The sequence below is a fragment of the Caenorhabditis briggsae genome (genome assembly GCF_000004555.2).
Source record: "Caenorhabditis briggsae complete genome, chrX, whole genome shotgun sequence".
Lineage (NCBI taxonomy): Eukaryota > Metazoa > Nematoda > Chromadorea > Rhabditida > Rhabditidae > Caenorhabditis > Caenorhabditis briggsae.
Window position 1 is genome coordinate 18,112,979 of NC_013491.2, and position 129,410 is coordinate 18,242,388.

The 129,410-nt window shown below is 37.2% G+C and overlaps 21 protein-coding genes across 21 annotated transcripts; 8 read left to right on the forward strand and 13 right to left on the reverse strand.

Moving 5' to 3' along the window:
* Positions 1-8,859: 8,859 nt before the first annotated feature.
* Positions 8,860-12,433, forward strand: CBG07668 (the record flags this gene model as incomplete). Its single annotated transcript, XM_002645866.1, has 9 exons — positions 8,860-8,953; positions 9,736-10,042; positions 10,090-10,299; positions 10,380-10,472; positions 11,362-11,474; positions 11,524-11,677; positions 11,725-11,867; positions 11,917-12,213; positions 12,279-12,433. The coding sequence occupies 9 exons, from the start codon at positions 8,860-8,862 to the stop codon at positions 12,431-12,433; spliced, it is 1,566 nt and encodes a 521-aa protein (XP_002645912.1).
* An 8,689-nt stretch (positions 12,434-21,122) lies between these two features.
* Cbr-snt-7 lies at positions 21,123-24,603 on the forward strand (the record flags this gene model as incomplete). Its single annotated transcript, XM_045240484.1, has 12 exons — positions 21,123-21,256; positions 21,306-21,401; positions 21,452-21,599; positions 21,878-22,054; positions 22,347-22,439; positions 22,502-22,566; positions 22,615-22,732; positions 22,785-22,890; positions 22,940-23,097; positions 24,078-24,148; positions 24,226-24,279; positions 24,579-24,603. The coding sequence occupies 12 exons, from the start codon at positions 21,123-21,125 to the stop codon at positions 24,601-24,603; spliced, it is 1,245 nt and encodes a 414-aa protein (XP_045093471.1).
* Positions 24,604-25,074: 471 nt separating this feature from the next.
* On the forward strand, positions 25,075-26,481 carry Cbr-phat-6 (the record flags this gene model as incomplete). The annotated part of the gene is made up of 5 exons (XM_002645864.1): positions 25,075-25,244; positions 25,322-25,472; positions 26,103-26,244; positions 26,296-26,385; positions 26,435-26,481. The coding sequence occupies 5 exons, from the start codon at positions 25,075-25,077 to the stop codon at positions 26,479-26,481; spliced, it is 600 nt and encodes a 199-aa protein (XP_002645910.1).
* A 471-nt stretch (positions 26,482-26,952) lies between these two features.
* CBG07665 lies at positions 26,953-29,710 on the reverse strand (the record flags this gene model as incomplete). The annotated part of the gene is made up of 8 exons (XM_045240486.1): positions 26,953-27,094; positions 27,971-28,141; positions 28,492-28,568; positions 28,618-28,761; positions 29,070-29,136; positions 29,193-29,270; positions 29,441-29,530; positions 29,589-29,710. The coding sequence occupies 8 exons, from the start codon at positions 29,708-29,710 to the stop codon at positions 26,953-26,955; spliced, it is 891 nt and encodes a 296-aa protein (XP_045093472.1).
* A 6,078-nt stretch (positions 29,711-35,788) lies between these two features.
* CBG07663 lies at positions 35,789-38,965 on the reverse strand (the record flags this gene model as incomplete). The annotated part of the gene is made up of 8 exons (XM_045240487.1): positions 35,789-35,893; positions 35,941-36,186; positions 36,235-36,618; positions 36,665-36,895; positions 36,944-37,382; positions 38,081-38,224; positions 38,641-38,751; positions 38,799-38,965. The coding sequence occupies 8 exons, from the start codon at positions 38,963-38,965 to the stop codon at positions 35,789-35,791; spliced, it is 1,827 nt and encodes a 608-aa protein (XP_045093473.1).
* Positions 38,966-40,757: 1,792 nt separating this feature from the next.
* Positions 40,758-42,366, reverse strand: CBG07662 (the record flags this gene model as incomplete). The annotated part of the gene is made up of 6 exons (XM_002645861.1): positions 40,758-40,859; positions 40,907-41,152; positions 41,201-41,645; positions 41,833-42,009; positions 42,056-42,166; positions 42,212-42,366. The coding sequence occupies 6 exons, from the start codon at positions 42,364-42,366 to the stop codon at positions 40,758-40,760; spliced, it is 1,236 nt and encodes a 411-aa protein (XP_002645907.1).
* A 9,913-nt stretch (positions 42,367-52,279) lies between these two features.
* CBG07661 lies at positions 52,280-55,393 on the forward strand (the record flags this gene model as incomplete). The annotated part of the gene is made up of 8 exons (XM_045240488.1): positions 52,280-52,390; positions 53,559-53,660; positions 53,708-53,917; positions 53,973-54,124; positions 54,172-54,367; positions 54,418-54,596; positions 54,642-54,755; positions 55,288-55,393. 8 exons carry the CDS (start codon positions 52,280-52,282, stop codon positions 55,391-55,393), a joined length of 1,170 nt encoding a protein of 389 aa, XP_045093474.1.
* Positions 55,394-55,706: 313 nt separating this feature from the next.
* Positions 55,707-57,917, reverse strand: CBG07660 (the record flags this gene model as incomplete). Its single annotated transcript, XM_002645859.1, has 10 exons — positions 55,707-55,855; positions 55,904-56,062; positions 56,115-56,210; positions 56,259-56,353; positions 56,404-56,488; positions 56,537-56,658; positions 56,710-56,837; positions 57,384-57,503; positions 57,579-57,653; positions 57,696-57,917. 10 exons carry the CDS (start codon positions 57,915-57,917, stop codon positions 55,707-55,709), a joined length of 1,251 nt encoding a protein of 416 aa, XP_002645905.1.
* A 3,842-nt stretch (positions 57,918-61,759) lies between these two features.
* Positions 61,760-67,173, reverse strand: Cbr-mrp-5 (the record flags this gene model as incomplete). Its single annotated transcript, XM_045240489.1, has 15 exons — positions 61,760-61,986; positions 62,034-62,814; positions 62,861-63,251; positions 63,300-63,468; positions 63,518-63,927; positions 63,978-64,273; positions 64,318-64,928; positions 64,973-65,338; positions 65,385-65,532; positions 65,585-65,849; positions 65,899-66,132; positions 66,184-66,255; positions 66,300-66,464; positions 66,945-67,052; positions 67,097-67,173. 15 exons carry the CDS (start codon positions 67,171-67,173, stop codon positions 61,760-61,762), a joined length of 4,320 nt encoding a protein of 1,439 aa, XP_045093475.1.
* A 1,938-nt stretch (positions 67,174-69,111) lies between these two features.
* Positions 69,112-70,027, reverse strand: CBG28045 (the record flags this gene model as incomplete). Its single annotated transcript, XM_045240490.1, has 3 exons — positions 69,112-69,231; positions 69,279-69,881; positions 70,025-70,027. The coding sequence occupies 3 exons, from the start codon at positions 70,025-70,027 to the stop codon at positions 69,112-69,114; spliced, it is 726 nt and encodes a 241-aa protein (XP_045098632.1).
* Positions 70,028-76,054: 6,027 nt separating this feature from the next.
* Cbr-pag-3 lies at positions 76,055-79,235 on the reverse strand (the record flags this gene model as incomplete). The annotated part of the gene is made up of 9 exons (XM_045240491.1): positions 76,055-76,175; positions 76,238-76,578; positions 76,627-76,718; positions 78,383-78,504; positions 78,552-78,619; positions 78,666-78,760; positions 78,812-78,943; positions 78,989-79,099; positions 79,154-79,235. 9 exons carry the CDS (start codon positions 79,233-79,235, stop codon positions 76,055-76,057), a joined length of 1,164 nt encoding a protein of 387 aa, XP_045093476.1.
* A 6,164-nt stretch (positions 79,236-85,399) lies between these two features.
* CBG07655 lies at positions 85,400-86,278 on the reverse strand (the record flags this gene model as incomplete). Its single annotated transcript, XM_045240492.1, has 4 exons — positions 85,400-85,493; positions 85,539-85,969; positions 86,032-86,163; positions 86,216-86,278. 4 exons carry the CDS (start codon positions 86,276-86,278, stop codon positions 85,400-85,402), a joined length of 720 nt encoding a protein of 239 aa, XP_045093477.1.
* A 3,934-nt stretch (positions 86,279-90,212) lies between these two features.
* Positions 90,213-91,300, reverse strand: CBG07654 (the record flags this gene model as incomplete). The annotated part of the gene is made up of 4 exons (XM_002645855.1): positions 90,213-90,396; positions 90,867-90,992; positions 91,064-91,183; positions 91,230-91,300. 4 exons carry the CDS (start codon positions 91,298-91,300, stop codon positions 90,213-90,215), a joined length of 501 nt encoding a protein of 166 aa, XP_002645901.1.
* A 542-nt stretch (positions 91,301-91,842) lies between these two features.
* On the forward strand, positions 91,843-94,677 carry CBG07653 (the record flags this gene model as incomplete). The annotated part of the gene is made up of 13 exons (XM_045240493.1): positions 91,843-91,898; positions 91,963-92,038; positions 92,086-92,295; positions 92,460-92,617; positions 92,659-92,782; positions 92,832-92,917; positions 92,962-93,193; positions 93,244-93,345; positions 93,392-93,587; positions 93,634-93,737; positions 93,931-94,170; positions 94,276-94,541; positions 94,587-94,677. 13 exons carry the CDS (start codon positions 91,843-91,845, stop codon positions 94,675-94,677), a joined length of 1,941 nt encoding a protein of 646 aa, XP_045093478.1.
* A 1,424-nt stretch (positions 94,678-96,101) lies between these two features.
* On the forward strand, positions 96,102-97,732 carry CBG07652 (the record flags this gene model as incomplete). Its single annotated transcript, XM_002645853.1, has 4 exons — positions 96,102-96,360; positions 96,425-96,678; positions 96,783-96,974; positions 97,025-97,732. The coding sequence occupies 4 exons, from the start codon at positions 96,102-96,104 to the stop codon at positions 97,730-97,732; spliced, it is 1,413 nt and encodes a 470-aa protein (XP_002645899.1).
* Positions 97,733-98,647: 915 nt separating this feature from the next.
* Cbr-tag-299 lies at positions 98,648-98,965 on the forward strand (the record flags this gene model as incomplete). Its single annotated transcript, XM_002645852.1, has 2 exons — positions 98,648-98,806; positions 98,849-98,965. The coding sequence occupies 2 exons, from the start codon at positions 98,648-98,650 to the stop codon at positions 98,963-98,965; spliced, it is 276 nt and encodes a 91-aa protein (XP_002645898.1).
* Positions 98,966-99,460: 495 nt separating this feature from the next.
* Positions 99,461-102,629, forward strand: Cbr-rbg-1 (the record flags this gene model as incomplete). Its single annotated transcript, XM_045240494.1, is given in 10 exon segments — positions 99,461-99,586; positions 99,637-99,726; positions 99,777-99,926; positions 99,976-100,409; positions 100,455-100,603; positions 100,615-100,850; positions 100,897-101,252; positions 101,301-101,886; positions 101,933-102,208; positions 102,264-102,629. 10 exon segments carry the CDS (start codon positions 99,461-99,463, stop codon positions 102,627-102,629), a joined length of 2,769 nt encoding a protein of 922 aa, XP_045093479.1.
* Positions 102,630-102,831: 202 nt separating this feature from the next.
* On the reverse strand, positions 102,832-105,289 carry CBG07649 (the record flags this gene model as incomplete). Its single annotated transcript, XM_002645850.1, has 9 exons — positions 102,832-103,039; positions 103,085-103,330; positions 103,377-103,859; positions 103,903-104,091; positions 104,135-104,529; positions 104,574-104,792; positions 104,849-104,951; positions 105,000-105,153; positions 105,202-105,289. 9 exons carry the CDS (start codon positions 105,287-105,289, stop codon positions 102,832-102,834), a joined length of 2,085 nt encoding a protein of 694 aa, XP_002645896.1.
* A 2,957-nt stretch (positions 105,290-108,246) lies between these two features.
* On the reverse strand, positions 108,247-111,886 carry CBG07648 (the record flags this gene model as incomplete). Its single annotated transcript, XM_002645849.1, has 10 exons — positions 108,247-108,434; positions 108,479-108,680; positions 109,363-109,520; positions 109,568-109,719; positions 109,767-109,874; positions 109,985-110,127; positions 110,992-111,082; positions 111,609-111,705; positions 111,751-111,796; positions 111,851-111,886. The coding sequence occupies 10 exons, from the start codon at positions 111,884-111,886 to the stop codon at positions 108,247-108,249; spliced, it is 1,221 nt and encodes a 406-aa protein (XP_002645895.1).
* A 3,323-nt stretch (positions 111,887-115,209) lies between these two features.
* Positions 115,210-116,883, reverse strand: CBG07647 (the record flags this gene model as incomplete). The annotated part of the gene is made up of 6 exons (XM_002645848.2): positions 115,210-115,363; positions 115,407-115,482; positions 115,531-115,794; positions 115,840-116,129; positions 116,669-116,803; positions 116,852-116,883. 6 exons carry the CDS (start codon positions 116,881-116,883, stop codon positions 115,210-115,212), a joined length of 951 nt encoding a protein of 316 aa, XP_002645894.2.
* A 482-nt stretch (positions 116,884-117,365) lies between these two features.
* On the reverse strand, positions 117,366-119,904 carry CBG07646 (the record flags this gene model as incomplete). The annotated part of the gene is made up of 8 exons (XM_002645847.1): positions 117,366-117,576; positions 118,533-118,627; positions 118,675-118,772; positions 118,817-119,099; positions 119,144-119,278; positions 119,324-119,546; positions 119,595-119,706; positions 119,781-119,904. The coding sequence occupies 8 exons, from the start codon at positions 119,902-119,904 to the stop codon at positions 117,366-117,368; spliced, it is 1,281 nt and encodes a 426-aa protein (XP_002645893.1).
* Positions 119,905-129,410: the final 9,506 nt, after the last annotated feature.

Genomic DNA, 129,410 nt, shown 5'->3' on the forward strand with positions numbered 1-129,410 from the left:
ACGGTTTGGGTAGGCTTCTATTAGAAAACACACGGTATCTCTTGTTTTGAATCAAATTTAATTTCATTCCGAACCGTAAAAAATTTGAAATAAAAGAAATATATTCAAGGTCAGAATATGCCATTATAAAAATATTGAAAAATTAAGATAAAACCATATTGTAATTTTAAAAAATGCTATCACTTAAAAATCATCGAAAAACTATCAATTAGTGGAATTAAAACAGTATTAATTTTAGACTATTCTCTTTTTGAAAGTTTTAGGCTTCTTCAAAATTTTTATAGCTTCTGAGAATGCAAAAAAGGTAAACATCATATATGTCGCGGGCCGGGCCGGCCCGGCTCGGGTTTTCGAGGCAAAAATTTTTAAGTGACATTTTTTGAGAGAAAACAGGATTATTGGGAATATTTTATCAAAATTTCTTCGTTTTCAAGTTTAAGAAGGGTCGTGGGATGAATTTCGTGCTTTAAAATGATTATTTTGAAAAAAATGTATCAAAAATTAACAGAAAAATGTTGAACTTTTCGGAACCCGGGCCGGGCCGAAATTTAACAAGTATGGTACAAATTGATCCATAAATGGTGATAAAAAAAACTCAAAATTAGAAGTAAGGACCTCAAGTACCATTCCATAGAGACTGAAACTTGAAAAAACAGATGCCTTTCAGAACTCTTCAAATAGTTGGAAAACTATAAATATTCTGAAACTTTATGAATGCAAATTTTTCAATCTAGGTCTATTTTACACTCTCTACAATTTTCAAACTTGTCGGAAACTTGACAGACGAGCTCCAGATTTTTGAAAATAGACCGAATACCAACTGAAAAATACGGTAGCAACTGGAAAATACGTATATCTTCTTTATCTATAACTTGGAAACTCTATAACTTGGCTTTAGAATTGAAACACTTTATTTTTTTCATTCTTACACCATCTCCGTATTTAATATAGTGACGGAAATGAATTGATTCCGCAAATCGCATTTCTCCCTTCAAGGATCTCTCTTTCATCCCCCACATCTCTCTCTCTCTGTCTCTCTCTCTCTCTCTCTCTCTCTCTCTCTCTCTCTCTCTCACTCACTCTCTCTTCATCCTGACATATTAATTTCATAAATGCCCGACGAAGCGTGGCGACTTACTGTATTATACTAACGCAACAATAGTAATTATAAGCCGACACATACTGTCAGGTAGGGAGGGAAACGTTGCGAACAAAAAGTGGGCATGAAAGGAAGCGAAGAAAAGTTAGAAGAGGTGGAGGGATACGAAAAAAATGGATGATGATGGCGTAAGAGAAACAAGCGAAATCGCGCGAAAGAAACTAGTAACCAGTTGTTTTGATTGTACGTTCAATTTTGTTTGCACGCTACGTTTCCATATAACGCATCGATACGGGGGTAACCGAAAGAGACCACCCAACACATGATGTTTCTCTTCCTTTCTTCTACTATTTTTCGCACTTTTCCTCTATCTATTTCTGACAGTTTTGCCTAGACCCTCCTTCCAATGCGCTGATTGTAATAACACACATGGCTGTTATGCGCATAATGACATTAATTGTAGTACTGATGATGATCCATTTACTTTTTTTGCTGGTTCGTGCCGCCTTCTCTCTCTCTCTCTCTCTCTCTCTCTCTCTCTCTCTCTCTCTCTCTCTCTCTCTCTCTCTTTTCTCTTTCAAACTTCGATTTCACCACACCACGAAAATGATTCTGGTTGGAACTGAAAGTTTTATTCGATTTGCTATTTGATTGGACCAGATGTTCAGCGTTTTTCGTTCCAATTTCACTTTTTTTTAAATTTTTATTCTTATTCCAATTTTTTGAAGGAAAAAAAACTAAACTGGTTTCAAAAAAAAGTTAGTCGAGTGGTTCATTATTCTATTTTCAAAACCGATTACGTAGTCGGATTATGTGTTATTCTGCGAAATTCCTGAAAAAAAAATAGAATATGCGTCAAAATAACGAGCTAAAATTTTCGGCTAAAATTAAAAAATTAAGGGTTTTATAAAAAACTTTTTTCACGTTTTTAGTACAGAACGGATCAAAATTATGTGACCCTTGAAAATTGGAATTACTGAGAAACTAGGAATTCTCGGAAAATTCTGTAAATGCAAAGTTTTTAATCTAGGTCTGTTTCACACCTTTAAAAAGTTTCAAAGTGATTGAAAACTTGGAATCCGAACTCCAGACTCCTAAAAATAGTAGAAATGACCATAAATATTGTTTCTGGTAAATCATCTACCGGTACTGTACATAATAACGGAAGAAAGTTCAAAAAAAAAACAAAATAAAAAATTCCCCGTTTTTCAGTTCCGACACTTTTCATTGGGTGATCTGGAATTTTCAGTTTGGACGAAAATTCAAAAAAAAAATCAAGAAATTAACCAGCAATGTTTTTTTTGCTCTGTCAAGCGATATTTCTGCGTTTTTCAAACTTCTTCTGAATTTCAGAGCCACTAATTTTTAACACACTCTAATTTAAGAGAAAATTTTGATTGAAGTCTCTGAAGTTGCTGGAATCCTCTTGAAATGTTGTTTCCTCTTCGCCTAATAGATATCTACACGGACAATGCTCTAAATGAGAAACCTAAATAAAATGAAAATTGGAACAGATCACTCAAACAAATTTCCAGTGCTCTCCGATAGCGAAGTGCATCTCAATATCCCTACGTCAAGCCCATTCTTTCCTTCTGGACCTTTTGTCGTATTTTCTTTCACCTTTTCTTCTTCTCCTCCGCATCCCCTCCAACACATCCCTCTACACACTGCTCCCCTATTTGAAATTCGATCTTTTTGGACTAGTCCAATGAGAATAAAACTTAGAACCCCAGCTTTTCCTCGCTTTAAGTTCTCCAGAAAGTTATCCGTATGATAGTTCTCAAAGTTTTCTTGAATTGTTTCCGGTTGTTTTGCTTTCAAACAGATTACTTTTCAAGTTCGTCTTCAACTTCTTCTTCGTCTTCTCCTCCTTTTTAAGAGGAGAAAGACAAATTCGGTTTGAGTTTGAGCCTGAGATTGGGGTTGTTGGTAATTTTTAGAGATTTGAAACGGGAAGTCTTCCTCTTCAGAGCTCGTTCTGTCAAGGCTGATCTGAAAAGAAGGCAAAAACAAATTCATTGGCATCCGAGATGCTGTGAGACGATAACCGGAAACAATTTTCTCCTTGGCCTCTCTACAAATCACGACAATTTGTTTCTCGGGGTGCTATCCTCTTCGTTTTTTGTCTTCTTTCCCTCTTTTGGATATTGCCTTTTCAAAGATATCCTCGCACTCATTCATATCTAGAAACTTGCATTGAACCTGCCTATAAGCAGTGGAAAAAAACAGAATATAGAGGGAAAGCGACTTGAAAGGGGATCTGCATAATCTCAGCGAAATCGCCCTTTATTGAGATTTCAAATTACTCTTTCCTTTCTAATCTAGTTTCGTGATCTATCAACCTTCAACGAAAATCCAATCCCATGAGTTTCAAAACGAGATATGAAATGTTTAGAATAATATAGAAATTTGTCGTAAGAATTTATGCAGGGATGTTCGGAACGGAATTCGGAATTCCGAAAATTCCGACCATTTTCGGAATGAAATTCCGAGAAAAAAATCGGAATGAAATTCCGGTCGGAACATTTCCGAATGATTTTTTCGGAATGAAATTCCGACTGAAATTTTTCCGAAGCATTTTTTTCGGAATTAAAATTTTTTCGAGTACAGTATGCCAGGAAAAATTTACCTGCGGGTCTCGAACAGAAATAATTTTGGTTTTTTTTTGCGCTGTCAAAATCTTACTGTCAATTTTCGAAAGATTCTTGCGTCTTTGTGATGGGAAAATGAAATTTCTGCTGTAAAATTCGCATTTTGAAAAATTCCGAAACTTCCGAAATTCCGAAAATTTTGAAATCGGGATATTCCCTGGAATTTATGTTCTTCTCCCTCTTCTTGTTTATCCTTTTTTTCATCCGAAATTCAGGTCATCAAAATTTAAAATGCTCAATTTAATAGCGTTTTTCAATTTCTTATCGAAAATTTCAGCTAAAAATCCATCAGAGATACCGACAAAAGCGAATGTTGTGAAAATATAAATATATCAATTTGACACCTGTCTTCTCAAAAAATTTTCGCGGCAAAATGTGACCATTACTTTTTTCTTTTATCAGTGGTTGAGCATCGGCTGTCAAAAATGTTGCTATTTGTTGTTCGATTGACATCACGTTATCACTGCGTTTTACACGTTCTTGCTTCTCTTTTCCTGTCTTTTCTAGCTTATTTTTTTTGTTTCTTAAATGTGGGTTTCATCTGTTTTCAAGTTTTGAAAAAGCGAAAAACAGCAGAGAAACACAATGCCATGACTAACGAGCAATTAGATTCGTGGGAACGTTTCTCAGAGCTCCCCAGAATTTGAAGAGAACAGAAAATTGCAAGTTAGTACTTGTTGACATATTAAATCAGTTTTGAACCTTGTTTTGATCTATTCTTTTTTGTTTTGATCTACCTTCATGTTATGAAATGAGTATTACTTTTTTTTCTCATCTACCTCTTATTTGTTCATTTTTTTCGAGTTTTTCACGCGGGGTTTTCTTTTTTCTTTTGATTTTCAAACTATACTTTAGCAATGACCGATTTTTGGCGGATTTTGGTTTCGTAGCAACCCGATCCGAATATATAATTTTCAATTTTTAAAGCTTGAAGTTCTCTAAATTGTCTCTTTTATACTCCAAGAATGTTCAGAATCGCCTTTCCGGAATTTTTTGGAGTTTCGGAATATTCCGATTTTTAAATTTTCGGAATTTCGGAATATCCCGGTTTTTAGATATTCGGATTTTCGGAATTTCCCGGTTCAGAAAAAATCGGAATTTCGGAACATACCGATTTTGAAATATTCCGAATTTCAGAATATTTCGATTTGCGAAATTTCGGAATTTCGGAACCGTTGGACCTTTTTAACATCCAAGTTTTGAAGCAGAAATGTTATAAAAACGCCGAAAGTTGGAGGAAAACTGAAAAAAGTTTCGAAATTGCAAAAATATTCAAAATGATTCCGTTAGCGAGTCGCAAGCAAATTTTTCGCATGCGATTCTGACATACCGTAGCCAAACATCTCTAATTCCATTGAAAAAGTACATTCCTGCTTATACCTTTCAATTCAACAAAGTCTCAGTCTAGACACTAGAAATCTTAAATTAGGATCAATTAAATTATGGGAAAATAGTAACAAACTTTTTTCTTTTTTTTCCATTTAAAATCGAACAGTACTTGACCAAGCGGATGGAAAAAAGTCACTAAAGTGCTAACATGCACTTGAAACATAATTAGATTGCTCTCAAACACCGATTTCCCTCTCCTACCTTTCCAAACAGTGAGTGAAACGAAACAAAAATCGCAGAAAATAAAATGGACCTATTCACAAAAATGGCAATCGCTACTCCCGGAAGTTTTATTCCGTATAAACATTGAAAATGTGTTATTGAGTAGTTGCGGTGTTGGAGAAGGCTGGATAGGAGCTTTTGTATGAAATAGCCGCACTTCCCTGTTTGCTTTTCGGGTCCCGCCATAGCGCTCCCGCCGTTCCAAGTGTCACATTCACTCGCCTTCACCTTTCCGCGTGTCTTTTTCTCTCATCTTCCTTGCATCTCCCTCATTTTCTCTTTACTTAACAATCCTACTACTAACCACATAATGATAATTTCTAGGAGGAGTTCTCCTAAAGTTCATTTCCCCCTTTTCATTTGGAATGTGTATAGCCTGCCAATTATAAATGTCGGGTATTGTGGTTTTTTACGTTTTTCGTTTTTCGTAGCTAAATAGAAAGTTTTACTGTATGTTTAAAACGAAAAACCTCGGAAACCAGATGCATCATCGTGCCTATTAGTTAACGCAGCCATTTTTTTTATCCTCTACTTTCTTTAGTGTATCATTTATGCCGAACACTTTGGGGTAGAAATTTGTGTAATGGGTTAGAATGATGTGTGTTCGGTTTCCTAGTGTGACTACGAGATATGCGAAGAATTCCAATTTTGGTCATATATTTTTTTTAATTCTATTAATCTATTCTTTTTGAGGTCATTTTGAATAATTGCTATTGAGAACTGAATATTCAGAAATTCAGAAATTCAAAAATTCGGAAATTCAGAAATTCAAAAATTCGGAAATTCAGAAATTCAAAAATTCGGAAATTCAGAAACTCAGAAATTCAGAAATTCAGAAATTCAGAAATTCAGAAATTCAGAAATTCAGAAATTCAGAAATTCAGAAATTCAGAATTTCAGAAATTCAGAAATTCAGAAATTCAGAAATTCAGAAATTCAGAAATTCAGAAATTCAGAAATTCAGAAATTCAGAAATTCAGAAATTCAGAAATTCACCAATTTATGTACATTTCTTGAGAGTTTAAACCACTATCATTGTAATCTCCAACCTAAAAATATCAAAGCCCTCCTGCCAAGCAGAAAAAAACCTCCCGTTTTGTTTTCCCACACTCAAAAAATTGGTAACATGCTCCTTGAAAAACCGTTGGCCGTTGACTTGTGTCCAACTTTTTTTCCCATCCCTTTCCTCGTACCAATTTCTCCTCGATTGATTGTTTGGCAAACTGTGCAAACATACTTCTTCTGTCACTTTTTACCATTTCTACCTTTTTGCTGTTTCAACTCTCCTTTTCAGAATTCGCTACCTTTTTGATGTTGATGACCTTCTTCTTCTTTTCCGTTCGAACAAAAAAAGAAAAATATTATATTGTTTGAATCTACACGGTTACCAACACCCGCTTTTATTTCCTTTCTCGTCAACGATACCAAAATATTATGACCATTTTCGTATTTCCCTTTTTTCCTACTTCTCGTTTTTCGACTCCACAACAGAAAAATAGAACTGAGAATAGAATCAAATACAACTAGTCATCTTGTCTTCAAAAGTCCGGACGCATCGCGTTGTTCTTCTTCTTCCCTCTAATCCGTATTATTCGCGTGGAGCATTTTCTGAGATTTCTTATGAATTATTCAAGAACTTTTTTTCGGATTCGCAACATAGTTGTGTGGCGAGCGGGGTACGGAAGTAGGCTAATTGATACACTGAGACTTGGCTACTTATATGGTGCAAAACAACGATGCTAAGTTAGCCGCTATTAACTGGAAAATGTTGCGGTTCTCCTCGGAAAAGGACAGGAATGTTTTGGTCATTTTTTTAAATTTACGAATTTCCGTTTAATTTTGGCTATTTTTGAAAATTCCTTATTCAATTTTTTGAAGTTATAGATGTTTCATACCATATTTTGCTAAAATCAATTCTTAAAGGTTTTAGATTCCCCAACCTCAAATCTTAGTGATTAAGTTTCTAATCATGCTACAGAATCCAAATTCAATCCAGACAGGTTTTTCTCGCCCACATAACAAAAACGCCTTGAATGGACTGGCAGGTGCTTAAATAGCGCCATTTGCCTGCAGAACTTCATACATCATTTGAAACTAGATCCCAAAATACGAAAATAAAACGCTCATAGGTTTTTAAAAGCTATTGGGTTGGATAACCTTTTGAATTGAGGGTGGATGTTGATCATTTGATATAGAATTAAAAGTTCGAGGCATTTATTTGAGGCTATTTAATTATTCCAATTATTTCTCCATTTTCGTAGTTTCGAGCCACTTAAATTTTATTGCTTTTTTTCTGTGCGAATTTGAGAATTTTCAGACATATGATCACTAAAAACCAAGATAGTTTTTAAAACTTTTAATCACAAGTTTCTGTCTTCTTGTTTTGAAAAAAGGAAGACGTTGTTGTGTGATATCATTTTCAATGGCGATGAAACAAAACTTTTTCAAAACAATGTTTTGTACGATTTCTTCTTCTTTTGTTTCAGAAAGAGAAAGTTTCTGTATCAATAACCACAATTACTATATGTCCCAATTAAAATTGAAATACCTCCGCATTTTTAAATTATTTTGCGTGCAATTCAAATTCTAGTCACTTCCGCTGGAGGTCTCGCTATCGTTGTTTGAAGAAAAAAGATTTTTTTTTCATTAAGCCGCAAGAGCGAACTACCGTATTCTTGAAGCCTACTGTTTTCCTGTTTTCTTGATTTTTGTCGGTCTTCTACCTTAAAAAAAAGTTTGATGCGATTTTTGCTAATTTCTGACAAGAGTAATATTCGATTTCTCTGCATGCAATTCAAATTTTAGTCATTTGCGTAGGTTGTGCCACATAGCCAGCAAAATCACTAGGGACTCCTTTGTACTTTAAGGGCCACCTGCCCATTAATTCTTCACCACTTTCAAGATGACACCACTAAATCATCTTATCCTCTGTTCTTTCTTACTCTATCCTAATAAAAAAAACAAAAAAGAGTTTTGGTTCCCATCTAGAATGACTTGTTTCCCAGCACTTTACGAGCACACCACCCCACACACACACGAAACGTGCCAACACCTTTGACGTTCCCAGACCCTTTTCCTCCACATCATTCAACACCGATGTTTACAGCCACCCTATTCTGCGACATTCAATGTTTTGTCTTTTTACAATATACAAGGTGTGTCTGTTTAGGATGAGGTAGTGGTTGTTGGTGTATATGTGTGTGTGTGTATCACTGTTATTGTCGTCATAGATGATCCCGAAACGCGATAATACATATCCAGCCATTTTCCCCGCGGCTCAGTTTCCTACTCTTCACCTCTCCCCAGTTATCTCTCCCTCTCATCTTCCGTTATTTCCAATTATTACTTCGCTCATAATTACCCTTTTTCCTCTCGCTCTCTCCACTTTTAATTGCTCAATTGTGCTCATTTTTGCAGCCTCGAAAAACTGGGAGCCGCATTTCATGAAGCTGAAACCAGGAACGAGCAAGTGAGCAAGAAGACGAGGTCCAGAAAGACATGCGGTGTAACATAAAACGATTATTCACTTTGGCTATCGGCGTTTTTGCGGCTACACTGGTCATCATCTCGTTCTCGAAAGACAACTACGAGCGTGAGTTTTATATAAGGAACGGAGCTATTGATTTTTTTTTCTTTTTTGGTACGGTGTGCCACGTCTGTGTGTGTGTGTTAAGAAAAAACAAAAAGAAAACAATGAAGGAGAATTGTAAACGGTGTGAAAATTGATAAGATTTGTGTACACAATATAAGGAGCCTCTATGAAAATCTTCTCGGCTCAGCACCACTTCGAAACTGCGACACTTGGAAACCGTGGTGATACAGAGGAACGTATAAATTTCAGAATACAAGAACAATTTCAGAGTTTTGAGATATGCACTTTCTGATAGAACCCATTCTGGAACCCAAAAAAATTTTAAAAAAAACACATTTTTGAAAAAAATTAACAATTTTGATTTTCATGAATTTCAGAATGTGTTCTAGCAGAAAACATATTTGAAAATCTTTAAATTGTTTTTGTAGTCTGACACTCATTCATCCGCCTATATTACCACTGTTTCGAAATGACTGGTTTCGAAGTCTCGAAGTGACGCGAAGCTTGATTTTTGGACATTTTGACCATGTTCAGGAGTCAGGAGCTCGCCTATCAAGTTTCCGATCAATTATAGCTAGAAAACTAGGTATTTTCAAAAAAGTTCTGTAAACGCAAAGTTTTCCATCTAGGTCTGTTTTACACCCTTAAAAGTATTCAAAGTGATCGGAAACTGGACAGATGAGCTCTAGACTCCTGAAAGTAGTTTGAAAATCAACTGAAAAAACTGCATTTTCATAACCTTGGAAGATTAATGTACCTTCCTAAAAGATTGTTTTTTTCAGGAGAATGGAAACAAGGACCACAATCCAACGAAGCTCGACACGTACCTGTAGGCCATGTTCTTCCCGATGCACCAATCCCATCATCACCATCCTTCCCAACCGGACAAAACAGTCTTCCTCACCAGCCACTACCACCAAGCCTTGGCGAGAAAGACCTTAGCAATCCATTTAACTTTTTATACCCATCAAACAAAGTCACACTCCGAAAATTGTTTGAACTAACGAAAGACATCGATTTCGATCTGTTGAAGAGAAACGAGTGTAAAACGAATACGACACTCTCAAAGTATTGGGAAAACTCTCAGCAGTGAGTGTTTTTGAAATAGATTTTTTAAGTGACTTTTGGAATCTCAGGAGATACGTGCCAGAGGATGACAACTGGGAGCGGTTCTACTCACACATTGGAAGTTGTTCGGTGTACTCTGATGACCAACTGATTGACAACCTGCTCCATGACCTTAACACAAGTCCCATAAAACATGTGCACATTATGGATGGCGGCACTCAAGTCAAATTTGTGTTCACCTTCAAAAATGACAAACAGGCGGTGTTTAAACCGATGAGGTGAGTTTAGGAGTTCTTTGGTTGGCGATAATACACCGGAAACAGGCATGTGTGTTTTTTTTCTCATTCTTTATTTTCAGGTTTGGACGCGATTATGAATCGGATCCCAATCATTTCTACTTCAGTGATTTTGAAAGACATCATGCAGAAATCGCAACGTTCCATCTAGACAGGTTTGTTTTGGAAATTGACTAGGGAAAAAACAGGGATTTGTTTGGATTTGTTTTTCGCTGGGAAGATTGATAACTGAAAATCGGAATTTTTGTTTTTCTGATACGGTAGAACCTGTAATAGAAGGGACCCTCTAACATCTGACTTTGAGTTAATTTACCTCAGTTCCTGTTAAAGATAGTAGAAATTTGTTAACTAATAAATTGTTTGTCATCATATCACAAACATTTTATCAGTGGACACAATTTTGATATCTTTTATACATACCGAGATAATTGATGTGAGCTTTAACTTCACAGAACGTTGGCATTTTTATTACATAATTTACGGTATTCTTTTCAGTTGAGGAAGAAAGGGACGGGAAAAAATGCTCAATTTTTAAGATAGAGAACTCTTTTTTTACAAATTTAAATGTCTGAGAACTGATCAAAGGTGTAAAAGACAATATTGCTTCATAAGTTATAGAAACTCGTATTTTTCAGTGGATTTTTGGCAATTTCAAATCTGCAGCTTGGCTGTCAAGTTCGCGATTACTCTGAAAAATTTGGAGAATGCAAAATAGACATAGTTTAAAAAATTTGAAATAAAATAATTTCTTGATAATTCCTAATTTTTATCTCTCTGCTAATTTCTGAATGACACCTGTTTTTTTACGTTATCAGTAAAAACGATCAAAAAAGGATATATTTTAAAAATCGACAAATACCTTAAATAAGGGTTTTTCAAATTCTATCAATGTCAAGTTTCCAATCTAAGTCTGTTTTACACCCTCCTAAATTTTCAAAATTAGCGGAAACTTGGCAGCTGACCTCCAGGCTCTTGAAAATGGTCAAAACGGTCGAAAATCTATTAGAAAATACTGTAATTTTCTAATAAATCTCCAATTTTCAGAGTTCTTGGATTCCGACGAGCCATCCCAACTGTCGGACGAGTCCTCAACATGACTACAGAACTCTTCGAGAAGGCTGAAAAGAAATTGAAGAAGACTTTCTTCTTCTCTCCAGGTACCCGACATTTTTTCTTCCAATTTTTCATCTGATTCTTCTTTTTCAGCCAAAAACTTTTGCTTCGTGTCTCGCTGTGATTATTACTGTGACACAACGCATGCAATCTGTGGTCTTCCGGATATGAAAGAAGGAAGTGTTCAAGTTTTCCTTCCCGATGAGTCTGCAGTTCCACGAAAGCACAATAGGAGTCCTTATAGACGGTAATCTCTTTTGAAATGAGAATTGTCAGCGAAAAATCGGATTTCAGAACATACTCCAAAAAGAATCAAGTCGCCGAGTGGCAATCAAGTATAAGCTATTGTACGGATAAGGTCAAAACCAAGAAACAGTATGCACATGGGCGGCGGCTACTAGATTTAGTAGATATTCATATTCTGGATTATTTGATAGGTAGATATTTCAGAATCCAAAATTTTTAAAATTAAATTATTAATTCCAGGAAACCAAGATAGACACCACTTTGAATCATTCAACGTGTTCACGGATCTCCCATCCTATGCTATCCACTTGGATCATGGAAGAGCTTTCGGTAGATCGGATATTGACGACGACGATATTATTCTTCCTTTACGTCAATGTTGTATCATCCGACCATCCACTTTCAAGACCCTTCTCGACTTCTACGGTTCGCCAAAGTCGTTGACGAAAGCGCTGCACGAGTCTTTATCCAAAGACCCGGCTCATCCGATTCTTGCCTACAAACATTATCCGGCCATGGAAAGGCGATTAAGCAAAGGTGAGTATAGAATGGGAACGAAGGGGACGTTCTGGAGAATTTACACTAATTTGAAAATTTTTCAGTAATGGCCTACATATTGGAGTGCATAGAGTCCCGAGGAGTTTCCGAAGTATTAGTACCCGAATACAACAATCCGGATGTCTCAGATGTTGATCAAAATGATGAAGATCAGAGCGAAGAGCATCAGGACAAGAAAGACGAAAAGAAAACAGTTTAGTCAATTAATTGTTTAGATAGAATTCAATTTATCAAGGTCATGTAGTAGCCATTTTGCAATAATTTTTTTTGTTTTTTTATTCGCAATCCGGGTCCCAAGCTTCTTTCACTTTCTGGTATTAGTTGTATTTTCTCATAATTTTTTTTCGTAGTTTTTTTCTGTCCCAATACTATTATCATCTGCCCCATTTCCATCCCATCTCCCATCGCTCCATGGTTTCTCTCTGGTCAAACATTCATTTATGAGGGTCATATTATGTTAGGTTGAATCATTCGGTGTTCCATCATCCCATCCATCCCACACGAACGAAGTGATTATTTTTCTTTTTTTTTTGTGTAGATTTTATTGTTGATTATTATTGTGATTTTTCTCCCCGTTTTCTCCCCGAAACTTTCTCAACTGCTCTATATCACAAACTTCTCGCCTCCTATCAAAAGGATACAAAATTTACTGGGTACTTTCGAGCATATATGCTCTGTTTCTTCTCAAATCGGTTGTTTTCATTCTTCTTCCTCTTTTAAATTTCAGGACGAATCATAAATGTTGTGATTGAATTTCTTTTTTTGGAAAAGAAAACAAGACAAAAATAGATTCTTCACAATTTCATATAAATCAAATGTCGTTGAGATGGAAAGTCAGATTTCGGTTCTACCGACCTTTCGAGTGTGATATAGCGCCTTTTTTTAGATTTCAATCTTTGGCGGAAAAAATGGGCGGAGATAAACAGAAAACAAACTACGTCATAGGCCGACAACATGGTCCAACACCCACTTTTCGAAAGCTCGAGGGGTCTCCATTTTGTTCGAAATCTATTCAACTGCTGCAAAAATTTCAGAAAAATGTAGCTGAAAGTTTCAGGCTGAAACTATTGGCTGGTAGATTTTAGAGCTAGGTTTTGTAGTGCCCAACTTGGGAACTACCAAACACAGAGTTTCACTAGAGTAGACCACTGGTGAGAAATTTTATGACAACTCAAGTGTCTTAGAAGTGAAATATCGGGAAGTATGTTCAAGTCAAAAATACTTCAAATGAAAAAAAATATGAAATGGGACAGGTAAAATACGTTTTCAAAAGACCTTCAACACTGGGTCATTCTTAAGCATTTTTATGGACTGTAAAATGATAATTTTAACGTACTATATCTTGTAACTTTGTTCTAATAGAACAGTTTTTAGAGTTTCTTAAGCCTATAATACAACTGCAAACGTTTTCAGAGCCAAAATTTTAAGAGTTGGGTCTCGACATTGAATATTTTCCAAAAAAAATCTTTGGAAAACTCGAAGCCTTCTGACCTTTCTGTTATAGAAACCCCCCTGTTTTTAGAGATAGTTCATTCAAAAGACCTGCCAAAAACAGGAAAATGGGCTAAAGTCCGTGAGCTTCCGCAAACAACAGTGTGTAGACCCATGACAATAATTCACAACAAGATGGTGTCAGCAGTTCTGAGTTAGACAAACGTAAATGACAATATAACATTTGTCCCTGAAAATTCCTGACTTTGATATTTTAAGTAGAGTAATTTGTGACGATTGTTGAAATTTCTGCATTAACCCAATTGTATTCGTTTCGAGAAAAATGAGGATTAAGGCCAAAAGTTAAAGTATATTGGCCTATCGAATAAAAGCTGAATGATTTCAGTCCATTCTTCCGTCAAATTATGCCAGTCAGAAAAGAGTACAAAAATTTTAAAATAGTTTGGAAAGTTTTAGCGATGTTGACCTTCAACATAATGTCCTTGTCTGAAAAAGAGTTTTTGAGGGTCAGGACTTGCAGATTTATCTATCCGTGTTATTTCTGGTATATGCCTTGTGCTCAAAATGCATCTGACATTTCCTATGAGATACTATTTTTGTAACTCCAAAATTTGCAGTTGAATAGAATCCAATAATCGGGTTTCCTTTTTACGAGTTTTTTTTGCAAAGTAACATTGTATTTCGGTCTTACTATTAGATTCTTGATTCCCACAAAAAGTTTCTTATGAGGTAATGACCAAAGTCTAATTCCCATACTTGTAACGGGCCGGGCCGGGCCGGGCTTTTTCCCGATATTCGGAGACCCGCCCCGGCGGGCCTGTCATTCCACAAGTTTTGAAAATTTCAAAAAACACATAAGGGGGGACCCTTATGTGATTTTTTTCCATCAAAAATTTTTTTCGAGTTTCTTTTTTGATATTTTTTGATCAAACAGACAAACAATCCAAAAAGCACAAAAAAAGTATAGAAAATTGCATTGAGAGCTCAAAATACGGTTCAAAATGACAAAATTTTTGTTACCAGGCCTTCCGGGCCGGGCCCGGAATTTTACAAGTATGCTAATTCCTGGAATTCATTATTTCATTTTGTGAAACACCAAGTTTCTCGAGAAACAATTCCACAGAATAATTGAACAAATGACGAATCTTTTTCCGTTTTTTTCAGGACCACTGAAGATGATGACAGCAGAGCAAAATCTCGGTTTGAGCAAAAAATGACTCTGTTGTCCTAGAGCGCGTAATTATGAATCATGAAATACGACAATATCCCAAATAAGAGATTATACTTTATGTAAGTTTTCCCAGGATTTAAAGAATGGGGAAAAAACGTTCTTAAGTATTTGAACGGCTTTTCGCCGGATGGTGGATTACGAGTATGGGGTCAGTATTTTTTCTAATGTTTTGAAGAGAAAAAAACAGATCAGCAGAGACTTTGGAAACAGAATTCATCCATCTCTGAGTCCGCTATCCATATATCTTATGGTCAGTTTTTCGTTCTCGTTTTCTGCTTTTTTTTCTTCCTTTTCTAGTCTTCTCGTTAGACACCGCGTTCCTCATTTTCAATTCTACTAGTATCCCACACCCCATTTTCTCCCCCTTCTTTATTTTTTTCTGGATGATTTCATTGAAAAGCGCATGATATTCTAAACATTCAAGATCATCGAAGCGGAGCATCGTGCGTCGAAAAATTATTTTTCCGATGCTATCGCACTCTTTCTTTTCATTTTTTCTTCTTCGTCATTCTATCGTTTGTTCCAAATGGAATATATTCTGATGTGCTTGTGGTTTTCTTCATATTTTGAGTCTCCTCATTCCTACTGTAACTCATGAGCAACTAAAATTTACCATCTTGCAACGCGTAGTACAGAACAACCACCACATAAAACTAGATTCAACAAAAAATCAAACAATATTCCTTTCCAGTTTTCTAGAAGAAAATAACTAGTAATGTGTTTGTGTGTGTTGGTGGTGCTCTTTTTCCTTTTTCTTCGCCATAACAAATGAATGGAACGGGAACGGAGGAAAAGAAGAAATTAAGAGATGAGAAATAATGTATCATAAGAAACTGAGAAATAATTGAATTAACGAACAGTGAAGGAAATTTTTGGAATAGTGGAGGCCAGTCCAGTCGGTATGGCAAAATTATTTATTTTATGTATTTATTGTATGACTTTTTTTGATATATGTTCGTCAATTTTAACCAATTTTTTGTGACGGGAAAGTGGAATTTCGAATCGAAAATTGCTGAAAATCGGATTCTAAGCTGCATAAATAAACACAAAGAATCGGATTTGGAAAGTATGGAAATTTTTCGAAAAACATGACGATATTTTCTAGAGGTTGGGAAACTTGAAAAAATATGCAAAGCTTAGATATCTGGAAATGTAAAAGTGGTTTACAGAATCAGTGCTGCAAGTAAAACTGAAAGTTATTTTTCAGTAACATTTCCAAGTTTTTTCTGATTACTTCTTTTCTGACATTTCACTTTCCGAAATAGATTTTTGTAAAAATATTTTCCCATCCATGTTTAACCCTATTTACTATAAACACCATTTGAATGCGGTCCTTTTTTTTGAGCCCATATATTTAATTTCCTGAAAAAGATGTCCACCCATGGTCAACCGAGAAAATGTTCTTCACAATATTACTAATATTTTATCTGTTGACCATTTTCAGATATACTTCACAGGAACAAAGGTTAATTTGGTTCAAAGTCGAAGGTAATGGGTCGTCTTATCAGAGTTTTTACGGCAATCGGAAAATTGCAAGTGCTAGTCTCTATTTTTATGCTCATAAATAACAACAGTTCAACCAAACAACCCAATTTCCCATTTTTTAGTAAGTTCCAATCTCGAACAATTCCTAGAACTACATGTCTATACTTTGATTATTTGTTCTATTTTCTATTTTTTCAAAGTCTAGACTATTTTGAGTTAACCATAAATCTGCCTATTCATTTTTAAGTCGATTCTAGTAATTCATATTGAGAGTGGGGGAAGAAACATTCCTTAGACTTAAAACTCAGATTTTTTGCGTTTTATGTCACATCTCATTAATTTCCCATCACTCCCATTCATTTTTGCAATTGAAAACTTCATATGTAGTATTTCGTATGGCATTCAAAAAAGAAAAGTACAAATCTCATTGGGATTCTGAATATTTTTTGTAACATTCTGTTACTCACTATCCAGCAAGAAGGGCACCCAAAGATCTCTATCCTTCCTATCTTACTTCATTTCTTATTTCTCTCTCTTTTTAAAGCTCAAACTTGTTTGCTATTCAATTCAATTGAACTCCACGCCGAAAAAAAAACGCTAGAATTTTAATTAATGGGAAAATATGAAGGCGTGTCTGTGTGGTGTGTGGAATAAATTCTAAGCACCATTGCTTTCATTTCTTCCCATTTATTTTTTCACACTTATAAAAGAAGAAGGAAGCTGAAAAAAGGTTCCTAAAAACGTTCAACTTACTGTATTTCCTATTAATTTCCGCTCCTAAATGAGTTCATTCAAATGGTTACTAAGAATTGAAAGTTTTCATTCAAACCTCATTTTTATCCTGGGACTCTGTGACGAGAGTATTCTACTTGCAGCTTTTCTCTGGCGAGCAAATTTTTCATTAGAGCACAAGAAATAGTTTCTGTTCACTCTTAATAAAAAGCGAACTCATCTAGATGTTTCTTTCTTGTTTTTCCATTCTTCTCTTGATATATATTGACCGGCACAGCTAAAAACCACACAACTATACGAAAATGAATTTGACTGAATTCCCATTCGAATTATCACCTGTTCGAAGCCCCTGGAAGGCATTTGAGAATTGTTCACTTTTCTCTTTTATGTGTTTTTTTTTCAAGCTATAACTGTACAACTATACATTTTGCGTTCAGACTGATATCATCTGTAATCTTCTGGGAATAACTATCAAAATTTTCATTTCTATCTCTCTTCTTTCCCAAAAATTTTTTCTGGTAGACTGGAAGAATAATAAAGAGAGAAACTAGTACGATTTTCTTTTCCATTTAATTATCTCTTATGAATTGAAAACATCTGAGACTCGATGCGTTTAGAGTGTAAATAAATTTATGGCATTTTAGGATTTGGGTATATTATATTTTCTTGGAGGTCTGGAGCCAGCCTGGTCATCTGTTTGTCCGGATTTGAAGCTGAATAGAATTATAGCATTCTACGTACTAGTGTTCTGTGTTCTAATCAATTTGAATTAGGCTTCTGTAGCAATTTTGTCATTTTTTGTAATTTTGAATATACTTTTTCGAGATTTCAATGAATTATACTTGCGACTGACTGGGCTGTGCCGAACTGGGCTTCTTAGAGTTTTTTCGGACCACGTTTCCTATAATTTTTTGGAGTAATTTTGCAAAACATTATTATTTTTGTTTTGAAATTTCAGAAAAATTTCAAATTTCAATATCCCGGGCCGGACGTTACTTTTCAAGTATTCTATAAATAAAATAGATATGTTCTAGCTAAATAAATTCCTACCATTCTTGAAATATTCTCAAAGCCAGTTATGACTGTTTTCGTTTTTACTTTGAAAATTAAAAGAGCATAAACGTACTTCCTTCTCCTCGTGGGGATAAGAAAAATATATGGTGGGTGGAACACAAAACTAGATGAAGGAAAAAAACATATAATCACGACACTCAAAACCCAAAATCCTGGCTTATGTTGTCGTTTTTTTTCAAACGCGAAAAAATGAATTTCTTAAAAACTGTAACCAAAAAAGGGGTTTAGAGGTCCTAAAAACTTATTATAACATCATTACAACATCTGTGCGTATTATAAACTTCGGACCTCCGAATTTCTTGACATCTATGTTCTTTTTTGGCACCTTAAATCTAGAAAAAAATCCAAAAAGCCTATCAATTTTTTGGGCATCGATAAAACTGAGTTTAAACTTATTCTCACTACCAACATCTGGTATAATAATAATTATTATTATTGTTATTGTTATTTTCATTATTATTATTATTTGCTCCTTGGCTCTGAAATTTCCACCACAGACAGACACGCTCGTTTTTCTCTTTATTTCTTGTGTTATTGCGTTTTTGCTGAAAAATTGAGCCAGACTCCGAAATGGAAAGTCACTCCAGTGGCAGTGTTAGCAGATTGTTTTGATTCTAGGACCCATTGTTTTGAGAAAAAGATTGTGAGATTCTTCCCAGGCTAGATTTCCAGAATTTGTCATTCATCCACTATTCATTTAATGGATTTCCTTAGTATTGAATATCGGGGGATAGTTGGAAACAGAGATCTTGAATATTTTGAAAGTTTCAGACTCTGATTTTTTTGTTTTAATCTGGAAATTCAAAAAGGCAGGTGTTTGTTTAGGATAATTGGGTTCTTTTCAAAAGTGATATCATTTTTGTTCAATTTTTCATGAGAAAAAGTTTGCAAACGAGGAACATGAATTGTCCCCAAAATTTACATTTTCCCATCGATGAATACCAATTATCCAGTAGACGTCTGGTCACTTTCAGAAGACGAGATGTTTTCTAATTTTCTTTTTTTCTCGTTTCCTTTTGTTTTATGTCGGTTTAGCCTAGAATTAAAGGTTCTATGAGCAAAAAAAAAGACCTACATGCCTCTTTAGAATCTCTATTTTGGTTTTAAGAGAATAGGGGTACTTGATGACAAATTTCTACATTGCCCTTTTCTGTGTTTGTCATTTATATTGAGACATAAAGAGAATTCTATTAACGTTTTCTGAGATCAGAGTTTAGTATGTGGTCTATAAATTTAATTAGCCAGTTATAGAATTTTTTATGGAAATCGGATTCGAATATTTACAATTGTAGACAATTTTGCTATAATTTTATGAAAATGTGTTAAGATTATTGGAACATCAAAGGAGGATTGCAACCAAAACTTCTTTGCCTCAAAATTTGTAGAAAAGATGTAGATTCTCATAGATCCAAAGAAAATATTTAATAAATTAGAAACAAAAAGTGACTCAAAATTTTCAGTTATAAAAAATAAAAATCTACGAAAATTGATATGCTAAGGTTTTTGAAACAATTTTTCGAGTTTTTGTTTTTTTTTTAATTTTTCTTGGTTGCTATGTAAATCCACATTTTTTTTTCTTGGTTGCTATGTAAATCCACATTTTTCTACACATTTTATGTAATAAAAATTCCTGTGACCTTGAAGTACTAATACGTCACTTTAAAAAATTCTTCCAAACCCTTTATGAACTCCATAAACCACATTTCTAAAAGTTCCATTTCGGGCGGAACCGTCGAAATTTCTAATTAAAGTCATTTCCATTATGATGAGACACGAGCAAATGCTGATCCTTGCGACTTTACGAAAGTACGTATCCGTTTTAATTTTCATATTTTTCTTCCAAAGCGAACCAAGAAGCTAATACGATGGGAAAATTTTCAACATTTCGTTTCGTGTTTGTTTCCTATCAGAAAAACATATCAGAAAAATTTTTCATAAACATTCAAGTAGTGCTATTTTTGATCTCTAAATATTTTTTCTGCTCACATTAACAAGAATTGTGTTTTTGATGAAAACTTTCAATATTCAATATTTCTTACTAGGAAACATATCCAGATCATAAGCTCTGGCATATTCCTTATCCTTGACATGACACTGATACTTTTTCCCCATAAGGAAATTAGGTTTTGCCTTTCACTTCTCCCATGACGTGGGTAGCAATAAAATTTGATTTCGGGGCTTTTTCGGCCCAAAAATTTGTTCGAAAAAATGATGAGACGTCTTGTCAAAAAATTTTTTCGAAACATTTTTAGGATAGAGAACTTTGACTTCATCTATTTTTCAAGATAATTTATGACTTATTCATTCGAGTTTTTTAGTTTTCTCAATGTTTAAAAAAAACTTGTAGTCTAACCTAAGAAGTGGGTGACCCATTTATTTTGTTTAGTGATGTGATATTTTGAGTTTAACATTTGAAATATCAGAAGGCACCTGCCTGGAACAGGAATCGTTTTAAAAAAAGCCCTATTGACTCTTATTTAATATTCCTGTATTAATGGAATAATAGAAAGTTCACGACTTATGAATACGTGAATTTAAACAAGGCATCATGAAAAATCCAAAAAAGTTTCTTGAATTTTATCAGTTGTTTTTTATCTGATCCCTTCGAAGATTATTTTTTGTATGTTTCCGATTGTTTTTCGAATTCTCCGTTAAAAAATATGTCGTAAGGTTTCAAATTCACAAAACAACTTCCCAGCGTAGGTGTTTGGATTCTTTTGCTTTTCATTCTGTTTTTAATCATTATAATCTAATTCTTATCATAAAAATATTACAACTAGATTTTCCTAAAATATTCATCTCTCAAAATGATTTCATTCTTTTTTATCTCATTGAAATAAGTTTCTACATTTTTTCTCTCATTTTCCTTTTTATTTGACCCATCATTGTTTCCTACTATGTTGTTTTCAGGGTGATGAAGATACCCGATGTGTTGGAAAACCTTGAAATAACAGAGCAAAACTTTCTGATAGTACTATGTGCTACCGTGGTCATTGTTGTGTTATTTGTGTCGTTTCTGTTGATCAAAGGCAAAAATAAATTGAATTGGTGAGAGAATTAAAAAAAGAAAACTGAAAATAATTATTCTTTATTGAAGGTACGATCAGAATGTGCTTGATATGGGACAAGTCCCGACACATCGCAGATGCACCACAATTTATAGAACAAATACAGATGACACCACCACTGAACAGTAATAATTAGGTTCGAAATTTGCAAAATCATAATTTTTGGAAATTCCAGAAGACCTGAAGGTTTACAGTCTACAACAAATATTCCAAAGGGTGATCTTTCCAATTTATTTATGATTCCAAAAGCCAAAAAAGGAGCCAGGAGCATGTTCTCCAATCTGCATCAAAATCAATTTGACAGAGGACTTTATCAGTTTCCCGTGAGTTCAAATTTACATTTTGAATATACAGTACAGTTTGATTTCGATCATTTTGAGTAGTCTGGAGCTCCGTTGTCGAGTTTCCGAAAATTTGTACATTCTGGGAATTGTAAAAACGACCTGTATATTCAAATTTTGCATTCACAGAATTTCCTGGAAATTCTTAGTTTTTCAGTTATTTGCCTATTTTGAAATCGACTGAAAAATACGTTTTTTATATCCTACAGTATATGTTTGCGCCTTATGATTCATTAAAAAACTGCCTTTATTATTTTTAGACGGGTGACGAATCAGCATGTAGTTCAGTGACCATGGCCGCAGTTGGCTCAATTCAGTTGAGTGTCAGTCATGATGTTAACTTGAATTTATTGACCGTGACAATCGTCAAAGCAGTGGATCTGCCGACGAAAAGAGAAGACGATCTGCCGAATCCATTTATGAAAGTTTCATTGGAGGTGAGCAGAATTTAACAAGGGAACCCCAACAGCCTGTGAACCTAAATTTTGATGGAAACCTTAGGTTAAGAAAAGTCTGAAAAAGTTCACAGTTTCAGTAAAAAAGGAGCGATTTTCAAAAACAATTTTTCAATTTTTATTACTTTTCAGTATATGAAACTTGTTGTGTTATATTTCGAATTTTATGAAATTCACATTTCAGACATTTTCTCAGAAAAACTTTTTTTTTCGATCCGGAAATTTCCACCAAAATCTTGCCCTTGTGAAGCTTCAAATTTGACTTTTTTTTCAGATTCCTGATTCTAAAAAACCAAATGTTGATCACCAGACAAAGGTGTACAATGGAACGGTATCACCACAAATAAACGAAGATTTCTATTTTTCTGTGAGTCTTTTCATTTATTTTTGAAGGGTTGAACTATGTTTTGATTCTCTATTTTGCTTTAGGTTACCGCCCAACAAGTCAGTACATGTCGATTAGAAGTGATGGTCTACGACTATGATCAGTTTAGGTAATCTTTGAGATTTTTAGTTCCTTGTTATCACTACATATTTTTCAGTGTCGACGAATGTGTTGGCTACTGCTGGTTAACACTCGGCAGAATAAATGAGCACTTCGAGCACGACGTCCCTACTCAATTCTGGGCGGAAGTGCTTCCTTATGAAGATGGCGAAAATGTGAGGAGGGGAAATAATAAAATGAGTAAATGAAATACTATGTTTATTGCAGAAGGGATACGGACAAGTCCTTTTTGCACTGTCCTATCTCTCACATGCCCAACGGCTCACAATGAACATTTTCAAAGTTAGAAACGTGCGGTTTAGAAATGGAGGAAGTGAGTTGCAGAGGAAACTGGAGCGCAACATGATTTGGTTTCTTTTCAGATGTGGCCCTTCGTGTCACTCTTTTGGACGGCGAAGAGAAACCACTGAAAAAGAAGAAAACTAGCCAAAAGAAAGCGGCTAGATCTGTGCAATTCAATGAATGTCTGACATTTTCAATCCCAAAACACACTCTATGTGAAGTGTTTCTTACTGTAGAGGTAAGCAGAGAAGAATAAATCATTTTCTAACATGGGAACCGTAAACTCGGATTTTGACAAAACTTCAGGATAGGTTAGAATTGCCTATCTAAACATCTCCGAAATTCTTAGAATCGCATTTTTACAGCCAAAATGACAATTTTCAGAGATAATTTTTTTAACTTATAGGACATTTCATAAAATGAAAGTTGTTGTGTTACATATGGAATTAATTGAATTTTCATGGATCAGACTTGGGATGTTTGGAATGGCCTTTTGGCAATTTTTTGGAATTTAGAAAATGCAGAAATTTTAGAAATTTCCGATTTTCAAAATGTCGGAATTTAGGAATCCCCAAATAATCAGATTTTGAAAAATTCGAAATTTTGAAAAACTTTGGGATTTTTAAAAATTCAAGTTTGAATGGATAATCTTTATTTCCGCATCATAAAAACGCAAAAAAGTGAATATTGATAAAAAATTTAAGAAAAAAATCAAAAATAAATTTGTTCGAAATTAGCAAGAAAATTTTTCGCGTGCGCCTTTGACATACCATAATCCAAAAATCTCTGATCCGAAAAAAAAATCTTCAAGAATATTTTAGTAATAATATTCGAAATCATCGAAATTCTAAATTCCGTTCCGAACTTCCCTGGTTTCAGGCATGTTTTCGAAGAATACATTTTTTAAATTTTCAATTTTGTTCCGTGGGAGATTTATCCAAAAACTTAAAAAAGTGGATAAAATGTATGTGAAATCTAAAAAATCTAGTTTACTACAACGAATTCAATGTTCTAAAACGTCCCAGAAGTTGAGATTTTTGGTATTGAAACTGATATAACTCGGCTGAAACTGGCCGGTAGATTCTAAAATTTTACGGGGTATGTTATTCTTAACCGTGATCTTCAAGATCTGAGTTTACAAGCTTTTCAAGTTCTATTGTAAAGTCTCAGGATTTGAGTCCCTCATTCCCTCAAAAATAAATTTGGTTCTCATTTCAGCTCATCACCGAAACGGGCACATTCGGAATCGCATCACGCACTCTGTCCCGGATGCAATTACCGCTGCACAAGTTTGTTTCATTCTTTTCCTATTTTTTTGCTCTCTTCCTTCAAACTATCCTTGTCAATGTTTGGTCACCTGTTTGAGCTTTTCAGGTGTAAAGACTTGTGGAGAGCAATTATCCGTGAAGAGAAATCGCAGGCGCGGTGGTATCCGTTTGAACAGCCATGAAGAATCGTTTTTTGGGAATTGTGAGGCGTGGAAACTTATCTGATGGATCAGTTCTGTATCAAAGTTTTTATTTAATGCTTGTGTATTTGTGAATGAAATGAAATTTCAACTGGATAAATACTTTGAATTATTTCAAAAAAAGTTATTTATTTGAATAAAATTATTTTACAAAACCAAAGATTGCAGAAAACATAATCTCGAAGAGAAACCCTACATCATAGATCACTGCAAAGTGCTTCATAAATAAAAAATAAGTAGAAAAAAAGAAGAGGATCACAAAGTAACACAAATTAACTTAATCGGAGAGCTAGAGCTATGACAAATCTTTTTCTTCTCATCCCGAACAGTTTTGTGAAACCAATTATATCCTCTTCTCAGCAAAACACAGATTTTCGCAAGCTTTCCATTATTCAGTGCTCCTCGTTAACTCGTCTCCTCTAGTTTCCGATTCGGAAACAAGTAATCTAATACCCTCTTCCACGTTCTCTGTCATGTGCTGATCTTCGGAATTTTAGAAGAAATGGAATCCTTCGAAAAGTTTTAGAACTGATCTTTGACTCCAGGTGTGCTGATGTCGCACGGTCGTAGTTCAAAAAATTGGTTGGAAATTCAAAAAATTGGTTTAGAGAGGGATAAAGACTTTTCGGGGATAGAGGATAGCAGAAAAAAGGTGTGAAGGGCAAACATTGAAGCAAAATTGTTTGATACTTTTTCAGCAGTCTGTGCAAACAATTGTTCAATTAGATTCACACTCATTTAGTCCCAATGGCGGCATCCCGAATGGTCGTTCTTCTTTTTCTCATTTTCACAGTAACCCATGCAACGGACTGTGTTGATTTGCTGTCGACATGCGAGAGTCTTCAATCGATCTGCATTGGAAGCATCCTGCAACACCATTTTGATCTTATCAGTGATCTAACGTCCCAGTTGAATGAGTAAGAAGTTCAGATAGTTTTCATATTCAGAGATTCAAATCAAAATCCCATTATAGGAAATTTGCGTATAATTTCAGCTCAACTATTCCTGCTCTGGAAAGCTCTTTACCACAGGTCCAGTCTGATTTACCTCTCGTCTTGGGAAGTAATGATGATGGATCGTCCACGGCGTCCGCTGTCGAGGGATCTGGAACAACAGCTTCTATTTTTGACGATGAAGCGTTGAAGGTAATAATTGGATTTGTATTTCGAAAGATGTTTGGTATGGGAGCAAATTCACAAAATTTTTTGGCAGATTCAGATTTTGTGAAATGTACATTAATGGGCAATATAATTTTTTTTGAAACCTATTTTTCAGTAAATTTCCGGGAAAAAAAATTTCAGGAGTCTAAAGTTCGACTGTCAAGTTTCCAATCATTTTGAAAATTTTGGAGTGTTCGAAACAAATTTAGATTGAAAACTTTATATTCACAAATATTTCTGAAAATTCCTAGTTTTTCAGCTATTTGTCGGTTATTGAAAGACACCCTATTCGGTCCGTTTTTTACTGAGAACTGGAAAAAAGCAAATAATTCAAGTCAAAAAAGCGAAAATGGGCTGTAAAGGAGTGCCCTTCAAACATGGCTGAATAGCTGGAAAACTAGGAATTTTTGAAAAATTCTGTCAATGCAATGTTGTCAATCTAGGTCTGTTTAACATTCTCCAAAATATTCAAAATATCGGAAACTTGACAGCCGTGCTGAAAACTTCTGAAAGTAGTCAAAATGGCTAAAAACCAACTTAAAAGACTTTTTTTGTGTATCTCAAAGACAGATCTTTTAATTTTCTGAAGAAATCCCAAACTATCAACTTTTCCAGAATGCTCTTCCTCTTCTCAAAGAGTCTCTTCCCTTGATTCGCGAGTCTCTACCTCTCATCCGCGAATCCCTCCCATTGATCCGCCAGTACTTGGATCCACTAGTTGGTAAAACTGCGTGTCAAAGAAAAGCGACATGTAAAAGTGAGTTTCAAAAAAGTTGCGTTTTTGCACTTAAAATCTCGTTTCCCTCAGGTTGTAAGGATTGCCCAAAACTCCGCGACTCCATAATTGACTTTGTCGAAGCCCTGTGCCCCAACACGTGCAAAGTTTGCACAACTGGATGTAAGCTCTTTCCTAGCAGCTTCTCATTTTACCATCATGAATTTTTCAGCTGACCTTCTCGCCTCGTCAAATGCCCTGAGCGCTTATTTCTCCTAGAAAGTTCTTCTTTTTTTTCTAGTTTTGCTATTTTGTGGGATACTGGGATGACGATGGGAAAAAAGTGTTGAAATAAACTTCTTCTCTGTGTGTATGCATACGTCTTTTCAACAAGAATCTTTTCAGAAACATGCATTTATTATTTTTCCTTATTCGTTTTAACATTCTAATCCGCATGAATTTGACTACACACTATTATAATTATTAGTATAAATTACAGAAGCTCGTCAGAGAAAAATAAGGCTCTCTCTCATTTAACAACGGGATGTTCGAACAAGAATGTGTATAAGGGGGATATGAACTACTTTTTGTCAGGAAGTGTCAATATCTTAGTGGGATGAAAAAGGTATGGTCCTAGATACTAGAACTATGAGAAAAAACAAAAAAAAAAGAGAGAGAGAAGGGTACCAATATGGTAAAAGCAAAGAAATTCTCATCAATATGATGAAAGAAGTTGGCACACGACGTCATCTAGCAATGCCAAGTTTGGAAAACAACGGTTTTGGCGTTTCCGTCCTCATCGGCCCACATGGTCCACAATTTGTTGGCGATGGAAGCGTCCAAAACAATCTTGTTGTCTTTGGCAACCGTTTTGAATGGTGAAAACCCGAGGCTACAAAATTTCTGGATTATTACGTTTAGTGGGGATACTGTATCGGTCAATGAGATATAGAACAACGTATTTTTCAGTTAATTTTGGTGATTGTCAAGAGTCTGGAACTCGGCTGTCAAGATTCCAATCGCTTTGAATATTATGGAAAATGCAAAACAGACCTTGATTGAAAATTTTGCATTTACAGAGTTTCCCGAAAATTTTTCAGCTACTTGCAGATTTCGGAAGATATCTGTTTTTCGACTCCGCGTCACTTCAAAACCACGACACATCGAAACCAATCATTTCGAAATCGATCACATCGAATCCGTGGTAATACAGGCGAATGGATAAATTTCAAACAATAAAGCATATTAAAGTTTTCAAATATATAACATATTTCTGATAGAACACATTCTGAAGTTTTGTAGTAAAGCGGAGCTGTTATTTTTCACGTTTTTACAACAGAAACAAGACAAAAAGGGTGTCTTTCACTATTTGGTAAATATCTGAAACCTTCGAATTTTCAAAAAGCCTTGTGAATGCAAATATTTCAAGCTAGGTCAGTTTTACTTCCTTCAAAGTTTTCAAAATAATTGAAAACTTGAATAACCGAGCTCCCAACTCCTGAAAATGCCAAAAAATTTCGAAAATCAACTGGAAAATACGTTGTTGTATATCTTATTGACCGGTACTGTCGCGTGCGGACGTTTCAGAACACTACGTTTTGAAACCACGACGTTTCGGAACTCGACATTTGAGAACCCGACATTTCATAATCCGACGTTTCAGAACCCGGTGTTTCATGTTCTGAATTGTCGAGTTCTGAAACGATGTGGTTCAGAAACGTCTGGTTCTAAAACTTCCAAGAGCCGGTATTGTATATGTCCACCGTACCTAACAGTTTTATGGATCAAGTCCATCTCGACAGCATTTCCGAGTCCCTTTCTGCGATGATCCTCGAAAACGTACTGGTTGTTGAAGAACCCGGCGGGGTCGATCATCTCGAATGCAACCGGCTTACCGTTGAAGCGGACGCACGACGAAGGTAATCGAAGCAATTTGGCCCTGGAGAATGATGTGAATATTCAAACAGATATCTCTCAAGATACAACGTCATTTGTTGTTCTCCCCGTTTTCTTTTCCCTTCTCTTTCTGTGAGATTCGGGGAATCCCCCGAATTTCTTATGAAACTTGGCTGTGTCATGATAAAAATACACATAATCTTTGAAGATTGGAAAATCTCAACGGATGGTCAGCAAAAACAAATAAACACTTTAAAACAGGCGGATGATGAAACTTTGGGAGGAAGATTGAGGAATTTTAGATTCCTCTGTTTTCCCCACGTCATTGTTTCACCTTTAGCCCTCTCTCCCCCACAATTTTGATCTTTGTTCAAACTTTCTTCCAATACTTACATTGTTTGTTCGAGATCTCCGGCGCCCGCGTGTTTCCAAGTGCCGTTAACGATTTCAGCCTCCTCAGTGGGCTCAATCTGAAACAAATAATATTAATGAAGCTTTTCAGATGCAATTAGGGCTTACCTCGTCGTAGTAGTATCCGTTTGGCACATTTGGCAATGGGGTGGTCATGGCAAGAGCTTTTTGGTTCTCGGTCATGTAGAACAGAGAAAGTCTGAGATCGGTGTTGGTCCAGTCGGTGGAAGAGAGGCGCATGGCGACTCCATACTGGAATGAGGAAGATTTATTACGCGGGAAAAAAAAATTGGTTTTTTTTTTTCGAAACAAAAATCCCACACCGCCACTACCAGGAAGTGAAAATTACCGAGAGAAAAACACCTGAAACGGAAAATTATGGCTCAGGAGACATATGAATGTATGAATTCATAAGAGGGTACAACACCCACCAAGAGTCCCAAGAAAAGATATTTTCAAAAACAACAAAAAAGGGACATCTCGGGTGTTTTTTTTGGACCCGTCTTGTGGATTCACAACAATTCAATTCTATGTATCTTTTTTTGTTTTCCAAAGCGAACCATTTTAATGAGGTGTTCCTCGGCAATCACAAGATGAGGTTGACGCTTGGCGCCGAATACACGTGTTCTGAGCAGATGAAGGTTCCGGAATGAGCGATTAATGAGGATAATGTTGGGACTTACCGGAATTCATTGATGAGGTCGATGAGCTCAAGACGGTTCATGCTGGTTCCGTTGACTTGAGCGAGAGCAAGAGTTGGCCTAGAGAATGTTGAACGTTGACACTAGGGAAAAGACAAGAAAGAAAGACAAAAACAAACCCCGAGTAGACATATTATATTCTGTTTAATGGGAAAAGAATGAGATGCTCGAATTTCCTCTTTTTTATCTTTGAAAGCTGACAAAAGTAATAGAATCCCCTTAAAACTTACTTGATGTACTCGTTGTTCTTGAACATGAAGAACATTTTTGGATGGGAGAGATTCGGGTAGACAAATACGCGAACTGGGCTTTCCGGGAAGCTAAAATTTGGTTTTTTTTTTCAATTAGATAGCATTGTCATTAAGAATTTCAATTTACCTTTCCTCCAGTTGAGTATGAATCGAGAATGGGAAATAGATGGTGTTCACATAGCGCGAGCATTGAGCCTGAGCTCTGCGAAGATTCTCTCGAGTAGTGATTTCGATAAGCGTGGCCTTCATTCTGACTCGTTCAGTAGGGGCTGAAAAACGACGCGATGAGTGAGAGGAATGAATGCTCTTTGAAAAAGAAAGGTCCGTCAGCACAAAAGAAGAGAGAGAAACTTTAGAAGAGCATCTTATCCAAAATGATGAGTTAGAAAAAGGTGGAGAGAGTGAGAAAAAAGGCAGCTGTGTGTCGCCTAGAATAAAGAAGAAGCGAAGATCCATTGAAGGGGGCGTGTCCTTCCTCCACCCCTTAGAATGTGTTGGGGCGGTCGGAGCGCAGAGGCGTTTTTTGAATAAAAAAGTTGTTCTTTCTTCTTTTTTTTTGCAGGAGAGAATGGCGGCAAAAAATATAAAAGAGGAGTTACAGCAGTTTTTCCTTTCTAAAAGCTCTCAGATTTTTCTAGAAGCTCACAGCTGAGAAAAAGAAAAAAGGAAGGAGTCAGAACATACATAACAAAAATGGGTGGACCCCGCCGCGCCGAGGGCCCTCCCCGGCATTTTGCCCTCCGCGTTGGGTTTTGTGCAATCTTTGAAAAACAGGCGAGAGAGAAGAAACGCATGCTCTCTGCGTCTGAGGAAAGGCACAAAAAAAATAGTGCTCGGTTCGATGAGATGGCCGGATAATTTGGATGGTGAGTAGATGAGAAAGAACAGGAGAGAGTGAGAGGTGTAGAGAAATTGGGGGCTTTCCTCCGGATTTTCGTTTCATCTTAGCCGTTCTCTCGCTTTTGCTGCTCCTCATTTTTCCACGACATACCCTATTTTCTCAACGCCACCCCAAACTCTACCGTGATGGGATAAGTGAAAGAGAGAGAGAGGGAGGGAGGGGAGAGAGCAAATGGATCTTTGCAATCGGGTTGGTCGACACAGGAGTGCGAAACAACGTTTCTCTCGTGTTCTGTATTTCTCTCTCAATTTTTGACAAAAGATTGCGTCTTGTCTTTGAAGATGAAAATTCTTCTCTTTCGGCCAAAAGGCTCGGTGAGCTCTAGTCTTTAGACGTAGAAGAAGAAGAAGAAGAACACAGTGAGAAAAAAAGAAGAAGATGGTTGAGAAGCGAAGAAGAAGTAGAAGAGCCCACCAGAGAAAATAGCAAAAAAAGAAGAAACGAATAAAAATGACAAGGCACAGCAAATTTCGGTGAAAAATGTTTTTTTTGCTTTTTCTAAGCAATCCAGGAACTCTTTTTTCTCTCTAGATGTGTTGGAACTATTCACCTTCGAGGGAATAGAGGAATAATAGAAACTGGATAATAGCAACGGACCAAAAATGAAGGAGAAAAATAGATCTTTGAAATGATCATATAGATGGGTTCTAGAACACACCACCACACCACAAATACAAATAAGGTCCACACGCTATTATCCACTCTGGCTCAAAAAACAAACGAAGCATGAACTCTAAAGTATAAATGTGTTTTCAAGAGGCTTCTAGAGATGTGTCTCCAGGTTCTTAGAAAAGAAAAGTTGGAACAAATGGATATGACCAAAGACAGTGATAAATAATTAGGGTTGTTCACTGAGCCAGACGTCATTCGGGATGAGAAATAATAAGAGAGATATGACAATAGAGAGATATGAAAGTACAGAAAGAAATCTGTCTTTTATGAATCATATAAGAATAGTAATAGGAATTCGTCCTTGGTCATTGGCTACTGTAGGTATTTCATAATACCGGTCACCTTTCATCTTGCTTGTCTCTATTGCTAATAACTAATGACGTCACTCGTCCAAGAGAACACATCTTCTTTCTATTGGGATTGTACACCTTGTGGGAATCTTACAATAGCTGTTGGGGTTAATTAAACAGAAATATTTTTTACTCTTATACTAGGAATGCTAAGAATTTATTAGGAATAAAATATTTCGGATCTCTGGGGTATCAGGTTCCGGCTATGAAAATAAAAAGAACTAACAACAACTACCAAAGTTTGGAGCTCGGAAATGCTTTAAAAAAAATACGGAAACACGCTTAAAATCCTCAACTAAACTCTTCAATACGAGTCAGAGCAACATCTCTCACTCAACTTGAATATCTTATTCCAACTGTTTGCCCGAAGTGAGCGGAATTGGGGAGTGTCGTTGTTCGGTTAGCAATAACCTTTAGATTGAGTAAAAAAGTATTAGCCCTAAGCAATTAAATTCAAAAAACTCATTTTGACCAGAGCAACAGTTCGCACCAAACTTGAATATCTATTTCAAATTGTTCACGCGCAATGTGCGGAATAGCGGAGTGTCGTTGTTTGGAAAGTTTGTTAACCTTTAGAAGGGGTGGGAGGTACTTGACACAGGTAACTGAATTAAAACAACTGTTTCTGGAAACGGCTTCTAGAATAACTCACAAGAATGAAAAAAGAATGACTCTTATGTTTTTTGTTTGTTTTTTGGAGGTGTGACAAGAATACAATTCCTAGGTAACAAAGGCTTACACCATACAATGCTTATTAGTCATCAAATCTTAAGATACGAAAAAAAATAGCAACCACGAGGATATGAAAATGCTTCTCGTCTAGTCACAAGACTATCTATTCACTAGGTAATCCTCAGTATGAGAATAGAAATTACAGATGGGAATAAAGTCATGTTTTTTGTCTCCGCATGGAACCAGAAATTCAAAATTTTAAGAGCTAAAGTTTGTTTTTGTTGAAAAAACCGAAAAATCACGAATATGAGCCTTAAAACAATTAAAAAAAGAGAATTAAAACAATCTCATAATTTTGTCTGTACTAATTATGAAGGAATTTTCAAAATATTCAGATTTCTTCACTGAAAATGTCATAGACTAATAAATGTCGAGCCACAAAAAATTTGAAAGTGAAATACACTTTCAAAAAAGTTGAACTCTTGGACTAGAGCCGTCGGAGCACAAAAATGGAGTACCCGGGAAAGGAGATGTGTGCGCCTGGTTTTTAAAGCTTTGTACTTTTAGTGGTTTCAGCTGAAATATGCTTTCTTACTAGCTTGCAGGTATTTTTGAGTTAGTGATATAACGTATTCCTCAAAAATTGAGTTGAGCAGGTTTTTTCGATTTTTCGGTTTTCAAAATCTGTGATTTGTTTTTATTTTTCTCTAAAACCAGAGTTCTCAAGAATTCTTTTTTCTTACAAAAAATTTAATTTTGAATTCAAATCTATTTTCATAGAATAAAAATTTTGAAATTCCCACCACATTCATTCCAATGATTTTTAATAAATAAAGTTCAGCAAAAACAGTTTCCAGCTCTTTCATCAAACATCATATCCGAAGGAAGTGTTTTGCAAGAAACACTTTTTTCCCGTGGAATTCCTTAGAAAAATCTTTTTAATAACTTTCTGTTCACTGATCTCCGAACAATGCTACGGTTTCTGTTTCATGTTTGCAAGAGTGACGTACAAGATCAGAACTCAGCGAGTAAACACCTGGAAAAAAGAAGAAAAAAAAGAAGAAGCAGTTTGAAAACCAAAAGATGTTTCGAAAACTAAAGACTAGTCAATCACGAGGAGGAAAGTGACAGAACGGAGAGTCATAGCTAACCTTTCATTTTTTGGAGAGCTTTCTGGCAAATCCGGGAGCGAGGGGCTGGCAGATTACCAAGAAAAGCTGAAGAAATAGTGTTTTAACAACTCATGATCTACTGAATAGGATGAAGATAACAAAACAAGATTACCAAAGGACGGGAAAGCGTAAAGGAACTAAAAGAAGGCCCCGTCAATCTTCTCCCTTCTTTTGGTGACGTCGGCACTTCTCGAAGGGGTTGAAACGAATTTACTGTATGATTCCTGTGTACCCTTCTCCTTTTATACTTGCTATCTTGATTCCATTTTTTTCACACTTTCAAAGGACGATGGAGCCTTATTTGAAATGCTTCCAGCTCTTCAGCAATGAACAATTCAGACAGCATTCTTTTAGCATTTTGAAAATTGATGCCAAAGAAGGATTACCTGGGAATGTGAACCTTTGTCTAGCAATGAAAAGTCAGCTCGTTGACTAGGGTGGATTACTGATGTAAGTTAACCAGCTTTTTTCACAGCTTAAAAAAGTAGACTGGAGGGAATGCAAACGTAGTAAATTCATAGTAAAATAAATTTTGGTGTTCTAGAACTTCTTCTCTCTTGGTCTTTTATACTCAGTTTCTCCAGTTTCTCATAAGCGTCGTGGTTCAAAAAACCAACAAAAAAAGATCGATAAACAGGAGGTGGCGTCGTTCTTATTGTAACTGATCGTACGACAAATCTTTCGCTTTACAGTTAAACTGTTTAAAATTTTACAGTTAAACTGTTTAAACTGAAACACATCGGGGAATGAAAAATTCGATTTTATGTGAAGAACCTATTTTTTAATGAAATGAAAATGAGAATATTTTTATTATATTGGAATTACTTATCTCTTGACCAATATAAAAAATTTCAGGTCCATGGTATGTAGATTTTTCGAATTTGGTAGTTTTCGTTTCTTTTTTGAGATCTTCAAGACAATAGTTGACTCTGAAAACAAATTCCGTATTTGCTCTAATAGAAACCGCACGTATATTTCAATTTTGAGCTCAACTATCTCAGTTTCTTCAAAAGGTATCCATAATTTTTCAACTGATAAATTGATTATCATAGTATCACCGATACTTTAAAAGTTGACGAATATCCGATATCTCTAAAACTAACCAAGATAATTGAGTTCAAAGTGCATGTATGCTATAATCCACTTTTTCCTGAAAATGAACATTCTGAAAAAATACGTTTCTTTTTTTCAAAATTCGAACTACATTCAGTCAAACATTGTGATCTGAATCTTCTGATTGAAACAATCAAACTACGAACCCAAATATTATCAATCGTAGAGAAGATCAGAAACAGTTCAGAACATCAAGGACAGAATTTCTGCGCATCGGAGAACAGAAGGTGTGAACTGTGAATCGGAACTGGCAGATTACGTGCAAAAAAGACCCCAAAGACAGCAGAACTGTAGAAACGGCGTGGGTTTCCAGTGGGTACAACAAAACATTGAAGGCGATAAGGAATCACTTCAAACTACAAACATCGTTTATGTTGCATTTCTAATACCGTATCGGTTCAACAGATAATACTATATTTTTCAGCTGATTTACGGTCATTTCGACTATTTGTTGAAAAATCGAGAGTGGATGTAAAACTTCCGATCATCTTGAAAAGTTGGGAATGTGTAAAACAGACCTAGATTGAAAATTTCGCATTCACAGAATTTTTTGAAAATTCCTTATTTTTCAGTTTTTGCCGGACTTCTGAAAGACACCCCCTTTTGGCCCGTTATTGTACTGAAACCGTGAAAAAAAAAACAAGAATCGGCAATTAGCTGACAAACTAGAAATTTTCAAAAAAAAAATTTGTGAAGGCAAAATATTTAGTCTAGATCTGTTTTACACTGTCAAAGAATTTGAAAGTGAACGGAAGCTTGGAATCCAGTGATCCACACTTTTGAAAAGGTAAAAAATAGCCTATAATCAACTAAAGAATACGTTTTCGTATAATTTACTCACTGGTACTGTATGTTGGAGGACAAATACGAGCTACTCTCGAAAAAAGAAGCTGTTCGAAATTCCATACTAGTTTTCAATACCTAAACTCTTTCTGAATTGAATTGTGACAGTAGCTGGAAAACTAGAAACTTGCGAAAAATTCTGTAAAGGCAGTTTTTAATCTAAGTCAATTGACACCCTCTAAACTTTAAAAAGTGATCCAAATTTTGACTGTCAAGCTTCGGACTGCTGAAAATGGCCAACGTGGCCGAAAAGCAATCAAAAATTGTATATTGACCGGTTCTGTATGAGAGATGTCACAATGGCAAATAGATTTGAAAGATTACTGACTGGTACTGTTTGTAGTAGATGGAAGACAAATTCAAGCATTACTTTCTAAAAAAGTCGCAGTTTGAAATCTCATGCTAGTTTTCAATAAATATTCACAAGAATTCATTGGTAAAACTCTTGAGCAAATTTCAGTGTTACAAACAGGTGATTCTAGGGACGAGTTAAGACTTGAAAAACTTAGGGAATAGAAATTGGGGGAGAAAATAATAAAAAAAGAAAAAAGACCATGGACTTGAAAAATGATAATTTAACAAAAAAGGAAAAGCTTATGGAGATTCACATTTCATGAGATTTGTCAGCCAAAACTGGTTCCTGAAACTCTTTGGGGGTGACTGTCTCCAGAATCCTCACCAAAATAGAACGAATCTCCTTTCTGGGAACCTGAAATTCATAGTGCTACGTCAAAGTTTTAAATCATGAATTCATACCACATTTGTATGAATTAGATCTCCGAGTTCCGAAAGCTGCTCGTTCATATAATCCAGCGAGTCACCAAGAATATTCCCATGGATTTCATCAAGTGGCTTAATGAAGCATTCCGTGAAATCACGGAGACATTTGACGAGTGGAAGGAAGTTGGCACCCGAGTGGAAAGAAGTCGCGGGTTCCCCTTTTCCTCTGATAGCCGTGATTGCATTCACAATAAAATCATTACATTCAGAAGCAGTCAGTAGCTGAAACATAAAAAATTAAATCAATAAACGTTATAACTAATCACTCACTTCATGGCCGCTCAAGTTGTTTCTGTGTTTAACTATATCAATTTCACTGGCATTAATTTTGCATTCGGATGCAAAGTTCCAGACGACATCTGTTATTCTCATGATCTTGACCATGCCCGGTTCAGTGGGCAACAGCATGAATGGGATTGGAGCCGGGTAGATCTCAATGGTATCATCTTCATTCATCACTGCATCAGTTTTGGAGTCAGTGGCTGGCTTGCTCCGTTTCGAGTCGGCGGTCGTTGGAGAGACATCTTTTTCGTTTCGTAATTTGATTGAGCTACGTCCAGATCCTTTTCCGTAAGCTGATAGAAGTCGGGGAGAATTGTCGGTGACTGAATCCAGAAGCGTTTTCAAGGCAGAACAGATTATGTCTCTGCTAACCTGAAATTCATTGCGTTACGTCAGTTTTGATATTAAGAATTCATACCACATCTGTACTTTCACCGTGTGTCTGAACTTCCTTGACGATGAGTTTCATCGATTTTTCAAGAAGATACCCATTTTCTTTATGTAGGGGCTCGACTAAATCTATATAGAAATCCCGGAGGAATTTTCGAAACGGGTAGTAGCTGAAATCGTTATTGGCGGGTTCCATTGCGGCTTTGACGAACAAGATCGCAGTCGAAATCAAGTCGTCGCATTCGTACGCTGCCACCTTCTGAAACATAAAAAGTTCAATCAGTAAACGTTATAATTAATCACTCACTTGATGGCCCTTCGAAACAGAGTCTATGTACGCGAACAAGTCCAGGTCTTCGTTTGCAATGCGAAATTGACGAGCGAAAAACCAGGCACAATCTAACAATGCACGACTTTCGATGAGTTTTTCTTCGATAGTTGTTTCTTCAGTCATCGTGGCTGCGTCTACCATTGCACGAGGTGGAATGGTAATGGTCTGAGTGGCAGAATCAGCAGAACGGTGGGTCATTGGGAGCATCCTTGGAGGAGAAGGAGTGCGGTATGGAGACGACGATGCGTTCGGAGATGTTGCAGTTGTTGGCTTGCTCCTTTTCGAGTCGGCCGCTGGTGTTGTTCTTGCTTGAGCTCTCTTGCTTGAGCTGCGTCCAGATCCTGGTCCTTGGGATGATGGAAGCGGCACCGGTGGATTGGCTGAAGAGTTCGGATGAATGGGCGCTGTCGGCTGTCTGGAAAATTCTTATTGTTATATACCGTATTTCCTCTTGTAGAAGTCCACCTCTAGTTGATGCCCACCTCTAATAAAAGCCCACCCCGCGAGGTGCTTCAAAAAATAGAAGCCCGTCCTTTAATAGAAGCCCGTGTGCTTCTGTTAGAGAAAATACCGTAATTCAACATTCCAGGATTTTTGAAACTGCGATTGCAGATTTCCAAAACTTCTAAAGTTTTGAATTTCCTACTTTCTAAATCTCGGAATTTCAGATTTTTTGAATTTTAGATTTTTTTTCCAAAATTACAGAATTCTTGACTTTTGAATATTGAGATCCTGGAATCTCAGAATTTAGTAAACTCGGAATTTTGAAACCTATAATTGCAGAATGAAAATTTCTAACTCTCCAAAACACGGAATTTCAGAATTATTAACTTCTGAATTGCCTAATTTCTAAATTTTTGATCAATAATTTTTTTGAAATTAAATCATCTAAAAATAGAAATCCACCCTGAGAAAAGGGTTGTTAAATGGAAGTTCGTGGGCATTCTATTAGAGGAAAAACGGTATTTAAACGAGCACTTTTCAAACTTTTTTGAATTTACAACATAATTTGGCCAATGTCAATTCTCTACACGTGACAGCTCGGAAGAAATTTTTCTAGAAGAATACAATATCACTTATACAACTCCTGTCGCACTCTGAACTGTTCCAAACCGGCGACTAGTAACTGGTTGGCCTTTGAATCGCCCATTATTCTGTGCGTGAAAGCTCAAACGGCAAAACGTTTTGTCGCTGGACTCGACGAAAGTTATCACATTCTTCTTGTTGAGCGTGACATTGTAGCCGTTGTCAGTCAATCTGAACACAAGTCATATTTTTAAGAGAACTGTATTTAAAAAAAATTTTTTGTATTTTTTTTATTTTCCCATAATTATTGCGAAAAATTCAAAAAAATTGAAATCCCTTGAAAATGCGGTCGAATACAACAAATTTGCAAAACAATTGGATTTTTACAGCTTTCATGTCCGGCAGCGGGAAAACGTAAAACACCACTGTTGGCGACTTGAAAGAAGGCAGTCAGGCGCCGTGGCCTAAGTTTCTCATTGCGAATGATTTCAAATCCCCGTCCCTAACTTTTTTTTTGAGAATTGTTTGCTTTCAATTGCATTTTTCAGAGATTTCTAATTTTTTCGCAATAATTTTAGGAAAATATATAACTTTTCCAACATTTTAAGGCAATAAGAAGGTTTTGACGGGGTCCTCCTTCAACTCACCTTTTCACAAAGTCATTGCTAACTGCGCGGCTGAAAATGAACACCATCTGCAGTTTTTCCTTCAAGCTATAATCATCACTCTTTTCGATTTTTCTAAGTTCCACGTTGACGCTGAAAACAGAAAAACTCGAATAGCAAAAAACACGTAAAAAACTAACAGTTCATAGAAATTCTTCGAGATCTTGGTCACATCCTTCAAATCGGCCACGTTCTCCACGGCATCCCACACCCAAAGTTTAAAAAGTTCTGGTTTCGTATAATTTCCGATGTTGCTGGAGATGTACTTGAGACATTGCTCATACTTTTCGGACATGCTGGATGACATTGTGTCGTAGAAGAGAACGATTGAAACGGAGGTGAGCTGGAAAACAAGAGTGATTAGTTTTCATAGTTTACAGCAATAATTCAAATGTTCAGATTGAAAAAGAAAATCTTATAATAAAATTTGGGTGGAGAGACGAATAGAAACGATTGGTACAGAAGGTGTTACCTCATTCGTTTAAAAACAGTTAGATGTGCAGGCATTGGTGTGACCCTCTCTGCGTCTCGTAGGGTGTGTGCAGTGTCTCATATCAATCGACAGTCCTTCTCCTCATTACATATGTCCATTGGGAGCAGGTGGTGGTGTGTGGCGACGGCCATTGCTCTTGCCTAATGAGAAAGAGAACAGATACAATATTCTGTGTGTGTCCCATATTACCGATCAATAAAACTAGGTATCTTGGTACTACAATTTAAAAAAAAATTGAAAATTATTCTAACAGCTTTTTACTAAAAATAATCAAAAGGGAATGGAAGTGTAATTGATTCAAAAATTACTGAGACTTTATGCCAGTAAATTGACAAACGTAATTGGTTTGAAATCAAGGAAAATAAGCTTCACGACGTTAGAAGCAAGAGGGTTCTAAGAATTTTGTTAGGGAGTGTAAGATCTCTAAAAACACTCTAATAGAACGGCACAGTTCAATAATCGATTTTAAGCAAATTTATCTCGGTTTCTGTGAATGATAACGAAAAGTAAAATACCATCAGTTTGGAATCCGTTTGAGGGATTGACTGCAATGCGAGTTTTTTTGGAATTTATATCAGTTTTGTCTTGACAATTGTAAAAATGTCAGGTCCATGTTATGCAAATGTTCCGGCTCATGTTTGATAATAGCGAGACAATAACGAACCGAAACTGTAAGCTGTAAATTGGAACTAGCAGATTACGTGCAAAAAAAAGACCCCGTGGAGAACAGAACTTGGAATTCCAGTGGGTACAACAAGAAGTTGAAAAAGATAAGGAATCACTTCAAACTACAAGCATCGTCAGCTATTCGCAATTGTAACATCTCTGATACAGTATCGGTCAATAATATATTTCTGTTCAGTTGATTTTCGGTGATTTCCATCATTTTCTGAAGACTGGAGCTTGGCTCTAAAGTTTTCGATCACTTTGAGCATTTCAGAAGTTGTAAAAGAGACCTAGGATAGAAACTTTGCAATCACAGAATTTTTTGAAAATTCCTAGTTTTTCCGCCATTTGCTGAAAGCTGAAGGACATTTTCTTGACCCGTTCTTGTACTGAAAACGTGAAAAAACGGGTTTCATTTAGAATTCCCGAATAACTGAAAAACTAGTAGCCTCAAAAAATACGGAGAATGCAAAATTTTCAATCTAGGTCTGTGTACACCCTCTAAAATTTACAAAGTGATCGGATGCTTTACAGCCGGGCTCCAGACTCCTGATGTCTGTCAAAATAACAAAAAATTAACTAACAGTATATCTTACTGACTGGTACTGTACGTAGTAGATGGAAGAGAAATTCAAGCTTTACTCTAAAAAGGAGCTATTCAAAATGCCATGCTAGTTTTCAATTCCCAAACTCTTTCTGAATCAAATTGTGACATCTGTAAAAAATATCTTGAACTTTTTGATATTCATAAGAATTCATTGCTCAAACTTTTGAGTAAATTCAGTCTTACAATCGGAAAGTCTAAATGAGAGTCAAGTATAAAAAAAACTCAAAGAATCAAAATAGGGAAGAAAAGTTAAAAGAATAGCGAATACATTTGAATGAAAAATCAAAGTTTGACACAAACAAGGAAAGCAGAGATGGTTTATGGAAAGATGACTTATGGAGATTCGACAAAAATGTCGACTGGAGCCTGAAACTCCTTGGGGGTGACTAACTCCAGAATCGTCACCAAGATTGAACGAATCTCCTTTCTGGGAACCTGAAATTCATAGTGATAAGTCAAAGTTTTAAATAAAGAATTCATACCACATTTGTATAAACTCTGGTTCCGAGGTCCGAAATCTGCTCGTCCATGTAATCCAACGAGTCACCAAGAATATTCCCATGCTTTTCATGAAGTGGCTCGATAAAAAGTTCGGTGAAACCACAAAACAGTTTTACGAGTGGAAGGAAATTGGCGTTCGAGCAGAAAGAAGTCGCGGGTTCCCTTACTCGTCTAATCGCCTTGATTGCATTTACTATGAAATTATTACACTCGGAAGCAGTCAGTAGCTAAAACATGAAAAGGTCAATCGGTAAACTTTATAACTAATCACTCACTTCACGGCCGTTCAAGTTGTTGCTGTATTTAACTATATCAATTTCTCTGAGGTCAATTTTGCATTCGGTTGCGATTCTCCAGACTGCTTGCTGAGTTTTTGTAACCTTGACCATGCCCGAGGGAACTGGCAACATCCAGAATGGGATTCGAGGCGGGATGATTTCAATGGTATCGTCTTGATTCATCACTGGATCATTTTCGGAGTCAGTGGAGAGGTGAGTGGCTGGAAGCGTCCGTGGAGGAGAGAGCGAGCGATTTCCAGAGGGCGCGTTTGAAGACGTTGGGCTTGCTGGCTTGCATCGTTTGGAGTCGGCAACCGCTTTCGTTGGAGATGGCTCTCGAGCTCTTTTGCTTAAACACTGTCCGGACCCTTGTCCTTGGGCTGGTGGAAGCGAGGCCGTCGGACCGTGCTGAGAGTTTTGAGTAGTTGGCGTTGTTGCTTGGCTGGAAAATGATTATTATTATTATTATTATTCTCTTTCTCACACAAAGATATATATATATATATAAGAAATTAAAATGTTTCAGCTAAATTTTTCGACAGAATTAGGCAGAGATATCGCTTTACTTCAAATTTTCTATAGATTATCATTCGAAAGAAATGTTTCTAGAAGAATATAACAACACTCACCCATTTCCCGTCACAATCTTCATTTCTCCATACCGGCGCTTTGAAACTGGCTCGCCTTTGAAGTGCAGATCATTTTGTCCCTGGTCGCTCGATCGGCAGTATAATTTGTCTTTGGAGCTTACATAAATGATTCTATTTTTGAAGTTGACCTTAACTTTGTAGCCGTTGTCCGTCAATCTGAATAAAATTTCCATTTTCAAAAAAAAAAAGAGGTTTAACTTACTTTTTCACAAAATTTTTGCTAACTTCGCGACTGAAGATGAATGCCAACTGCACTTGCTCTGCCAAGCTATAACCATCACTTGCAACGATTCTGGCGAGTTTAGTGTTTACGCTGAAAACAAAAGCTAGAAGAGAAACAACACAGAAAACAACTGACCTTTGGTAGAAACTTTTGCATTCTTGGTTCACAGTCTTCAAATCTGGCACATTCTCCACGGCTTCATTCACCCACATCTTCAATACTTCTGGTTTGGTGTAATTTTGAATTCGCTTGGAAATGAATTTTACGCATTGTTCATACTTTACGTCCATGATGAAAGGAAAAGTTCAGTAAGTTAGAGAAACTGAAATGAAAGAAGTTGAAAATTGAGGGTAATTCGTACAAAAATAATTGAAAAATTCAAAATTTCCGGGAAAATAGCAGGATCTCAAAATATGGTTTGGTGAAGGGACAAATAGAAACGAATGTTACACGGGATTAAATTTTTTGTTGAAAAGTTTTTCTGGTCGGTTGCAAAGTATGGGTGATGTCGTACAAAATACAAGTTTGAGAAGAAAGTCGTTTTTCGCTCAGCTCTGACGGTCCATACCGTGGTCTAAACAGAAGCAGTAGACCACTCAAGAGTTTTAATCTACAGTGCACACGACGACAGTCGCGTTACTGTAATGGGGCAGAAAATGGGAGAAAGAACAAACAAGAGAGAAAAAAGTACGACCAATCCGGAGGACGAAAAAACGAAAAATGACTGCAACTGGAAGAGATGAGCTGGGCAATGAACAAACCAATAGCAAATCAATAGCAAATCAATAGGTGAACAAACCAATCGCAAATCAATAGCAAGTCAATAGGAGCATAAGAGTGAAAGAGTGTTTCGATTGAAGAGACAATGGGAGAGGCGTTCGAAAACTTGCGCGGAAAGTACAGGGTTGGATTGGCAGGAAAAAATGTTTGCACATGTTCATAATATTAAGTTTTTCAAAGAAAAACCGGCAAATAATTCGAAGGGTACAAAATTGTGGGGTCATTGAGGAACAAAACAATTTAGGGGTGCACAATTCGCTATTCGGTTGTACAAAATATTTGAATAACATGACTTTTGTACCCCTAAACTACCTTTTCTTGTTTAGGGACTCATTTATTATACTTGTTCAATTTTTCAAAAAAGGTTTCTAACCTAAGCACTTTCCTTGTAAAGAATCAAATCTAAACTTTTATCCTGAATTTATTTTTGGAGAAATAGTCTTTATTTTGAAATCATCGCGTGTTTTGAACCAGACCTTTCAAAAAGCCTGAATTTGTAAAAAAAAACTGAAAATTGATACGGAAATCAGATAAATATAGTCGAGAACAGAACACAATATGTGAAAAGAGCACGTACACTGATTTGAGACAACTATGTTAACTTTAGCGTGATTGGATTTTCGAACAGTTCAAAGAGATCTACAGAATATCTGGAATATAATTTTTTGAGAAAAAGCAGGTGCTTCAAATGAGGAAGCTGATCGAAAACTGTAAAAATCTGAAAATTTAGAGTGCTTTATATACAGGGAGATAGCTTTGCCTAATTATTGTCCATTTTTGGGTGACTCAGGTTTTGAAAAAAAGAAGGTTTTTCAATTTTATCATTATCAGAACTACAGCTTTACAAATAGAAAACAGTTTCAAAATTTCGAAACTTTGAAGATATCCAGTTTTTGCTGTAAGCCACTGACTCGGAAAATTTTGAATTAATTGGGGATGAAAATTGTTTTATAGTTTTTTATTCACATTTCAAAACTGTTTTGATAAACATTTATTATCAATGAATGGGAAAAACAGGAGGAATGAATCATTTCAGAACATGCTTTATTAATTTTTTTGCAGATAAATTATCATTCAAACTGTTCACAATTGGCCACAGTACTTATAATTATCTTTGAGAAACGTCTGAAAAATGTTCACAATCTTTTTAAAATTAAAACTGACAAAGTGAATCAAATGCTGAAAGAAATTGATAAGCTTTTTTAAAACAATGAACTTCAAAAATTTATTATATACTCTTTCGAAACATTTTGATCATCATTGTTTGCTCCGAAATTTTCGCTGAGTATTGAACTCTGAAAGAACCTAGATTGACGGAAAAAAGTTTAAATTGACAACGATGCGGAAATCAAATGAAACAAGACAGGAACGGAACAAAAAGATTGAAAAGAGCACGTACACTGATTCGGTCCATCTATATTGTTAAATTCCAAGTGATTCAATTTTCCGAAAGTCCAACGAGATCTTCAGAATTTCTGAGATAAAATTCTTTGAACATCTGCAGGTGCTTGAGATAGAAAAGCTGCTAAAAAACTCATAGTCTGAAAATTGTCGGAAACTTAGTTGCAACAGTGATCAATGATTTACTATCCATCCAGGAAGAGGAATATTCCAAGAACTTGTTCAACAACACATCAACAATGAAACGATGTTCTTGAGCATGTTCAAAATAAGCACAAAGAAAAACGGGTCCCCCTTCAAAACTGTTGAGTAGCGGGGTGTTTGGGACAAGTTTTATTGAATTCTACTCCCACGAAAAATAAAATACATAGAAGAGAGAATGATGCTGGTCTTCTGAAGTGAGAGATACATTCTTCTTATCGTTTTTCTATACATGCATGTGTTGCTTAGAACGAAGTTTGCTCCACTTGAATGACGCGCTCTTCATATCCTTCATATTATCTCTATTGGTGCAAAAAAAAACTTCCAGAAACATACATCAGAAAGAGTTTGACGTGGCGAATGTTTTTCAGAACGCAAAAGTGTCAAGTTTCAATCGGGTGTAAAAAGTGTGTTGTATTTTAGCACCTGGAAATATTAGTTCCTTTTTTTCTGTTGATATGATCTTACTGTCAAAAAGTATAATTTTCATTGAAGAATCTTAATCAAAAACACTTTCAATCCAAATTTGGAAAACACCCCAAACTTATCATAAGACTGCATCTCATCTTTCCCGAGAATTTCACGTTTGCTTTCTTCCAAAACTTTTGACTAAATCCCATTTCTCTGACTTATACAATAAACTCCGTGATTTCTCACGATGTGATTATCTTCAGTGAGTGTCTGAATGCTCAATTTGACTCATTACTTTTTTCGAGACTTCTTCAAATTATCTCGTTGACTTTTTTTTTCGATTTACTTCGGACACCTTCCCTTGTTCAACATTTTCATTCAAAATAAAAGGAAATCGAAGAAAAAAAAAGGATGTAAAACCAAATCACATTCATTCACTTCACCCGAGAAGAACCCCTTTTTTTCGAAACCCCCATAAGTATTTTTTCCTTCCGTTGTGCTCCGTCGAGTTGCTTTTGCTCGGCGCTCTATCTCGACTCAAGAATCAGAAGCAAACGAAAATGGGGTCCCGTTTATTTTATCAGATCGCCCTTCTATTTTTTTTCTCTTATTTCTCAAAACGCTTCTTTCCTATACACTTCTGTGAATGATGATGATGATGACGATGAATGGGTTTGATGGTTTTCCTGGATAGTTTTTTTTTTCATATTCTTGTCTTCTGTGTTTGCTAACATCATCTAGACTATTTATTGTGTTGATCAGTGGTGACGACGTAAGCTACTAGCATGAGGGTTTCCCAGAAATTTTAGTTTCAATTTTGAGATTTTTATTTGAAAATACGTTGATAACTTTTTCTCGTAAATTACTCAACACACCTATTGATACAATATGAAAAAAAAAAGTTGTTTGAGTTTTTAAGAAGAAAGTTTCTTGCCCTATTCTGGTGTGGTAGCTCCAAAAAATTTGAGGGATTTTTTTTCATTTTTTTTAATTCCCTGAGATTTGCCGAAATTTGCAAAATAATTAAAACACTGGTATTATATTTTTTGCTGAATTTTAGGGTCTGGTTTAGATATCAGGTTATTTTAGAAAGACGCTTTTAAAAGTTGGAAAAAATAAATTTTTCATAGTCTTGGCTGTGGGACCCTCATTTTTCAAGGTCCCAATTTCTTTTGAGATGAAATTCTCGGAATCCTTGAACTGAAACGGAGCCGAATTTTTAACTTCATCATTTCGCATTTTTTTGTAGATCTAGTATTAAATTGCAAGTTTACCTGTATTTTAAAACGTTTAAATACATATATTCGTACCATTTTTAAATATTTTTCAGTAATTTCTTTTTCAAGATCCTTATTTCGCAGAAAATAATTATTTAATTGATTGAGCGCTTTTCAAATTTTTTTAACCAGGAGCTATGTTTAAACTTGGTTTTTTGTTATAGTTTCAAAAGATGACATTTTGATGTTTTTTCACTGTTTTATTTATCCCATTAGCATTGGATACGTGGCTGCATAAGTTTTGTCTATCCAACTCTTCAACTGATTTCCTCTCTTTCATTTTTGATCTGATTCGAAATTAGAGTTGATTTTCTGATACTCTCATCTAAATCAACCAATATGTTCAATTTTATCAAAATTTTCAGTGTTGTACTTATGTTTTCTGAAATTATGGTAATCTACAACCTCAGAACTTAGCCATTTTGAATTTCAATTCTTCACTACTTGACTCCCTACTACAAAGATGTTTGACATTGTTCTTTCATACATTTCCATCTTCCTTGGCATCTTACTCAACCAGCAATCTGATTCCACAAAATCACGTTTGGGTTTGGCGGATCGTTCATGCGCGGGTCCTATCTCATTTCCTGAAATCCCATTTTCCACTTCTCCTTCTCCGAATCCTACTCGATCTTCTTTTTTCGCCTTCTTTCCACACAAGGAGCTTCTCAATCTTCCACGCCTTCTGCCTTCCTCGCGCGCTTCCTTTTATTCCGAATAGCTTATTCACAGATTCACTTTGTGTTTATTTCACTTTTTCGTGTAATTCTTTAATTAATCAAGTGCTAGCGCGCAGAGAAGCAGCAGCAGAAGGCAGTCGTCGTCACATCTGATGGGGAGAGGCTTGACAATGGTGGTGGTTTCATTGTAGAGAAGCACATGCAATCTGAATTGAAAATTGAGAAAGTGGGAGAATGAATTAGTAGAAGGAGAAAAAAGAAGAACAATTCTGTTGCACTCACTATGCCAAAAGTATATTACGTTCTTACTAAAAACGTTTAGCAGAGCCGAATACCTTCCGGAAGGTGAATAATTCACAGAATCGGGGTCAAAGAATTTTAGAGAAGGAAGCGGGTTTTTTTGTTTTCTGGTAGTGCATTTAATTTTTGTTCTAGTTCTGCTTAAAAGGTTCTTTATTTCTTTTGCAGAATATCCAAAAATAGTAGAGCATGAATCAGTTTTGAGTTTTTTGTTCAAAATAGCAACGGTGCTAATTTTCGAACCTAACAACAGCCCTGTAGGAGTTGATCTGCATAAAACGTCTTTTGTAAAAAATGCAATTCCTAAAATTTCATAATATTGGCTCTTTGAGATAATTGCGATTCTGGCACTCAATCAGAAGCCGAGTCCCCGAAATCTCGCAAGCGTTTGAAAAATTTCTTGAAATTTTTTCAATTGTTGCTTTCGAATTACCATAAACACTAAAAGAATGACCCGAATTTCAACTTAGGCTTAAGTGATCTTGGTTTATGTGAAATATATTCTTTAAAAACTCTTGAATTCATCACAAACGTATTGTCAATTTTCGATTTTTAACTTTCCTATGTTTTCCGCACGAAAGGAGATACGGTAAAGGCGGCGGCAACCATATACTTCTATTCGGAGCTCGATTATCTAAATTACTATAAGAGGTATCAAAAATGCATCAACTGATAAAATGTTGGCGATCTTATGAAATCATTTTATCAGTTAACAGATTTTTGTTTTTCTGATAGAAATTGAGATAGCTAAGCTTGAGATATACGTATATTGTGGCCTTCTATTGGAGTGTATAGGGTAATTTTTCCTAGAATGTTTGTTTCCTTCAGGTCAAAATTCCCATGTTTAAAATTTTCGAATATTCTGGAAAGTCTTTCCAAATTTGCTTTCCCTATTGTTTAAATAGAATTCAACATTTTAGAGTTACTTCGTCATTATTATCATTTTTCTGGACAATGTGCTTCAAAACTTATCCCTTATTTTTCGGTTTTTTCTGAAAATTTCCGGAACATCTCATGACGTTCCCAGGCAATGTGACTCACGTTTTGTGAACCTATCCAAGAAATTTTTGTCCAGCTTCATTAATGATCCCGATTTCGGCTATAATCAAACACCATCCTATCAAGATTGGTAGTTCCACATAAGGTCAAATTCTGTACGTATTCGCCTCTTGTTCCTCCTTTTTTTCTCGATGTCAGAAAGCGAGAACTGCTTTATTTTCTCTCTGTCAGCCCTTCTAAGGGACAGCATATACATTATCTTGTTTCGCAAGTGGTGAACTGTGTCGTTTGATGGGACAAATAACAGGTCTGTCACCTTCTTCGCCTCCACGCACCTCCTTTCGAGTATTACAAATGTGTGTGTGCGTCTGTGTTACAGCTTCTTGCGATTTGAACAAAGAAAAATACTTGTGTTGCCCTTCCTCGCCTATTCTTGGTGTCAAATTTTTGATGATTCTAGCTAGCCGGTATCGGCATTGTTTTTCAGCTTTATTCTCTTCTGCTTGAATCATTTTTTGCTTAATATTTTTTTGGTTTTTATTTTTAGCATATTTACACTTCACATTTCTGAAAATAAAGATATTTTGAATCACAAAATTAGCACACTAGAATTGACCGACCATATGTCTGCAAATCGCTTTTTCTGTAATTTCTTGTGTCTAGCTCAGTCAATTTTCTTCTGAATCACCACTCCCTTCTATTCTAAGATTCTCAAAAACATTGAAATAGCGTATGATTTGAATCATCGGATAAAAAATCAGTTTTGCACTGATATCCCTTTTTTTCTTTTTTTGCGATGACACAAAAACGAGCTCTTCTTTCGAAAAAAGGCACTTGACGGCTGGCTAGATGGTCAATTTGTTTATTAGGGTTTGACGAGCTTTGCTTTCTGAATAGATACTCTTCTTTTTTTTCTACTGTGCACCAGTCCCCGTATGATTATTTCTCTCAAATAGACACATTTGGATGCGTGAATATGCGTGTAAGACCTATGTTTAAGAAAAGAACATGAAGAAGACCAAGAAAAATGGTGATGAGGATGATGGTGATGGAGAAGAACAAAAGCGGAAGAGCGTCGTCGAGTGTATCCTCTCGCTCTTTCTCATTTAAATTTTCCATATTGGTGTACTGGCCGGGTTCTTTCATTGTTTGAAGTTGTTGGAAAATCTAATTTTAATTACGGAATATATAGAATTTTGATCTCTTCACAAACCTTCCGATGAGTATTTTGTCACTCAGAATAAATTAAATAGTCAAAAAGCTGTCTAGTCTTAATTTCTGCAAAATTTCTGGCAAAATTATCAATTTTCATGAGTGATAATTATGATAATTTGAAAAAAAAAACTTTAAAAAGGGAAGTTTTACTTGTTCAGAAGTGATAATTTTTTTGATGTTTTTACATCTATTCAGAATTTTCTTTCAATTTTAACTCGAAAAAATTCTGGTACAAAAAGGTTTCATAGCGACAACTACCGAAACCTAAAAATATTTTTTCTTCATACTTATTCTCTCAATTTTCATGGGTTTTCAGTAAAATTTTTTGTGAAAAACGAGAAAATAAAATTATCTGTAGGTTACTATTGTGGGACCTTTCGTCACGGGCTCTGGTTTTTCTCTTCCACATTTCTAATTTTATTAACCAGAATAATAGTGAAAAATTAATATTCTAGCCAACTACTTGTTTTGTTAACACTTGTGATCTATTTCTCAGTTGCACTAGGTCGAGTTAAATCAGAATACTACATAATACATACAATTGAACGTCATTCTAAGAAATTAATCTTGCGTCAATCTAAAAAAATCGTACAAGTTATAGAAATTACAATTCAAATCGAGTCATCCATTCTATTATAGTCCATCAGAAATTTATATTTTCACAATTTCCCGTAATTTCAGTTGATCCTCTCGAAAACCAGAATAATCACAATTTTCCGACCAAAGTTCTTTGAAAAAATTCACCTGTTTTAGTGGTCCACTTATCATTCGTTTTCCAACAGACCTACCCAGGAAGTTGCTCTCTGTCTCTCATTTGCAATTCAGTCGCAACGCTCTTGTTTATTAGTTCTTTAGATCTTTGGAAATAATTTTATATTGCAGAGAAACATATAATACCCTAAATTTTCTGCTTCCCTCTGAATCACAAACATATATTTTCTTTAGAGGGTTGATGGCTTCATGCACAAATATCTTCTGATTTGGCTAATTTTGGAATCTTGTTTTTCAATCATTTGACTCGAACTAAGACACCTAACTGAAGCTTCTTCGTCTTCTCATTCAGAATCTCAAAATGTAGACCGGAGACAAGAAGTCTCGGGTAGTAGCGAAAACTACTACCGTAATAGATCTTCTGTCTTCCTTCTTCCACTTCAATTACACCCTGTCTGCTTGGTGGAGCTCTACTGGCTCCATTTTCTTTCCGGTTCCGACTCCTGCTCCACTTTTCAACGACGTCGTCGTTGTCTAAGCGTTAGTTTCCGAAGATTGATTGATGTCAAAGTATTCCCCATCGGTCGTTCGTTTCCACCAGGCCCCAGTCAGTGCTTAGCGGTTTTCTCATCTGGCAGGTGGCTGGTGGTAGTCTTGCCGTTTGTTTTAATTGTTTCGGACATAAAGCAGCTTGATCGCGCCACACATTTTTATTCAAAACCAACCAAGTGGCTGTGTTGTTTTATCGCGGTTTATGATTTCAATATAATGAATGAACATTAGTCATTAGGATTTTGCTGGATATGCAAAACATTGTTCTTCATTATTTTCCATCAAAAAAACCACCACCCAGCTAAATGTAACATGTAGAAAATTCTTCATACACATCTTGTTGTTTCTAGATTATTCAATTAAACGTTATGACGAAAGTCTATCTCTATCTCTCGTTTGTTTTTCTTCCGTCCGTTTTCTCGCTTTTTCTTCGAAAAATTATTTCAATTTCTGTGTCCAACTGTGTTTCTGGTTTCAACATTTTCAGCTTCCTAATGTTTTTCTTTTTCAGAAGTCATCCTGATCATGAAAACTAGCTCCATCCACTGACAGCAAATTGGGAAAAACAAAGGTTTGTGTGCTATTTGTTGTTCCATTAGTTCTCCATCGTTCCCAATTATTATTCTGAGAACGTGCTGGGCTAGAAAGAGCAAAAATTGTCGGACATGATGAGAAGGGCCTGAAGATTTATGCCGCTTTCTATATCACTAAAAAAGGCAGGGAAAAAGGGAAAAGACACTTGAATTTGCTCCGTGACTCTTGAGGAGAAGCGCATATCCACTTGAATTCGACAAAACTCCTAGAATCTCATTTTTTTCGAGGAATGGAATTTTATTAACCTTAGTCGTTAGGTGTCATGATGAAATCGGAGGATTTGAGGAGTGGAGAAGAGTGAGGAGAACATGTTGTTCCCTCTTTACTCATATTTTTTGTGAGTGCGATCGAAAAGGTACCGTCGTGTTTTGCTGTTTTTTTCAGTGTTTTCAATTTCAATTTTAAACCTCAATGGTTTCAATAATCACATTGAAACAAAAAACAACTACATACCAACAAAAATTTTGAGAACAAAAGAATTGGTGTAGTCAAGCCATTGACCATTTTCAGCCAACCGGTTTACTCATTTGACTCTCTTTATTTTTTATTTGAAAATTAAATTTTTAGATAATTCAGCATATTCAACTAATACCAGTTTTGAATTGCAACAAAGCAGAAAGTACTTAAAAACAGAATTCATTTTCCTCTGTTCTTATTTTGCTGCCATTTAGAAGTAGAGGTCCACAAACTTGGCAAATCTTCTAAAATTTGAAAGCATCTGCTTTCAGTTAACCTGCAACTTCCGGGAATCAAATGTCTGCAAAGAGAGTTACACTATGAAATCATCCAGTTTCGTTTTTAGTTCCACGTAGTTCGCCTATCCCCCCGCATACCACTTTACATAACACCGAATGACTAGTTCTTCTAGACCCATTTTTGCATATTTCTTGAGTTTTGAGTCCCAACCTGAATCCCGAACGTTATTTTAAAACTTTCTATTCTATGTGTTTTCTTTATCCTATTTTTCTTTCAGCTACTCCTCTTCTTCTTCATCTTTGAACTTTTTCTCACCGCCCAATCTCAGTGTGTTATTTTTGGGGAGCCCCCCGTTGACTCCTGAATAACAGTGTGAAAACTGAGCAATGGCAGTGTCTCACCATTTGTGTCAATTTCTACGGAAAAACGAGACGATTGATTTCTCGACGTTATTGAGTCATTCGCCACGGGAAGAAGCCACTTCAAACATAAATAAGGTTAGAAAACGAATAGGCGAATAGAAAAAAGAATGAGGGATAAAAAAAGAAGAAGATTTCTTTTTTATTTTTCCCTATCTTTTATCGAACAACACGGAGTAGTACTACTGTGTCTAGAGGAGTCCAAATTCGATTTATTTATCTCGGACTTGATTATTTGATGACACAGTCGCCAATTCACGAAAAAGACAAAAAAGTGACAACGTCGGGAATAATCCAAAAAACCATTTTCAGATCACATATGCATACATTGCTCCATTTATTATCATATTCGGAATCGTTGGAGATGTCCTACTGTCGTCACTCTCACACATCCCCTACTCCGGAAGTCTTCGATTATATACACATACCTGACGTTATTGGCTATGACGGATTTAGTAAGTGGGCGCTACAGTAATCAGAAACAGGAAAAAAGATCTTCTAATAATTAAATTACTGTATTCGATCTGATAGATGCCTACCATATACGGGCTTTTTAAATACAATTATCTCGGTTAATACGAGAAATATCGAACAACTGTCAATTGATGAGATATAGGTCAGATTATGATAATTAATTTGTTAGTTGATATTTTTTGATATTTTTTCAATGAACCGAGATAATTGAGGATACAGTTCACATGGGCTCTATAAAATCAAATACACCAGGGATGTTCGGAACGGCTTTCGGAATTCCAAAGCCTCCAAAAATTCCCACCAATTTCGGAATGAAATTCCGGTCGGAATATTTCCGAAGCTTTTTCGGAACTATAGATTTTTGGGCTACAGTATGTCGCGCGAAAATTGTTTGCCGGCAGAATTACTTCCAATTCTTGCGTTTTTAAAATCGTACTGTCAATTTTTCACCTATTTTGGGCTTATTGTGATAGAAAAAAAATTGAATTTCTACTTAAATATTTGAATTTTTAAAACCAAAAAATTCCGAAATCCCGAAATGTTTAAAATCGGAATATTCCGAAATTCCGAAAAGGCCATTCCGAAAAATCTTGCGATATTCGAGTTAGCCTTTTCCACAGTTTAGATCTATGAAAAAGTGCGAGTTCCACAGTTAATCCTAATTTTAACTTCCTGTTAATTAAGCGGGATCAAAATGTGCTACGTCAGACACTAAAGAATGGTTTTTGATACTCAATTTTCGAATTTTTTCTTTAACACCTCCTTCTTCCAGCTTACACAATTCTCGGTTATACCAATGATCATGTGGTTGCTGGACATTCGCGCCTGTTCCAAGACATCAGCGTTCTTCTATGCTCACATCGGGTTTCCACTGGTAAAATTAAGATGACAAAGTCTGAAAATCAAAAATTCCTATTTCAGGCGAATGCATTAATGGGTTCTAGTGTATGGATTGTCGTTTTTCTGACACTGTCCCAGTATATGGCGGTGTGCAAGCCGTTTGCCTATGGTTTAAGGTCCCGGAAAATCTGTTATGTACTATTTGCGCTTGCTTATATGTTCAATTTCTGTATTTATGCACCATGGGCGGTTAAGAAGAATGTTCATGACATATCGGATCTGGTTCCAGAGGTAATTGTTCTATTTTTCTAAATGATCTTCATGCTCATATTGTTTCTACATTCAGAGTTTCCTGGTTTCCGTGTGCCCCTATGTCGTTTGTGACGCAAAACGACCGGATTGGTTTGTGATTTATGAAACGGCACGGGAACTCATATCCCGTATTTTCCCGTTCTTCCTTGTCGCATTTCTCAATGTCAAAATTCTCATTACGTATAGGTACAACACTAAGCTAGAATTGTAGATTACGAAAGCAACATTTTCAGAAATACCAAACGTGATAGGATGGAAAGATTGGCAAATTCTCAAAAGAAGTTCATGTTCGAAAAAAGTGAAAAAGAGGAAAAAAGATTATTCATTTTGCTATTCGCCATTGTGATTGTCTTCTTTGTGTGCACTATTCCAGCAGCTCCATTGACGATTCTAGTGGCTGACACCAAAAACAACAATGTTGGATTTCAGGTTTGAAAGCCGAAATAATAAAACAGTAAAGTCTAACTCGAAGTTTTCAGATCTTCCGAGCCGTTGTGAACCTTTTAGAATTCACCAAGTTTGCCATGAATTTCTACTTTTACTGTCTGATTAACCCGGACATTCGCAGCATTTGTGCTCACGTCATCACATGTAAGAAGATCACCAAACCGGCCCGAGTGAAGGGACAACCCACAACTCCATTGTCCATGTACACAAGGTTAGTGTTCTGAAAATAATTTTGATCAAAATACCATGTTTTCAGGTCAACGAAAAATTCCACCATCCGAGATGCTCACAAAAATGGCGAGAAGCGAGGTGGAAGTGATAGCGACTCGAAGAAGTTCGAAGATTCCAGAAATAGTTCGCTAAAGTCTGGGTAGGTTTAGAACCTTGAACATTTCTCTTCTACATTGTACCGGTGTATACAAAAACGTATTTGTGTTGCATTTCGGCTATATTGACCATTGTCAGGAGTCTGAAAATTGTCTGTCAAGTGTCTGATTACTCTGAAAACTCCGGGGGGTGTGAAACGGACCTGGATGAAAACTTTGCATTCACAGATTTTTTGAAATTCCCATTTTTTTCAGCTATTTGCTGATCTCTGAGAAGCACCAGTTTTTTCACTTTTTTCAGTGCAAGATATGGGCCAAATGGGCTGTATTTCAGAAATCGGTGAATAGTTAAAACTAAGAATTTTCGAAAATTCTGTGAATGCAACATTTTCAGTCTAGGTCTATTTTACATCCTTCAAAATTTTCAAAATGATCCGTTACGTAACAGCCAGTCTCTGAACGTTTGAAAATAGTCGAAATATACGTAAAATCACATTTTTGCTTATCTTATCGCCCTTTACTGTACATGCTCTTTAAAGTTTTTTGAAAATCAACATTTTTACTTTTTTATTCCAGAAAAGACTCTGTTCGCCGAGGTGTTCCTGCCGACACCCTAATAGAAAAATTGACAGTCATTAAGGAGAACGAATCGGTCACTTCCGAGACTGGAGACCACGTGTAAAATACGAAAATAAAACTTCTCGCGTCTCCCCTAATTATGTATTTGAAATTATTTTCCGACTACGATTAACTAAGAATAATTACGTTTCCCTTTTCCCTTCCCACTTACATCATTCCCTTTTTTTTCTCATTACCCCCCCCCCACCGACCTTTTTTGTTGTGAATGTTGTAGATACCATTGAAACACAAAAAAAAGTTCTCATACGAAAACAACTGTCATAATAATGAAAAAATGCTTGTATTATTGAAATGTGTGAAAATTTTTGAATTGAAATAAAATATGATTTTTAAAAAATATTGTAGGTTTTTGTAGTTTATCGGAACGAAGTGCAATCGGTGGAGTGGGACCTCTGGTGCACTCTCTTGTACTTAAAGTTGGAACGATGGTTGCAATGATGGTTGAGACTGTTGCTTTGGGTACTGTTGTGGTTGTTGTTGTTATTGTTGGTGGCTGTTGAAGTATCTGAAACAAGAAAAAAGTTTATATAAAAAACTGAAATTCAGTTATTACCAAAATTCACAAGACTTCGTTTAGTGGTAGGCTCTGAAGTTCCTCTTGACTGACACAGAGCTTTCTTAACATGAGATCGGTTGAAAAGGATGTAAATCCACGGGTTTAGGCAAGAATTCAAGTTGCCTAGAACTGACACATTGTTGATGAAAGCGGGACCTGAATTATTTTTGGTCAAGACTTCAAATAACCTTTCAGAGCTTAGACACACTCAAAACATCCGGCCACAAAGCTTGAATAACGTTAATTATACAGAAAGGCATCCAGAGAAAGAAGTTGCAAGCAACGATGGTGATTGTGAGGCGGACTGAAATGAAAAGTGAACATTTCTGTAATAGTACGATATAATTCATACCAGTTTGAACACGCTTTCTGTCAAACTCGGACATTTGTTGTCGGAAGCCCTTAGATTTCTTCCTGAGCTCTTCAATGTAGTTTTCGGTGGCTTCGCTGAAAAATAATCTAGGCAATTATCACGGAAAAGATAATTGTTTTCTTACGTAGACTGTTTTCCATTTTTCTTTTGACTATCCATGGCTCGAACGGACTTGTTGGATGATAAACGGACAGCTTTGCACACACAATCTGGAATTTTAGATTATTCATTACAAAATTCTAATCTAGTACTCTTACAGTAGAAAAATGCGGCGAAAATCGATGGAAGAAGCCAGGCCAAGGTGTTGAACATAATCACGTAGACGCTCTTGATGATATTTCGATTAACCCCGTAAACTGTTGAACATCTTCCGGTTTTACTGAAAAAAAAACTCATTTTCCCCTTCTCCTCACTTCATCAAATAATTTACCCATTTTTCGTCCAGACAAAAAATTGCGGAACTGAGAGGAGCAGTGCAAGGCCCCAGGCGATGGCGGCCATCCAATTTGGACGACGATATCGAGATGAGCGGAAGTGAGCCAGTGGTCGGCATATTGCCTGAGAACAAAAAAAAACATAGAGTCTATTATTATCCCGGAAGTTTAGTTTTTCAAAAATCTCCACACTTCCGTCCCTTTGATTTTCGAGTTTGACATGAATATGAAACTTGCAAATATACATAAACCTCTATGACATGTGAGATTCGAAGCTCTACGATTTCCTCCTACTCCTCGTCGTTTTTTTGCCTCTATCTTCTTCTTCTTCCTACACACAATCAAAAAACACAGGGTCCCTATGCTTGCAAAACATGTTTACATGACTTTTTGACAGGAGGGGGTCCCTCTGAATATGGATGCTTGCTCGAGCTAATATCTCTGAACTCACACTTTGAATTCATTGGATATGCACGTTTCTGGTGTTTGGGCCTCCAACCAATTACACGGAACAAAGCCATGTTCTCTACAGGTGGAATTTCAAAAGAATATCATTCAAAGAAAAAAGTTATTTGTACAATTCCACCTGCACGATATTTTCCATGATGTTTGACTCTTTTGTATTATGCTCCCCAAGTATTTTGTAGGTTGAATGAAAACAATGGTTCACCTGATAACGATCAGCACTGATTGCAACTAGAAGAAACGGGCTCGCGTACATCGGAAACATTTGAACATATCTCATGAATTTGCAGGTAAAATTTGAGCCGTAATAATTTGGGAAAGCCATCTGGAAATACAGTATATATCCATTGTTTTGATGATAGCGGACTCAATTATTTTATTTTAATTGGTTTCCACTTACCAACGTCAGAATTTCCGTGCCTAGTGAGAGAAAAACGAAGAGAAGATCGGCGACGCACGTATGGAGTATCAAAAGCTGAAAAAAAATACTTTGTAGCTAGCAGGTACAGTAACCAACCTGAACCGGGGACACACGTCGTTTCATCACACGGTTTCCTCGGAAAATCACAAAAAGAAGGAACAGATTTCCCAACAAAGAAACGGCCATGATGACGGATTGGTGAACAATCATGAAGAAAATTTGGGCAATCATTTGTTTTTTCAAAGTGTTGTTGGAGGGCTTGGAGACGTTTGAATAAGTTTGTTCGAAGAGGGAGTAGTTCGAGTAAGTGTCGTTCATACTGAAATATAACATATTGCTGAGAAAATTGTATAACTATACAAAAAAGAAGCTTATTTTTTTCATAAACAGATTTTTTCAGAAAAGAAAACTTTCAAGAATATGAGGGTCTCAAAAACTCTGAGTAGCTACAAGGACTACAAGCAATTATGGCGCGAAGCACCAAGATAGACTCATTGAGAACACTAGATTCTGTGCCCTTGTTATGTCGGGCCTTTGTTATTAGCGGGACTCATTTTCTGAGCATGCTCTCTGGTTCCTAATGAGAGATGCGGCGACAAGTCCAACAATTTTTGGGTCAGAAGGGCAAATAATGGGGATGATGCCAATCCAGAGAGAAACACTCATTTATGCAAAAATTACTAGAAAGACACTAATTCAATGTCATGGCAATAAGATTAAATTATCTATTCATCAAGTTCATCTAGAAAAAATATTTTTAAAGAAGCGGTTAAAATGGAATAGTGATCAACAAAAAAACTGCTCTATTTTTTATCAGAAGCCAATCAACGGATTTCTCGCTACTGTCCTCGAAATCTACCTTCCAGGAACAACAAATATAACTAATTTTCTGAATCCAATCAAAATAAAGCACTACTCTGAACAGCACGTCGTCAGCCATTAAATAATTTAATTTATGCAAAATTTTTCAGGCCTCAAATGAGAGCAGGTGTTTTTACTTTGGATGAAATTTAAATTCTATCGTCATTTCTATGGAAAACTGAAAATGTTGAAATTCGTGGAAAAATATTTTTAATATTGTTTTTTTGACGATGATGAGGATGAAAGTTATTAAACCAAAAAAATATATGAGTTTTCAGAACTGAAAATTCATAGAAAAATTTCCAATGAATTTTATTTCCTTTTCATAAATGGGCTGGATACAAAAACGTAGGATTGGTTACAGCCAGCTCGAAGATGTCTTCATGGACTTGACAAGCACTAAAGTCAATTCGAATTAACATTCTGAACGGGGAGCTCACCCCGACTTTTCCTCGTTTCCCCCATTTCCCATCTGCCAAGTTCTATTTCCTTTCATCTTGATTTTCTAAGAAATCATTTAAAGCGACACGAATCTAAACCAAGATTTACTAAACCATCGGAAACATTAAAATGTATCATAACCTTTTCCTAGAATTCAGCTATTCCTAGAGCACGGAGGTGTCGGATGCACCACATGGGATAGGAAGCATCAGTGTGTTCTCCTGTATCGCCAACGAATAGTTATAAATAAATGAGAGCTGAAGTTCTGAGAACAATAAAGGGGTTCCGGAAACCACCAATCAAAGAGAGAAAAGTTATTTTTGAGTGACTACTTTGTCAAAAACACACACACACACACAAAAAGGCATAGTAAGGAAAAGAACTGACCAATAAGTCCAAAAGTCGAAGCAAGTTGGTAGTGATATTTCTGTGGTCCCAAGAGTAACGAATATGTCAAGTCGTAAAGCCCTTTTTTCTAGCTCCCCAAATGAATTATAAGGATTCTCAGAAAAAGCTACAAAAAAGTCAAATATAAGTGAAACAAGAGAAAAAGGAAGACAAGGAGAACCCATTGCGAATTCGGTTTCATGATGATTAGCTCCTCGCCAAAATTATAAAACTTATCAAATGAGTTCTTTCCGGAGGACATCCTCTTTTTTTCTAAATGGTAGGATGGGGAGATGGAAGTAAGAAAGTAAGAAAAAAAACCGAAATGGAATTTTTTCCCCCATCTCTCTTTTTCTAGACACTCATCATCATCATCATCATCATCATCTCCTTATTCGTTTTTCACCATTGTTATTATTAAGCGCTGGAAATAATTTCTTTTCAGCTCATTTATTTTTTAGACAGGCAGGCACACGGCACTTAATATAGCTTTAATAGTTTTTCACTTTCTATACATAATTGGTTGAACGAGGATAATGAGATTCAGCTAAAAAATTTCAGAGACGGAATTGACGAATTGAGCGAGAGAGTTTGCAATTAAAAAGGAAATCTGAAAAATAGAAAACAAGGAAAAAGATGCAACGGATTCCAATTTTCAGACACAACGCTAGAAAACAAGGATCTCCACAAGACAAAGAATGAACACGAATATAAAAAATTCTGATTTTCACGGTGTTCTATACATTTTCAATTGCATTTTCTTTTATTTTTTGTTCCTGGAAATCTAGATTCTGTTAGAAAATGACCAGCACGTCAGAAAAAAAAATAGAGAAACCAGGATAAACAGAAAACGTGGGTCCTGCCATTGATGTTCAGTCAGGGAGAAAAGTTCTATTGAGAGATAAAGAGAATTTTCAGGTGTCTGCATTTTTTGAAACGAATGTACTCAGAAAAGTTAAAATCCGACGTTTTCTTTAATTTCTGGAATTCAAGTTACTGTAAACGCCCTAATACAATCATTCCCCTAACTTTGAGTCAATATAAATAAGTTTCTGTGGAAGATATAAAAAAGAGGTGGACGGACAGAATGTTTTTGATATTACGATAAACATTTTGTCAGATGAAAACTTTTTGAAATTTTCACGAGAAATGAGATAAATATACTTAAAGATTATGATCCGTGGGACATTTTAATGTAGTGTTTGCGCTAGAAAGTTTTTTAGATTACTGGATTTTTCAAGTTAAATGAAAATTAAGGGTTTTCCTCTGAATGAATATGTTGGACAAAAGACGAGAAATTGAAAAAAAATTTAGCGCAAGACACCACTATAGTTTCCTCTCACCGTTTTTTAACCAGCGATGATGGTACACAACGCAATGGTTTCCAAGAAAACTCGCTTATTTCTGTTTCTCCATGCCTTGTGCCCTTTATGACCTTAAGACTGACAATAATCTAATTAACTCTGCAAAAGTTTGAACCTCACTTGGTGTCTTCAACTTTTTTCTACCCAAAAGAGAAAAAAAACCCCGAAGTAGCAGAAAAAGAAACTAAGTGTGACCGTCATGAGCTCACGAGTAATTATCTCGCATTTTCTGTTTTTTCTCCGGTCTTAGTAGAATATACGTCCTCACCAACAATATACCAAAGGAAGCGACAGGAAATTGGAAGAAGAGTGGAAGTTATTTTTTATCTCTCAACCATAAATACAATTAATTACGTGACTTAGACGAGTACCAGGAACAAGGAAAGTGCTAGAAAAACAATGACGATGGGGCAGGTGTATCAAATGCCTATTTTATTAATTCATAAGTGGTCGTCTTCAATTTCCGATGTCTTATATTACTTTTGTTTACTCTGAAGAAGTGGAATTATGAAAATAAGTAAGAATTAATGAGCATCCTATTTTGAAACATTGTTCGGACGCGCAGGCTCGCAGCATAACACACTGTCTAGAAGTGAGAAGACATAATTCAATTTTCTGTCTCTAGAAGCGTTCAGAATGACGAATCCATTGTAGAAATGTTTAATTTTTATTATCAACTTTAACGGTAGTGTTAAAAATTGTCAAGTGTGAAAAAGTACAAGTATTGAAGTAATGTTTTACAAGTAAAGGATACCATCTACTAGATTTTCCAAACAGAAAAAAATATGACAAGCCAGAAAATGTTCAATGAAAATGGAGAAAAAAGTAGAGAAGATTGTTGTGTGAACGCGATGAGTTGTGCCCCTGTATGTCAATTTTTGGGACCAAGGAAATTTAGTGACAAGAGGATAACTGATGTAAAGAGAATAGTATGAGAATCATTAAACAATAAGAGCAATGGGAAAAAATTGGATGATTTTTGATGACTGGAACACAGGAAAGAATGGGAGAAGGGAGCAAAAAAAATAAAAGATACGTCGTCGTCTCCCAACCCCATCTCGGAAATTTAATAACAGCAAAAATTGAGAAATTTCATTCTCCGTCTTCTTATTGAACAACTTCCAAATCTGTGTCGCTGCTCGTCGCTTCCTTTGCGTCTGGAGAATCTTCTCTAACGTCATCCTTCTCAATGTGGACAACATCGTCGGATCCTTCCTTTTGATCATGCTCAACCTGGACGATATCGTCAGACTCGTGACTGCTTCCTTGTGAGCTCTTCTCCTCGGAGTGCTCGCTGTTCTCACCAACGACTACTGCAGAGTTCTGGTCGTCATCTGAAATTAAACATTATGTTAGAAATGAAATTATGAGAACTATGTACCTTTGTCTTCAATCTTATAAATCGACCAGTCATCCTTGAACATCTCTTGTGGGGTTGTAAAGTTTACAAGTTTGGCGTGCTTTAGAAGCATTACTCGGTCCATGTTGCGAACATTGTCAAGTCGGTGAGCAATGATGATTACTGTAGCATCTACGAACACCTTTCTGATAACCTCCTGGATGAGTTTGTCGGTAGCTGCATCCACTGAAGCAGTAGCTTCGTCGAGGATAACAATGCGAGAGTTTGAGAGAAGTGCCCGAGCCAAACAGAATAATTGTCGTTCTCCAACGGAGAAGTTATCTCCTCCATGACTAACTTCTGCTTCAATTTTTCCAGGCATTGCTTGAACTAACGCCTTCAAGTGACATTTTTCCAAAGCATCCCAGATTTGCGAGTCAGAGTACTCGTTGGTAGGATCCAAGTTGAAACGAACGGTACCAGAGAACAGCGATGGGTCTTGAGCAATAGCGGAAACAGCGCGTCGGAGTTTGGTAAGTCCAACGGTGCTGATATCAATTCCATCGATAAAAATGGATCCATTAGTTGTTGGATAAAGACGACAGATTAGGTTTCCAAGTGACGATTTTCCAGATCCAGTTCTTCCAATAATTCCAACCTTTTCTCCAGCCTTGATTTCAAAAGTGATGTCATTCAGAGCAAGGGGAAGGTTTGGTCTATAGCGGAGCTTCACTTCGGAGAAGTTGATTTGTCCATTGGCAGGCCAGGAGGAGGAAACATCAACACCACGACGAGTGTTCCATTCCCCATCTGGTTGAATGTTCTGAAAATTGATTGATTTAGATGATTGCCAGTGTAATTTAGCTCACCTTAGCATAGTAAGAAACTCTCTCAACACTTGTCATCTTTGCTTCCAGTTCAGTTTGAGTTCTAACAGCGAATTGGAAGATTCCGCTCATCTGCACAGCAAAAGCAATAGCCATACCAGCATCAGCAGGTGAAACGGTTCCAGTAAGAACAACAGTCAAAAGAGCAACACATCCAGTCATAACCACAACCAAGAGATCCAACCAGACAGCCAACCATCTCATAGCAGACTGGAACATGAAGATGGCACCACTGTTACCATCGAGATGTTTCTTGAGGATGTCCAAGAAGCGGTTGCTTTGTTGCAGGGAGTGAATAGTGGTCATTCCTTCCAAACTGGCAGTCACATGATCGTAAAGTGGAGAGCGGGAGATGTGTTCGGATCGTTTCAAGCTAAAAAAATAATTTTCGAACAAACTCGTACGAAGAACTTTCACTCACTTTCTGATTCCAGCTCTAAAGCAAGAGACAAACACAACAAATACAACGAAGAGTGGGATGGCGAAGAGAAGGAAATATGGAAAGACGGATATGATCACAACCAAGAATCCGAGACAAGTAATCATGTTTTGAAGGAAGACTTCGGCGGTGAATGGAAGTTTGACATCAACTGCAAATGTTTTGAAACTATTTTTCAATACAATGAATACAAAACTTACTCTCATCCATATCCTTAGAAAATCTGTTCAGAATTCTTCCAGTTGGAGTGGAATCAAAGAAGCTGGTGGCTCCACGGATCAACGAGTTGAACATTTTATCGTGAAGTCGAGTAGCAGCAGTGAGAGAGACTTTGACGAATACACAGGCTTTGAAGAGTCCAGAAAGAGTGAGAATCACAAGAGAGACTAAGTAGACAGAGGAGTAGAATCCAGTTAATGGACTGTCAGCGAGACTTTCTCTAGTTTCCAAGAAGTTGGTTCCATTGATAACAGTCACTGTTTCATCATGTCCCTTTTTCAACCATCTTGAGAGCCAGTATGTAGAGAAAATGTTGGAGACGACGTTGATGATAAATCCGATAATAAGGCACACCCAGATTGGCCAGCTGCCGGCAGCATGAACGTATTGCCTGCAAATTCATCACTCTCACAACTGTCAGCTAATTCAAAATCGTCTTACATATAAATATTCCAAGCGATAGTACTGTTTCCCATATCTTCCTCGTCACTGATCAATTTATCAACATCTGCAGCGTTCACATTCTCAGAAGAGTTCTTCAAGGCTTCAGTCTCAAGAGTTGGTGGTGGTGGAGCTTCGCCAACTGGAGAAACTGTTCCGGAAGATGCTTGATAGGTTCTGCAGGCGTTCACAAAGTTTTTGTAGGCAACATTGGACTCGTAGAGGTTGTCATGGTCTCCATCGGCTACAATATTTCCACCCTCCACAAAGATAACACGATCGAAGTGTGATAAAAGCTGAAATTCCATCATTATTCAGTTTAAAAATCGATAATTCTTACCTCCATATTGTTGGTGACCATCATCAAAGCCTTCTTTCTCAACAACTTTTGAATAATTTCCTCATGAATTTTGTTAGCCACCTTCTTATCCAAACTAGCAAACGCATCATCGAACAAGTAAAGGTTTTTGCTCTGGAACACAGCTCTGGCCAACGAGATTCTTGCTTTCTGACCGCCAGATAGAGTAGCTCCACGCTCTCCAACTTCGGTTCGGTCTCCTACGGCAAGTGTTGTCAAGTCTTCAGTCAATTGACATCCATGCACAGCTTTGTAGTATCTCTCTGCATTCATCTTGTCACCAAACAAAATGTTGTCTTGAACAGTTCCATTAAAGATCCATGGCTTCTGTGGAACATATACGGTTTGGGTGCGGTCCACAGAGATTGCGTCGTCCTCGGAGAACATCTGAAAGGGTTTTAAAATCCAAAAGAGTGGCGTTTGAAAACTTACATGTCCAGAAATAGCCTTCAAAATTGCTGACTTTCCACTTCCAACACCTCCAATAACAGCAATATGCTCTCCACGCTTGACAGTGAACTTGTTGAAGTTGCAAGTGAACACGTTTTGCTCAATTACCAATTGCTCGGTTTCAGTTGGATTTGTGGGTGCTGCTGGAATCCGCATAGTTAGAATATACAGGCAAAAAAAAACTTACGCTTTTCAACCTTTGGCTGGTAGTTGTATGCTGCTCTTTCACAGTAAAGAACAGTATCCTCTGCGTTGGTGACTGGCCAGGTTGTGTATTGCTCCAACATGAGGAATTCCTTGATTCTACGTAGAGCCACGACTGCTTCAGCCAAGTATCTTGATCCATATGGAATCATACGAATACCGAACAACATTACAAAGTATACAGTGATAGCAGAGAATGCATCGGAGGCCAAAAGATCATTTCCAGCAAGAACAACTCCGAGGAAGGTGAGAATAGCAGCAACAACTGGGACAACAGGTCCACAGGCAATAGCTAAGGACTGTGCGTATCCAGATTTACGAATTTGAGCTTTTTCTTCTTGGCGGAAAGCTGAAAATATCAGAGTCTGTTTGAAAAATAGAGTTAATTGACCAACCGTCTACTTTCTTGCTGAACACATCCTCCCATCCATTGATCTTGATGATTCTGATATACTTAATGATCTCTCCCATCAAGCTGATACGTTTCTCTGTTTTCACAATAGCCAGATTACGGCAAGCGACCATAGACTTTCCGAGAATGAACTGCAAAGACGGACTTTACATATTTTGAACTGCAAAAAAAAATTGTATGTACCTGAATGACATCGAAAATGAAGAAAACGAGGATTCCAAGAAGTGACCATCTTCCAATAACCAGAAGCAAGTACCCAATTCCTCCTACAAGAACCAGGGGACCCACAAGAACCAACGGAGCAAAAGTGACGGCATCAAATAGGCGTTGTCCATCGTTAGCAAAAATATTGATGACGTCTGGTTCACTCTTTCCACACAAATCTTTAGCATTCAACACATTTTTGTAGAGAAGTGCAAGAACAGCACCGCGAACTCTGATTCCAGTTCTAAAAACCGATAAAAATGTGTCGATTGCTGATGCAGCAAGAACCAAACCTGTATGAGACCGCCCATGTCGCTCCATATGACAAAACTCGTGCAAACTCGACGACACTGATTGCCAGGACAAGGCCAATTCCATAAGAGTAAACGATGTTTTGGTCTTCGTCGCGTTGGGGGTTCTCAGCGAAAGCGATCAGTCGTCTGATGAAACATGTTGGTCCGATGAATCCGAAAATAAGACAGAAGAAGAATACAGCACATGAGAACCATAGACGGGTGCTGATGAATCTGAAATTTCAAAATAAATTGATACTTTCAGTCTACAAATCTGTGAATAACCTGTAGATAACCTTGAACAATGATGGATCCTTTGGATTCACTTTCTTTTCATCTTCCCACAAAACTTCCAATCTGAATAAGACTATCTATCAAGACAAGAGCAATATGACACTCACCTGGCCATATTTAATCCACAGCTGTCGTAAAAACTGCACCCCCATACTTGATCTCGATTTAATTTCCCTCTAACCGCTTGCCATAAGTATGGGAAGACCCAGGAGTAGGTGACAAATGAGAAAAGGCCGGCATCGTCAATTCGGCTTCCTCCGTTGTTCTTGTTTCTGCAAAAGTGAGATATGAATCGGGGAGAATCGATTTTCGGGGAGGGCGGGAGATGTCAAAAATCAAAATTCTCTACGCATCTGTCTGTATGACTGTTAACAGATGGTAATATACAGTACCGGTAAATAGGACGTATATTTTCAGTTGGTGTTAACTAATTTCAAGAGTAGAGCTTGAATGTCAAGTTGATTCGTGAAAAACATCTATTTTTTATATTTTCATTACAAAAACCGGCAAAAAAGGATTTTCCAGAAATCGACAGTCAGCTGGAGAACTAGGAATTGTTAGAGAGTTTTGTAAATGGCAAGTTTTCAAACGATGCCTGTTTTACACCCTTCGAAGTTTCCAAATTGATCGGAAACTTGACAACTGTATTCCAGATCTTTGAAAATGATCAAAATAACCGGATTCATTGGAAAACTACGTTTTAGTTCAACTTATTGACCGTTACTGTAGATTTCACAATGTTACCCACTCACTTTTCTGTAGTTCTGACAGGAATCAAATTCTGTACTGCAGCTGAATATCTTCCCATTGTTTTCCGGTTGCCTCCTTCTCCAGCATATCTTTTTGCTCTGTCTGCTGACCTGTAAACAGGAGAATCATATTTTTAGGTTTCTTAAAAACTTACTCTTTTGAATAAACCACATTTTCATAGACGCCTGTCCCTGATTGTTGTAGACAGACTTCCTCGCTGTCCGAGGGCATCTGCAAAGCAAAAAATTGTTTTTCGTAAAATTGATGATATTTGTTTATAACGGAAGAAGAGAAGAAGAAATAAACAAAAACGAGAGAGCAATCCACTTGTACGAAAAGAACGGAACGTGACCATAGTTCTAGATAGGGAGGAGAACAGAAAGAAGACGGTTTTTTTTCAGCAAAAACCCAAAATACTTCTCAACACACATACTTTCTCTCTTCTTTCTCTTATCATTTTCAAGCCGTAGGCGATTATTGCAACTGATAAATGTCATTAACCGACATATGATGAAAGTTTTGTATAATTCGTCTCTGTCTCTTCCTCTCTTCACGCACTTTCTCAATTTGCACTCATATAGAATATTCGATGATGAAAATTGCGACTTCTGTGCTGCACATCAGCCGCTTCTTATTGCTTCTTATCAAAATTTATGACTTTTTTAAGGCTACAAAAAACATGAACCTCAAAAATCGACGAAAAAGAAATGGCAACATAGGTTTGACACCAAGAAAAGAAAGGGACAATAAGAGCAAAAAAGGGTGACACTGCACAGCGAGCGAGCGCGCGGTTATACAAACCATCCCTGGTGCAGTGGAGCACAGTTGCTGCGCTAGCCGGTCATACGACGGAAAATAAGGGGGTTAGGGAGGACAACGACGCACACACCACACACCGGCTGTTCAGGTCAAGTGAACGGCGGACTACACTACACCAAGGATCATTAGCACAAAGGAGGGTCGCATGACGAGGTGGTGACGAGGATCGATTTTCTACATTAACACCTGCTCTTTGTTGTTGTCAGTAATTTTTGGAATTCGGGAATTCGACAACAACTTTTTCCAGGAAAATTTTTGTCACTGGGTGAACATGGAAAAAACTTGTCCAATTTTATTTTTGTACACTTGGTCATAGTGTGTTCTGTGACAGTTTTTTGTCAGAAAAATGATGATAAAAACAGTTTGTTCAAAAAAGACCATTAGAACTTATTTACATCATAACCGCGTATATGATTTATTTTTTATCAATTTCCAAAGTTGAAAAAACAACAAGGTTACTGATAAAAGTTTGCGTTGAGAGAACAGAAAAAACAAAAATAATGCCTATTGTTTTGATGTATCTTTTCAAATTTAACGCCTGACCTACATATCTCATCTGTTCGTCTTCGGATACCTGCGTTTCTCAGGGGCAACTGTGTTTCTTACATTCTTTGTCTTGAGGATAAACGCAGAACAGTTATTACACAAGATCTACGCAAGTAATTTCGGATGTGATTCTCGCAAATAGTGATGAAGAAAACGCAATTTATAGGCAAACATTCATTTTTGATAATTTTGAACGAGAATCAAAAATTTTGGTAACTAATCAATGATTTATCACCAGAAAGCTGGTGCACCTTCGGCATGATTTAATCTACTATTTTACTGGTTCAGCACTTCACTCTTCCCTTTTTCTTGAATGGTCACGTAAATTTAAATTTATTTTTCAAATTTTTCAAAAATTGACAGACGGACATTAAGACGGACAGACGCCTCTAGCGTTTTATATATAAGGAATATATCATCACTAACATTTTATCAGTTGACAAAATTTTGATGTAATTCATAGGAACCGAGATAAATTTGGTCAAAGTTATCAGTGAGAGGGGGGGGGGCACTTCTATTAAAGAATTTACCATACAATCATTTAAATTTGAATTAATACAAGTTTTACCAAATTTGGTTCATTGGTATACCACAGGAAGAGACAAGTAGTTTTTGGATCAATGATATAGTTAAGCATTTTTGAGTTGGAATGATCCCCAGAGAAAAGTTGAGATAAGGATATTGATGAATTTGGTTTCAAAGCATCAAGCAAAGAAGCAAGTAAATTATGAGGAATGGTAGATTACGATAGCCTACTTCTGGAATTAGCTAGAGTTGATGACGCAGATCGTTTCATTATCTCAATCAGCTATAATATGATTCACGCGCTCTTTTGAACGCTTCATCTTCTTCCTGAGCTTCTGAGAACATGTTCCTTCGTTTTGATGTTGTCATTTCAACCGGCCGAGAATGATGAGCGGATAGCTGGAAATAGAAACCTCAGACCCCACAAAAAATATAAAAAAACTCACAAATCGATCTCTCTGAGCTTGCTCGGCTGCGAGTCTTCGAAGCAGACCTTCACATTCGTCCCGATTATTTCCGTGCTCTAAACAAACTACTTCTCTTGAATTCGGTGAATTGAGAAAGGTGCTGAACGGCAATGTAACTGGCTCTAGACTCCTCAAATTCTTTTTAGCCAACACGAAAACTTTCAGCTCCTTGTACTGGTTCACTGAGTGATGGAGATAGCAAGTCGGGTTGCATGACCTATGAAGAAACTGTTCCGTTCTGACCGGTTTGGGACGACGCGTATCGATGCAAATGTTGATGTTCTCCAGTCCATTGTAAAGAATTGTGCTAGTTGAAGAGCTTGGAAGATGCATTTCGGTGTCTAGAGAATATGTTCCATCTATTGCTAGAAGAATCCTGTCCTTCTCGACATCTTCGGAGACATTCACAGTCTGGGGAACTTTATCACGGAAAGTTAGGTGAACTTTTGGGTAGGGGATTTGATGGTCCAAATGGTCTCTGTTGGTAGTTGGAACTTTGTAGAGCAAAGATGAAACTCCGCTGGAGTAGGCTGGCAAGAAACGTTCTCGGAGATTCTGACGACAATATACAGAGTAAGTGTTCTGAAAAACGGAAATGTGGTTTAAAAAACAAAACTATTCTATACACAATAATTGTAAATTGGCCGTTGGCTCATGGAAAGGTTATTAAATGCCTAACCAGTATTTTAAAAGTGTTTTTCTCAATTTTCATTGAAAAAACATACCATTTTTCTCCTATACGACGATAAGGCTGCCTCAACAGTTATACAAGGTTTACCGATTCATAAGATATCTGTAAATTGGTCTTTAAAAATTGTAAAATACACAGAAAAGCAGACGAGATATAGAAACAACAAGAAAAGAAACATCGAAACATGTGGAAAACAAACGCAGAAGGTGTCGAGACCGAGGGCAGACGTATAGTGCATAGAATAGAGAGAGGGGAAAGAGAGTAAACGGCAGAGATTGAGACACTTAGAGAAATTAGCCTATGGAATTTCGCAATACCCGCACACACTTTTTCGGCTAATCGATTATTCTGTTCGCAAGAGAAAACAATCCAGACGAAGACTAAAACAGTCGTTAAGCAAAGAATTACAAAATTCCAAGCATTAGCCCTTCCATGATGTAGATACAGTGAAACGGACTTTATGACCTCATCGAAAATATAGTTTTTACATTTGACAGCTGATAAAACTAAAACACTAACAAGGGAACCTTTTGAGTGAAGGCAGGAGTCAGCAGAAACCACCAACATAGATCGAAAGAACATGGTCGAAAACCTATAAAACCGTTTTCAAAGTTTTCAAAGTTTTTCAAAGTCTGTTTTCTTTACTCCTAGGAGGTTTTAGGAGTTGAAACTTTTTGTATTATACTTGAAATTGTGTGAAATCTTATATTTCAGACATTTTCCATATTTTCTAAAAAAAAGTCTCCAACTCGGAAACTTGGGCCCACTGAAAATCAAGGCAAATTTTGAAACTTCTCAAAACTTTTCCGAAAATACTTATTTTTTAGAAAATGTCCGAAATATGAAATTCCGCATAATTTTAAGTATAATAAAGAATTTCAAGTCCTAAAACCTCCAAGGAGTGGAGATAATCAAGTTTGGAAATTGCCGATTTTACACTGAAAATGGGATTTCGGGTGCTGAAACTGAAATTCCAACACTTCAAAGGTCTCGTAAGCAGACTTTGAAAACGATTGTATAGGTTTTCGACCATGCTCTTTCGATCTATGTTGGTGGTTTCTGCTGACTCCTATCTTCACTTAAAAGGTTCCCTTGTGAGACGAGTGAAAAAAAAGCTGAGGAACTAAACGACCTTTCACCGTATCTTAACGTCACAGGATTGATGAATGACAACTCGTTGACTCCTTGTGAAAAAATCTAATAAAGTATGCGCCCCGGTTATTTGGAATTGGTTATGGCCTGCGAATAATGATTATTGATTAGATCCACAGATCAATAGGGCGGATTTGGTTCAGGATTATGACCTGATTGACTGTATGAAGCTTGAATGCTGAACAGATCGAATGAATATATTTACATCTTTGAAGAGGTACATCATGACCATCAGTTTTATGTAAACCAGTTTACCTTGTTTACTGTGAAAGATTTCAAAAAGTTATGAACCAACAAAACGTTTATCATTTTTCACAGCATATGAACTGTCCCGAATTTGGCGATCATCTTGCCACTGTTTAAGATTCGATGGTAGTGAAGTTTATCGTCTTGCCAAACAAACAAAAATTAATGTTGTGAAACGGAACCGATAGTTAGTCGCATAACTCAAGAGCCTGTCAAGAGTTTTAGTTGAATTTTTATGCATATAGTGCCTTAATACTTTGAAAACTTGAATATCGGTCAATTGAATTCCTAAAATAGCCGTTAATTTCATGATATCAACTTAGACTTAGAACTCTAGAAAAAAGAACAGAACATGCAAATTATAATTTATTGACAAATTAAAAGAAAAAATCCACAAAACGATTCGGTAAGTAGTACACGTATAATTTTGGAAAAATGAAGGAACGATTTTTCAGAAAATTTTGTATCCTGTTCAGTAATTTATGGGCAATCATTATCGCGTATTACATCGGAAATTTAACTATCCAAAGGTTTTCCAGCAGTTTCTGCGCCACCAGCATCCAGGCATTAATAACTACCTGATTAAAGTTTGGTATGTTGTCGTAGTATTTTTTTCTAGCGTGAATCTTTCTCAACATGAGTCGTCAATCTTTTTCGGTGGTATTGAGATCAGAACAGCTGGGTCATTGAGAGCTGGGATTCCATAGTCACTTATTCCCTGATGGTGATATATTGGCCTTCTGAAAATACCCGGCAGACAGTCTTCGCGGACACCGACAAACTGATATTTGTTATTGTACGTTTTGTAGTGGAATACCATTGACCGAACTATGGAGAATGTAATTTGCCAATTTCGGAAAGACATCACCGGCCCGTTTTTATACGGAAAACTGAAAAAAAAATCAGATGCATTTTTAAAAATCGGCAAGTAGTTGAAAGTTTGAAAGATTCTGTGAATGCAAAGTTTTCCAATTATGCCTGTTTTTCATCCTCCAAAGTTTTCAAATTGATCGGGAATTTTACAGCCGAGCTCTAATTTGAAAAATGGCAAAATCTGAAAAATATTTTGTATACCTCATTGACCGGTACTGTATACAACCCAAAATCACGTACCAGTGATGTGTATTAGGACTACAATACTCATAACTCTCAAGGCGTCATAACGTCTCCACCAACACAATCTTGACATTATCATTTGGTTTCATTCTTCTTATTTTTGCTCAGACCATTCCTCATTCTTATTCTTTCTCATTCCCAAATGGTTTTTTTTTGCGTCATCACCTGATGACACTCTTATGTTCACCCAAAAAATCGAGAGAGGCCAATGAGAGGATGATAAAGTGAGTGTTTGTCAAAATATCATACTTGTGGGAAAAATGGTCGTGTTAATATTTTTAGCTGGCCCGTCGGGCCAGAAAATTAGAGACGTGACCGGCTCGTTTTCGAAAATTTCAAGATTTTAAAGCGAATCATCATTTTTAGAACCATGCAAGACAAAATTGATGAGAGCAATAAAAAGCACGATGATGATATCAGCAGGATTTAATTAGCATACGCTCAAAAAATCAAACATATCCAAGATGAGGGTTCGAAAGAATCGAAAAAAAAAATTGAAAGTGATAATGCGAATCTTGTTATTCAAAACACAAATTTAAAATTTTCACAGTTTCAAATAAATTTTTAAATGAAAAGTCTTCAAGAACGATATGACGCAACGCTTTCAAGATTGGAAAAAATTGAAAACACTGAAGCGGGAGGGCGAAGAAAAAATTGGAGAGATGACTGACGAGAGTGAGAGAATCGCATCGCAACAAGTGGAAGAATTTCTTGGATACCGTAAAACCTGTATTAGAAGGGCCCCTGAAAATGAAATGCCCCTTTGACTATCTCCTTTGATTTTCAGTCGTTTTTTTCTGTTGTTTTGAATGAATAATTGTCTAATTTTGAAAAAAACTGGCACCTGAAAACTTGAATGCCGTTGCTCTATTACAGATTCTTGTCTTGTCTGAGCGATTTTCGCAATTAAGCATGGAGTTTTTCAATTTGAAAAAATTCGAGAAGTTTTAGCGACGAAAATGTTACCAAGAAATCTGAATTTTACTCTGAAAATCCCACTAAATTCAAAGAAATTGATTTCGTTCGATACAATATCGGGTTTAAAAACCTCGTAAATTTGCATGAACGGCGCTCGCGAAATCAGGCCAGTTTTTAAAATTTTGACAATATTGGAAATTTTGTTTTTATGAATGAATTGTAGTGGATTCTGAGTAGAAAACGAAATTTTAACTGAAATATGATGTCAATCCAATAGAAGTTCCGTTCTCAGCGACCCCACGAAAAATACAAGTGCCCCATCTAATTGAAGGGCCCCTCTAATTGAAGTGCCCCCCTAGGGACCCCACGAAAAATAGAAGGGCCGGCCCTTCTAATACAGGTTTTACGGTATCAAGAAAAACTGGAACATTTGGAAATCGATCACAAGAACAAAGTTTTGGATGTTAAAATGCTCCATCTACAATTGCAAGAAAAAATTTATGAAGGCGAAAAGTAATGTTTCTTCTCTTTCCAATGTCTGCAATTTGTTGTTCAGAAAACAGCGACCATTGCGACAAAAACTTAAATTGGAGGTTGCCGAAAAATTGAATTCTGAATTGTCTTCGAATTTCTCGAAATGACGATCGAGAAGTCTTGATAGAGTTTCTGAGCATCATGAGTACCATGAAAATTACAGAAACCGGTCTGAGAACGATTAACGCTTGGGTGAGGAATTCATCGACCAAAATTCAAACGTTTTGCTCTTTTTTATGCGATATGTAGGGGACTCTCCGAAAAAGAAAAATGCGATGCTGAATTGAATTTTAAACAAGTCGCTGGTTCCGAGTCGACGTTAACAAATCAATTATTCCAATTCCGTCAGATCATTATCAATAAAGAAAACGTGAACAAAAAACTAATTAAAAATTTTCAGGCAGATTTTTGCAACACTAATTTTGAAAATATATTACGGAATTTCAGAGCTAAGTGCGTGTTTTTGAAAAGTCTTTGAAAAACACAAATTTCGCCTTTGCTCAAATTTCCCGGCTGCAATTGAGACTAAAAACAAATCTGAAATCGAGGAACTTGGAACAATAGCTGGAGAATTGTCTGAGACCAAATAAAAGACGAATTGGAGCAAATTTCTGATCAAAACCCTTGCTACCAATTCAGCCTTCTTGTTGAAGTTTATCATCTTTTTTCTTCTGGTTTTATTTTCCTTTATTCACTCTTAATATTTGCTTTGACATTTACTTTTGCTATTTCTTACATCTATAGCTGACTTGTGTCTTTTCCATTGCGATAAACTTTAAAAAAAACGGTTTCTAATTGTTTGCATTTTTCTGGTGATTTTTCTGATAATTTTCTTATCATTCTAGCACACCCACAAGACGGAAACTTCAAAATTTCTTCTTCAGTTTTTCCTAAATTAGTCGTTCTGTTTACAATACTGTTCTAAACTCAAATCTCGAAAACTGAAGAAAACTTTCCATCCGAAAGTTTTCCTCTCTAATCCCGTGTCCCACGTTTACAAAATTGCCTCTTCGTTTTTTTTTCAGGAAACCAGAAACGAAAAGTCCTACTCATCTTCTTCATCTTCTCTTCGTTTTTACTGCTCATTTCGGAACTAATTACTTGCACTGCATTAGTTGGAAAATCCCTCAATACCCGTGTATTGTGGCTTTTTGGTGGGGTTAGGTGCTTTGTGATTAGGTTATGCTATTTGTTAGTCACACGAAATGACCTAATTTCGCTTCATCTTCTTGGGCTCCGTGCCCTTCTAATCTTCTCCAACCCTCGGCTTACGACTCTCCTCATAACCTCGTTGGCGGATATGAGCTTTATAGGAAAGTGCGATTGGGCTTTGGAGCCATAAAATGAACTGGAAATAGGAATTGCAACTTTCAATGTGAAAGTAATGCAAAAGTTTGAGAAAAAACTAGATCAAGTTTTGTAGTAATTTATTTTGATATAAAAATCTTATTCTTGCACAAACTTTCGTCGAACAGCAAAATTGTCATATTGTGATGTAAAATTACGTCCGCCTATAAATTTTTTTAAGTTTTACACATTTTCAGGCTAAACTTCTTGGTTTGTGACAATTTTAAATCATTCAACACTGGTTATTATCACTTTTACAATATAAACTGAAAGTACATGGATCTAACGGCGCAAGACAAAGATTTCAACACAAAGACCACAATGCGCTTTTGAAAAAAAACTTGACCACGTTTTGTCACCGCCGGATAAGAATTATGTTCAAGATAAACATTTCCAATAATACAAAAAATGAAAGAGTTTATTCAAAACGGCTGCTCACCGATAAGGTATGACAACAAAACAGTTCAAATCTGTGTACATATAAATAAAGCATGAAGCAGATTCATCATATGTGCATTATCAGAAAAGGTGTAGAAATCAATAATTGTACGAAAAAAAAAACCGAACAAGATATGTCTTTATACAGACTGACCATTTGAGATATAAACAATAATCAGTGCATAATGGGAGGAGAAAAGATTTATGAGGTTTTGGAGGAAAGATTGGGAGATCAATGGGAAGGAAAATGAAGAGGTATTCACGATGAGTTGATTTTTTTTATATTTTGACAAATATTTCGATATCGCAACAATTATTTAATATTGTTCAATGACACACTCAAGTTCAACACTTTCATTTCTTCATCCTCAGTTTCCTCGATTTCCTCTTCGCCTAGTAGTTCGTTTTTGATCGCGAGCAGCTCGGCGGGTAATCTAAAAAAAGCAAAATAACGGTTTTTTTGATTGCACAATCGTGTTTGTGAACATGCCTGAACACGTTGAGAAACTCGTCGGAAGAGTCGAGATATCCGCTGCTTGTCGGAGGTGTCATGTATCCTTTCGGTGAGAGATCTGATGAAATTTGAGCGGCAGACACTGCAATTGTTACGGTTGTGGGTGGGAATGGAGGGGGGGGGGGGAGGACAGGAAATTGGGGGTTACTGTAGTGGAACAAGAGAACAGACACAATAATGGTCTTGACTTGATTGGCTGAAATTTGAGGTGTAAAACGAAACGAACCGCATTCTTCTGGGTGGCCCGGATGGTGACTCTCACGATGCCGACGACGGTCTACTTTACGTTGGAACGTCCGGCCACACACATCACATGCGAATGGCTAGAAATAAAGAGTCCGAAATCTGATGGAGTGAAATTTTGGGATTACCTTGAATCCGGTATGTTTTCTGGTGTGGGTGATAAGATTAGACGACTGGCTGAACGCTTTACCACATACTGTGCATTTGTGTGGTTTTTCACCTGGAAATTGGGTTTATTTTGGTGGTAAAGGGTTACTGTAGTTTTAATGAAATTCTAGGTTTTGGAACAAATTGTTTTGTAAAAATGTAATAACCTTGTAAGATACCCTCAATTTTTTAACAGCATGGAAATCAATGCTTGCTCTTTGAACTCAATTATCTGAATTTCTATAAGAGATAACAAATATATTTCAATTGATAAACTGTTTGTTATACTATCACCATCATTTTATCAATTGTGGGTAGAAAAGACATAAACTAGTTTCATTCAATATGAAAATTAGCGTTCTCAGTCCTCAGATGCGCCGATTGATAACAGCACAGCCAATACGAATGGAATTTTACAGAATAATGGAATTTTACAGAATCCCCAAGTTCTAAAACTTTCTCTAATTGTTTGTTGCAATTCCAACTACTTTCAATCTTTAACTTTTTCTCATCGCTTCCCTTTCCCATCATGTCAAGCTCTGTGGATTGCTTGACTTGTCACCATACAAGATTTAATTTGTGTTTAATTCTCAAAACGTCATTCAAAGAATCTCTCATTTCCCTTCCCCTTAACCTTTGACATCTCATCTCAGAATTTGAATTTGAAGCAATTCGCCAATGTTCAAGCTGTGTTGAGTTGAGCAATGCTCATCGCTGTGGTTCACTGCCTTTACATGGATTGAAAAGAGAGTGAAAGAGAGGGATGGCGCTTGTGTTGATGGGAGCAAAAACGCGATTTAAATTCAATTTTGATTTGTGTTGCGGAACGGTAGTCGACTCGTCTGATGACATGACTCGGGGAGTCTCTCTTTCATACTGATTCATCAATCATACTTAGAGACGGGCCCTTCGAGAAGGAAAAAGAGGAGGAGAGACACGCATCTGACAACTTTTCGATTCATAATAAACCAGAATAACGACTTACTCTCTTTTTCAGATGAGAGTTGAATTTTCAATTAGTCAGACTAGTCGGAATCACAAGAATTATATTTGGAAACGGGCTAGATGTATAGATACGGAACTTTTGAAAATCACAGTGAAATAAGACAGTAAATCGGCTCTTAAGCTAGTCCATATACAGTAATGTTCAATAATATATACAAAAACACATTTTTCAGTTGATTTCGGCTGTTTCCAAGGTCTGTAGCTCTGCTGTAGAGTTTCCGATCATTTCGAAAATTTTGGAGAGTGTAAAACAGATCTAGATTATTACTTTTGTATTCACAGAATTTTTAAAAATATTCTTAGTTTTTCAACTGATTTCCGAGATCTGAAAGATACCAGTTTTTAACGTTTTTGGTACAATACGGGCGAAATGGAGTGTCTTTCAAAAATCGGTGAGAAGCTCAAAACTTGGGAATTTCAGAAAATTCTGTGAATGCTTTTCAAAAAATTCTGTGAATGCTTTTTTAATCTAGGCCTGTTTTGCACCCTCCAATATATTCAAAGTACCCGGACACTTGGCAACCGCGCTCCAGACTCCAGAAAATGGTCGAAATAGCCAAAAAATCCCGTGAAAATCATGTTTTATAGCATATTAACAGGTACTGTAGATATGAACTTACTAAAAATCACGGTAGATGATAAATCAAATCTTGTAAATCAGTCCCAACCTGAACTAGATTTCAGACTGTCTCTTTCAGTTTACCTGTTTTCAGATTCTTCATTCAAACATACCTGTATGAATATAAGTGTGCTTCTTCATATCTGATTTCTGATGAAAGCGCTTCCCACAGTATTCACATGGATATGGTCTGGTGTCCGAATGAATTAAAAGATGAGTGGAAAGTGTTGAAGATCTGAAAACCAACTCTTAAAATCTCAGGATTTTCAAAAAATTCAGTACCTTTTGAAAGTTTTACCACACTGCTTACATTCAAACTGCTTGTCATTATTGTGCACTTGTTGATGTTGCTGCAAATTGTCACTAGCCAACTCTTCAATATCTGTAAATCAGTACCTCGAGAGCTGCTATCGTGGAAAAAACTTTCGTACACTTTGAACAATGGAATGGTTTCAGCTCAGCTGGTGGGGTAGGTGTCCGATAGATTGTAGCTGGAATAAATAACAGTTTCAAGAGTAAGCCCTCTTCTAAATTTAAAGTACCTGGCGGAGATTCGGAGCCAGGTGGGATCATTCCAAGCGACATAGTCCTAATGTACTGCTGCCAGAAAGCGGGAGCATTCAAAAATCCGAATGGGTTATTGATCATGTTCAGAGTAGGATGTCGAGGGACAGCTGAATATGTGGGGAATAGGATAAGTACATAAAATTTAAACTCACGTTGTTGCATCATAAATAGTTTCTGTTGTAACGAAAAAGACGCAGCCATTCTCTGCCAAGAGTTCATTATCTCTTCTGTGATAAGAAACTCATTTCTGTCCTCTACGGATTCTAAAAAAAGGTCAGTTCACTGAGATTTCGTTACTAAGATTTTGGTAGACAAACCTGTTGGTGAGACGCTTGATTTTTCAACATTGGATAGTAATGATTCTACTGAATAGACGTTTGCCACGTGGTCAGTGGTCATGATGAGACAGTACGTGGTATGAATACAAATCTGGTTATTTTCCTGAAAAGAAAAATCGAATCTGTTTTCTTGTGATTTCTAGTAAAATTGGATTAAATGAGAGACAAAAACAGAGACTGGAATAAGAAAACAAGAGATGTCTCAAATCAAGGGTCCATAGGGATTTCCAAGGATTTACAAAGAGAAGACGGACTGAAATCAGGGCTACCAAGCAAATCAATTAGGCAAAACTTTTTTCCGGAAAGGGAAGTGAAATCTTTTTCCAAGAGAATGCGACAATTGTCAAGTGTGCTCGTTGTAGTGTAAAAATGAGCATATAAATAATAAATATGAACATCAAACTGCAATAAGCATCCCTTCCCTAAGCAGGGTGGGGTACTTTGGAAAAGAGAGGACTTTGACAGGAGGACCAAAGGATGACTCGGAGCCCTTTCGGAGCCCAACTGTGGAATCTGAAATGTGGAATGCATCTCAGCAGTGATCTTCATCTTCCTCCTCCTCTTCATTTCGACCCACGTTGTCCTGCCTCTCATGTTTCCCGTCCGATGCCCGTTATTGGATCGCCCCGCCCAGCCAAGCCGAGGCTTCAAGGGGTTAGCATATTTGTAGACGGGCGTGAAGAAAAAACGTGAAAGAGCACAATCCTTCGGTTCAGGTTATGCTCAATCTATTATTCTTGTTTTAATAATCTCAAACCGATTTGTACATTTGTTCAAGCATGAATTGAGGTGACATAATCAGGAGGAGGAGCCTCAACTTTTGCTCTTTTCGTTTCGTACAAAGGACAAGTCGAGAACATTAATGGAATTTTTAAGAGGAAACGCAAAGGAATCTTGAATCTCAAAGTAGAAAATCTGCAAGCAAGCGGAGATAAGAATGGTCTATCAGGAATTCATAGAAATCGCAAAGTTTCTATGGGCTAGGGGGTAGAGCAAGAAATCAAAAAGGAAAAAAAGCATTTAAATACTTGTTTGAGCACACCAGCACAGTTTATTAGCTCAATAAAAGTTAAGGCGGCCAAGAAAGTGACGGTCCACAATATTCAAAATTGTTATGGTCGTAAAAATGTTATTAGCTTCAATCTTTTTTTCCTTATTTTGATTTGATTCAGATTTCAGGCTGTAAAACAAACTTTTCGATATTTTAGATCATTTCTCAGTGACCAACAATAAGGAAATCCTAATATTCCTCCTCATTTCCGCTCAATTCGTATTCCATCCGCGTACGGTAATTAGTATTCATCTGCACCAAGAGAGCTGATGCACTTCCAATGGGTCAAAACCCAAAAGAGCGGAGATTCCACCGGAATTTCAATTTCTCGAATCATCTCATCTCAATCATGTCACCATACCCATTTTTCATTCTCTTTACCCATACCACCCTCTCTTTTTGTACCCCCCTTCTTCGCTCCACCTCACGGTGCTATGCATTTTTAAACGACTTCCAACAGTGATGTGCTTCCAGGGATGGAGGAATACGGATAGTGGTGGTGGTGAAGATTGAAATAAATTGAGTGTCATCGTAATGCATAAATTTGAGTTTTCCGGAGGGGTGTTGGGTGATGAAGATGGGGAACACCATGCAAAAATAGTATGGGTATGGTTCAATTGAATAAATACATAAGAGCTCTTGATTTATGAAATTGTTTTGGGTCGTGTCACTGGCTAAATTAGATAGTGAACGAAATTAAAAGAGCTAAAAATGGTAGCCAGGGACAGTTTCACGTTTTATATCAGACAATTTTCATAAAGACGCATTTTTGTTTTTTTTTAAAACATTTTCAGCAATCTGGAGATGGGCTATCAAGTGTTCGATGACTTTAAAAATCTTGAAGGGTGTAAAACAGACATAGATTGAAAATTTTAAGTTCACAGAACTTTTGGAGAATTCCTAATTTTTCAGCTATTTGCCGTTTTCTGAAGGAGATTCGGATTTTTCAGGTTCACAATTTGAAAACAGACAAAAAAACAAATTCCTTCGGAAATCGGATAATAGCTGAAAAACTAGGAAATTTCAAAAAGTTATGTGAATTCACCGTTTCTGATCTATGTCTGTTTTACACTCTCCAAAACTTTCAAATTTATCGGAAACTTGACAGCCGAGCTTCAGACTATTAAAAATAAAAAAAATCGACTGAAAAATGCATTTTTGTATATTGCATTGACCGGATATTCTTACTGTATATTCTTTTTTATAATACGAAACCACCGTAAGCTGCAAGAGAAAATCTTTTTCATCTAAAAACATTCCTGGCTAAAGTGCTGAACCTTTCTTCAGTATATATCCAGCTTCGATTATGCCGATTTTGTCATTTCACACAAACCCAGAAGCATATATTCCCCAGCGGCCCCGCCGTCTGCAATCGGTATGCATGACGAGAGGTGATTGGATTCTGAATCGCGAGGACGCGTCGAGGAGAAGATATTTGTCAAGAAATTTGTTTTGGCTCCTATTTGAGATGTGTGAATTTTCAGAATTGGTAATAGACCTTCGAGGACCCGCTTTACTCCCTCCTCCACAACCTTCGGGAAAAGGGTTTTGGATGACACTGATCCGAAATTCAGTGTACAAACCGAGAAACGATCAAATGACATGTGAGGTGTGAGAATGATGGGATGGGAACTTCATGATGAGACACCAAACACGGGGCATCTGGGAATGAGGGAAATACACGTTTGTCACTATGACTTCCACTAATATGGCACAGCTACATACTTGGGAAACAAAAGCGCCCACTGTTTGCTCATTACTTTGATTGCGAGCTCGCAAAGCTAAGCACCTCCAGGTTGAGTGTGTAATATGAATCCTGAAATGCTGGAAAACTCAATTTTCCTCTCTTCCACTTCTGATTCTGAATAACTCGGTTTTTAATGGAAAACAAAAAAGAAGCGAAGTCGATGACCAACCAACATCCACCGAGTTTTATGATTTCTCAATTCAGAAATTTATCTATCCGTGGGCTCTTCTCTCTCTGCATATTACGCGCATCTTCTTTTTACTAGCGCGTAGTGGCTTCTCATGGAATATCCACCGTAGTCGTCGTGCGGTACATATGGCGGCAGCGACTCTCAACCTACGTAATTGGAAGGAAGGAGCAGCTATGGAAGCATCCACTATTTTATGACGCAATCTAGCTGCCTGGATAGGATAACAGAGCAATTGTCCGCTTGTTGAAGGTTGGGGTTATTGCTGGCTATTCTTAGTCAGGGATTCTTCGGGAAAATTGAAAAATATTTAATAGCAGGAAACAGAGCTAAATGTGGTCTTCATTATAAAGTTATAATTGTTATTGGAATCTTGATCCAGTTTTGCAACATTCTCTTGAGATCTAAAAATAGTGATTGTGTGTATTTTTATGAGATTTTTCTAGATATTATCCTTTCCTTCGCCGAATCTACCTTCCATGAATCCTTTTGCGGGAAATGAGAAACGACAGGAGTGATATGGCGTGTCGGAAGATGAATTGGTTGACAGATGTACTCAGATCCATTCCAATCCACTGAATTTCCTACTTCTTGCTCTTCTCCCTCCGCCCTTTAATGTCCGCGATATATATTGTTAGATTCACTGCTCTCTCTGCGTTATTAATGTTATATTAATCTTGTCCTCTTCGACGATTTTACAGAATTCTAAATTCGATAAACGACGACACATGTTGCATCACTCACATACTTTTTGCTAGACTAAGCATGTTAGGTACTTTTATGCTAGGTATAAAATCTTCAAGAAGATCTTCAAGAAGACTCCATGGATAAGAAAATTATGTAACATAACAGACGGAAACCGGGGGGTTCATAACAACGACCATAAACGAATGATGTGCGCGTTGTAATTGACAATATAACAGTGGAAGGATAGGGAGTGCGCGAAATTGGAAAGTGATGGGTTGCAGCTGTCATCGAAGTCGGAAGGAAGGAGCGCGGTAATTTTCACACAAACACGGGGAAGGATGAGCCAATGTTTTGGTTTGGAACAAGTTCAGGGAGACTGAAGAAATAGTTGGAATTTTTGAAAGATGAGCATTGGTGTTTTTGGAATATGCCAAACGAATTATTCGACAAGTACTGTCTTCTTATTTTTTGAATCTACATACAGTACCGCTCAGTGAGATATACCAAAACTTGTTTTTTCAGTGGATTTTTTTTTTTTTTTTTGAGCATTTTCAGGAGTCTGCATCTCGGCGGCCAAGGTTCCGTTCACTTTGAAAATTTTGATGGGTGTAATACAAACCTTGGTTGGTAACTTTGCTTCACAGACTTTTTCAAAAATTCCTAGTTCCTCAGAAATTTGCCTATTTTTGAAAGACACCATTTTGGCACAATTTGTACTAAAAACATGAAAGGGGGACTCCGGTCAATTTTTCTATTGCATCAAAATGTGTTAAAATGTTTCTATTTTCAGAATATTATTGCGAAAAAATTCGAAAAAAATCCGAAATCCCCAAAAAACGCCGTTGAAAAGAAAAAAAATTCAAAAAAAGGTGCCACCGAGGGACGAGTATTTTCAGTGAGAAACCTAGGCCGCGCGAGCGGCGCGACTTTCTTACCGTACAAATTTTCCGGATTTTTCTCGCTTTTATCTCCGACAGGTAAAAAACATTAAAAAACACTGTCGGCCACTTGAAAATAATGCTGTCAGGCGCCGTGGCCTAGGTTTCTCACTGCGCGGGAATTCAAATCCTCGTCCTCCGGCGGCACCTTTTTTGAACTTTTTTTCATTTTCAACGGCGTTTTTCGGGGATTTCGGATTTCTTTTGAATTTTTTCGCAATAATATTAGGAAAATAGATAACTTTTAACACATTTTAATGCAATAAAAATTTTTGGTCGGAGTCCCCATTGAAGAACGACGATAGCCGTTTCAAATTTCTCATATCTTCTTTTGGAGAACTGATAATTTAAACAATAATATCAGTAAATCGAATGTTCTATCGAAATTCAACTACCGTAAAACCTGAAACAAAAGATCTCTAACGATGTCCCCTGTGACTTCATTTTTTTTGGCTCCCTCCCTTGCAATATATAAAAATTGTGTTAATTGGTAAAATGTTTGTGATATTATGATAAACGATGTATCAGTTGACAACTGTTTTCTCCTATTACAGGTTCCACGATTTCACTACGCTAGCAGAGACACTAGCAACTAGAACATCTTCAACTGCTCGAATCGACTTAATTATTACTTTGAAGTATGTATTCGAATCGTACCATCCAAAGAACAATCTCAATAGATATTCCAGGTTTTGTCTCTCTATTCCAGGTTTTGTCTCATATATCTAGCCAGTAATTAACCTCGGTCAGGTATTGTTTCCACAGATTACATAAGACTTGCCGCCAATCCAATTAATTTTGATCTATAGCCCAAAGAAGAGGATGCGCATGTGTACAGTCAATTGTTTCAAGAGGGGGGTCATCTCACCTTTTTTGTGTTCTACTCGTGTTTATACATACCGTGTTTTTACACTTAACAAGTTGCCCTCCCATTAGCTTAGCGCAAGGCACTTGGAAGTCGGCTTCCTTTCAAGTCACTGTTTGGTGCTATTAGGTTACGGTAGATTTTGCGGATATCCTCCAGCTTCTCCTGTTGTTGGTGTTGTTTCTTATTGTGTAGTCAGATGTCTACAGAGGGGGCTCCCAAATAATTGAGTTGACTTTTCAATGAGTTCGACACTCTGTTTGAAAAGACAAAGAAAAACGAGGTGAAAGATAATCTAATCGAGGACACAACTCCCATTTATACATTCTCATTCCCATTCTTGCAGTCATATTGTTTCAATGAGAGATGAACAGTGGAAAAGAAAGAGGGATAAGCTAATTTCAAAAAGCGGGAGAACAAGAATCCTTGTAATTGTGCATTGGTGGTGGCGGCTGTCAATATGGAAATTCAGTGCAAAACCAAAAGAGGATATCCTCGGGGAGTGATAATTGTGATTCGCACCTAATTTGCAGATTTACAACTTTTGAGTGAAGACGATTTGATGTGCATCTAGGGGATTTTGGCGAGCTTGGATTTTTTATTCTTTGTTGGGGTTGTGAACAAGATCTGTAATCGTAAAACTTTATTATATAACGTTGTATATAAAACCCATATAAATAAATTATGAATAAAAACTCTTATATATGACAATTCTAGCGTATAGTTGAGTAGTTGAGTCATCTTCTTAACCTATTGAACTCTGTGGAAGTGCTGCAAAATTTGTTGGTGAGTATCTCGTCGCATTCTTCTCATTGAGCATTCCATTGGAGACATCATAGAGCATCTGTAAAGAACTTTTAAAGTCCCATGTTTCTCTAGAATACTGTACCTTGGAGCTGGCATATCGCAATTTGGACAATCAACTGGAGGAGCCGCACATCTGCATGGTACTGGTCTTGGGGCAGAGCAAGTGCATGGTGGTGGACGTGGAGCTGGTTGGCAACATGGGTTAGATGGAACTGGAGCAACTACGCAGCAAGCTGGAGCCGAAGCAGCTGGTGGGATTGCAGCAGCAACTACTTGACAGCACGGGTTTTCTGGAACTGGAGCCTGCTTACAGCAAACTACTGGAGATGGGGCTGGTGGTGGTGGTGGAGGAACGCAGCATGGAGCAGCTGGAGCTGGTGGTGGTGGGCAGCATGGGGATGGACCTGGAGCTGGACCACAGCAGGATGGTGCTGGTGGTGGTGGTGGTGGAAGAGGTGCTGGTGGTACGTAAGGGCAGCAAGCTGGAGATGGACGTGGAGCTCCACAGCAGTTCTGCAAAAGATGACATAAATTAAATTTGTTGAAGAAATGAGGCAAGCAAATCAAAATCTTACAAAGTTAATATTGAAAGTTGGGCTGAATGGTCTTTCACCGCAGCAAGAAGGGCATTCTTGACAAACTGATCTACCACAACCGTAATCTCCACAGTGTCGTTTGAATCTGTGAACCACTGGAGACAAACTGGTCTTTAAAAATACAAAGATGAGAAATAAGCAAAAGAAATACAGCAATCTATACCTCTTGAGCTAATATTCCAGAAACAAAAAGAAAGAAAGAAACTAAAATTGCAAACTTCTGCATTACTCAACCGATCCAATCACTTGGATGTGTTTTAATCTGCCAATGGGATGATATCTCCCATGGTGGCCACATTCTTATATACCGTCTGTAGCCTAATTCCGGCTCCGGCTAGCCGGGCAAAGTGTCAAATTAGGGAGGGGAGGCACCTTCGGACATTATTTGAACGGTTTTTTTTTGAAAACACAAATAAAATGCGATAAGAGACTCTTGCGAAGAGAGCTGATGGCGATCTGTTTTTCCGGGTTATTATATTTGTTTTGTTTGGAATAGTGAGAGATTAATTTCCTATTTATTGTGATATCTCGCTAATCGAGAAAATTAAGTTTGAAGCTTTCTTTGGGGGAGACTAGAAGTTTTTTTTCATGAAGCGTAGGATAATACGTTTGACAATTGCAGAACAAGATGATTTTTTTTTTTTGAAGATTTTGGAATTTTTTTGTAGAACCGAAAGAGAAAGTTTCCAAAGGTTTCATTTAGAATCAAGGTAATGATTTCATTAAAGCTTTTTCTTCCATACCGGACTGTTTGCAATTCGCTTTGCTCCTCACTCTTTTTAGAAGTGACGTCAATTTATTTTTAATTTTCAAGCTTTTCAAAAATGTGAGGACAAAGTAACAGAAATTACAGTTCTTAAACTTTTCCGTTACTTGCAAAAACATTTTTGATTGCTCATAATCTTCATTTACCAATGAAATGCAATCGATGGCAAACACTGAATTTTTTGGGCAAGCAAAAAACTTCTTCAGACTTCGATTTTTGGCCGCATTTGTTCAAAACAAAATTGACTTGAACGGAAGCTGGAAAGAATCCACTGGCATCCACAGTATACTCGATCGTGGATCCAGCATCAACGACTGATTTGAGCGTGAAGGTGAACTTGGTTCCAGATGGGATTTTGGACAAGCGATCGACATTTGGATATTTTTTAAAAATCTAGAGTGGTTATCTGATAACCTTTTGATTAAAGACCAATATAAAATTCTCACTCTTTTGAGAAGTTATCCTGCATCACTCCAACAAGAATTCAGGCTGGAAACGAACAATTTTTTATAAATTTTGTCCAAGCCATAAAAAAATTGCAAATTAGAATATTTTTTGAAATGGTGAAAAGAAAAAGATCAAAACGAATGGAGAATTTTGAACACAAAAAGAATGTCAATTAAGTTTTCGAGTTCGGTGATTCTGATGCTGCAATTCTTGGATTCAAAGATCTAAAAAGGGAAACAGCAGTATCGTGAGATTCAGATTTTTGGAAATGCAGATTGCTTGAAATTCAATGATTGAACGTTTGGCTTGAGTCCAAATTCAGATTAGTCTGCTTGAGTTGGTTCAATCCTTCAGGATTCGCAAGAAATTAATTTATACAGTGTTTGGAACGATTGAAGTGAAGTGAGATCTTGCAATTCGACAATCCAGAAGTTTTATAAGCTCAGAATCAAACTTTTCCGGCAACTGACAGCAAATTCCTACGTGCGATCGTACAAAAATGAATAAAGAAAAAAACGTGCCATATTATTAGTTTTATGCAGCATAACTTTTTTCAAGCTAATTGCTTTTGACTGGCATCGAAATTTTCAGCAAATTTTGCAATCTGTGTTAGCTATTAGGTTGATAAGAAAGTGTCTTCCTTTTTTTTGCAAAATTTTTGATAGAATTTTTCTCAAAGCTAAGGGGGCAAGATCAATAAAAGTAACGTTCATGAGCATTCATAGCTGTCTGGTAACGCTCCGGTAATTTCTTGATTCCATCCGCCTAGAACGACGAGGGCTGCAATTGAAAAAGTGGGGCAACTCCTTTTTGGTGTCATCTTTTCACTCAAAATCTTTTCTATCAAGATAACATTGAACAGCCCTAAACATTCATCCAAAAGAGCAAAGTCCAAAAAATCCGATGAGTGCAAAAGATTAATTCAGCTGGACGACATGATTTTTTAGCTGATCCCTCTATTCACGGGTGATTTCGCATTGTCGCGCTGGAAGTGAACCTGGGTTTTTCTCCTCGTTCTGATTCGACTGCCAAATTCAATTTCTATATTTAGGAATTATACAATGTGTCAGTTATAATGGTGAATTCATATAAAAGTTCCCAGCCTCCATTCCTTTGGCAGACCATCAAAATCATAGCAACCCCCCTTTCACGCGAAATTTAGATTTCGGCACGTCCAGAGCTAGCTGTTCTTTGTCAATCAACTGACCCTTCCGCACATTGATAAGGTAACATCCCCACTTTTCATCTATGGTAATTAAATCATCAAGCCAACTGAACGGTCGAAGAAATTATAGGTGAAACATACCGATGTCTACATGGCGAAACATATTGTAGTCATGAAAAACACGGGGTACGAATCAACCCAGTTTTTAACTTTGCCAAGAGACTTCGATCTTTTCACAAAACTTAGTTGACTAAAGGACAATGCTTGTGACATTTTACGGATGGTTTGAAATAGATCCTCGTTCGCCACTTTTGATCGAGATCTGACTGCCTAGGCCGTTGCCATCTTTAAAACTGAACTCCCCTGGGCGGAATTTTTCGAACTAAAAGCAAATTGTAGGCGGTGACCGAACATGTCCCTGATATACATTCACAAGTTCCTTACAAATACCCGGTGTTTGAAGACAAAATAAAAATGAAAATATAACCATGTTGCGCATGTGCAGTCGGATAAGGACCAAAAAAACCGTCATTCCTTCAACACGAAGTGAGGCATGAATGAAAGAAAATGTACGGTGTAAAAAACACTGATTACAGCTTTCCAACAAAAAAAAGTTTGGCCTTGTAAACCATTTAGAAAGCTAGAAATCGAGCATCAAAAACAACCCTGTCAAAAAGGAAGAAAATTTCTTATCAACCTAATAATTTTGTAATCGTAAAACTTTGATTTTAGTTTATAATTTGATGTCCTGAATTAGATTTTTAAGTTGCCGGAAACCAACATTTCAACGCACATTATTCACAGAAACACGTCTCAAAATTGATGTAAACAACATTCATATTAAGCATTCAAAAGGAAGCATAGTATTAATAGAAACACGGTATGGTCAATTTTTCCTGGTCCTACATTTCCAGTAGATTCGAGAAAGGAAATTTTGAAAGAACTCTATAATCTTTTTTACCGTTTCTTCGTCCTGCTTCTTGAAAAAGAACTCTCTGAGGGCTTAACTTTTTGTCTTCAAAACGCCGTCAATTTTTCCTCATCTTCTTTTCCTGGTCTTCTTTTTAACAACCAAAAACCATCAACTGCACATTTTGTTTTTTTCTGAAAAATGGAAACAGACTGATGCTTTTGAAATCACTAAATCAACAAATGAGTAATTACTTCGCCGGCGAACAAAAGTGCAACTACAAACAACCATCTATTTTGTGGCCACAGCACACTGTGTCATCCAACACATTATCAGCTGGACCTGTCAATTATTAATGTTGAGCGCTATGAACTACACTAATTCTTATCACTCGTTCATCACAATCTTTTTTGTGTAGAAAAAACACTGTCAGTGATGGTTATTGATTATTTCCAATCCCATGTGACAGTCTTCAGATGGCAACTATAATTCAATTCATTGCAACGACGTCACAACAGATCGACTACAATTCACAACTCAACAGAAAAAAAATGAAACGCGAGATTCTTTTATAAACAAAAACCTTTCTGTTTTTCGATAAATTAAAGATTGGGAAGGAGAGATAATGTAAATAAATACAATAGAATCCCGAAACTAGTTGGGGATTGTGAGTGAAATTGCATTTGGGTGTGATTGGGAGATTGACAGAAGGAGAGGGAAAATGGTGGCTAAAGCATAAAAAAGGGGCGGGGAAATGAAAATAAATACGAATCATAGATAGTTTCAATGACGAGAGATTGGGGATGGAAATGGAGAGACAAAGTGAAAATTACTGGATACGAGGTGTGACTTAAGATTGCACCGTTAAGCGTTTATGGAATGTTGGATTGGTTGACCTGTGGGCTCCATGCCGGGTCTCCAGCGGCCATCATGTTGTTACGATCAGCCTTCTTGCCAAGAGCCATGAATCCGTAAATGACACCTGAAGCAAAGATGGTTCCACTTCCGAGGATGGTATTGAGCTCGATGCACAGGAAGATTGGGATAAGACCCATGCTGTAAAAGAGTATTTTAAATGGTGGTAATGTATTCTCTCAGAATTTCGATGAAAAATAACCTATATATATATATCTTCCTCAGCGAGAGACAATGTCATTTTTTTTGCAAAAAGTCAAATTTCAAACAACCCATAGGCATCGCCTCAAAAAGAGTATGCTAATTTGTCTTCTAAGCCATGGGCACTCTTCTCGATGCACTTGAGAAATGTGCCGTCACAAGACCAGACGGAGGTTTATATGTGCTTTTTTCTCTCTGTGAATATGAGATCCAAAGCTTTTAGAGGATTCGTATAGATTTGGAAAAAAAAAGTTGACTGATTTATGGGTCTGGCAGGCTTCACTCAACATCTGCCTCTCAGAATAATGCGACGTGGCGTGAGCTTAGTTGCTAATTGCACCCTTCCGTTTGTCCCATGACAACAAACGGTGTGTCTGACATCATAATTTTCCACCCTTTCACAAACTTACATTCCGTAGATGGCGGCTTTGTGCCACAACGCACGGGACTCGCTGAAACGGGCAATCTTCTCAATGAAGTCCACGAATTGGCAGCAGAACGGTGCTTCGAGCGCAATGACGAGTGCTCCGGCGGTCCTGAAATCCATTTTTTAGAATATGCTTCGCTCCGTTTATATATGCTCCGCTCTGGTGAGCTCTCTACTCACATTTGAAGAAGAATGGCTACCATGCACGTCGCCGAGAGCGTGATCAATCCGAGAACTCCAAAGAAGAGCGAGAGGAAGCCTCCGAGAATGGCGACTCCTTTGGCCAGGAAGCGAACCCACCTGCAAACAAAGTCTATTATGAAATCGAACGCGTTTCTCAATGAACCATGGAAACGCGGCATTCGGATCATGCTCCGCTTGCATTTGAGTGCTGACTCCAGATGCGGCGGCTCCCATTTCGATTGATAACAATTACCTGGAAGACGTACAATTATCGATTTTCTCATAGAAGGGGGAAAGAACGGACCGCACGCAGAGATTTATATCGCGTCTTAAACCACAGTGTTGAAAGAGTAAAAGGAGCACAAATCGATAAAGAAGTGCTCATAAGCAAAAATGAGCTGCTGAAACTAACGGGAGAAAGCAGAAGGCATAAGGAATAAAATCAAAGAAAGAGGAGGAAGGCAAAAAAAAGTGCGAGCCCCAATTGCATGCGGAGCGGAATGAGCGAGAATGCGAGAAAGGACGGGGGGAGGAGGACACATAGAAAACCAACGCAGCAATGGACCGCTGCTAAACAACGCGCAGGGTGTAAGGGCGGAGTGTCGTTGCCGGCGGGTGGTGTTCATGTGACGCGATTGCCTTTTTAGCGTCATAACTTTTAATTCCAAATGCAAACGAATAAATTTGCATAATTAATTTTGATTTTTTCAACTTCTTTCTCTCAAAAAAGCTATTTATTTATTGTGAGTTGTATTTATTGTGTTTCAGAGGTCAGAATGGCAGAAAAGAAGCAGACAAAGAATGAAAGTTTCAGCTCTCTAGACGACAATTGGTGAGTTTTCCACTTGAATTTAGAAAAAAAGAGTTCTGAGATTTTTCAAAATCACATTTTTCAGGGAAACCGACGTGAACATACTGAGCAATGAGCTCGCTGAACTTGACTCTGAAGACAATAAGACCGATGACTGGACAGTGAGTTTTTCTATCTACTTCTTCTTAAAAATAAAGATTTTTTTCAGCGCCTTCTTGGTGTCTCCATCAAGCCAAATCCTCTTGACGACTGGGACCAGCTATACAATCTTAATAATCAGTGCGCACTTCGAAACGATTGCCGAAAACTTGCCAATGAGTTGAAGAACAAGCGAAGTGTGCCTGAGCTTGAGTCGTTTCTGACGTTGTATTGCAAGAAGCGGGGAATGGATTATATCAAGGATATTGGATGGTTGATGGTGAGTTTCGTTAAGAGAGATGAAGAGATTAAGCTGGATTGAAAAGCTGAAAATAGCGAAAAACATGTTTAGGGAAAAAATAAAGTGTCATAACAGTTTATTAGCTGTGTTTGAGCTTTCTCTTTAGCAAATTGCCTACAATAACATCACAATTATAATTTCAGATTCTCGAAAAAATTCTTCTGCTCAACCTCCCATCCGCCCACGAGTTCAACGTCTTCTTCGCCTTCACAACTAAGTACATTCCGAAGGATACTAGCCCAGATGCACAAATCTTTGACGTCTTTCGTCTCCTTCTTCAGTATCATGACCCACAAATTAGGTACGTTGGAACATTTGACTTAAAAGACGTCGGTGTTACAGTAATCACTTGGAAGCGCTTCACTGCTCTCCAGCGATGTACACTAAGAACTGGTTTTCAACGCTATTCGCATGCAGTTTATCCACAGAGACGTGTCATGAGTTGTGGAGAGTTTATATCGAGCAGGTAAGTGCGTCTAATAAAAAAAAACAGTCTGAAATTAGAACATTTTCAGGGCGACCCATTCCTGGTTTTCCATCTTGCCATCGTCTTCCTCATCAATGCCAAAGAAGAAATTCTTCAAGTGAAACGTGGAGAAAAGTTAGTTGCTCTTCAAGAATATCTTACTAATCCAAGAATTTCAGAGCACAAGCATGTCAAATACTGGAGAATATGGCTTCTCAACTGAGCGTCGAGGATGTCAATGACTTTTTCCAACTCGCACTTCACTACTCGAGCCAGACACCAGAATGCATTCGCAAAGACTTTCACTATATCATTTTCGGAGCCAATTTTGACGAGGAGGTCAAGGAGATGCAGATGAATAAGATGTTGTGCTTGCCAATTCCAGCTGTGGATTTGACGGCGAATGATGAGGTGAACTGTTCCTATTTTCCAGTTCTTCAACTTTAATATACTTCTTTCAGATCTCTAGCGGCAACGTCAACTTCTTTATCGTCGATTGCCGATCAAACGCTGATTTCGACTCTGGCCACTTTGTTTCATCTTTCAATTTGAATTGCGTTTCTGTATACCCCTTACGTCATCATATATTCTCACTGATCCTTCTTGCAGATTGTGGACGAACCCGAAAAATTCGAAATCGCTTTGAATAGTCTGGAATGCTACAAGACGTCGCGGCGTGCCGAGGATCACTATCTCATCTTGGGATACGGTTCCGACGAGGGAGACAACTATATGAATATGCTAATCGGGATGTTCATACAAAAAGGAAAACCTCATGTCTCGTTTGTTCAGGGAGGATACAAAAGTGAGAACAGAAGGATTTTGCTGATTTCGATTTGAAAATTTTTCAGAGCTTCACGATTGCATCGGACAACACAACCGATGGGAATTAATTGCGATGCATTCAGAAGAAAAGTGCGAGCTATGCAGTCATGAAAAAGTGGCTCCAAAATGGGTATGTGTTGATTGGTTTCACATAAAATCCATAACCAGTGAGAATCTGTTCGTCATCTTTGCTTTTATTTTTACTTTTTCACTTTTGTCAGTTCACCATGCCTTTATTCTATTTCATACTTAGAAAACTTCGAGTACGTTATCACTGATATCAAAAATTTTATCAGTTACTCAATAATCTGAACATTTTCCAGGGATTCTTCACAAAAATGAAGTCGGCAGTGAGCAACACTTCTAACCGTATGAAAGAGCGAGTTGAAGCTGTTGTCTTCCCAATTGGAGATGAAAAGAAGGGGAACGAAGCTGACCACGCTGATTCCAAACAACGTCATAACAAGAGATATCGCCAGCAATCGGTTTTCACCATTGACGAGAATAGTGATGAAGAGTTGACTCCTGGTGGAGCAGCTGTGGATGAAAATCCTAAAGAAGAAGTAAGTTCATTATATTTGGCAGGTGGTAATATTAAAGTCAAAAGTTATTGTTTCATGAGCTAAAAGTCAAACAACCAAAAAATTGAAAAGAAATTTAATTTTCAGATTCTCCTCTCTAAAGAATTTACCGAAACCTTCGAGTGCCAAGAAGTCTTCCGTGATGGAAGTATCAATGGACACATTGCACTTACTCGGACTCACATATACGTTCTACACGATGTTCCTGGTAAAAAGGGATACGTAACCACTGAAGCTCGTCATGCTCTCTCCACAGTGATTGCTGTTACTAGTCGCCGATCTGTTCCAGAGATGCTCACATTTAAATTGGGTTACGAAATGAATGGATCGTCTAAGATCACTGCTGTACACAAGTGAGTCACTATTTCCGTTCAGAAAAAAAACATTTATTTTTCCAGATTATACGTTCCAAAAGCCGGTGAATGCGCAAAGGCTGTGAAACTGGCAATCTATGCTCTCCGCCCACTTCCGGAAGCCACAACATCATAATTTTCTCGTTTTTTTTTCCCGAAATTGTTCAAACCCTTCCCCATGTGATTTGATTTTATATATGTCCACCTGCCCGTGCTTCGTCATAATTTTTACTGGGATTTCACTTGTGTCGCAAATAGTTGTGTTATATATGCTTAAAATTGGGTACTAGCTCTCTTCCTACTATGTGTGTTAGTCACACGAGTAAATTTGCTTCTTCATTGTGGTCCGAAACTTTAAATAATTCATTGTAGATATATAAATACAAACCGTCGTAGATTAATTCAGATTTTTATTCTTATGTTGAAATGAATATGTTGAAATCAGATTTTGTTTTTGTATGCGTGACGAGCGTGTCAAGAAGAACTTGTAACTGTAACAGTTCACTAATGCCGAATTAAAAACACAGACACTTAAAAATTCTAGACCCTTTGCGTTTTTTGATCTACAAGAAACCGCGGGCGTTTTTTGTAAAAAAATTTGTTTTTTCGATAAGACGTGGATTATAGAGACGCTAGGTATATTATTTTAACCAGAAAAATTTGATTGGTTCAGAAAAACCCGCTTGGTTCAGAAAAACCCGCCAAATTTCCACCAATCCATTACACGTTTTACCGTATCGGATTTTGGGCAATGCCTCGTAAACAGACCTTAATTTTCAGTGGCCAGTTCTTTATTAATTCGTAATACTGATGTTTAACGCTGACTCATTTCCAAAACATCGCCTTTTTTTATGTTGAATGCATTCTGATTCCATTCAAATTCAGAGATTGCGAAATCGTGTTTTTCATGAAACTATTTTCTCGAATTTTCTCACATTTCTTTATTGTTGCCAGTATCTCTGTCTCATATCTCTTGTTTGCCTCCTCCTTTTTTTTCATCTTCTCACAAACAATGACATCACTATTTTTCTTTTCCTCTTAATCGCTGGTTACCAACAGTTACTCGCCATCCCTACCGACCGACGGCAGCTGTCTTTGCCCTCTCACAGCACAGAGATGAAGGACCACATTGCTCCCGTTATGGACAAAATCGATAGATCCGATAGCCCCGGCCACTCATTGAGCGCGCACAGGGGCCAACACACACAAACACTCACAAACAACACGGTTACTCAGTATGCAACTCTCGTTTCTCTATCGCTCTCGCCTCCTGTGTCGTCGTTTGTGTTGTTCTTCAGTTTTTCTGCGCACGTCGTCTAGAGAGTCGTGGTTAGATGGAACCTGTTTTTTGAGCGGCGGCCGACTTGATGCTGTGTTGGCGTTGTTTAGATTTTCAATTTACTCTCTGACCGTTATCATTGTGATTCAGTCTGTGTTGTTGACCCTTTGACAAACACCTCTACTGTTTTTCATTGTTGTTCGATTTTCAAACTTTTCTTTATTTTACTCTTAAATCCTCCATTTCTCCTAAATTTTCGAACAATTTGCAGGAAAGAAACCATGCAAGTCAACAGTGAAGATGTCACTGTCGCCTGGGGGCAAGCTCCACACCCACTCGATTCACAGTATGGAAAATGGCGTATGGCAGTGTTCCAAGATGTTCAAGAGTCGATCGACGGAACCAAGCTCTACTTCCTCTACGATCCACAAGCTGACGAGCAGAGTGGAACTAGTGGACGGCGTAAAGGATACCCAGGACTTATTATTTTCGACCTCAATTTTAAGTGTTTCGCTGGAGAGATTTCAGTGCACAGTCCAGGTATGCATTCTAAGCTTTTAAGCAAAACCGCGTCAACAGTTCTAACTTTATTATCCATTTTCAGGAAAAATGAAGTTCCTCTTCGCATTGAAGTGCCCATCACCACAGGGTGGATCAGCGTTCGTTCTTGTCACCGAGGAAGAGGTTTACGGTCAAGTTCGTCTCAACGTGTCACGCGTCGATCTTGCTCAAGATGGACTTTCCATCGCCAACGTTCGTCCGTTGATTCCATCCGCACTCACTATCGGAGGAGAGTATATCTGTTCGATGCGCGAGGATCAGCCCGAGATCGTTGTGATGGCTAATCCAGGTCTTCAGGTAAGACATTTTTTTAACGATTCTCAGCCGAAGAAGGAATTAAGATATGATACTGCATAGCTCAGCAATATTTCTTTTCACCACTAACATATATTTTTTTCCAGATCTGGCGCATCAACTGCATGGCCGAGAGCGCCCAACCACCAGTTGCTCAGTTCTCAGTTCCTGGAGCCGATCTCAATCATTTCTACGATGGATTCCTGAACAATGGAAACATCATCTTCCTATCTGCCACTCCAGACGGACACTTTGACAACACCCGTGTCCATCTCCTCAACCTGAACAATCCACAGCACGTGAGTAGAGATCCTCCATCACTTTGCTTTCATAGCTTCAAAATTTTCAGATCACCTCTCAGAACTGCTCAGGAGATCCACAGCGGGGCATGCCAATTCCAAGAAAGCAGTGTGGATTTGATTCTGTCACCAATGCCATCTTGATGGCTGGAGGAGAAGTCGACCGTGGACACGGATATGAGCGTCTCATTGACTACTGGGTGCTCAACACTCAGACCTTCCAATGGCTCCAGATCCCATCTCAGATGCCATGCCCATTGATCGAGCCGCGTCTTACCGCTTGTCACTCTGGAAACATCTATGTCTGGGGAGACTTTGATCAACCTCTTCCAGGAATGCCCGAGCACGGTACTCATCTCCGTATTCTTCGTGTCACCGGACTCGAGAAGGCTAGTCACCCACCAGCATACTCTAGCTACAATCCAGCTCCACCAGCCTATCCATCATTGGATGAGAAATCGGGAGGAAACCCACCATACCCATCCAACCCATCCAACCAAGGATATGGAGGAAACCAGGGATACGGAGGACAAGGTGGCCAACAAGCTCCACCATACCCATCATACAATCCAAACCAGTCCAACTATGGAAACGCTGGATACCAGGGAGGACAATCCAACGACCCATATGGGAATGGAGGGTACAGTGGACAGCCGGGGTTTGACCCAAATCAACAAGGAAGCTACACTCAGACTTCTGATGGACAAAACGCCTACTATCCAACTCAGAAGAAGAAGAAGAGCTGCAGCATTCAATAATTCGTCGTCTGTTTCGTTTTTCCATGCCGGCTATTCGTTTTTTGTATCTTCTTATGACCACTTCTGAATCTGTATATGTATATTCTTCCCCGCAAACGCTTAAAAAAAAGGAAAACTCGTTCCACCTTGTGATTGTCAAGCATAAATAAAGTAATTGTGCCAAAATCCCGTATTTTCGAAAATCAAATCACATGAAATCAAGCGTAGGTTTTATGTCATTATGACCCTTTGACGTAATGGGTCCTTCGCCTTATATGGCATGATAGAAATCCTGTTCTCAAGGTCCTCTCTCTCTATTTCCTCCTCTCTATTTCTCTTAGCCAGTGAAAACATTCCGTCTCTCTTTTCATTCTATCGTTTCGAAAAATTTCCGAACTCCTGGTTTCTTTTCTGACACTTTTTTTCCTTCAAAACGGGGCAGCTCTCGGGCCCCGTCAACAAAGACGCCATTTGTCGAAGAGAGGCGGCAGAGAAAACGAAATAGGCGAAATAGGCGAAATAATGGAGGTTACACACGCACATACCACGTTTTTGTGTTAAGACGGAAGATCTGCGAAACTTGTCAATTTCTTTTTTTTCTCGTTTCATTTGTAGTTTCTCTAATTTTCATGTGATTTGGCGAAGTAGGATATATAAGGAAAAGAAAAGGATAAATTATAAGAAACGTCAGAATAGAGAGAAAGAGAGAGAAGGAGAAATCGATAGAGAATAGGCGACCCGGAAGTAGTCCCTCGAGGGGACCACAAAAAAAATGACAGCGAATTTTTTCTCGTTTCAAAGCATTGCACAAACCTTATGATAAGATGAATGTTGTTATCAGTAAAATATTTCCTTTTTATACTTTGCAACTTTCCCTTTCTTCCTTTTTTGCAACAATCTTGCAGAACTTTCTTTAAATTTCAGGGTCAATTTTCCATGGCTACCACCAAGCTTTCGAATTTTCAAAGCGTATTCAAAGCCTTTCTCGATTATGCCATCAAGAATATACCAAATCAAACAGGAGTGAGCGTGACTGCTGCTGCTCCCGGGAGTGTTGGCCAAAGACCGTTCACGAATAAGGCTGGTGTGTTAAAGGTAACCGTCACGCGCTGAAACACAATTTATATCATTTTTCAGCTTATTTTCGTATCCGCCAGCTCTCTTTACATCGGAGGGTTGATTGCACATAAAGGAGCGTCGTATTTGGAAGAAAATGAGATTTTCGTTCCAACCGATGAGGATGACGATGACTAAAAATTGTATAAAACTACTTGTAGATATTTTTGATTTGCGGCTTTGCACACTCACATACCTGCATACTTTCATTAATATTCTTTTTCTGATGAGATTATATTATTGATGAGTGCTTGAATAAAGGTTTTATCAATGTCAAGTCGTAGACAAAAACAACAGAATGTCATTTTTTTTGACATGCTAGACGGGCAATAACACATTTCCTGTCTCGTGTTTTCATCTACAAACAAAAACACAACTACTCTTTTTTCTTCTCACTGTTCTCCTAAAAATCAAGAATTTTCCGGACCCTACCAATACGATCTATTTTTGACCTCTCCCTTAAAACACCTCAAACGATCTCCACGTCACGCGCACCCCTCCTCTGCCTGTGTGCGCGCGCGGTCTCTGCAAGTGCGCCCCATTGAATTCGACCCTTTTGTCCTCACGAGTCACTCGTTTTTCCTTTATTCATTTCCATCCTTGCTTCATTTCCGGTCGTTTGCAGTCGCAGAAATGGAGGAAAACACAGTTTTCGAGATCAACGACTTCACAATCGTCACTGAGATGGAGCATTTTGGTGCGGCGTTCGAAGGAATCATTCAGAAATACGAGTTTGCCGGTCGCCGACCGTGTTTAGCGGTGAGTTATTGATTTTCGAGTCGCTGATTCTTATTTATGTGTTTTTTCAGGATGATATCAAGTATCGGATGGTTGTCACGGACACTAATGTGGTTTCTATTGGAGAAAATAAGCTCCGCATTGATCTTATGCAACCCGTGGTGAGTTATTTATATTTTTCTATCGAAAAAACTAATAAATCCTCTTGCAGCCACTGAATCCGGAGCACACACTGCCCCAAACTGCTCCAGAAGTCACCGACGATGAAACTGAAGATTCCTATTTTGCTCCATTCACTGTCGCTGAAGAAATCGCCAATACTAAACATGGATTTGAGTGTACTGACAGTTTTGTGTTAAAGGTAGTAATACTATTTTCAAATGGAAAAACAAATTATCGATTTTTTCCAGTTCGGAATCCGCGAATGCATCATTGTCTCACCAAACGATCCGACATGCCGACTTACCGATGAAAACCAAGTGAACACAGTGATGGGAAACATTAGAACTGTGATGCACTCGTGTAGATGTGAGGTTCCAGTGTTCTGTTACATCAAAGATGAAACGCTGGACATGATTGCTGGATATGCGTCGGATGGCAACTCTTCATACAAGTTCTCATCAGTCGTTCTTCGCAATATCAACAATAGACACTGTACAATGCACGACCTCCTCAATATGTTCAAGGAGAACTTGGGAACAACCATATCGGCGTTTCACGAGGAAGTTCGCATGAGCTCGAGATTCACCCATGTCGTCCCGTTGAAACAAAATGACTACCTTCGAAATCATACCGTTGACAGTTTTGGAGTTCTTGCCACTGGGCCGTCCGCCAGTTTGCCATTGTAAGTGATTTCTAAAATAACTCGAGCAAAAATTTCTTTTTCCAGCGACACACTCGAAGTTGCGGCCACTTGGCGTTTCTTCCGCGAGAACTCGTTGACTGAGAATCGTGGCCATTCGGACTTTGATATCAATTATGCCAACCACTGGAGTGTCAAAATAAAATCGACAAAGAGTTCATTATTGGGAGTTTTCGGTAAATCACAGAAGTTAAAAAATTGAGCATAAAAATAATTGCAGATGAAATCCTTGGAGTTTACAAAGAAGATACCAGAAAAGCGATTCGCTCGGACCTCAATTGCGCAGCAATTCTGGGCAAGCACTTCACCCAAAAGGATCTTCCAAATGCTTTCCAGAAGCTTACAGTCAACTCAGCTTCAGAAGTGAAGATCGGAAAACATGGAGAAATTGATGACGATGGAACAAATGGACCCATGTCGCCGGTAAACCTACTGTCTCTTAACAGTCATTATAAATTCACAATTTCAGGCTCTAATGCGCTCATGGGTCGAATACATTTTCAACAACCAAGGTGAACACGAGGTTTTGTCGCACGAGCTCAACCTTCTGAATGCTGCCAGCATGTCGGGAGAACAATATTCGGAGGAGGACCTTGTGAACAATGTGAAGCTAGATACTCTCTTCAACTACAAAGATCCAAAAATGGTAAACTCATTCCTGGCTCCATATAAATGCGCAAAAAAGCGTACGACGAGTTGGAGATTGTCCGTGGCTCTGGCAAACGCGAGAGTCTTCTTGAAAGATCAACCAAGAGCAGAACCACAGTTGTGGATTGAGTTTTTGTTGGCTCTTCGCAAGAAGTATGAGAAAATGGAGACTGTTGAGTAAGTGATTGCGAAATCTTTCCAGAACAATTCTTTTAAAATTTTCAGATACGTTAACAATGGAATCGATCATCTGCAATGTGCATTTTCTCAAAAGATGCAAATGCTACAAATGTGCATTGATGCCCGTCAGAAGCGGCATAAAATGTTCGACTCTGCTCATAGTGCTAGCAACACTAGTGATGAGTTTTTCGATGCCAACGACTCCTTCAACGCTGATACCACCCTGGAGCCTAACAATGAAGGTCGTCTGAAATTGGCTGGCATGAACCTTGTCGGCAATTCCTCACAACCCATGTACATTCCAATCACTCAAGATTCGTGTCCACTTACCGATGAGATGATAGACGCTCGCAATGAGCACTTGTTCAGTCTTGATGAGGAGGAACGCGTGAATCTCCAGATGGAATTGGTGAAGAGTGACATGCAAAGTTTCAAAGCTGCCAACCCAGATTCGGTATTTGCCGATTTCTTGAGATGGCACTCACCAAAGGATTACGATGAGGCAACCGATTCGATTTCTGAGAGAATGTTGATTCCTAACAATGTTTGGATCAGAAGCTGGGAGGCGGCGCAACCTATTCCAGTGGCAAGCCAAGCTCGTATTTTTAACGATACTAAAATCGCTGAAGAGGTATGGGTATCGTTGCTACGATTATCTCAAATCTTTTTTTTTGCAGATTTTCGAGCTTTTTAACGCTGCAACATTAGATCAAGTTCGTGAATGGATGAAACCATCAATCTTCGCTGCCACTTTGGAACGTCTCACCGAAATTCAAAGCAGTTATGGGGTTTCGGAGGAGAAGCAGAAGCAAAACGTCAAAATCGCAAAAGTTCTAGCTTCAGCAACAATGAACAAGTCTGCTTCGGAGTACGATGAGATTGCTAGGTACTGTAGTCAAGTGGAAATGATTCATAATATGAAGGTTCACTTGATTCAACTCGTCCAGAATGCGGTGAGTATTTGATTACGAATGGAACTGTATGCTAATAATTAGTTTTTTTTTTCAGAAAGAGAAGATGCATCCACCACATCCATCAGAGTCCGAAGTTCAAGCTGCCATCAAGCAACTCGTCAATATTGCCGTTCACAACCTTTGGGAGGATTCAGAGAAAGAGGAGCCCGAGCTGATTGTGAAGCCTCAGGATCCAATTGGGAGAGCTCTGGCTTCAATGGGAAAACTCAATGAGCTCACCGAGCAACAATTGATCAAAGGCCATCGGAAGGAATATATTTTCATCTGGGACTTTAAACGTCCGTCGACCACATCTTTGCCAATGTCTCATCGTATGTACGCGGATTTGAGACAAGACAAGCATAGCCTCTATTTTGCTGTTGGAAATGACTGCAATTTTTCCAATGCTTCATTTCTCTAAGTAATTGTGTGTTTTCAAAGGTATCTCTCTTACCGTTCTAGTTCCTCTATGGACTTTGATTTGAATTGAAATGTGCCGAAGTGTATATTTTGTAAAGGAAATTGTAAATAAATGAAAATTGAAAACAAAACATCAGTTTAGAAAGTTATTCATTTACAAGAACCCGTTCAAAATAGAGAATCATAAAAATGGATGACCAGAATCAGATGAGAGGTCGTTCGGAAGCGGAAGTTACACTTAGTTGAAAGTTTTCATATGTGGTAGCGTCTGCCGATGACGATTGTGTTAGCATTGATTGCCCCGAGATAGATTGTTGCATTTTCGCTTGCTTCTTCATTCGAGAGAAATAAGCATATTTCTGATGGATGCATGTATCACAACAGAACACTACCACAATGATCATGATTACTCTGTAAATCGAGATTTCGAAATTTAGTCTTTAAATTCATACTCACAGTAATCCTATAGCCAACTTTGCATTCAAACTCTGCATGACTGTTTTGAAGGGTCTTGTTTTTTGTGTGATACAAGATTTGTAGATCATGGTCTCGCTGTCAGTCAGATACCATTCTAGGCAAATTTCATACTCCTTATCAGCTGATAAATTGACTAAGTTATAACTTCGGAACATGTTGTACAAAGATAGTTGCACTTGGCGCTTGAACATTCTCTCACTTGAAGCCGTTATTCGGAGAGCCACCCTAAAAATACCCAATTTTTATTTGAATCTGAAGAAATATTGACTACCGATCGACAGCTTCAATTTTGAGATTTTTATTCCAACTCAAATGAACAGATGTGGTGGCGACATATGACGCATTAAGATATATCTCTGGTCGAAGCACAGTCAGCTCGATTTTCCTTGTTAACAACGTCTTCATATCACTCTTAGAGACGCATTCATAGTACCCTGCATCAGATTCTAGAACAACATCGAAACCGTAGTATTCCGTGGAAATATGAACACGCTCTTCGTGATTTTTTGAATAAGACGGGTCCAGTAGAGTTGTTGTGAAGTAGTCAGTTTTCTTCACTGCCGATTTTCTCAGATCCGGTTGTTTTGCTTCCGTTGTCGTTTTGTTAGGAGACACCCAGAAAAGATTGGAATTTGTTCCATCGTTAGCACAGTAGATTCTGTAGGCCTGACCGACAATTGCAGTCTGTTTCACACCAAAGGGAGTTAAGAGATTGTCCCGACATGGTTCTTCGGACTTCTCCAGATGTGAAAGCCTGAAAATATCAGTTTAAAAGTCAATCGAAAAACTTAAATTACTTTTGAACAGCACCCATCTTGGTCCTGCATGTTGCGTCATTCCAGTCTATAATTGTCACTGCTCCAAAGTCCTTCATATCACGAGAAGTGCAAGAGCAATCCAGAGCTGTGTCCTTTATGTACAACTGACTGACCTTCTCCAGGATTGTCAGCGGGATTCGTTTGAACCCAGTTTTTTGAATATTGAGCCTGAAACGATTGAGATTTATTTTTTCAAAATATTCAAACGTACCGATAGAAAGCTGTACTGTTCCCAAACGCATTAGGTGAAAAGTATGCCAAGTTTGGATTATTCTTGATATCCATTGAATGCAGTCTGGGTAGACTGACAAACGCTCCTGCTTCAACTACTGACATTTCACAGTTATCTAATTGGAGAACTTGTAGGTCTGGTAGTTGTAAAAATCCTTGTCTGATTACATGAAGCGAGTTTGAACTCAAATTCAAAGAAAAGAGATGCCGAAAATTTTGCTGAGCTTCTAATCGGACTTCACTCAGTAAATTGCCACTGAGGTCCAACGTTTCTAATTGCTGCAAAGGATCAGTTGTGTCCGTTTCTATCAGTTCAATTTTGTTGTTACGGAGAATAAGTTCTTTGAGGGAAACCGCAGATGTAAAATCACTGGTCTGAAATGAAACTCTTGAAAAATAAAAACTATTATTTCACTTACCACAAGTCTAGACATATTATTTCCAGTCAAATCCAAAACTTTCAGCGTTGGCATGTAACGGAAAACATGTACCCCGATGATCTTGATTTCATTGTTTCTCAAAATAATTTTCTGTATGCTCCTTATATGAATAGAATCGGCTCCAAGATTTTCAAGTTTGTTGTCACTGAGATCCAATTCGGTCAATGAAGTTAGAGACATCAGAGCTTTTGGGAAAGTCTGTAACAGATTAAAAATCTGAAGAATCAAAAACACAAACGGATGTCTCCGGTTACCTTGAGATCACACTTTGTGAAGTGTAAAGTTTGAAGTTCGGAAAACTGATGTCTTCTTAAGAACCACTCGCTGTCTCCAGGCGATGCTTGTATTTTCAAGACACTGAAAAAAATGTTTTAAAATATAGTTTTGATATAAACCGAAACCAACTTCAACTTGAGCATGTCTGGAAGTGAAGTAAATAAGAATTCGGACACAGCCGAAAGGTGCAGTTCTGTTGTTTCATTGTACGGTGCTTCTTTTAATGTAGCAGTTAGCAGATCGAATTCTGGTTTTGAAAGAGACGTACAAGTAATAGAAGAACCTGAAATAAAAAGTTGAGAATTTTCAGCCTAAATTTTAAGACTCTTACCATTACATGAACATCCAACTGGACAAGCTGTAGTAAAGTTCTGAGCGCATAGGAAGAATAGCAGAAATGAATAACTTTTGGGATTCATTTTCTCTGTCGGAATATTATGTCAAAGTGAAAAAAGCTGAGCTCACATTGCATTTGATAATCTGAAAAACAACTTTGGCTTCATAGATATTACGTTTATTCAGCAAATAGGATTAAAAATTTAAGATTCGACAAGATCAAATCAAACAGTAAAGCTTAGAGGAAACCCTTCAAATCAACACAGTTTATTATCAACCACTTGGAACACAAGCAAATGCGAAAACAGATGGCGTTCCGGCTTTCGCGGGTTGCTCCATCACTTCTTCTTCTTCTTCTCAACATGTTTCTTAATTTATAATGAGCAGTTGCATTGTGATGAGAAGTAATTAGGCTAGATTTTTGCTCCGTTTCCTGACAGAAGGGAAGGGATTAGCTCTCGTGCGTAAACGGGGAGACTTCTCTCTTTTGTCACGGTTGTTGTTCTCGAAACAGAAAAAAGGAAACATACTTGACTTTTAACTTTCTCAAATCCTACATAAGTAAAGTCTTAAATCAGCAACGGCAGGGGAACGAAGCAAGAGGGAAGACGGCAAATTTATGCAAAATGCGAGTCATCATACACATTCGATGATTCCCTTAGGAAAGGCAATTCATCAACGGAAATGATCGCCAGTCATCATTTCTTAGCAGCAAAAAAAAACGGAAGAAGAGAGGGGAGGAGAAAGGGAGCTTTTCGTGATGGCAAGTCCAGCAGTTTATCATCTTGTTCGCAGTTAGGATGGGAGTTGAAAGTTAAAATAGGAGTTTTTCTGTAGCTTACTTTTTGACAAATATGTATCATGTACAACTCAGAAAGTAGTCAATCATGGGGAAGGGTTATGTACAGAAAAAAAACAACAGAATCGTTGAACATAGATTAACACATTGTTAATGAGATACCGTAAACACCCAAACCGTCTATTTTGAGTTTATCTACGGTACCAGTTCATGTTATATCCAGAAACGTGTTTTTCAGTTTATTTATAGCCGCTTTGTTAATTTTCAAGACTCTAGAGCTCTGCTATTGAGTTTCCGATCACTTTCAAAATTTTGGAGGGTGTGAAACAGACCTAGATGGATCAATTTGCATTCACAGAATTTTTTGAAATTTATTAGTCTTTTAGCTATTGGTCGATTTCTGGAATACACTCTTTTTGGCCCGTTTTGCACTGAAAACATAATGAAACAAGTTTCTTTCAGAAATCGACAACTAGCAGAAAAACCGTACTAGAAACAGGCCGGGACGGGATGAGCCGGGCTGTATTCCAATTTTCAAAGACCCGGTTCTTGATAGAAAAATGATTTTTGTAAAAAGTGTAATCCGTTTTTTTGATGTGATCAAAAATTTTGAACGCCTAGAAAAATATAACAGGCAAAGACAGCCAAAAGCAAAAAAAAGATGGAAAACAGTTATGTTAGTTAGTAATAGCTCAAAATTCTGCTTAAAAATGTCTTGAGGCCCGGCCTGTAACTTTACAGGTACGTGAAAAACCAGGGATTTCATAGAAGTTCTGTGAATGCAAAGTTTTCAATCTAGGTACGTTTTACACCTTCCGTCATTTTCAAACTGATCAGAAACTTGAAAGTCGAGCTCCATACTCTTGAAAATGGTTAAAATGGCTGAAAGTTAACAAAATGTTTTCGTACATCTTATGGGCCGGTACCTCTAATGTAATTATCTTTGAAGATTCGAAATTTCTGAAGTTGTGACCGCAAAAATATGGTTTAAAATAAATTTCCAAAAAACGGTATTAGCACTGATTTATTGTTTTAAACTTTGGAAGTGCTCTGTCGAAATTCTGTAAAAGCATATCTCTGGATGACAGGACATCGAAACTGGGACATCGCTGTCTAAACAATTTAAAAGTGCACATAAGGGATAGGAAAAGTATGAAACAATAAAACGTGTCTGTCTAATTGGATATGGAACAAGAAGGCATCCCAAAACCAATTTCATCGCTTTACCAGTGAAAAACAAGCTATAAAATAACAAATGCGTATGTATGCATAAAATAGTTTTGCCTCATTTTTGTGTATAAAGTTGAAGATGTCAGAAAAATGACAAAAACATCAGTGCTCCTCGAAGAGAGATGCATAGGAAAAACGAAGAGACGAAATTTCATTCATAACTGCTTTTCACATCTCTTTTGAAAATTCCGAAAACTTTTTGATTCCATTACCCAAACATGAATAACCAAAACGCCGCAAATCTATTTTAGCTCTCAAGCCGTACTAGTCAAGCATCTGAAGAAGCAACAATGAGAGCCTTCTTGATGTCAGTCACACTACATTCAGGAGTATTCAGGAGAACACTTGAGACGAAATAGTAAATTAGCAGTTCAATATCTTGCCGAGGAAAGAGTTCATCAATTCTTTTAAAAACAGCGCTGTGTAACACAAATTTTGGGCGACCGGCGCATCAATGTAACTTGAGAAGCAAAGGAAACGGGGAAGAAGGAATCAGAGCTTGAGAATTCCTTCCGCAAAAATAACGTTTAGGCCTATACTAACTTCCTTGGGAGAATGAACAGAATCACGCCTAATTGAGACGAGCTTCTGCTTCGACGGAGGAGGGAGGAGAAGGAATTGGGGAGCTGAGATAGAGGTCAATGTGTTATAAATGGATAGAAGAAGACGTGAGGAGTCAGATTGGATGCACAAATTAGATCGGATTCACATTCCAATAGTTGCCATTCCATTAGAAACTTCTGGAGCTATCTTGTAACGTGTATCTGTTTTTTCGCTTTTGTTTTTTTCTCAGAAAGTGGAGTGGAATGTCAATTTGATGAAATTAAATCTACGAAAAAAACGGAACACTGAAAATAACAACAACGAAAGAAGGAAAAGTTAGAAAGAACTTCATTTGGGCTGAAAGAGAGGCAGAAAAAAATAAGAGCCATGTGGACGTGGAGATTTTTGTTTCACAGAAATAATATCTTCATTTCTAATTTATAAAGTTTTGAAAGAATCATGCAGGGTTTATGGAGCAAGTTTGACTTTTACAGTTTGATGTCGGAAGCATAATAAGAAAGAGGAGATAAGGCAGACGAGAAGAAGAGATGAAACAAATACGACGATTCCTGATGCAGTCGTTGGAGATACGCAAACATCTGATGAGACGAATAATTTGGAAAATTGCAGTTCGGTGTTCTTTTTTTGGGGAGATGCTGAAAAATATGCAACTTTTTTTAATAAACTCTCAGAATCTTACAAGTTGGCTCATTTATATCCAGAATTGTCATGGTTTGAGAGATCACATCGAAATCGTTGTCCCCGGTGCTAGTGGAACGTTTTCCACGAAGAGTCACCGGGCAATGATCCGAGGAACGTGTACACGATCCATCTTCGTCTTTCAACCCAAGACGTATTTTACATTGGAAAAACACCGAGGGCTGGTCCGCGAATTTGAAAACCTGAAAAAAGAGTTGTTTTGAAAGAAAAATTTGGGTTACTGTATTTTTTCACGGGTTGTTGTTACAGTTTATAAAGTTTGCTTTTTTGATAACAAAAATCCGAATAATATTGGCATCTCATTTTTGCACATACCGTACCGTTCAATGAAAATTTAAAAAAAACGCATTTTTCGGTGAGTTTTTGGCATTTTTAGAAGTCTGCAGCTCGGTGGTCACGTTCTCCACTTTGAAAATTTTTGGAGGGTGTGAAACACACCTAGATTGGAAACTTTGCATTCAAATGTTTTTTGAAAAGTCATAGTTTTATAGCTATTTGTCGTTTCCTGAAAATCGTCCCTATTTGTAACGTTTTTATACTAAAAGTCTAAAAAAGCAGGCGTATTCCTGAAATCTGAAAAACTACAAATATTCCAAAAACTCTGTGAAGGCAAAGTTTTTAATCTAGGTCTGGTAACACCCTCCGAAATTTTTCAAGTAACTGAAAACTCTACAGCAGACCTACAGACTCTTAAAAATTCAGAAAATCAACTAAAAATGATTTGGAGTTTTGATAACGAGAATCAAAATAATTTTTTGCCATGTAAAACAATTTTTACTTTCTCACATGCAACCGCACACGTTAAACTTTTTCGGTTACCAAAAAACACGTTTAGTTGCTAGGTGGCCTCTAAATCATGCATACCTGAGATAATTGACCACCGGTCAGGTCACTTCTGTACTCCAAATTGTTAATTAAGTACTTGTCAACGGCGCAACCGTTTTCGTCAAAAATCTGCACTTCTTTGCCCGTCTCATCCTTCACGTTGCAAGAGTGCACCGTGACACAAAACGGAGAGGTTTCTAAAAGTACAGTATTCAGACTTCATGACAATTCAAGAGTGACTCACGATTGTTTCCAGGAGCCTCGCACGACCACTCATGATACACGATTTGTCCGACTGTTGCAAATGCCACTTCTTCACTTTTCGCTTCATTCAAAACTCGATATTTGCAATCTGGCAGTGGAACATTGTAGTTTATCCTTTCTTCGGTGGAAGGACTGAATTTAAAAAGTTATAAAACAGTTTTGCGACTACAGTAACCCACTCATTCAATTTATGCAATTTCTTGTGGTCTCCTGAAGTTTGATTCTCGGTATCACCCTCCTCATCGCCAACCATCACGAATATTTTCTTTTCTTGGTCTTTGGCAATACTGGAAAAGGGGAAAACATTTTCTTTCAAAACGAGTCATATAAAAAAGTTTCGGAAAGCGAAATTTGATGTGAGACTAGAAGTAAAATGGTATAGTAAAAGTAAACTTACTCCACATTTAATTGCTGCGTCACAGTTTTTTGAGATTCCGCGTAAAAGCATTGAACTTTGTAAGACTTGTCAATTTTGGTTATGAACATTGGGTGAAACGATATAATTACTGTTGCAGTCATCATGATTCCCTTTGGGTTGCTCTGAAAAACCAATAATAAATTATGCTTGCTTTTAGAGCTCAATTATCTCTGTTCATATGAGCTATCAAAAATTTGCAAACTACAAAAATGTTGGTGATGTTTTGATAAAAACGTTATGAGTTGACAAATTTTTGATCCCAAAATCCGTCTAATTTAAGCAAAATTATCTCGATTTCTGTGAAAGATCAAAATATTGAAAATAGATAAATTAATTATTGAATCATTATCAATGTTTCATCAGTTAACAATTTTTTGATATCTTTCACAGGAATCGAGATAAATGAGCTTAAAATTGACGGTTTGAGTGGGCTTCTATCAGAAGAATTACGGTATATCTAATTTGTAAATTTCAAACCAAATAAGATATTATAATTAGAATCGTGGTCATGTTTAGTTATTGCGTATTACCATGCTCAGTTCAAATACCTTTCAATACTTTCAAATTCGATTGAGCCGCCGCCTCTGCGCCTTATTTCCTTATTTCACACCTCATTGGCAACTCTTGAGGTTAGGTTTAATTGTCTGTTGCTGCTAGTCTCCTGGTTTTTCTCACAGGTACCCCAGTACCTTCTTTTGCCAATGTCACACACTGATTTTAATTACTTTTTCGGCCAGACCCCCTTCTCTCGATGACAACACATTGTAACGCACGGGTGCCCCCGATATTCCTTCCATTCGAGAAACTCTTTTCTTACGTGCTACTGCGTTTGCCTTGACCCGCGCGCACGCTTTTTACGTTAATTTTCCTATCAAAAAACGAAGTAGCTGTTAGAATAGGGAGTACGGAAGAGAGAAAAGGAGGTGAATATAATTTCAAAATGGGATGAACCGAATAAAAACAACAACCAATGAAAAAAAACGTACCGATCGTTGACGGATGACATCGCATGCGGAATATGAAACGGTCAGGTTGACGTTCGGTTCGAGAGTTGCATCTGTTCGACATTGTTTCATACTGTAATATGTAGTTGTGGTTTTGCGATGAAATTAAAAAAACTGCTAACTGGAAATGGAACTCACTTTAAAAATATGAACGTTTCTAAAATAAAACGATGGCAAACCAACCATGAAAAGTTTGTAAGATTAAAAAAGCAAGATACTATTGAAAAACTTTAAGATAAACCGAATAGAAGACAAGAAAATGACCAAAATCAGAAAAAAATTTACTTGATTAACTTGAACTAACTCTAGTACACCCTACACCTGAATTTCGAGGTCCATCATCTCGGTGCCTTCATAAGATAACAAAGTTTGCCAACTGATAAAATTTTGGTAATTTTAGAAAAACCATTCTATCAGTTGACTACTTTTTGTTATCTCTCAAAGGAACCGAAATAATTTAGCTCAAAGTGTACTTGTACGGTGGGCTTCTATCAGAGTATTTACGGTATTTCTACACATGCTCGATTGATTTTTGTGCCCAGATTATCATTACAATGCCTAAAAAAGCTGATTAGCTTCATTCTTGCCAACTTCCTCACCTATAATGTCCTTTCACATACACATGACCTTCGAATGCTCCTTGTGTTTTAAAATTTATCGATAAACTCTCGCTACCACATCTGATGAGTGGATCTTCTGAAAACAATTAATTAACAGTTGATATAGTTTTTCTCTACCCACCTCGTAACCCATTATCTATTTGATCGGCATAAATATTACAAGTGAGCTGGAAAAAAAACAGATAATCCTATTATAAAACTCAAAAAACAATTGGACTCACCAAAACTGTCAAGGTCAATGTGAGATAATGGAACATTATGTAAATGAATGAATAAGAAGATGAGAGGGTGCACCACACCACACCGCACTGTTTCAAGTGGATCCAAACAGTTGGGATCCCAATAGAAGAGAGGTGTCGTCGGCTTATTCAGGTCACCAGTAGGTCACGCCCCAACCATACAAGAAAACCGAAGAGGGAGAAAAAAGGAGGCGGAGACACACGATGGGTGATGGAATTTCGTGGATCACTCACACGCACGGGCAAGAAGAGACACCAAACCGTCAATTGATCTGGGAAAATAACAACTGGATAGTTAAAAAAAGAATGTTGTCACATGTAGGACAAGGCAACATGCATAAAAAATTGTGATTCATGTACTTTGAAGTGGTGGAAGAAGAAAGGGTTCATTATGTGATTAAAGTTCGATAGTTCAAGATGCCAAGGGAAACCAAAAAATATAGTTTGGGAGTGTTCTTTGAAAATGGTATACTTCCAAAAGAATTTTGGCAAAAAAAATTCTGGAAAAGACAATGCCAAAACATGAAAGATACACAAAAAAATCTGTTCGATGACCTCCCTCGTCTAAAATTGTTAAAATTCTTGACGATTCTTGTCCACTTCTACTCCAATTTTGTCGTTTTTTCTAATAGGACACACGGTCCTTGAATAGAAATGTAGGTAAAGACATGACTTTTTTCGAGTAGGTTGTGATTTTTCAAATTTTTGGAAACGAAAAAAACGATGAAGTTAGAAATGCAAACTGTGAAAACTTGACTATATCTGAAGTCATTGGAAAATAATTTTGCGATGGGTTTGTATGAATCAGAAACTCGAAAATTTTCCAATACAAAAAAAACGAGACAGGAAAATGCATAATAAAAAATTACAAAATATATCAAGGCTCCAAAAACATAGGAAGTCAATTTTTATACCAAATTCATAAGATTGATGGACCCTATCTCCTGTAATAGCAGCACACTCAAGCTGTCTTCTGAGCTTGATTATTTCGCTTCCTGTAAAAGATATAAAACATGTTCAACTTGTAAATTCTTTATCATAAAATCACCAACGTTTTATCAGTTGACAAATTTTTTATATCTTTCACAGGAATCGAGAGAATTAATCTCAAATTTGACGCTTCGAGTTAGCTTCTCTAAGACAAAATACTGTTTTAAGGCAACATAGGTTTTGGGTTACTGTATTCAAAACCAAACTGAATCAAAATTTCGAAATTGCAAAATTCGAATGATTTTAGAAGCTGCCATCTACAACAACAACAAAATGATAAATGAATATATTCTCCTTCAAAATAAAAAAATCGAGAACAATAAATTGTCCTTCTCTCTTCCAGCTGTCACCATTAAAATCAGAACACAGCAAAGCGCCCACTTCCGAAAGGGAGACTAGTCCATCTATCTATTTTCTCCTATTTTCTTCCCAATTTTTTCCTGGCACTTGTTCACCACTTTCACCCAAAGTTCAAGTTTTATGACAAACAATTTGATGATGGGTTGGGTTGGCTGTCGTTGAAAAAAAGGGAAACGCATCCAGATAATTATTCGGTTTTTCCTTTTCAGTTTTTAAGGTTTCATCCATCGGAATAACTAATTGGACACTCAATGTTTCCAGGGATTAAAAACGGAGAGGAGTGAGAAAGCTAATTCATAATTTTTTCTTTCCTCGTCATCGCCGGGCGGAAGTCACATCCGAACGAATTACGTAATTTGACATATCGACGAATTGGATAGCTCGATTTGTTTAAAAGAACCTTGATGTCTTTGTTCAAATCATTCCCAATTGTCGGCACGGCACAAGACCATCGAGACAAGAGACACAAGGGTGACTGTCGAATCTGTTTAATTAAATTCAACATGGGAGAGAAGGAGAGGTCGAACACAAACGTTCGGAAGAACAACAACGAAAGATTTTGAATTGTCACAAATTCAAATAGAAGATGAAATGGTAAGGAACATCGGAGGAAGGGGGGCAAGATGTAACGCATGCATATAAAAAGAATAAGGGAATGATGAATGGGGTTCAGGGATGAATGGATAGCGCACACAATATTAGTTTAACCTACATTAGAAGCATGTTGTAAATGGTCTAGACGAGTGGGGGTGACAGACAATTCACGAGTTCCAGGAATTGGTATGTGTACACTTTTTGAACTGGTTTGTTGGCAGGGAATATTGGGACGGAATGAAAAAAGAAATAGAGGAAATACTCAAAGTTACTTTTTAAAAATGTTTAGCAATGTCGAATATCCCAAGTTTCAAAATTTCCGAGTTTTAGAAATTGGAATATTCCGATTCTTCTAGAATGTTTCAATCCAGCATATAGTATTTTATATAGTGATTTCTCACCACATACAGTAAATATATGCAAAACGCGTTTTTCAGTTGATTTTGACCATTTTCAGCAGTCTAGAGGTCGGCTGTCAACTGTTCGAACACTATGAAAATTTTGGATGGTTCAAAACAGACCTAGATTGAACGTTGCATTCACAGCATTTTTTGAAAAAACCCTAGTTTTTCAGCTATTTGCCGATTTCCGGAAAACACATGTTTTTTACGTTTCCAGTACAAAACCAGAAAAAAGGAGCTGTTCTTCAAAAATCGGTAAAAAAGTGAAAAACTAGAAACGTTCAAAAAGTTATGTGAATGCAAAATTTTCAATCTAGGTCTGTTTTGAACGCTCCGAAGTTTTCAAAGTGATTGGGCACTTGGTAGACGATCTCCAGATTTCAAAGAAGTCGAAAACAAATTTGAAAAATAATTTTGTTGGACTACCGCAAGCGTGTGCATTTAACATACAATGAATCCAAAAAGCTCTGATTTCAGAAAAAAACAATTTCAAAAATTCCGATGAGAGATAGGTTGGATTCCGAAAAAATTCGGGTATACTTCCGTCGGAATTGTATTCCAAAACATTCAAAATTTGGAATTTTCAGAATGCCGAATTCTGTTTCAAGCACCCATGCAACCACGAGCTTCAGAATTGTCACCTAATAAAAATATATTCATCATTTCAAAGCATTTCTCCTAAACAAGAAAAAAACAAAATTATCAAAACCTGAATTTTATTAAATGATATTCAGACATTTGAAATTTCATAAATGGCAAAAAAATATTGAAACAATAAATTGAACGAATAAATTCTATGAATACTGAACATCGGAATCATAAGTTTGGCCAATTGAAAAAAAATAATGCCAGAAATTATAAAAGTAATGCCAAGAAAAAATAAAAGTCACTAGAGTTTTGGTATGTGGCAATTGACTGTCACAAAGTTAATTTTGGTATAAACGTCGAATCGATAAAAATGAAAAAAAATTTTGATAGTTAGGAACACTATCTAAACTAAACATGAGCGGCTTTTTGGATTCCCAATATCTTCTCCGCAACTCCAATGTAGTACACAGTCTGAGCAATACCGAAGAGTGGAGCCATCACCATCATACGGCAAGCGGCACCCTTGAATAGAGCTTTTGGTCCTTCGTTTTTGAGAATTGTGCTAAAAAGTAATGTATAGAGAAACCAAAACATCGATCACATACACAAATGCATCTGGGATATTCTTGTAGACAACTTCATTGGCACCCTTGTTGATTGTTTGCATTCTGGTCTTGATAACTGAACATTTTAAGTGTTATTCTTATCTTTTACATAGTTCAGGCTTACCATCCAATGGAGTCACACAGAAAGATGAAGCAGCTCCAGAAGTGAGTCCAGCTAAAAATGACCCATAGAAAACTGCATCTCCACTTCCGTCGGACTTTCTTGGAGCCAATGAATCGAGATAAGCGAATAATGGGAAGTATATAACGGAGAATGTGACATCACGAGCCAGTGTTGAGCTGAGTCCTTTGTATAATCCGGCGATCCCGTTTTCCTTCACCAATTTCATTGTCAATTCAGTGGCTGATAACTTCTTCTGGCCCGGTTCTGAAACAACTTCAAATTGAGATGAGAACATAAAAAACAACTAACGCAGAGTTCTGCCTTGATCTTGCATTTGAATCTTCAACAACTCCATTGGTGTGGTCACAGAGATTTGGAACATCCCAGCCAATCCTCCTGCCAACATTCCTCGCCCTACTGGCAACTGTTTCTCTCCTTCTTTGGCAAGTTTATGCCGGAAGAAGTCGTTGGCGACCAGTTTGATAGCTTTTTCTGGAGTGATTAAAAGGATGTTGACTCCCGAGCCACTGTACATCCCTTTGAATTTTGCGAAGCTTGATGCTCCGCCGGCTCTCCATGTTTGTTTCGCACAGTCAGCACTGAAAATTTTCATTTATTATTGCTTTACGACCTGAAAGTCGGTTTATGTAGAATATATACAGTACCTGTCAATGAGAACTACAACAACGTGTTTTTCTTTCGATTTCCGATCATTTTGACTATTTTCAAATGCCTGGTGCTCGTGTTTCGAATTCCGATAATTTTGAAAACTTTGGGTGTAGAACCAACCTAGCTTGAAAACTTAGATTTTGAAATTTTCGCAAAATTCTAGTTTTTCAGCTATTTGCCAAATTCTGGAAGATACTTTTTTTCACGTTTCCAGTACAAAACAAGCAGAAGGGGTGACTTTCAAAAACCGGCAAATAGCTGAAAACTTTGGTATTTTCAGAGAACTCTGGGAATGCAACGTTTTCATTTTGAACCTATTTAACACCCTTCAATATTTTTAAAGTTATTGAAAACTTGATAACCGAGCTTTAGACTCCTGAACGTGGTCCAATGGCTATACTCAATTGAAAGCACTTTTTTCTCTTATTGACCGATATTTTCAATTGCAAATTTATTTCCTGCTACTTACATTCCTGTATATTGAAGTTTTCCATCAGCTCCTACTGTCTGGTTTTGTAACCGAGTTTTAACCAAGTCGATCGGAAAGACACACGACACTCCGATGATACCCGCAAGTCCTCCATTCATGATTTTTGGCACATAACTGCGATTAACGGTTTTCAAGGAAGTCTTGATGATTCGTAAAACTCACGAAAAATTTTGTGGCTTTTTGTCCTCACTCATCTTTGCTAAGTTATCTGAAAACGTAGAAATTAGTGAAAGCTAATAGAGAAAATAAGATAAAGAAGTATGAAAAAGAAGAGGGAAACTTCTCTAATTGACGAAATGAATAAATCCTGAAAATAAATAAATTATTTATTTTTATCCCGTAACATATAATCAACAGCTTTGAAAAACTAAATGAAAATGCTATAAATAAAAAAAATCAAAAAAAGCGAAATCGATACTTAGATGACCAGAGACACAATGAGTTAATGTATACATTTAGATGACAAGAAACCCATGGAGAATGTTTGAAAATTTGTTGAAAAAGACGATTGCAAATTGAAATTGCAACACTATCCAAGAGATGAACAAACAGTGTTATCAGAAACAATGCTTGTTATCATTCTATTGTTATCGATAAAATAATGGAAAATCACTCGTTTTCTTGGAACTTTTCTAGACGTGGCTAAGAGACAGAATGACAAGAAAGAGGGGGGAAATCAATGCACTTGCATGTTGGCATCCATCACAAATGCAGAGTGAGAGGAATCAGTTGAGAGACTTGCCCTAGAATTCCGTAAATGATGGAACTGATCCTTGTCGGTGTAAACCATGGATAACAAGAATTGAACAATGTTGTTGATAATAGTGCTTGTGGCGTAGACACCTCCAAGGATCGAACAAATGCGGATGAGATAGGAGAAGAGGGTTCTGAAATAGGATGTTAGAGGGTTGCGACTTGAGGTTTAGTCACATTTTGGTCTATGTCTTTGAGATCACCTTGAAAAGATAAAAAGTATAATGTCTAAGTTTTTCGAGAAATTTTGATGGAGATAACCGGTTCTTATCAATCGAAAATAAATAGATTTTTGTCTAATGGTTTTTGATGTGATCTTAAATCAAAGATCGCGAAAATCAGCTGAATTAATAGGGAGTTTATAATTTCGGCTTTGAAACATTAGACGTGTGAAACAATTTCTTGTAAATTGAAACATTCCAAAAAAAAAAATTCCAAAATTATGAAATTTTGGAAACTTGGAAATTCAGAAAATTCCGATTTTTTCTTTTTGCAATTTCGGACACCATGAGATTTTTTATTCAATTTCAGAATACCGTATCCGAAGGACATTCCATTGCTTCAATGTACTTCCAGAAGGCCCTTCTATCACAGGATTCTTTCAATTAGAGATGTCCTTCTATTTTTCCCGCCATTTTTTTTACGAAAACTGCTATCGAAAAATTCTAGTTCAAGCTTTGACGAAATCCTATAAACTGTATTTGAGCATTTAACTGTAATTGAGCAAATTTCTCGAGCAAAAGAATGTTTCAAAGAATTTCTGTGAAATGTTTAGAACTTTAGAATATTGCACACAGAAAATGAACAATAATCTTTAAATTCGAACAAGACATTTTGCAGGAAGCTTTTCTATTTTAACAGCCTTTCTAATAACGGTTTCATGGAAATGGGAAATAGAAAGAGGAGTCTTAAAAGCGATTTAAAATTTTTTTAGATCGAAATGCAAAGAAATATTATTGCCATGCGCTTTTGACTGTGTTATTTCAGTTCTTCTTCCTTTTTTCGATTTTTTACTTCAAAAAACTTCCAGATTTCTAGAGTTTTTGAATTCTGTACTACACTACAAAAGATTTATCGAATTTTCACTTACGTGGAAGTCTTGTGCACTTCTATAACGTTTGCTGTGAACTCATACTCAAACAAAATTCCTCCATGTGAGTGCTCTCCCTCCTTCAATTGCTTCTTCTTAAAACAATACGCTTTCATTTTTTAGGTTCTATGAAATTCCTTACCAGGAATGTAACCGAGTACTGATATGCCAGTGTGTATGTGAAGTATCCGTAAATCTTGGTTGGCACAATTTTGATGAAGTAGCGGTATATGTCTTGGCCTGCACGATGTGGATTAGTCATGAATTTCAGGAAACGAACTCACCAGATTCACTGATGTGCTCAGCACCGGCAAGTGGGGTCACCAATCCAGGGATTCTTGGTCCAAAATTGAATTTTTCAATTCTATGAGAAATATTCCCCTGTTGAGGACCTCCATGGTCGAACATTATGAGCGGGTTGCTGATGGACATTATAATCTTCTCTTCTTTTCCTTTTCTAACTCGGAACTTTCCATGAAGACGACACGCTTTTCCATCGTCTCCATCCCCACCACCATTGTCAGCCACCAGTTGGAACATTCCCATTCCATTACTAACCAAGAACATCTGAAATAACTTTTGATAACTTTCCACATGTCTGATTAACTCACAATCTGTCCGTTCCCCCGGTGTTGCTGCTTCTTATTTTTCATTCTTTGTTCCTTTATATGAGCGGCCTCCTCTTCTTGCTTTTCATTTGCCAAATGCTCCAGATTGGTTTCAATATCGTCATCGACATATTCCAACTGTCAAAAACATTCTTCAAACAGCAAAAAATTGAATAAAAATACCTCTTCCAGCGCGCGAAGTCCTCTTTTGTTGTATTGGTCATGTGCATGACGTAGAATAGTCCAATACATTTGCTCTTCGTCAGTGAAATCAAATCTAGTTGGATTCTTCTGGATGGTTTGCCGGAGAAGACCATTTTCACCGGAATACTCGTCGGAAGAACTGGCTACTTGCATTATGTTGCAGGGCGTGTTGATAACCATATCCAGATCGAGGAGAGGCATTCTGAAGAAAATCAATTTACGGGAAAAACGGGGGAAGGTCGTCACTCACTCATCCATCTCTGTGTCCACCGCAAACCGATAATCATACTTTTTGTGGAACAAAAATGTGTATGTTTCCGTGCAAAACAGACAGAAAATGATGGTGAAGCACACAAATGAAACTGAAAAAATCACATTGTTCGTGTTGCTTTCAATATCTTTTATATTGCAATTTTTTTAATTGAAAAAAACTCACTTGCACCAGAGGACGCTTTTTTCTCCTCTTTCACATTTTCCACTACTTTTTCGAATATATCGAAATCCTCGACAATTTTTGTTATCCCTTTTCGCTGTCGTATTTCCGATGTTCCGAGATCCATTGTTGAATAAATAGAAAATAAATAAAAAGTAAAGGAGTAAAACGCGTGGTTTACTGGGGAAATACTGGCAAGTCCGCAAACACCACCACGATAAGTTGCGGCCGCCACATCAGTTGTTCTGGGATGGAGAAGGAGGAAAGCAACAGTTGACTCGAAGAAGAAGGCATCGACGCGATGGGAGAGCAGGAACTGAGGTTGAAAATCACATTGTTCATAGTTGAAGCTGACAGGTTGGAAAAATAATGACGTCACTGGAAAGCGATTGGAGGAAGAATCAATATAGTCTCCTCTTTTTCGTAAAGGAAGACAAGAATGCCGTATAATTGTGTTGTAGGGAGAGGAGATAAGATCGGGCAAAAGAAAAAACAATAAATAGAAAACACTGCCTGAGAAAATCAGATAATAAATGAAAAAAATTGAGAAACTCAAAAAAAAGAAAAACTGTTTTCATTGGTTTAAACCATATTTTTCGAATAATAACGAATATTTGAAAAAAATGTGGATACCCGCAAAATATACGATACGGTGAATGGATAGTAATTTTGAAAATTTGGGTTGCCTGTTTAAATTTATTTTTACAAAACCAAAAAAATCAAAAAATTATACACAATAAAGTTAAAATTACAAAAAAAAACACCAATAATGCTTATTACTTTATTGCAGAAAAATCAAAATTTGCCAGCTATGGTTACAAAAAGTTTAATTAACTTGTTTAGAAATAATATCTTTGTTTTCCGTCGATATTAGCTGGTTCCAATAAATTTTCTGCTTCTTTGATGGTTTTGGAGAGAAATTCAATGGAATCTCATGATGATTTTTCAGAAAATTCCATCAATTACATTTTGAAAGCAAAATTTCTCAAAAAAAGTTTTCCGGACTAGTCCGCGAAATTCCCAATTTTCTAAAATTTTGATATATATTCTCCGATTATTTTTGTGTCGATCTCAACCATTCGAATTTGTCATTTTCCGAATAAAAATTTATATTTTCTATCTAATTCGAGAAGTTTGTTCGATCTTTTGGAAACTATCAATTATCGAAAATTTGTTCTGATTTCACTTCACATTCAATGTTAAACAATTTTTATCCCGTTCACACTTATCCTGTAATTTCAAATTTGAATTTTGATCAACAACCCCGCCCGCGCATTTTCGAAATCTGAATTCTTGAACTTTCATCGAGTTTACTTCATAGATTCCACACAAATTTTCATGTGGAAGTACGTGCCGGATTTTATTTCAAAAGGACCGCATCCGTCTTTTCATAAGGGTAAAACATGAAGGTCCCCTGGACCAACAGAAAAATTAGTTCCAAGAACTTGAAAACTTATTTGCGCACGTAGCTACTAGAAATTGCCCAGATTTACTTTTTTTTGGCAAACCCTTATTCCTAATAATCCAAAAAGATTTTTTTTCATATCACCAATTTAATCAAGTTGTCTTTGTTTTCCAGGAAGTAGTTTTATATTAATTCTAGTTGATTGCAAAAATTGATATAAAATTAGCTCTGAAATGCATTCAAGCCGAATCTGCAGCGAATTGGCTTTTGTAGAATATTGTCAACATCAATTTCTCCTTTTTTAGTATTTCATAGAACATGCCGATTCGGAGAAATTCCGAACTCTGAAAAAAACTTCAAATTCTCAAGTGTGTTGACACCCTCTTCTTTGATTCCAAGAGTTGCATTTTTCCAGTCTAGAAGCATGTAAATCTGAATTCCTCCCCCACACCAATGGGGCTCACATCCCTATTATTGCTCAGGTCTCCTTTTCTTGCTAAAACTTTTGCCATAATAAAGTCATGAATATACCTTCTCTGATGAATGTGTTTTGTCTTATTCGCCTCAATTCCAAAAAATGCGCCTCCTTCTCCTCTCTCCCTTCTTTGCATTTATGGAAAAATGCATGTGTATTGCTCAAAAGGGCCCAAAAAAAGGTAAGAAACAATTTCTCGGGGTCTTTTTTCCATCTCTTCCTTCTCTTCTTCCTGTTTCTTCACACTGCTTGCACAGGAAGAAAAAAAGAAAAGATTTCTCGTAATTATCGCTGGTGGAGTGAGACTGAAAATGACTAAGCCCTCAGTCTTCCTTCTTCCTCTTCATCCTAACAATTGCATCGTGCCCAATGGACTTCATCCTCCTACTCGTAGAAATATACCTTCATTGAATTCTGTAAAAGGAGGCGGAGACATGAGAAGAGGTGTTTTCCTTCACAAATCACATTTCAACACATCAATTAATTTGAGTTTTCTTGTTCGCTGTCTCGTGTCTAATTAGAACTTCTAGTCTTTTGAGCTCTGGGTAATTACTGGAAATAATGTTCTGAGAACGTTTCTATTTTCTTTTGATTTTTTAGAAAAGCAGTTTTTCAGAAATTGTCGTGTTGTGAGAAGTAACAAACACTCTAACAGAATGGCTCTTAACTTTTATTTTCAAACCAATTTATCTTGAAACATTTATGATATTATGACAACTAATTTATCAGTTGATCATTTTTTGATACAACACGAAAAAATTGAGCTCATGGGTGACGGATTGGGTGGGCCTCTATTAGAGGAAATACAGTAAGCGGCTCAACAAGTAAAAATTTAGATGTTTTTTGTTGGTTCCCAGATTCCCTTAAAGGTGGAGACATGAAAAAAAAATTTTCTCGAAATTCCTGAGCACATAAGGGTGAGGACGATCGGTGTACGCAGAGTGACATTAATCGTTGTACATCATCACGGTAGAATGCATACCCTGGCTACTAAAATCCTACGAAAAATCTCCTGTCCCCCCACCTTTAAATATTTTTCGAAAAATTCCATAGTTGTATGAGTCCTTATACTTTTTCGGTTTTTTTAGCATATCTGAGTGTTTCATCCTTCCCATTGGTCCATTCTTTCCCGAGACACATCTTTCCCATCTCATCCCCCCCATAGAGAGAACAAACGTCGAGTATGGAAAAAGATAGTCAAAATCTAATATGACCAGTGTTCCCCGGGGAATCAACAACTCATGTTTCTGTCTCAATTTTTATGATCTAGTGTACTCGATGGGCGCAACTCGAAACGTCTCTTTTTGAAGTTTTCTCGAAACACATACTCCACCACCACTCCCCAACCCACCCATGGTTAGTTTCATTTTGTTTCCGTCTTTTTCGCAACATTGCTTTACTACTTCAATTCCTATTGGTCATTGAGAACCCGTCTGGTTCATTTGGGCACGTATTCAGGGGAGCAATACACGTTTAAACGAAAATGTAAACTTTCTCGGATAGGGCAAAAGGAGAGACATAAAAAAAAGGCGAGAAGAAGCAACGAAGAATTATCCAATATATAGAGTCGAAGATCAGATTAGTGGCACTGCCACGGAGCCTAGCCATACGCGTCATCTACACATTCACACAGAGAAAACTTTTCCTTTCTTGTTTCTTCGCTTTTCTTCTCCCCGCCCCTAAAAACGTTACATCTTCCCTTTTTTCTATCAAAGGTTAGCCCTAACTGACCGCCAAAATTGGATTGTAACCACACGATTTCGGGCCCGAGGTCGGTCTGATCAAGTTCGGAGAAGCGGAAAATGCATCTTTTATCCAGGAATTCGTGTCCTTTTTCCTTTTTTCCTCAGTCCCTCACTCCCTTTTTTGGTTCCAGAGGAAATGTTGGTCTTACCCATGTTCAATCAAGCTCATAATAATTTTGTCTTCCGTACTTGGAAGCGATTGGTTCTTGACGCACTTGCTAGAAAACCAATTTTGTGTGTTTCCGGGCACAAAAATGCATCTCTAGGAACTTCATCCTAAAATTGCATTTTTCTTTCCTAACGAAAAATGCTTGCATGTCCTGCGGCATTTCTATATTTGCTCGAACGTTTCTTCTAGATAATATAATCAGAAGTTCTTGGAGAGGAGAGGAAGTGCTAGATGAAGCCTTTTTTTTCGTTTTTGAGGGCATCCGAGTTCGATAAATGAGGGTGTTTGTGAATATTCCAAAATTATTTTTAATTATATGATGGGATTATTTTCAAAGATAAAGTCCTAGACTTCCGACATGCCGACATGATTGATAACTTTCTTTTTTTGGAATTTTGTTTTTTTTTTCAGTTCGAGTATTCAATTGTTGTGTTTGCTATTACATTTAACTTTTTAATAGAATGACTCTCCGAACATACAACTTTGAGACAATTCATCTGGGTCCCTGTCAAAGAAATGAACAATTTGTCAATTGATAAATAGTTTATCGTAATATTAAAGAACATTTTATTAGGTGACACATTTTGTAAATCTCTGATAGGAACCAAGATAATTCAGCTCAAACTTGACAATGTTGAAACCCTTCTACTACATGTATTACGGTAGTAGAAATTTTCATTCAATTTGATGTGTTTTTTTTTCCGTTCAGTTTGATGAGTTCGTTCAACTTGATGAGTTTTAATATAACTTTTGACCAGTTGACACATTTTCGAAATCTCTCATAGGAACCCAGATAATTGAGATCAACCTTGACAATAAGGGAGCTCTTCTATTACACGATTTACAATAGTATAGATTTTTGTCCAATTTGATATGTTTGAAGGTATTGTGATTGCATATTCAGTTATACGGTAAGTATTTTCTATTTTTTGATGTATTTGTTTTTTCTATGCTCACAGGCTTTCAAAGAAAACGGTTTTAATAAACGCTCCGCTATCTTCCTCAGTCTTAGTATATTTTTCTGTCATTTTCCATCTTATCTATTTTCATCCTTCTCCAAAATCCTCTCTATTAAAAAACAGCTTTTCCTAAAACTGCCGAAGCCATACACATACATATCAAATCTTTATTTTCCTTTTCCAATGTTCAGCTCATTTGATCATTCATGTGTCCCAATGTATTTATAACCTTTTGTTCCCATTTTCGAGATTCTTGCTCCAGGAGCAACTGGAGCCAAAAACAATATATTACTTTTTCTACCTTCCTGCTCCGATGGTTCTCATCATTCATCACCGGTCAGGCACTCGCCACCGTGAACAAGTCAATTTATTGTTGTCTATCCGCTCAAATTATTTGTGAAAATTGTGAGGAAAATGAAGTGGTGGAGGAGGACGACGAAATGGGCGGAGTCTCAGCGCGGTGACTTTTGACAGCTGACATCGAGCCAATGAAATTGATTGCGTCCAGTATCATATAAAATGTGACAACTTGTTCTCGATTCCCATAATTCATTCGGGGGAACTCGCTATTTGTTCTTGTTTTCCGGAGGTCCTATCTATTCACTTCCCGCCGCTAGAAACTCATTTTTCACTTTTCGAATTCGCTTGAATGGTCCACGCCTCTAGAGTCAAACTTATCTTTTTAGTGTTTTGATGCTTTCCGTTCTGTTTTTGAATAGCTCTTAGAAGCGAAAAAAGGAAAGAAAAAACCATCACGCATCTATTTGTAAAAAGGAAAGAAAAACGAAAGAATAGAAAAACGCATGTTTTTGTTAGAACACTTCTTGAAAATATGCATGAGACACATAGGTTCAGGATGGTTCAGAAAAACGGGTGGTGACAAATTTACTTTTCAGTCTAGAAAAAGCGTAGACCCTTTCTGCTTCTTAGTGAGAGTAAAAGCTCACAAGATTAAAATTTTCAATCTAACAAACACTTGGGAGAAAATTACAAGAAAATTATAATTTCAGAATATCTAATTTTGGTCGAAAACTTGAAAAGTGTCCCTAGGACGGTTATTATTTAGAAATATCCACCTTTTTTGATGATTGTGCTGATCAAATCACGAAAATTCGACTTTGATTCGAAAAGACAGATTTCTAGATATATGGCTCACTTAACTACTGTATTTCCTCTATCGAATATTATGGAAGTTTAGCGAGTTCAAAATTTCTACTCAACTTGGACTTTAAATACCGTAACCCAACACATATGTTGCCGTTAAACAGCCAACTACTATATTTAGTTTATTAGAGGCCTACACAAACTTTCATCTTTGAGCTGAATTATCTCGATTCCTGTCAAAGGCATCTAAAATGTGTCAACTGATAAATTATTTATCATAAAATGACAAACATTTATCATTTGATAAATTTTCTATATCTTTTACAGTAACCGAGATAATTGAGCTCAAATGGCACTTACATGGTGGGCTTCTTATAGAGCATTTTCGCTTACTATTTTCAAGATTTCCCTGATTTCAGGATACGATAATATTCACTGACTCATCGGGTATTGTTTCCAATTTTAATATGTTTTTGCTGAAAATTTCATTTCTCTAGAATTTTCTCCTATCTTCTCAAAACAAGTTGGGTGGGTGAGGTCACAAGATTCGCTATCCGGAAGGAGCCGCCCGGATGTCATGCCCCGAGAAGAAGTTTTTGATTTCTCCCCGGTGGTTTCAAAATGGTCCCTTCTCACTTTATTTATTCCGCTATTCAATGATCAAGATCATGTCACCTATTTCCTACGAAGATCTTTGTTTCGAATTCGGGAGAAAAATTGCGATCCCTGATGTTTTCCTGTTTTCTCACGATGTCAAATTGAAGCTAGACGTGTCAAAGACCTCGAACTATTTTTCTTAGGTAGCTATTTCAGTTTTTTATGAGAAAACGAAAAAGTGAAACATGAGCCTGGAGACGATAACGTTGTCTATAGCGTCGGAAGGCGAGGATCTAGACATCTCTTCTTTTCGCTCATCTCGTCCAGTGGGTTTCTGGGTCGTGAGTCGTTGAGAGGGGGATGATTAGTGTGATACTGATAACAACATATCTTTTGAAAAAATGTTTTCTCGTTTCTCTTGCTTCCCCCACCATCTCTTCTCTTAGTTTTCCAATCAATGCTTCATTGTGTCTACTTTGAGATTTCGAAAGTTTTGTATAGTTCCAAAGATACAAAAATCCATTGGTTTTTGTTGTATAAACGTGAGAGCAATGAAAAATTGTGCGTGCATGAAAAAAGAAAGGAGGACCTTGTTTCTTTTTTCTCTTTTCTTGACCAAAATTACTCTATTGCTGTGCAGTTGAGCATTTTCTAGGATAAGAAGGGTTTGGGAAAGATGGAGCAAGTAGAATAAGAAGAAGAACAAGTAGAAGAAGAAACAGAAGAAGAAGAAACCGCCTGACGGAAGAAAAGGGAAGAAGAAGAAGCCGTCGACGAAGTAGAAGAAGCAGTAGAAGGACAACAACTACACGTCCGTTGTCGCAAAAATATTCAGTGAAAAAGACATGATAGAGTGAAGAAGGGAAAGAAGAAGCTTTCACATATATTCGGAGAACCACACATACACATACACACCCGCTTGTAAAAAAATTAGTTCCCCAATAGGTTGTTTCGATACTTTTTTTTCTTCTGGAGCGTTTTCAAAAAAAAAAGACAAATACTTTTTGTCCCATATTTTTCCCGTTTTTTTTTTTGAAAATTTTTCCTCGCTTTTTGAACATTCTAGAGTGGAATTTGATTTGGACCACGCAAACCAACCGAACTGACCGTTGAACTATCAGTAAGAAACGATGGCGTCACATAGGCTGAGATTCTTGGCCTAAAAGCTTGACGGTGTTGATTTTTGCAAGATCAGAGTTTTGTTTTTCCTAGCAATCAGCATTATCGGTTCTACTGCCGCTGCAGAACCGAATTTGTTTTCTCTTTAATTTCATCAACGCATACATCATTATTTCTAGACTACCGCCACTTCTTTTTTGGCTCTTTGAGCATCGCTCGAGTCATTTGAATAAAGTTGATGGAATAGGAAAACACGATTAGCATCCGAACGCCTCCTATCATCACCGTTCAATTTCTGTGCAGTGGATATTGATACTTCCTGTGCCAAAATTCGAATATTGGCGTGCATGGAACAGAAAAGTTGAATATGCAAATTTTCAATAAGGCTTCTTGTTCTTCTTCTTTTTTTTCTCTAGTCTGGTTTTCTAATTTTTGGGGGAATGGAGGCGGAAGGAAGGATCCGACGAGTTTTTGAACTCATTTTCTCTGTCTTCCATATTCTATTGTCCGATTTTTTTTTCCGAATTTTCATTCAAAATTCTTTGAGATTATAGTTATCTGTTTTTTAAGAAAAATCCAGTGATCGCTCCTACTTCCAAAGTCTCGACGCGTTTTTTGGTCTCGTCAGTCACTCTCTGGAATAGTTGATGCATTCAATGTTTCACATTTTCAGCTATGAGGAAGTACATGTCTACTTTGATATATTAAAAGTGGATCATGATATTTTTCAATGGGCAATTAGCATCTATTTTGGGATTCTATTTCTTTCTCACCTCTATTAGTGGTACGTCGATACTACCCTTGTCCAAAGTCAAAGCTCAAAAGCGCAAGAGTGAATTACCGTATTTCAAGCCTATTTCAAATATTTTAATTCTATTTTTTTCAACTTTTCGACGATTGTTATAGTTTTTTCAATGATTTTCTCAAGTTCATTGCTTTTTTCCTGATTCTTGTTGAAAAAATTGAAATAAAAAGTAAACAATATTTAACACTGGTAGGCTCAAAAAATACTGTAATTCGCTCTTGCACATTGAAAAAAGTCAACGGGACCATATACCACAATTTTTGAGCGTATTTCGATTATTATAACCCCATTTTCTCAACTTTTATACAATTTTCATTGGTTCTTCAATGACTGCCATTGTTTTTTCTTCCGATTTACTTCGGAAAAATTGCAAAATTTGGGAAATAGTATTAAAAATTGGCTCAAACAAACGGTAGATCGCTCTTGCGCTTTTAAAAACAAGAGTCATATATTTTTCAACGTTTGTGAACATCCTATGATCTCTTCCACCTACTTGTATTTATCAGATAATTATATTTTTATTTCCTCAATATTGTTTTTGCTAGATTCTGTCCTCACAGTTGCCCTGAACTACTTTCAAAGATCCAGAAGCTTTTAACCCATCTCGACTTGATATTGCACTTAAAAAGTGTCCATCTAGACAACTCCTTTGTCATTTTCCTTCTTTTACGATGCATTTTCATTCATGTCTTCTCCATCTCGAAAGGTTGCTCCTGCTTCTTCCTCTTCCACTTCCCACCTCTGCCTGTCTGTTTACGACAATAGTGTCTTCCTTTATCTTCTTCTCCTTCTTCTCCTTTTTCTTCATCATCATCTCCGCTGGTGGCACTCGCAACTGCCTCAAATACTCTTCACTCATCCTATCTCATATGTATCAAGATTATCCTGCACCTCAGCCGCTTCTTTTCTCGTCGTCCCCGCCTCACTCTCCGCCCCATATCTTTTTGTTTTCCGAGAGACATCTCGAAATAGATGGTTGTTGTTTTTTTTTCATACACATATCAGTCATAGATGTTCGCTTTCTTTTTCGTGTTCGTTTTTAAATCGCTGACTTGGGAGGTGGTTTCAAGAAGTCAGGAAAACACCATTTTAGGTTTTTTGTTGTCATTTTCAGCCAAACCAGTTGTGCCAAAACAGGAAAAGCGTTTTTAACTTTTTGTTGAATCAGACTTTTCTCATTTTTCACGCCTCCGTTATTTTTGAGACTTTCGTGTGTTTCCAATGGTACCTCAGGTATTTTAACCTTCTCATAAAT